Below are 118,063 nucleotides of genomic sequence, written 5' to 3'. Positions count from 1 at the left end.
ATTCCCTCTAATATAGGTACAATAACTAAAAGTTAATCTTCAGTTAGTTATACTTTCGAACCAATCTATATCAATGTAGACTTTAACTTGTAAATGTTCATGTTTTTTAAACAATAAATATCTTTCAGGAGTCCATTTCAAGTACCTTAAAACTCTATTAACAACATCAAAATATCTCGTGCCAGGTGAATACATTAATTGGTTGACCATATATCTGGGTGTATATGGGCCAGATAATTTAATTTGCCCATGAGTTATTTGGTATTACTTTTAATTCACCATTTCATTAGTTTTAGCGGGTTGGAGGTTTAAGTTGGCTTTAATTGGTGTTTCAATTGCTTTGCATCTCATCAACCCTGTTTCATCAAGTAAATCAAGTATATATTTTCATTGAGTGATAAATATATATTTTTAGACATGAAAAATTCCATTATAATAAAATATCTCGAAGCACTAAAATCCTTGATCTCAAAATCTTTAGCAAGTTTCATCTTAGGTCTTTCTATCTCAATATTATCATCACCTATTAGGATTATATCATCTATATAAACAATTAATATAACAATTTTACCTTCTCTTCAATGTTTATAATATACATTATGATCTTCTTGACTTTGACAATAATCATAACATCTTACAATATTTCTAAAATATTCAAACCATGCTTTAGAAATACTATTTGAGGTTATATAAAGAATTTTTTTAGTCTGCATGATTTATGTTTATCAATCCCTCTTCAAATCCAGGTGGTGTACTCATAAAGACTTTTTTTTTTTCCAAGTTTTTATTTAGAAAAAAATATTTTAATATCCGACTGATATAAATACTATTTGAAATTCACTGTTAAAGATAATAACACTTGAATTGAGTGTATTTTAGATATTTAAGAAATATATCTTAATAGTCAATACAATACATTTATGTGAAGCCTTTTGCCATAAGCCTTAACTTGTACTTTTTTATGTTTCCATCATCTTTCTATTTAATCATAAACACTCATTTGTACCCTATTTTCTTATTTTTTCGTGGCAAGTCAACTACTTTCCAAGTGCTATTTGTTTTCTAGAGTATTCATTTCTTCCATAACTGCTAACTTCTAATTCCTATAATTTAGAGCTTCATGAATATTTTTTATAATAAATAATTAAGATATCTTAGAGGTAAAAGCTCAATGATTATTAGAAGGTTTTTGATAAGATAATTTTTTAGCAATATAATGGTTGGTACAAGATCATATTACTCCTTTTCTAATAACTATAGGAATGTTAAGTTCTATAGGATCATTATGAGAAATAACAATAGAAGTCTTTACATTTTATATGAGTTCTTCTTCTGGTATATACCTGAAGCTCAATATTTAGATCAATTTGATCCTTTTGTAGTACTTCTCCCCTGTTTACAATACACATACACCTAACAATGATTGATTAATATTTTTATTTGTTTCAATATTATGAACATCTTTTTTCCTGAGATTTTGATGTTGAAAAAATAGTATTGAACATCTTTTATTTTGATTTTAAATATTAAAGTCGATGCAATAGCTTTTTAGGATTAAAGGGTTTTTGTGTTTTTGGTTTATTTTGATGATTTATGTCTTTGGTCAAGAACGATGTTTCTTTATTTCATGATTGTTGCTTTTTACATAATACCCGCATCAATATAGAGAGCAGAAGTAATGGAACTAGTGTAATGGATTGTGGGTTTATGGTTATGTTGTGCACTTTACTACTTAAAGAGCTTTGTCAACTTCATTCAACCAACTTAACTGCAATAGTTACATGAATATTGTTATCTCTTAGTCAATTCACCATTTATTCCCTTGTTAGGGTTATTGATTCTCCTTATCATGTCTATTTTTATACAGGGTATAATATATCCATTCACTTTTGCTTCCTTTAATTTTTTTAGTAGAAAATGTAGATAAATGCTGATATTTTATACATTGTGTTTGGAAGATAATTGGTTCTTTTCTAATGACATGACATCTTAATGTTATTTAGTAGTCCATCTATTCACTTTACCCTAAAACCATTTGTGTATGTGTTTGTATAATGGTTAAGGTAATAAAACATACATGTCCTAAAAATCATCATCTTTCCTTTTTTCCTCTATCTAAAAATGATTTTAAATAAAGTAAGGTTGATTACACACAAACACACTTACATGAATTTTCCTGGTTTGAGGATTGTAACATTTATATCCTCTTTTGTTTGGGACATATCTAATGAAAACACATTTTTTAAGCTATAGGATCAAGTTTAGATCATAATTTTCTTGGTAAGTGAACAAAGACTACGCAACTAAATTTTTTTATTGGTAAATCATATTGTATCTATGTATCATAAAAACATTTTTTTTTAGACAATCTAATGATGTAAGAAGTTTTAAAACTTGATTAAGCATCATGTTGATCAAACAAGATGTCGTTAAAACAACTTCAACCTATAAATATTCTGGAATATTCATATAAAACATTGGCATCACTTATATGCTAAACATCAGTTCAAACTTGTTGGCGTCACCTATATGAATCATTTTGCACCATTCAACTTGATAATATATTTTCTCATTATATTTCAGGTATTTTAATCCATAAAATAACTTTATTATATTTATGCTAAACATCAGTCCAAACTTGTTGGCATCAACTAAGTTATTGAATAATTGATTTGTGTTATAAATAAATAAAAAGATAAGATAAATCATTAAATTCTCTGTTATATATGATTTGGGGTAAGTTAAGAACCTTGCCTCTTATATTTTATTATGTAAAAAGTCCAAATCGTGTATTTTTGTAATATCCATAAAAATTTTAGCCCCACCCAATATATCTAACTTGCTAGGGTAAAAAAAAATTGAATGGTTGGGTTTAAAATCTAAAAAATATTAGAAGTTAATTTGTATACAATTATAGGCCTAAACTCGACCCAACTATATTTATGAACACCACTAGTAAACATTATTGTAGTTTTAAAGGCAACTAAGATTCTTTCATTATTTGATGTTGATGGTGATGTTTTTGGATGTATGTATAGTTTCTTTCCAAGTCTAGAGGCAAATCCTTGTGCAAAATTTGATTATGAATTTGATTAAACTTGGGATGCAGTCGACTAAGGAATATATGTATTTAAAGTCTTGCCATTATAGAGTGCAACTAAATGCCTCTAAATATCACTTTTTTTGACATCATTCTATAATCAATCTCCTAGAAAAAAAGCAATAGACTCATTGTAGTAGATGGGTAAAGGCCAACCATCTTGTTTAGTACAAAAAAATCATCAATTTAGTTTGAATAAGTTGGTTTCATTAAAGCCATCATAGAAGGTTTTCGACATTACCTTTCATATGAATTTGGCAGTGAGAAGACGTATGAAACATTGCATCTAAAAGAGATTAATGAAGTCCATACCAACTCTTGATTAACCTTATTACTCTCAACAATTAATGTGTCATTACTTACATATTTTTAGGTTGGTTTCATTGTGGTTTTGGTGAAATATCCAAGTTTGTTACAGGTGTCAATCCGCGTCTCCAAAGTTGAGACCATGAGGGATAATTAGTCTCGTCTATTGTTATTCTGATACGAAAATGAAGCATTGTCTTGTTAAACTTGTCGAGAAATCACCCGAGGTTATGATCTTGGAACAATGGATTCATTAATATCCCTCATTAGATCCTATAAAGATTTCAAGTTAGCAAATACATGTTTGAAAGGTACATGGATGATTCGTAAAGGAGGCTATCAAGTAAATGATCAGTAGAAGAGATTGTCAAGATCTTCTCTGGTAAGAAAGCTAAGGTTTCAAAAACTACCCGGATAACATATTGGGCTTTAACATATAAATAAATGATCGATAAAAGAGGTTAAGATCTTTTCTAGTAGTGATATATAGCCTAGAAAGCTAGGGTTTTAAAGACTACTATGATACCATATTAATCTTTAACATACAAATACTTTTCTTAATTATACATCGTCTATAGTAGATATATCATTTTACAATTCTAATAATTGAAAATTATATTATCCCTTTAATTTTAGATTTCTTTAAAATCATATTCCAAAACCTATAATGAAAACAAACCACTTCATGACAATTCTATAGTCATGTAATATAGCCCATGCCTATTGAATATATTAATCAAAGTGAATGGATGTTTTACACTGGTAAAAAAGTTTGGAAAACCCTTATTATGTTTATTCAACAAATTATCTCATGAAAAAATACTAAAAAATTTCTTAAATTTATTTTATTTAATGTAATGTCAATTCAATTCACATAAACAAAATTGTAAACAAATTGTGATAATTTATATTAATAAGGATAGATTATGCTGTTTCAATTCTTTCCAAGGGGGGGGGGGGGGGGGGGGGGGGGTTGAGATAGCTTTCAAACATGACTATTGCACAAAACAGAAGGACTGCTATCCTTACAACTGGAACCAGCTGGCACTGTCTTTTACTATAATTTGAAGTGTGATGATGTTAAGAGAATCCTATCCTATTTGTAATTAATAATTTGGATGCACGTGTAAGGCAGCATGGGACGGTGAGTCCTGAAGCTGGCTCTCTCTCTCTCTCTCTCTATATATATATATATATATATAAAGAGGAGCAGGAAGAAAGATTGCCAAGGTACTGCTGAACGTACGGTGCATGGCCTCTCTATAAGTACAATTACGATTACCTTTTTCTCTTGATTTGATTGATTGATTGTTTGAGGGGTATATGAACGGCCTTTCCTACCTCATCATTTTGCATGATCAGGAAGCGGGACGGACCCATAAATGTTGTTTCTTTAAATTTTGTTTGGGCATGGAATTCCAGTCCCCGTTCCATGCATCCCCGCTGTCGATGTTTGGACTCATTTACTTACATAATTCTAGCTTATATTAAAAATAAAAATAATATATTTTAAAACAAAAAAGACATACATTTCCGAACCAACACTTAATAAATTATATACCCAAAAAAGAGAAATGATATAGGCAACGGTTCGGTCTCAATTATTGGTACGTCCATGCCCAACAAATATGTGCAATTTTTTTAGCACGTACGTAGTATCGAAAGGTGTTAAAAGGATTGAGACTGAGTCATCAAGATAACTGCGACAAATGCTGGGAACTTTTCTTAGTAGCAGTTAAAATGAATGCGAATGCTTTGGTGATGTAGCGTAGAATAAATAAGAGAGGCTGATAGAAGAAATTATAAATACTTTTTAGCAGCCCAACTCGAACATCTATTCTATTTACATAATTATTAATTTTAAAATTTATAGAATTAATTAAAATATATATAAACTACCTGAGTATCTAAATTAATAATAATAAAAAAACATCGAATTAACTCTGGTTATAATTTTACTGTGATTGCAGCTAACTTTGAAGTGTTTTCGAGCTAAAACACAGTTCTCTCTGCTTCCCTTCCTACCAGAAGTGATGATACAGCAAAATTCTTGAAGTTTGTTCATGATGGATCATCGAGAAACAACAGTGACATACATCATTCTTCCAGATCTAATTTGAAACAAATAATACAACTGTAGTTATAATTCTGCTTTCTCTTTTCTTGGGCATAAAACCCTGGCATTGATATGGATTTGAGCTCTTGCAGGAAATTCTTAATTTATTATCCCTTACACAAATTAACTCCATTTTTCTTGACAATGAATTCCTGGCCGCCTCTTCACGGGGACAGATTTGAGGGTAATGGTAAGTTCTCCGCAAAGCAATTCCTTAAGATCTTGTTCTTGAGGAAAATGCAAGCCTGCCTTAATATAATCAAGGGACAATCTAGCCCAGAATCACAACTCTTCTCGCATAAATTGTCTTCTTGTCAATTAGCACTGCCATACTAGTTGGAGATTCATGTTTATAGTATAGAAAAAGTCAGAATAAGAAATATGGTTTTGGCACTGGTGGGAGATGAACTTGAATCACGTCACATGACAAGGTGTGGTGATCCCACAGCAAAGGCAAATGCACGTGGGTGATCATGTGCCCATGTTTATAGTATAAATTATCATGATTTATACAGCAATCCGTGACTTATCATCTGACAATGTCGAGTGTAATAATTAATCAGGACAAGTAAAATGAAAAATCACTTTTTTCCCCTTTAATTTAATCTGCACGCTATAAATATAGTTAGTTATTTGACCTGTGTTGTATATATATATATATATATATATATATATATTTTTTAAAAAAAATTAGATATAAAGTTATTTTTGATATATTTTTCTACATAAAAAATTTAAATATAAATCATAAAAAATATGCAATATCTAATTAAATAATTCAATAATTATTTGTGTAAATAAAAAAATCATTACCAATAACTAAAAGTGAAACTAAAAAATTAAATGATAATATAAATTAAGATATTTGATCTCGCAACATAAATTTTTTACTTGGTTGTGTTTATTGAATTTGTTTATTAAAATAAATTTTTTAGTGAATTAAACAATAATAGAAATAAACACACACATAAAACTGGTTAAATAAAATAAAAAAGAAACAAAATATTATGTAAGATTGAACATATTAAAAATATTAACTAAAAAAAAAGTTCATGTATATAAAACAAAAAAAAAATCATAGATAAATCAAAATAATATCTTCAAAAATTAAATACACACAAAATAATTTTTTTTTTTAAAAAAAACCTCACTTCAAAAAAAAAGCCAATAAAACCCTTAGCTTAGGTCATGAGACCAAGATAAATGATAGAAAAAATAATGAAGATAACAACAAAATCAATTTTTTTTTTAAATAACGTAGAACGATGAAATCAAAAAAGCAATGAGCAAAACAAAAAGAGGCTGACCCGCACTAATTTTTTCAAACTCGTGACCTGAGTTATTAGATCAAAAGTATAAAAAATAAAAAACTGCAAAAGCCAATCTCTAGCAAATAAAAAAATGAAGGACGAAACCGGAACAAATTCAATTACACAGAAGGATCTAAAACAAAGAAAATATATAATTAAAAAAATGATAGTGAAAATCAAAATAAAAAATAAATTAGAGGGCAACCAAAAATTTTCAATTGAAGAGTTAAATTGAAAAGAAAAATAACTTCAACAAAAGGAAAAACAAATCAAAAGAATTAAGGTCAAAATAGAAAAACAAATAAAACTTCAATAAAAAAAAGCTAAGAAAAAGAATTAGAAGTCAAAAGAATAAGGACCGAATTAGAAAAAAAATAATACATGATAAATTGTAATTGAATGACTAAATTGAAAATAAACAAACCTTTTATAAAACGTTAAAGAACAAAAATAATAATAAAAAAAAAATTGAAATTGAAATACGAAAAACAAAAAGGACAAATGTGTACTTTTTAGAGTAGGAGAGGGAAAATAAGGGGAAAAAAAGAAACGACCACCGATGACAATATGTCTATCATCCACATTTATACGTCCCATCAAGAGAAAAAAAATGCGATGTTGCTTTCAACAACACAACAAAATGATAGATTTGACCATCAGGAGGTGCTCCATACGTCGCTCAAAAAGCACGGACACCTCCATGTGCTGGCGCGTGTCATAACTGTTTTGAATAAAAAAATTAATTATTCAACATAAAAAGATCAAAATACCTTTAATGAACCTGAAATTTACAAAAAAAACAAAAACAAAACTTATAAGAAAGGACAAAAATGCCCCTAAACATGACTTATTTTTTATTTGTTTTTAAGGCCAAAAATACATTTTTACTGTATCCTAAGAAATGGAAAGACAGAAAATATCTTAGTGAACAATTTTATTTTGTTTAACTTTAAGGGTAATTAAATCATTTTATTTTAATAAAATTTGGATAAAATGCATATACCAGTGATCAATGGACAATTAAAAAAGATAAAATTACCCCAACATAAATATAATCATTTTTTCGACTGAAGAGCAAAATGATAACTGTAAGATGGTACAATGAATTTCGTTCTGTTAATGTGTGTTTTCTTTTTCCTTTTCCTTTTGTTGTACAGATTAGTGATTGGTTGTAGCAATTAAAACTTGAACTTGAAATACCACCCTTCTTGTGTTGTCAGAATACCGTTTGAGCTACAAACCCTTTAATGATGTGAGTGTACGTTCACTTCATAAACATATCTATTATTAAGTATTGGTAACAGTTGTCACCAAGTTACTTAATATCATGCTCTAACGAATTGTCTATACTTTTATGACGATGTCTCTTATGAGGAATCACTTGAATGTTTTTGTTGGTTTTTTGCAGTGTAAAAACAATGCAACTTAATTTTCACTTCATGATCTGATTGATTTTCCAATGTCGGTAGCAACCATTCCCAAATAAAAAGAAAAGAAACCGAATTGATTACACATCATCTATAAAATATAGTTACAGCAACAGAACGGATAAGTTTCAATAAATGTATGGATCACATTGCAATTTATAAGATGCCATCATTTTTTATGCTACAAAATTAGCGGTCAGATCCAAGAAGGAAATTGCTGCAAGATAGTGTGTGACTCCATATCTAACAATATTTGATTGTGTTTAATAATAAGGTTTAAGGTAATACGAAACGGTCTCAATATAATGGAATAGTGAACCAACTCACGTGAAACATATTTAATATGTTTTGTAAATATGGGTTGTGGGGCCAGAATGATTAGGGGAGGAGGGGGATAACTAGAGCACTCATCGTGGAGGAGGGAGACAGGTATCTCACAAGGAACACTCGCGCCTGCCGATGAACTTACATCCCCCTTTTCCGCCAGTTGCGATTGGCTAAAAAAAGCTCCTTCCTTCTACAAATAGTCAAGTCTCAGGTCATGACCATTTACACGGACGGTAGAGCATGTGGACTTGTTCAAGAGAAAAGGTATGCTGAACTAGATTTATCAAGGCAGTTCAAAACATTTGACTCAAAAGACTGACGAGAGAAATGAGACTAACCTGTGCTGGAGAAGAGGTAATGGCGATTGGTTGCCTTTGAAAAATACGTGCCAGTAGTGGAGAATACAAGGAGGCCCAGAAACGATTTCATAGAAATATAGACTCGTAAGATCCAATTCGAACATTCTAATTGATGTTGTAACACCTGTTCAAGGTCCTTTTTTCCACACAATGAATTACTAGCTAATGAACATCACGATGGTTGGGATTGACAGAGATGAAAGAGCTTTAGCTATCATAAGCCCCGATTATCAGTCAACATCCTTAAAATACTGACTCACTTCCAGCCTTGGCTCTATCTAAAACCTACACTACTACCCTCCTTCAGAGTAAAGACTACGTTGCCACAAAAACGGCACAATAAAAAGGCACCAAATGCCAACAGACCCCTTTCAATGCCAAGCCAATTATAAACAACAAAAAACTCATCCCCCAATCCCCTTCTCCTCTCCCCATAGACAGAGAAAACTAAAAAAGGAAACCAAGAAAGTTGATACGGGCATTTCCAACTAGACTGACCCTATTGCTCATCATTCTGACTCTCATCTTTGACAAGCTTGATCATGTCATCAATTCGAAGGATAGTTATGGCTGCTTCAGTGGCAAACTAGTATACAAAAGAAATTCATTTGAATTAGAGGCTGCTTAGTGGAGAACTTAACTATCAATTTATGACTGCATTTGCATATTCCACAGCTGTTACCTGAATTATCTTCACTTTGCTCATGGCTGGCTCGATGACTCCAGCTTCTAAGTTGTTGCGTACAGTCCCCTTTGAAAGATCTAGTCCCATACTGCAACAATACCATAAATATTCACCAAGAAAACACAGTAAAACTGGTTATTATTAAATTAAAAAAAGGGAAATAAAGGGGGAAAAACAACATTGGCTGCTTATCTATGTTTCTTTTCTCCATTAATGGAAGAGGACATCATACATGCAATTACTTATGCATGCGAATGGAAACCACAGCCCATGATATAGAAAGAATAATGGGAGTAGTGTGATTGGAGATCTTTATTGAAACCCACTACCCACCCCGCCCCATCTTTGTATATCAAGAGGAAGAAAGAAGCAGACCATGGATGATAGGAACAAATATGCCTAGTCAATCCACGAATGGTGCTCTCAACATTCTCACACTGGAACTTTGCCAGACTTTAGAAGATAGCAAACATCGGGTAGAATGTACTAAGGAAACAAATATACCTTGAAAACTGCTTCTTATTGGCCTTTGTCTGTGCCGTGTGGTGGTAAGCCCGTAGTTTTGCAACTAACTCAGTGGCGTCCTTGGCAGCATTGACAGCAAGCACCTGTACTACTACAAGTCAGCAATTACACATAAGAAGTTCCACACTGGAGGCATCAGAAAATTAATTTCACATAGTCAATAATCAATAACACACCTTTGGTATAATTAGTAAAGATTCAGCAAACTCTGCAATTGCCAACTGTTCCCGTGATCCCAGAGTTGTAGCAAGGCACTCCAAATACACAGATAGTGCAGACTCGACTGCCCCTCCTCCTGCTACTACCTGCAATGGCAATGTCAGGACATGGCTATCAATTTTCAAGTGCATACTGGGTTTTCGGACTCTAAGCACAATTCAAAGACGTAACTAGAAAGCATCCAAATTTACCATATTAGATTCAAGGGTCCTCTTAACAATAGATAAGGCATCATGCAACGCCCTCTCCATCTCATCAAGCATATAATCATTTGCACCCCGGAGAATCAAGGAGACCTAAGCAAACACAACAAACAAATTAATCAGCAGCTGTCAAGGAGAAAAATGTTTACCATTTGCAGCGCACAACCATTCTATGTTAATAGGAGCTCTAAGGATTTAGCACAGGCCAAGAAAAATTAACTGCTGAAGTTCAGGAGACCTAAATAAGTGGAATCACATACCGCGCTTGTAGTTTTTGTACCCTTAATCATAATTACATCATCATCAGCAATTCGCTCCTCTGCAACTTCATCAGCATACCCCAGAAGCGATGACTCAAATGTTTCCTCCCCTTCCATATCAGCAAATGTTGAAACCTATGAACCAACCAGTACGAGAACGGGGTCAAAAAGATATCATAGGTGCTAAAAACAAAAGGGAAGCACTGGACAACTACATAGAATGCATGGCAAAAATAAGAGGACACATTTGAATTGAAACACAAGGCAGAAATCAGAAATAAAAGATTCCCCTATGCCCTTTCAGGAAAAAATGGAAATACTAAATAAAGAACACTTGCAGAAAAGTTAAATGAACTGATAATATGCATCGTCTTTGTTTAGAAATTTCAGACTCAATTCTAAGTTGATCAATTGATGGGGAAAATGCACATTCTTATTGCTTGGATGGAATGCAATTACAGAAGATTCTCACGTCCAACTTTGTTTGACAACCCCAGAACTTAACAGGTGGCTGAGTGAACTTTCTTTGAACCAGGAACAGCAAAAATGATATATGTAAGGTATTGACAACTAGAATGATTGCTTAAAGGATAGGACATACCAAGGTTGCACCAGTCGCCTTGGCAACATGACGCATATCCTCCTTCCGAACACGTCTCACAGCAATAGCCCCAGCCTCGACAAAGTACTGAAACAAATAGTAGTGCAAATTACATTAACCAACAAAAAGGTTAAGGAGTTAAACAAATCACTATCTTATCAGATGGCCATAAAATATGACTACATATTAACACAGATTCACATGCACAAAAATCTTAGTCGTGAATGTTTGAGCCACTTATGGACAAATTAATTTATCAGACAACATGTAGCTACCAAAAACTTGTCAATACCAGGATAAAGTAATGCACAACACAGTGATTGGATAACAACTCCAGCAATGCTATCAGAATCTAGAAGCACAAGTCACAAACACTTACCTTAAGAGCCATGTCATCAATTCCTTTTGTTGTTAAAACAACATTGGCTCCAGCTTTCAAGAGTTTCCCAATGCGCTCCTTTGTCATATCAGCTTCTCTGTGATGGCACAAGGGCAACATCATGGCCATGTTAATAAGAAAATAAACAAATAAATACATCAGAAGATCATTATCATTTTGATTGCCATCAGCACATGGCTGGGTTGAAATAAAAATCAGTTACACAACTCCAAAGACCAATTACCAAAGCAAAATGGTTATTGCAGTACATTCTTGAACAACGCAGCCAAAGTATAATCTAATCACCTTTGACGAACTTTCTCAAGCTCCCTGGGATCAGTGACTAAGACTTGTACACCCAACTGCATCTTTGTCTTCTGAAGATTGAAGTCAAGGCATGCAATCCTTGCAGCTGCAACTTTCATAGGCATTCCTTGAGCAGCACGGCCAGTATTTAGTGCATAGCCATTCAAAAGGTAGCTATCTTTTGCGCTCTTTCCATGAGCTTTCAAAATATTGATCACCTGAAACTCAGACAAAGCAACAGGACATTACAACCATCACTGAGCAATGCAGATTGGCCTGTATCAAGAATACTTTATGAAGCAAGTTATTGCACAATAAGAACAACTGACCTTGATGGGGTATCTGACTTCCCCTCTTACATTGGTCATCTTCACTGCTTGTACAGCGTCGACAACCTAAAACAAAGTTGAATACAAATATATTAATGTAGAGAAATTAAAGTGCCAGGCCTTTCATCTTGTCTGAGCCAGCATAACATTGAAAACAAAAAGGTTCTCTCAGTTATTGTTTCCAGAAAGTACTGTACAAAGCAAAGCCAAAATTAAGACATCTATGAGCAGGCCTCTCAAAATCAATCGTGCACAGCTAGACAGACCAAGTTGCAAAGAAATTTAACATAATAACAACTTGGAGTCGTTTTCACATGCTTCATCCAAAAACAAGAGAAAAGGAAGAAAAAAATTGCTAAAGTAAGAACGAACCAGCAAACTGAAAAGACACTAGCTGCTGTAAAATCAACGTCTAATGGATCTATAAAATTCTGGAAGCTAGAGAAGCGTGTCTAACAAAGGGAATCAAAGTACTAAGGCCAAATTAGGTGTCAGCAAAAACACATTAGCTGAAAAAGAAGTTTCCTATTTAACTTTTAACCCAGAGGAATAATCCATGCTAGGGCTCAAATGATTTGCGACATACCAAAACCCAACGCATCCAACTGATTTTGGACAGATGAAAATATACAACTCTATAAAATAGAGCATAAACTCATTTAAATGTTTCATTTTTTACCAACATAATACACTCGAAAAAATAAGCATACCATATTTGCAAAAAAGTCACTGTCACTTCCTATCAACTTTGAAGACATACTTGTCTTGGCACAGTTTACTAGAGAGACTTTTCCGAGCTTTTCAACCTGATAAAATCACAAAAACACTGTAATTAAGAACATTACATAGTGGACAGAGTGCCCAGTGCATGCTGTACCAGTTGGATTAATTCTATCTAATTCTTGCATGTTAAGACTGAATAGTTTCCCATCCATCCCATACCGTGTGTAATTATTGATGCCTTTTCAAGAAAATAATAATGTTAAATGGAGAGGCTATTACCTTCACAGCCAATTTTTCTTCAACATATTTGCATGCTTCCCTCATAGCAAGCTGTTCAGGTAAGTACAAAATATGGGTGAATGTCAGTAATGGAAACATTCAGAGATATGATATCCAAGGTCTTGGTGTTGCACACAAATAAATCCAAATAAAGGGGGGTGCTATAAGCATGCTGGAAAACAAATTCTCACTCTATATCCACTGATTATTGAAGTTGGGTGAATCCCATTCCTCACTAGATCATTTGCTCTCTGCAAAACAATATCGTCCAGTTATATACTTCCACAGCATAATCTTTTAATATTATAACATTGAAAAATAACTTGATTGGGAAAGGGAAAAACAGAGTCCGCTAGCTGCAATTACCTTTAGCAACTCTGAAGCTACAATAACAACCGAAGTTGTCCCGTCTCCAACTTCTCGGTCTTGCAGCTCAGCCAACTCCACTAGAACCTGTAGACCTCAAAATAGAAAATATGAAACAAACGTAAGAAGAGTCGTTACACAGAGCAGCAACTTGAATAATTAATAAAAAAGGAGCAGAATGTGGACTGTATCCATCCACCTTAGCAGCAGGGTGCTCAACTTCTAACATCTTAAGAATAGTAGCACCATCATTAGTGATTGTTACGTCTCCGATATCATCTACAAGCATCTACAATAACCAAAAAAAAAAAAAAAATCTCGAATAAGCACCTCCTCTCCTAAAACTGTAAAAACAAAATCAACACATTTCACATATCGCTACCGAATTCAATTTCAATTAACAATACGAATCAAAGCCATAAGAGTTTCTTACAGAAATAGCAGTAGCAGCGACGACAATGCAAAATGAAAAGCGAGAAGAGAGAGTGGTAGAACTCTATTACTATACCTTGTCGAGACCAACAGGACCGAGTGAGGATTTAACGATATTGGCGACTGCTTGACAGGCCACCACTGTAAAGCACCAAAAATATCAAACATGATCATCATCATCATCATCATCATCATTAGTGAAGTTTCTAAACGCAATATGATCAGAGAGAAAGAGAGGTTACCATTTTGAGTGCGAACGTCCTGGCCGGACTGTCTGTCGCCGAGAATATCAGGTGTCTGTGCGGCGATTGCCATTTTTAGTGGAAGAAATGAAACCCTAGATCGGATCTGTTAGTGACTTGAGGGAAAAGGAGAGAGAGAGTGACGAGTGACTTCTAGCAAGTGAAGAACCACGAAGTTCTCCGTTCTGCCATTCTTCTATAAAACGGAAAGGCAAGGAAAGGAAATAAGGGCCCTCGAAGGATCTCTCGTTCATTCGAAGAAGGGGTGATGTTGTTTTTAGTTAAGAGTCTGCACGCTGTCGTTTTACGATGAGGTGTGGAGTTGTGTTCCCAGTTCCTTGTATCTTTTTTCGAAATTCATGGCCTCCCTCCAGGGCCCAAGCCCAATATAGTTGGGTTAATATATCCTCCTTAGTTCGTATATGGAGGTCAACATTCAATAAAATTATTGCATCAAGTCGGTGTGAAAAATGTGTTATTAACTAAAAATATTCATTGATGAGACTTGGGATCCATTTAATTTGTCCTTGATATATTTATAAATTAAGTAGTTTTTATCTTATTTTTGGATCTTATTTGTTTTTACGTTTTAAAAATATTTTTGAAAAAATTTGAAATTTTTTTATTTTTTTTTATTAAATTAATATTGTTTTGGTATTTTTAAATGATTTTGATATGTTGATGTCAAAAATAATTTTTAAAAAATATAAAATATATATTATTTTAATATATTTCAAAGTAAAAAATATTTTAAAAAACAACCATAACTATACTCGCAAACACACTATTAAATGAGTGATTTGCTCAAAAAAAATTAAAAAACAAGTCAAACCTGATTATGAGATAACCATGTCTTTCCTGATTTCTCCTGTAATTAATTAAGATGGTTGTGTATGGACAACATAATCAAATAGTTATCAGTATAGTATATATTGATATGCAAATAGGTTTGAAAATAAAAACCATCAAGAAAAATCGTTTAGACTTTCACTATTTTTTTCTAAATTTAATTCTTGAATTAATATCCTCTCTCTTATATTTTTTAGATTGTTTAGTATATTTTTAAATAGTAATTCATCTTTTAGATTATGTCTATAATTTCATAATACTTTGCAAAGATTATGTAATCTTTATTTTATTTTTATTAATTTTTAGATAAATAAATCTTACTCAAATCAACATATAAAATTAGAAGGACAAACATAATAAAATATTTGTATACATATCTAGTTTTTTTATATATAATGAATATCAACTTTCCATTTTAGTTTTTAATTAACATTAATAATTATTATTATGATTTATTCGTATATATTTTTTTAATTTATTCTTAATGTTCAGATATAATTCTTATATTTTTTAATTAAAAAATATCGAAAAACATATAGATGTATTTTCTTTTACATTAAAAATTAATTTAGAATACTAACAATTTAGCGTAAAAGCTATAAATATTTATATTACGATTAGGATATTTACGAGACTCTTATTTCACGAGATCTAAGCCTGATTATACTTTCTTGAATACGGAACTAATTTTCTAAGATTAGATCCACCCTACTGCATCCTGCGCGGCGAATCTGGACAGGACCCGCGCTCCCGCTTGCCCAAATCCAGCGAGTCCCACCGCCGATGTATGATTCTCACGGTGGCGGGCCCGGATTGCATGAAACACTGTCTAATTTCATTGGTCCCACAATGATGGTGCAGGGTATACTCAGGGGGGTGTTGGAGTACGGAATAAATCCCAGAAATGCATAAAACAAAAGCGTCTGGCTGTTGGGCTTGTGGGCACATCATGGTAAGTAGTGGCGAAGGAAAGAAAAGTTGTGAAAAGAATTTTTGGAGGGATGAGGCTAGCAGGGTGGTGGGTGGATGTGGACCTCAGAAAATGTGTGTTTTAGACTTCAGGGGATTTTGTCTGGGGCTGACTTGTCTCAATTCATTGGGCCCAAAAGACTTAATTGATGGTGGCATGTTGTGTTTTTTTGACAGTGATGTACATCTTCCTATAATAATTTAGTTTTTCCTGTGAAGCTACGTAGTGTCGCGAGGCTGGGATACACACAGGTTTTAAATTCAACAATTATGTATCCCTTAGCTTGTTATAGTTCAATAAGATTCAAAAGAATCTTGAAATAATGTTCAATATCAACTCATATTTTTCACGGGCATTTACATACATATCTTGAAATAATATTTAATTTTAATTTATATATTCCACACGCGTACGCATATACACACGTATTCAGATGTTATGGTCATACTTGAGGTTGAATAAAGATTGCTAAAAACCAATTATATCCCTCTTAATTTCCTGAAATAACAAACCATATATAAAGATGTCTTTCAAATAATTGATGCAAGACCACTGTATTCTCTTGAATGTTTTGATCTTCAAGAATTGTTGCTATCAAGCTATCGTCATGCAGCTGTAAAATCGCATTTTGGAATTCGGAACTTCCATTGATCTGTCCTTTTCGATGCGAACTTAAGGGATCTTCATGGAAGTCAATTGAGTCATGTCCGATCATGACAATTGTCTGGCCCATAAGTGTGATAACTTTCAATGAATAATTGAGATAATTTCCTTCCTTTCATTATCAATTTCAAAGACCACGATGGTCTTTTTAAAAGAATAAAAAAGAAAAATACTCTGCGATTTTTTTCTTCAAAAACTGGGATATGTGCACGACGGTACCGCAATGATCAAACTTTTATGTACAGATCAGAATCTGTGAAACCATGGTTCAATTTTTTTCAATATATTTAAGAATCAATCCTCTTCTTTTATCCTCATGTACTGTCGCCAATTGTATCTACAGATTTCACTTCAACTGATAATTTAACTGAGTTGGCTAAGTTTTGTCTGTTGGTTTAAGCTTATTTAATGTACTCTCAAAGGTTGCTCGTTAAACACTTTCGCCTACGTTCTTTTAAGCAAACCATCAGTGAGCTTTCCTTTTACACCTTCTGCCACGTTCTAAATGTTGGGTGCAGCAGGAATCACCACGTGAACGGTAGAGGTCTCTCTTATGATTCAGGTGTGATAAATATACGTAATCGGAGATAGGACAGCAGAGAGACCCCATTTATGGATTTCTGGCGCAGATCTTCGGTGGTCCCGGTGATCCATGGTTGTAGGGAGTGAGAGAGGAGAGAATTAAAGGAGCGGTGGGGTTTATGTTTTCCTTTACGGACACACTTGCGTGTGTTGACGTGCACAAAATTAAGACGCCCTGTCCTCTTGTTTAGTACGCATGGTGTCCTTCTTCCGACTGACTCATGATGCGCTTCCCTTCATGTTAATTGCCAGCAGTGCTTGTTTTGAAGAAGACATCTTGAATTGCATCTTTGCATAGAGACGCTACATACTATCCCATCGACAAGTGTAGTGGTGAGTTGGCTAGATGTTTCTGTCTTTACTTGTGAAACAAGAGAGCGAGCTTCTATTATCGTTCAATGAAAATATTTTTATTGAATTGTGTGCGTATTTTATAAAGATTATAGGATCGTGTGTAAAAACAATTGAGGAGAGGAAAAAAATCTCGGCTAGACTAAGCTTGGTTGACAGAGAGCCTGCTCGGTCTTGGCTGTGAAGCAGCACAAACCGATTTCTTTTTATGGACTTATGCACGATAAACTATAATTTAATTGGTTCAAATTTTAAATTTTTTTTTTAAAAAATTATTAATTCAAGTATTATAAATTTTAAAATTATTAAAAATTATATAGTTATTAACTTCAAGATATCAAAAGATTATTCAAATTATACGTGAGCTAGCCGAACACCTATAAGTTAAAGGTGCTAAGGTCTTGGCAATAAGGTTTAACAATGCGTCGTGCTCTGCCATTCATGTATATATTGTCCAACCATCTCGTGCAGCTGGTCAGACAAACAACAATGATTCAAATCTTTAATCCATATAATTTTTTACTTCTAATTCATCACTGTTTTTGTTTTGTTAACTCTATATATACCTTACTTTATTTATTTTATTGTTATTATTAATGTAAATATTTGAATTAGCTTTCCCATGCCTTAATTAATTTTACTTCTCTTATCATTTTTTCTTGCTTCATGTTTTAGTAGATGCTTTATCATAATTTTAATAGTTTTAACTAAGAAATTCGTTGTAAGAATATAGACTCGGTGAAATAGTTCCTTTACGTGTATCAAAACATAGGGACAAAATGTTAGTGACTCGGATCCTGCCTATTTATGATTTTTCATGGCGATTAGCACGCTGCTCTTTCTAGCCAATCGTTGTACAACCTTGATCTTCTGCTGTTTCAGGGCACACATTTTCTTGTCACATGTTGTTCCTTTTAAAAAAAAAAAAAAAAAATAAACACCAATTAATGCATATGACATTCTAAGTTCTTTTGCTAACGCGAGTCTTGTTTCATCAGCTTTTTGTTTGGACGACTCAGCTATGCAGAGACCATTATGGTCAAGGATATTAAATTTTGGCCTAGTTTTTTTTTTTTTTTCATTGAAAGGCGAAGAAAAAACCTTAGGTTATACAACGAGTATAATTCTTCCTTGTTGAATTATTATGATTGAGGACACTCCACTCGTTTAGATTTTAATTTTTTTTTTTTTAAAAAAAAAAAGGGGAAACACATGACCATTACATAGATGATTTGTTATTAATAACACGGTATTAAACATCATATTAAAAGATATGTGGTCGTGTCAAGGCGTATAATTTATTTGACCATTAAATTATACAGGATAATAATCTTTAAAGCATGAAAAATAGGGTAAAACAAGAAGCAAGCAGTTATATTTATGGGAGCTCATATATATATATATATATATATATATATATATATGCGCGTAATGCTTATGTCAAATTCATTTTATAATTAATCACGCCTGTGCAGTGGAATTTGATAATGTCTACTATGGAGCCCCATGCATGATGACGTCCTCATTATGTAGCATTGAAGGAACTAGGAAGTTGTAGGCTGTGCCCGGTTTCTCTTTCATAATTTCAACGACTGAAATGATCTCCATAACTCCATCATATCTCTTGAGATTACTATAATTACAAAAACTCATTTTGGCTAATAATCATTTTTCTCAAATTTCAGAATGCTCTTGGTAATCAAGTGTTGCACCTTGCAACAGCAAGGAATACGTATAGATTGGACCGTACTTCCATCTTTTTTACCCTCCAAAATGGACAATTTATTCTCCAGCTACTTGTTTAATTAATTTATATAGCAGAATATATATATATATATATATATATATATATATTCTGTGTTTTTTTTTAAATGGTTTAATTTGTAATATTGTAAACAAGAAAGTAGAGATCATGTAATACAATTTTATAATATTTCTTTGAAAAACAACCTTGTGTTTGCAAGAACTCCGAATTCAGTGAAGATAAAGTTTAATTGAGTGATTAACAGTAGATGAGTGTCTTATTAAATATTCTAAGAAAAAAACTATGATGGACCATCCAACCAATGGGAAGGCCTCCCGCTAGCTATGCATCGATAAATGTGATTGCCTAAATGATGGCAAAGTTACAAAATGTGAGGAAGGTCTTGTGGGGATGGAAATAATTATTGTTGTGTTAGTCAACATTGATAAACTTGTTAGCCTGGACTATAAATTAATATTAGCAATAATTTAAATTTTAGTCATCGATCAACAATACCCCGCCTAACCCCTCCAAAAAAGAAGATAGCCTCGCCAGATCCACATAGCGAGGCCTTTTTCTGCCTCCATCAATCGCCACCATCAACGTCGACTAGCCCCCCCTCGCATCCATCCATTTTCATGGACGTCGTCCTCACACCTACAGAGCTTGATGCGATGCCTTTCCTAGTCAACAAATAATCAAATGACAAATGTGATCCAAGTCGATTTGTCACTCTGATTTATTTATTTTCAACATCTTGGTAGATGTGTGATCTTATTTCTCCAGAGTCCAAGTTTCATGCACATGATTTTCTGACTGGTGGCTCAAAAGTATTTTATATATTACTTTGTATTTTTATAATTATTTTCATCTTTATTGAGTTTGGACCTCTTAAATAATGCTTGAATATCATGCATATTGAGTTTCATACAAAAAATCTGAATCTTATGATGGATTGAGGACTTCATACTCTAATAGTAATTAACTCGCAATGAAATGTTCAAATTAAGTGCTTGGGGAAGTTTTTCTTTCACATCCCTGGCCAATATTGCAGGTTTTTTTAAATTTCTGAGGCTTTTCTTTTCATTTTTCCTAGAAGAAAGATCATTGTGGGTTACCAAAGTAAAAATATAATTTTAAGACCCAAGACTAACTAAGCAGCGGCCTCGCCAGTATATTTTTTTTTCAACACGATCAATATAGGACCCCTTCCTTACAAAATAATTAATTAACCTAAAAAGTTTATTTAACCAATTCACAGTAATAACTTAATATGTATGTGTATAAAAAATCAATCTCATATAATTAGCACAAACATAATATAAAAAAAATAAAAAAAATTAAAGTTAAATTAATATATTGACTATCTAGAAATAGTAACACCAATAGATAACCCCTTACAATCAACTTTAATGTTGATGAACCGAATAATGACTCTTAAATAACTTTTTTGCATAGTTAGGATGAATGGAATGATAATTTTAGATTTTCAATGTTAAGATTTTAAATAATCTTGTGCTCATGGATATTTGGTCTCGTACCTTGTTAGATCCATAAATATTAGGTATGGACTCGTAACTAGACCCAAAAAAATTAAGTTTGATATTTTTTTAAACTCGTAAATGCTTTGGGTTTGTGGTGTGGCTGGGCTTTAAAGAGTTTGGTATGATATCTTGCTGAATTCAAATGTATTTTAAACTTGACATGTGGTTAGATCCAAAAAAATTAAATTTGATATCTTATAAGACTCATATATATCTGAATCTATTGCGTGTGAAGCCCAAAAAAATTAAGCCTCAATATTGCTAAACTTTTTTTCTATAGGTTTGGCTTTTGTTAAGCTCTTACGTTAGATTTTTTTTTCTCTCGGCCCTTATAGCCATAGACCTTAAGAAGAAAAGAATTATTTATATGAAATACACTACTCCATCAATTAGCAAAAGCATTTGATCAACGAGAACAGTCACTGATAAAGAGGAGCAAGCCGTTTCGATGAAGAAGACTGAAAAGCTACAATATTTGACGATTTCCTTGACAAGGACTGGCCCTAAAGAGAAATCAAGACAAACTATAATTTTTCAATAAAAGAGAGCAAGCACAGCTACAAAACAATCAAGCCTTCAAAAAAAAGCTTGCCTTGCCCATGAAGTTGGATATCTTTCAACTTCATCCTTCGTCAGCCGGTGGCCATATATAGTTTACTCCACAAGTTCACTTTCACAAAATAAAAAATCCAGATAAGGCGGCATATGCTGCATGTTTTTAAGTGGTGTCAAAAAGGAGGAAAAGGTGGTGTGGCATATGCTATAAGCTTTGGATCCCCCCCAAAAAAAAGAAAAAAAAAAAGCGTAACACAAGCACGTTAAACTAAAAAAAACTAAAATAATGTGATCATACAGCTACAATTTAATGAGAGTATTTTTGTCATTTAAGGTTCAATATGAGTATGTTTATTTTATATAGATAACAGTCTTCTTGAAAAATCCCATGCATGAACTAGAGGATCTTCTTGATATAATTTAAAAATTGTTCAAATTTTCTAGAAAGGAAACTCTATAAATAAATACATAAAGATACAATTAACTAACGTATAGAGTTGACTGCGTATCGTCTTTTCTCTAATTATCTACTAATTAAATCTCCCCACTTTGTACTAATTGAGCACAAACAATATAAATATGGACACAAAATCTTTTAATTCACGGCTACCACTAATGCTATAATTTATGATGGATTGATGGTGATTTTGAAATAGAAAACTCTAGAATTCAAGTCATGCCCACGATTCTTTATGAGACAGGAAATGACCAAACACCCTTAAACTTTTGATAAAATTTAACTTTTGATAAAATCAATTTTTTATTTGCTATTGAGTTACGGTTGTACACTGATATCCATGTATTTCGGCAAAAAGTTTCTTACCACTAATTTCTCAGCACAGTGGTTATGAAATCCAATTAATTAAGTTATAGTAACTTGAGAGTAACTGATTGTCTCTCTCTTTTGTGAATTTAAACGAAAAGCAGTTGGTAAGAGCCGTGGCCCCACGTACCTGATGCTTATCTCCTTTCGCTAACTACTGTGTACTCCATCATACGATAGTCATGTGTCCTAATTAATCCTGACCATATAATAAGTAGAACTCTCGTTGAGAGTTCGGAACCTTTTCTTGACTTCTATAGCGGTTGAGATCTCTCATCTCTAGCTTACATTTTTCACTTCATACTCGAGGAGATACTCTCTCCGCGATTCTCAACGTTCCAACTTCAGAACGAGTTTTGAAAACTAAAATCTTTTGCTTTTTTTTTTAATTAACTTGAATTCAATAAGATACGTTTCTTTCTTTGATTCATTGTTTTAAATTAAAATACATTTCATTATGAATTGCAATAATTAACCATAAATTTCTTCCTTTTTTTTTTGTCATTTGAATTTTTTATTCTCAATTGTCCTTTCATAGTAAGAATTTATTTTTTATTGGCTCCATTGCAAGGCTATCACAATATTAAAAATAAAATTTGTCATTAAATTAATATTTAATTTAACAAAATAAAATTTAATTCTATTGACTCAAATCAATTAAAGAACCAATTTCAATTTCAAAAAAAAAAATATTGAGCTTTTTTTTCTAAAAAAATAACATCTTTATTTTATCTTATTGTATATCAACAAGTTTATTATTATTTATTAATACATATAATTTTTAATTTATTTTATTAATGGCATCATATAAACTTAGAGCTCGAACCTGATTCACAGAAAAACCTCTTTGGTCAAAGCTCTTTGATGATGGTTAAAAAAAAAAACAATGCCTTATTTCTTTTTGCATTGGAAAAAAAAAAACCTTTATCCGGCAGCTTAGCATGGGAAATAAATCAGTTTGTATAAATAAAGTTTTAATCCCAACAAGGAAAAAGGGAAATTAAGACAAGATGCTGCCTCAGCATGAAAGAAGTTAAACAAATTTCAGCGTACACAATATAGTGCGAAGCATGGTAACAAACGTACTTGAGGCTGCTTTTTTATTATTATTTTTCCTATTATTTTACGATATAAGGTGTTACAGACATCTCATTTTAAGGGTATAATGACACCTTTATCCTATGCTCTGTTACAGGCAAGACCAGGAACGAAGTTGACCAATTACCTTTTTTATTTTTCAAAAAAAAAAAACTGTTCTTTCAGTTCCATTTTTCACCACGTACTGATTCCCGAGAAAAACAAATCCACTCTCCCAAAATGCACGTGTAATCACCCTTTCTTCTTTCTCATTACCCTCCTTCCCCCTCCCTTTCAACCTTGGTGTCATTATATTATTATTATTATTATTATTTTATTATTATAAAATAGCACTCCTACTCTCTCCCAATAAAGGTAACCAGCACAGATTTTCTTAAAATAAAAATAATAAATTAAATTATTTATACAAGTATCTAATCAGCATTAAAAATTACTAAAAAAATGGAAAAATTAAGTGATGGAGGTAAACATTTACTAGTTTATCTATACTAAATTTATTTATTAAAATCAATAAAAAATAATAAAAATAAAAACATATATGAAACTAATTGAATAAAATAAAAGGAAAAAAACAACATTATAAAATGATGAACATAATAAAAATATTATTTTAAAATAAATATTATTTATCAAATAAAGCTCATCTATATAAAATAAAAACATTCTTCAAAAATTATATAAAAACTAAACAATTGTTTTTTAAAAAATCTTTATTCAAAAGTGGCTTGCAAAATATGTGGCCTAAATCATGATACCTGAGATCAAATGATAGAAAAGAAATTGAAAATAATTATAAAACCAATCTTTTAAAAAAATAATAATATAGAATGATAAAATTATATATAAAAAATTAGACAAAAGGATGTTGAAGGGCATTAACTTTCCAAACTGGTTATTCATGTAATTAGATTGGAAGCACCATAAAAATTACGAAGCCCACTCTCCAACACATCAAACATCGAATGATGAAATCAGAAACAAAATCAAACAAAAAAAAAATTATAATTAAAAGAATGAGAGTGAAAATTGAAATAAAAAATAAATTAGAGGGCATCAAAAAATAATTGGGGAGATAAATTGAAAAGAACAAAACTTTAACAAAAGGAAAAATAAATAAAAAGAATGATGGTTAAATTATAAAAAAAAACAACTAAACTTTAATTTAATGATGAAATTGAAAACCAATAAAACTGTAACAAAAGAGCAAAATAAAAAAATTAGAAAAAAATGACCGGAAAATATATAAATATATATATATATATATATATATGACAAAATATAATTTAAAGACTAAATTGAAAACATAATAAACTTTTATAAAATGATCAATGATGAAATTAAGCAATAAAAAACATAAGGACTGAAATTAAAAAGTCAAAAGAAAAAGGACATGTACAGACTTTCTCTGGAAGAGAGAAAAAAACAAGGGAAAAAAAAAACCATCAATAACAAACCACTCATCATTTGCCACCACATGCCACATTATTAGAAAGAGGACATTCTGGTGCTTTTAAGAACATGGTGGAAGATCAGGTCTGGTCATTAGGTGGCGTTGCACGCACTGTCTAAATGAAATCGACGTCATCCATGCATTGACATATAATAAAAACGAACTAGTAGCTTTTTCAAATAAAAGTTATTTTATAAACTAAAAAACACCAAAATGCCCTCCATAGGTCCAAGAATTACAAATAATATATATATATATATATATATATATATATATATATATATATATATATATATATATATATATATATATATATATATATATATAACTAGCATGAAAGGAATGTCCCTCTATGCATGCCTTTTTTTTTTTTTTTTGTATTTTCTAAGGATAACAAAGTATTTTTACTACATTCTAAGAAGTGAAAAGGCAAAAAAAACCCTTTGGTCAAAAACTCTACTTTTTTTTTACCTTAGAGGTAACTAATTATTTATATTGCTTTAAAGTTTTTGAAAAGACCTAATAACTCTTGGTCAATGGTTTTAGATTTTATTGACTTTAGGGTAAATACTTTATTTCAACATGCAAAAGATTTGAAAAGGACTAACATGCATTGAAATAACCTTTAAATAATTAATGAACTTTTAAAAATATCAAACTACCCCTATCATTAAGGCTTTTATTTTTTTCCACGTAAAAACAAAATGGCAATTTCACTGTAGTAATCACTGATAAATTATGTATGATGCTACAGTAAAAAACTCACACACTATATATTTCATTAATAAGTTGTCTGGATCATTTTTTTTTACTTAGAGATTTAGTTAATAAACATTATTTCTAATAAACAAGCGCAAAACTTGAACTCAAGCTTTGCTATGCTAATATGAATCTTCTTTTGCTTTGTAGCTAGCATGAGTCTTCTTTAACATCCCAAAAGAAAGGGCAGCGACTAAAATAAAAATAAAAAGATAATTAATGCATATAGAGGCAATGGATGCTAACAAAAAAGTTTGTAGACCGCGATAAAAACCATGATGTGTATAGCCAAAAAACAAAGCAATAGGTGGCCTTCTAGAAGTGAGGGTGAATCCATTATAAGCTAGCTAGTTGCTCTATTTCATTTAATTTGTAATGAATCTCTATAATTTTAGTTTTTTTATTTGAGTTTATGTATTTTATTTATTTATATATATTTTTAATTTTAAAAACTATCATTTGAGTGTTTTTAACTTTAAAAGCTAATAAATATTTATTTCACATTCTTATGTAGGTCATATTTGACCAAGTTAAGTAAAATAAAAATTAAAAAACAAAATGGTTTTATCATTTATTCAATTTAAAAGAATATAATAATAAGAGGTGTCATAGAAATAAATTTATGTAGAACATAACTAACTATGAAAGAAATTAAAAAAAAAAAAAAAAAAATTAGGATTTAATGAAGCTTGGTATTGGTATGTATTTTGACAAAGATTTTAAAATTATTAATTTTTGTGCACATAAGAGATCATATATTTTATTAAAAAAAAATCAGAACATAAATTATACAAACAATTCAGCTTTATTGTATAATGAATTTGTATATAAAATTATTAATTTTTGTGAATATAAATATTTTTTATGTTTTAAAATTATATATGGAAATTTGTTTGGTTTGTGTAAAAATGGAGGAAATTATGACAATTAATTTAGACCAGTTGTCTTTATTCTTATAGGTTTTCTAAATAGAAAATTTTTGTCTCAAGGTGCTAACTAAACGGGAAATGTGACAATAGTGAGAAGTTAAAAAAAAGTTTTTTGGTTTTTTTTTTAAAAAAAAATTGAATGAAAATTTTGTATAATATGTTTTGGTAATTATTTTTATTTTGATAACATATCATATTACAAGCTTTCATTTAAGATATATATTGCATAATTTTTTAATGAACATAAAATAAATAAAAAAGTCTTTGATATCAGATAAATCTGTTTCAAAGTCCTATGAGTTGTTTAAAAGTTAATTTAATAGAGAGGTTATATTATATTTCACTTGCACTCTTAGTTTTTATCATTTGAGTTTTTCTTTTTTAAAAAATAAAAAGTCAAATTATTTAATAAATTTGTAACATTTTTTTAAAGTCAATTTATAAGTATATATATAGAGAGGTTATATTATATTTCACTTGCACTCTTAGTTTTTATCATTTGAGTTTTTCTTTTTTAAAAAATAAAAAGTCAAATTATTTAATAAATTTGTAACATTTTTTTAAAGTCAATTACCATTAAGAATTTCAAATACATACACTCCGTATATATATATATATATATATATATTATTTTAAGATGATTTTTTTTTATCATTTAAATTGAGTAGAAAAAAATGCAAATAGAATGGGTGTTTATTAGCTAAAACTAGGACAAGAAAAGATTCTACACTAGTTTGTTGGTTAATGGAACACCACGCGAGAAAGCGCGTGGTAGAAATTATAACCGGCAATTATCAAAAGGTGAAGCATAAACAGAAGAAGACAAAAGAAAGGGAAAGAAAAAAAGAATGGGTGAAATTAAAAGCTGGCAAACTCAGAGCGGGACACAATTGTCATTTTCTCATCTTAAATTTTAAGGTTCACTACTCTCTCTCTCTCTCTCCCCTCTCTCCCTCTCACTCCTAACTGAAAACGACTGCAAGCAACCTGTGGTCTACCTGTATAGATATTTCTTTTCTCGCCCTCTTCTTCTGTAATTTATCATTTGGTTTCTTTCTGTGGGATTCACACACCGACTCAAAAACTACAGCTCTCGCCTCTCTTTGTGTTTATTGTAGTTGTCTCTCTCTTTGTTTTCCTTTCTTGGGTTCTCTTTTCCAGTCATATCGAAGCTTGATCAATGGTGGATCTTCAAACTGTATGTTGCATGTGCGGCGATGTTGGTTTTCCTGACAAACTCTTCCGCTGCAACAAATGCCGCAACCGCTTTCAACACTCGTAATGCTTTCTTTCTTTTCTTGCCTTTTTAAGCTACGCCTCCTAATTCATCACCATCATGGCATCACACACACGATCATACATGTCCAAACATATCACATTCCTTGCATCATCAACTTGCACAGGTTCCCATAACTGATCCATCCATCTCTTTCTCATCCAAGGATTGATTTTCTCAGGCAAGTTGTGGTTTTATGACTGGGGTGGTATTCCTTTTTCTGTATACTGAGATTAAGGGCACCCTCTCAATCCTATATATTCGATTTGGGTTACAGTCTTCTCGTGTACTGGGCCGGAAAGGAAAAATGGATTTCCATGGCATGGCCATACCCACCAACCACCAATGCCACCTCATCATTATAATCATGTATATACCATATCCCGTCATGTTAGCATACGCTAAAATCTTGATTTTGAGTTTTTTTTGTTGCTTAAAATATAGGTATTGTAGCAACTACTACAGCGAATTTTCGGAGCCAATTGAACTGTGTGATTGGTGTCAAAGTGAAGAGAGAAATGCAAGACATGGAAACTCTTCAAAGAAATCAGGAGCTGGACATGATGGTGGAATAGTAGTCACAAAACGTTCAGAGTATACAGGTGATCACAAAATCAAACAACATGATCGCGAAGAGAATAGCACAACCAGTAGTGATCAAAAGGGAAAGAACCCAAGTGGGATTCCTTCTCCAAGGCCTTCTACACGCAGGTACAAGCTTCTCAAGGATGTCATGTGTTAGAAGAAAAGAGTGTCGAAAGTACAGTTCCACTTTAGTTTTGTGTTGATAGATTGGAAGAAAGCTAATCAATTGTAAGTTGGTTATCTTTTAAGTGTTCTTTCTAAATTTGTGCCATGTTTTCAGTAAGTTGTTAATAAAATAATGTAAAATTTTCTAGAATGATCGGTGGCACAAATTCTTAAGCTCTTCTTCTTCTTCTTCTTCTTCTTCTTTAATCTGTACAATTCCTTTGGTGCTCGTGATCTGTATCTGTTTAATTTGCGACACGGATCCTTGCCTAGAAAGAAATTGCTCCATGTAATCAACTAGGTTTCTTAATATATATATATTAAACACATAATTAAATAAGTAAGAAAAACTGTTGGATAAGGATGAAGGTACAATACATCAGTTGTGTGTGTCAAGTGAATATATATATATATATATATTTTTTTTTACACATGGGTGTGTTCTTTAAGTGACCTAGCTGGCTAGTTGGAAGGGTTTTGGCGATATTGAGAGTCTTTTTCGTGTGGAGTTTGTCTCTGTTATAGTAGCTGCAGTGTTCTTGGGAGGTGTTGCACCTTCTCATTTGCTTTGTCGAGTCTCTTAAGCAGGTATTGAATGCACTTGGATGTATTCCTTGAGGCCAAAGAATTCATAGTACCTAAACCCTGCAAGCTTTTACAGATTCATTGAAGGCCTTTAATAGCTAGGCCCTCTATTATTGTTGGCCGAAATAAACTTTAAGCCGAAAAAGAAACATAACTCTCTGAGTGGAAAAAAATTTACAGTGTATGGTTTTAGAAATAAATAAAAGTTTAATGCTTTCTGAGGAAAAAATGATTTATAATTAGAGCATCTCTAATAACAAAACTCATTCAAATTGTTGGTATAGTTTCTTGAACAGTTCATGGCACACTATAATTGAAAAAAATCATTTTAACGTATCTATTTGTATTTTAATATATTTAGCTTTTTAAAGAAAAACCATAAAACAAGAAATCTTTAAATAATTCATTTTATATTTTTATATTTTAATAATAAGCATATAAGAATGACTCAAATAATGTTTTTTAATATTTTGTTACACAAGGAGGAATGATTTTTGAAAAAACAATTTAACTTTTCATATAGCTATACTATTGACGCTGCAAAATAAATAAGTAAAAAGCTAAATTACTTGTTTTTTTTTTTTGGCTCTCCGCTGCCCTGAGCACAGGAGAAAGGGAAAGAAGAGCTCAAGTAGCTAGCTACTGGTTGTGGCCATATTTCTTTGCAAGACTGTACTGTGTTGACCCGTTGCTGTTTGATATCTCCAAAAAGTACACAAACTGATAGGTTTTCTCTACAGTATCTGTTTTGGCTATTTCTGACGAACCAAAAAAGCCCCCTTCTAACTGGGGATCCTGAATTGACAATGAATCGATGACCTTTATCTACCAAATCTCTTTCCCTTTCTCCCCCTCTTGCTATTATTTTCTTTTTTCTTTTTTTTAGACCTGATCCCTTTAGGTTGATTGTGCAAGGAAATTCATGCAAACTGTTATCTGCGTCAGCTACACTCACCTCTCAGCCCTCCTTCCCCCAATTCCTTCTTCTTTCATGATCTCCTCTTCTTTCTATTCCTCATGGCTTGTCTGATCTTCATGTGACCTCGTTTGAAGCTATAAATAACGCATGATGACGCAGTGTAGCTGTCCACACTTTTCTTCGACTCCAAACCATACATCAATATCAAGCTCACATGGTTGCTTGGTTTTGACTTCCATACCTTCATTGTTTTTGCTTTGACAAAACTAGCAACTGTTTAGACAAGAACATGAGATACATGTTCTCAAGCTAGCACAGATCTTATCAATGGGAACACGTACGTAGTTTTGTTTATTTTGTTACCTCAAGCATCCTAATTAATATCTTAGCTTATATATTTCCTATTCTCACTGTCCTAAATGTTTATCTATAGTAGATATATATACATAGTAAAACCCTTGTTCTTGGTATGGGGAAATGGATAATATTTCAAAGCAAGATTAATGCATTTTCCTAGGACAAGGTTGGTTGAGTTTTCCTTGAAACCTTGCTTTCATTATCTACACCTCCAAACTCCTAATAAAGTAATTAAGTGTGTGTGGCCTTAGGAAGTATAATCAAAATATAAAATATTGAAAGATCAATAATTTTAGGCCTAGCTAAGTGGTTTTCATTATTCATGCTTTAATTATTGATCTTTGAATAACCAGCTTAAAGTTTTCTTTTTTCGTTTTAGTCCTCCTTCGCCTATATTCCCGTTTTCAGAATTTTTAATCATCTCTAGAGCACTTTCTAAAATTAGAACAAATACTAAGCTATGACAACTTTTATAAGTAGAAGAATATTGAAGTTGTGCATTGCGTGCTAAACTTAGCCAAACTTTTATTATGATATGGTAGATATCAGATTTAAACGTGAAAATTGTGTTTTTAAATAGCTAGCAGATAAGAACTGGCTAACTACTGCATCTATTCTTTTCTTGTAATGGAAGTCTATAATTAATCGTCTACCCATGGCTAAGAAAAAAGTGAGTTAAATTCACCAATTTAAACTCCCGGTGTTTGGTATAATTAGGAATTTAATTTTAAATTGGCTATTTTCTTATTTTTTGAGAGAATTATATTAAAATTCCAATTTAATAAGATAAATTGGCTGTTCTCAGAATGTTGTTCCTTTTACTACATTCGAAAAAATCAGAAGAGTATCACGGGGACGACATGCACAAATCAAGTAATGGTAAAAATAAGATAAAATAAAAAAACACTATCAAATTTAATTTCAAGAATCCAATGTTCTCCAATACCACATAAAAGCTATTTATGAAGGAATATGATTCCTTTCTTAGAAATTTGAATATCTTAGGCATCACAGTTCGTAGTCTCTTATTCTTATATACACAGTGAGAATCTCTTTTGTTGCCAAATGCCATGACTTATTTTCAGCTACACGTCTCACTTGTAGTATGTTACAGTATATATATCACACACACATTGTGGGAGTTTTTAATATCGAAAATGAGCTTGGAAACCCAATAGAACACAAACGTAATTTGAGGTAGATTAACAAATCTCAACGCAGAGGAAATGGTTTTAATATAATAATGAAGATGCTAAAATACAAACACCTTTTTACTCAATCATATAATAAAAATGAGAAAATGACTAAAAACATTATGCGATTTAACAAAATGAGAATAGTTTACGCACTTACTTTTTTATGTATGAAACTTTATATTCCTAACAAACAAGGTTATGATGGAATATTGAAACACCAACATACCCCCTAGGGCAGCTCACATCTCCCAACCTGATCTAGTTAGCGCGCGGCCATGGTATGCTCCAGGCCAGAATTTTTTTTTATAGGTTAAAAAGAAGATGTTCCGGTGATGCAAGTTATTTTTTAAAAATAAAAAACACAACTTGAGATAGAGATCCGAGAAAAAAAACAGTTATAATCTAACCAAATAATAAAAGAACAAATAACAACAGTTAATGGATCAATTTAAACAAAAAAAAAAAAAGAAACATGAGAACCTGGGAAAAAAAAATAGTTATCGAAACAAAAAAAATAATGAAGTTAAGATTCTAGCCAGTCAAATTAAAAAAAAATAAAAAAAGATAAAAAAAACCAATATGAGCTAACATAACAAAGCATGTCAAATATATAAGCTAGATCATGAAATCAGGATAAGCTAATAAAAAAAAAATCAAAGTCCAATTATAAACAAATCAAACATATAGGGAAGAAATTAAGAAACAAAGTCAATTAAAAAAAAAAACAACTGGCAAATTGGGCAAGCTAACTAAACTCTACGACCCAGATCATGCAAATGAAATAATCTAATAGAAGGCAATTCATAAAAGATTACGAAGTTCAACTCCAAAACAACCCAATGTCGAAGGTCGAAATGCAACAAATATTATATTAAAAAAAAGGTTAACCGAGGCTAATACACCAAACTTGCGATATAAGTGATGAGATGAAAATAAACAAAAAAAAAATTGAAGAAAATCATGAAGCCTAATATATATATATAAAAAAAAACTCCAACTTGAAGAAAGGAATTGAAAAAAAAAATTAATTCTCAACCAATCTAATGTTGAAGTATGAAATTAAAAAAAATATTAATTTTAAAAAATTACCAAGGTAAATTCAATAAAGAACAATACTAAAAGAACCAAGATAATCCAAGTTATTTTTTAAATTAGTGAAAAAATAATATAGAAGAAAATAAATAAAAAACAAAGCCTAATATTAATTGAATAAATGTTGAAGTCTAAAACTGAAAGAAACATGAGCTTAAAAAAGGAAAAAAAAATTCAAGCAAACCCCGATGAACCTCCTAAACTTGGGTTAATCTCTAATATTCATAACTCATGAAATATTATACTCGAGCTAAATCAAAAAACTTAATTCCCAAATAATTTAATGTTGAATGATGAAATTAAAAAAAAAATCAGTTTTAAAAAATTCCCAAATTATAAGCAATCAAATAATATGAATCAAATTTGATATGAAAAAAAAACTTAAGGAGGATGAAATTGTAAAAAAATAAATTTAAAAAATTATCTCAAATAAAACAAATAGCATTCAAAAGCATAGGGACCAAATTTAAAAGATGAAAAAAATTAAACAGGAAAGGAAATTGAAAGGGAATTCTAAATTTACAAATTATTTAAAAAAAAAATAGTAATAAAAAAATATGGATCAAATTTGAAGGGTTGTTTTGAAATTTTAAAGGGACAAACATGAAAATTAAGGAGAAAAGAGAAAAAAAAAAACAAAAAAAAAAAAAGAGGTTGTTGATGCCAAACATGACAGAATTTGGCCATACACGTCATCTCATCATGGAGGGGATAATGAAATGATTAAAAAGTCACTACAAAAGGTAGTGTCTGGTCACCGAACAGCCTCGAATACGCCCTCTAAAAGGCTCGAGGCTGCCCACGTACTGACTAGGGTATTTACAACTTTTTTCCTTAATAATATTAATTTTTATTAAATTAAAAAATCACTCATAAACCAACATGATAACAACAAAAAAAACATGTGTGAAAATACAAAAATACCTCTTAATATAAGCCAAATAAAATTACTTTTTGAGGGCATTTAAGTCATTACATTATTCTTAAAAATATAAAAAAGATTCTCGACCCAAGATCAATAATATTTTTTTTTGCTTTTAAGAGTAAATAAGTAATTATATTGTGCAATTGTTTTTGAAAAGACCAATATGCTCCAAGCAAATCTAAAATGACCAATAAATCAAGTGAAAAGTCTCAATTACCCATAATAAATATATTAGTTTTTTTAAAAGAAAACAATAATAAATTTACTATTTCAATACATAATAAATCAAGGCATTTACCCTCTTTTTCTGCGGTGAATTCTCTTTTAATTGAAGAGAGAATTGCTATTTCTGTTTGGTTTTTAGGCATATTTGGTGGAGTGGGTCAAGGGTAATAGAAAAAACACATGTAAAACATGTAGAGAGTATGGGAATTTTCTTAATTTCCAGATTGAATGAACATGTAAAACAAAATAAATTTTCATAGGTGACATAAAAAGAGTTGAGCTCTTTTTCAAGTTGAAAACCAGTGGATGTTCCCTTTATTTTCACCGTCTTACCTGGTATTGGAGATTATAAAGAATTCAAGTCCTCTACGCAAGGAGTTTTTCATCATTAGTAGCTTCGTCCATGTGATTCACATGATGTAAGATAGGAGACCGTTTGCCAAAACAGAAAGTTTGAACCCACCAAGAAAGTTGTTTCATCAATATTATTTTTTAAATTTTTTGGTGTTTATTTATTATTTAAATAGTTGGTTAATAAAAAATATTTTACAGTTAAAAAAAATTTATTTAATTTCTAGAAAAATATTTTTTTCATTTTAAATAAAAAATATTTTTTAAAAATTGTGAAAAAATAAAAAAAAATTGATTTAAAATTTGGAGGGATTAAAAATATAGAAGATACGCATGCTAAAATCTAATTTGAAAATTTTTCTGAGATTTGATAGTTATGTTGCTTTTCCATATTTTAATATTAGAAGGTAAAAAAAAAAATTGTCGGATTTCAAAACTGAAAAATGAGGATTTTATTTCATGTTCTTTTTTTTCCTTCTTAAGAACGAACTAGCTAGTGATGTTCTACAAATTTACCCATTGTTTTTTTTTTTTTTTCTTTTAAGAGGATTCATAACCATTCACCTGAATGCATACAAAATAGAAAATAATCTTAAAAGATATAGTTTAACTGGTTAGATTTTAGGTTTTTTAAAAATCACTAATTTGAATCTCACAAACTTTAGAGCTACTGAAGATTTACATGGTCGTTAACTTCAAGACTCGTGGGATTAGTCGAAGTACGCAAGTTAGTCCGGACACCCATGTTAATGAAAAAATAAAATAAAAATCATTCATTAATTATATTGTGTAGACAAGATCATGGTCTTCAATTTAAAGCAAGCAACTTAATTGGATTTAATAACTTTATCAACCAACTGAATTTGCTAGCATCCATCCCTTTTGCAATTGATCAACCCAATTTTTGTAGTTTAAGAAATTGGCTAGGCATGCATATATGACATCTATATTCGATCATCCTAGTTACCTAGTCACCTTGGAGCTAGCATTTGGGATAGAAACAACAACTTTGTTAGGGGATCCCAAGACCAGAGACAAATATGATGTATAATCTGGCTGAGAATAAACCAACTGAAATCTTACAAGATAAGATGTTTTCTTTCTTCATAAACCAAAAGTGATGAGATTGATTGTATTTGAAAAAGGAAAATTGACCTCAAGTTGGTTTTTTAGGTGTTCAAGTGCCTTTTTTATGGGATCAATTCAAACAAATCCACCATATATATATTGTTGATGTGATCATCGGATAAAATTACAAATTGCAATTATCCATGGATGTGCATATGTCCCTCGTACAACAAGGTTAACACCAAATTTTTAAAAAAAAAAAAATATAGAAGAAGAAGAAGAAGACGAGGGGCGCTGTGGCAAGTTAGTTTAGTAGATAAAATCATGTGACATCATCTGACATGATATTGGATCAGATTTCTGTGGTGTAATCAAGGCCCCGTCTATGGTCCCTAAGAATATTGGAAAGCTAATTTAAGTGTGAATGGTCTATTTATAAGCTCCTGCCACTATAATATTGACCATTACAAAAAAATAAAATAAATAAAAATCGCCTAAACTCATCATCAATGCCATAATCACTGTGACCCACCACTTAGATAATTTGATTCTAATTAAATCAACAGCATGGTTGGTAGAAAAATCAGACTCTAATAAATACCCAAGTGTGAAATTAGGGTTTGATCCGTAAAGAGCTTGCACTCCTTGTATATCATCAATGGTCAAATGCAACTTCTTTTTTCCAGGTTCCAAACTAGGGTGCATGACAGCCTCTTCAACAGAAGCGTGGGCCAATCCTAACAAATGACCAATTTCATGGACAACCACTGATTCCAGATCTACAGCTACCTTTGACTTCTCCTAACCAAAATCAATGGCCCCTGTTTCGTCTACATCAAGATGAAATTTCCCACTTTCAGGTGAAAAGGAATGAGCCAAAACTCCTGAAACCCCATCAAATGGTTCTCCGTCACCATGATCTTCACTATAGAACCCTGTTTTAATATCAGCGAAAACATAATCATCTGTCTGCACAAAACTCACTGGTATCACCGATCCCCATTTTGCAAAAGCACTTTTAAACACTTCTTTGACATCCGAAAACGCAATGACTTGATCAAATTCACTTTAGAGAATGAGTATGTCAAAGCCATCGGTATATATGCTACGCGTCCACCGAGGTTTTCCAGGACAATACACCTAATGTCTAGATGCGTGAAATTTATGAAACATTATATTATCAGGCACGCCGCACGTTGGTGCGCCATTATTTGATTTAGGGTGTCAAAATCAAGCTTACCAGTGATTTGAAGGCCTAGTTTAGCCTGATATCGAACAATCGCTGCTTCAAACCGGGCATCGAATATATCTGTTATGTTCGAGAACTTGTGATGGGAGGTGGCCAAAATGATGGAAGTATCTTTTCAGCTCCGATATTCCATTGACATGGCTGTGTTTTTTTTTGCACCGAGGAAGCTCGCAAAGTTTTGCAAAGTATAGCTGACATCTTTGACAGTTACAGCTTCTTTTGCAGGCGTGGTGGTGAATGTAGACGTCGGTCGGGCGGCGGTGCATGGTGTCTAGTAGGGGGGAAGAAAGGTGGGGAAAATAAAATACAGAAGCTTGGTAAGGTAATCAGTTGATGTTGGGGACTTTGTACCCTCACTTGTGCGGCGTTGCACCGATTATGTTTTTGAATCATGTTAGTCGGGAATAATGCGAGTATAAAAGAAAATCAATTCTTGTTTTTTATCTATACATAGAAAAAACATACTTAATACACCTTATTTGAGATATGCTATATTTATTTGTTTGATATACACTAAGAAATGATTGTGTTTTTTAATTGTTAAAAATAGTTATTTTTAGTAAAAAAATCCTTATCTTACCATATTAAAAACCTAATTGTGCTAATGTCAAAAAAATAAATTATCTTTTTATTTAATATTAGTAATATGTCTTACGTATAAGTTTATAATCTCACATATTAAAATAAACAAAAATAATTTTTTTTTAATTTTTGAAAAGTAGACCAAAATCTTTTGAAAATTTACAAACTTGTTGTAAAATTTAGGCAATATTTAAAAAAAAAAACAAAACATGTCGAAGTATTTTAGATTTTTTAAAAGAAAAATGCTTAAATAACTTTAGGATTTTTAGCCATATGTGAGAAAAAAGAAACACACACCTAACTCGACCGGGTTGGCCTGAAAATTTTTTATTCGACCATAAACCAAACCAAAAATTTTGGTTTGACCCAAAAAACCACACAAAAATAAAACTAAAGAAAAAACCAAATAGATTAAACACCTAAAATAAATAAATACTCAAAAAATCTTGAACAAAATGGATCAAATACCTAAAAAATGAATAACACAAAGAACACCAAAAATGAACCCAAAAACATGAACTCAAATATAGACCAAATTTCATTAAATCAAAAGCACATAAAGGTTGTAAATCATTCTATGATCAAGAATTAAGGATTCATTCACTTTGATTATCATTAAATCATCACGATTTGGACAAAATAGATTTCGATTCAAAACTGAAACTTTAGAATTAAAAATCATTATAAACATGTTATTGATACAAATAAACACTAAAGTATTACTCAATCATGTATAAGGAAGGGTTCTGTGTAAAGAAATGGACTAACATTGATTCAAATCAAGTGTCTAAGGTAAAATGTTCTTCCTAAGAACATGAAGAACATTGTCCAAAACCCAATAAAAAAAACCTAGCCATGAGGCAACTATTACCAAGCTATAAAATAGGCATTTTTTGCTTCTAAAACATGCTTCTTTTTTTATTCAGCAAGTTAAAATATCCTTCACAAACATGTTTGAATCCAAAAAACTAACAAAAAAATATCAAAACACAAAAATCAAGCAAGAGGTGTCAAATCTTAAAAAAAAATATATAAATATAAAACAAACAATATGTTCATACAACATGGATTTAAATTTGGTTTTATGAACTTACTTTGTGCATGAACAGACCTAGCAAATGCAAGGTAAAACACTCTTGCTTTAACATGCATGGCTTAAGTTAAACCAAAGTTAAAACAATATATAAAAAAGAAACCTTAGACAACAACTATAATACATCATAAACATAAAAAAAAATTAAAATAACTTCATTAAAAAAAAAATCACATCAACAAAAAGGTGAATGCAACATCATTTGTTAATCATTTCAAACCTTTTTTTTATGCTTGTAACTACGAATGCAAGCCAAAACAAATAAAAAAATTTATTTACCTAAAACAACTATTCTCTATTGGCTTTCCTTTGAAAAATTTTGTCTCTCAGAAACTTACAAAACTTAAGAAAAATTTTGTTTACACTTTTGGACCCTTACCATTATATTTCTTATTGATATTTCTCTTTTATTTCTTATCTTTTTCTTCTTTTTTTTTCTAGCCCCTTTTCTCGATCTTAAAAGGGGCATTTATAGGGTTTTAGAATGTCTTGAATTCATTTTTCACCTCTTGATCTTGAAAGGAGTATTGTGAACCCTTGATAAGAACTCATTGAGGAGCCGTTATATGTGAACACACGAAAACCAAATCATTTTTGGCATGATAGTTGCATTGTCGAGGCTGACTGAGTTGCCCATATTTGAGGCCTCATCGAAGCAATTTTAATGTCATAATCGCCTGAAACCACCTAAAGTTTGTAAAAGTGGGTGCACACATTTCATTTGAATTTAGCATTGCTTAATTTGGAAATTTATATCTCCACATTAACACCTTTAAAGTTTCCAACTTGATTAATCAAAACTGTCTAAAATATAGATGTAAGCTAATGAATAATATGTCATTCACCCTCTCTTCATTAAATTTAGACATGCATATGAGGAGATTGATGTCTTATTTAGCATTTGTGGGTGGCATGGGTAAGAGAAACAAAAGTCAAAATGCCTCTTTAAGAAAATGAACAAAAAACTAGCATGCACAAATGACCAAGGAAGAAGAAGAGCTCTTTTTTAGTCATGCACCAAAACAACGTGATTTTGGTGCATTTGATTTGTTTTTTCAAAACTCACTCTCATTAAAGGGGAGTTTTATTTATTTTAAAAAGGTCCTTCCACTTTGCCACTTCTCCTATTTTAGCTATTGGTTTTTCAATTCTTTTATTTTCAATAAATTTCAACCTTTTTAAATTAATATAATTAAATTTTATTTTTTTCAAACCGAGGATAAACCAAGAGATAAAATTTCTTCTTGATATTGTGAGATCCTCGTACCAAGGCATGGTCAAAGCAAATCATCAAGTCCATTTCCCAATCAATAAAATATTAAAAGAGTAAATTGAAAAAAAAAGAAAAAAAAAGAAGAAGAAGGTTAAGTGATAAAAAAATAAATCAATAGAAAAAAAAGAGAGAGAGAAAATTATATGAAATACTATTACAATCTACCATGTTCTCTCTGGAATTACGGCAAATTCACTAGAAGATTGATTTTTTTTTAACTTAAATTTAATTTCATTGTATCTGTAATTTGATTGTTTAGTTTGTAAGGGGAAAGCACCATTAATTAACTGTGCAGCTACATCATTTAAGTTAAAATTGCCTGCGGGTTAAACAATGCTTTGCAACGTAAATTACGAATCATCATCATCATCAGCTCACCCTCCTTACTTCATTAATCCATACTAGCTCCATCAATTAAAGACGATTGTGCTTTGCTTGATATAAATTATGTGACTTGATTACGTCTCGTTTCACACGTAAGACGTTTCACACGTTACGTTTCCTCCGGCGTTTTATTGACCTCCACTCAAGGATTGAACTGAGTTCCTCGACGACGACGACGACGACAACAGCAGCAGCAGCAAGAAGAAGAGGAGGAGGAGGAGGAAGAGCCCAGATGAAGCGAACAAAGGAGCCACCAAATCCAACATGGTGAATTGAAACTGAAACCAATTTCATTTGAAGAATTGACGCATCTATGATCTATGTGCTGGATTTTGGTCTCAAAAGATAGGAAAGTAAGATTTTGGGCTAGGATGGGCCTCCAGAATCTTGCCTGGAATGGGCTGGTGGTTATTTCAAACCCAGAGAAAATATGGATCAGACTACGGACAGCTGTCTATACAAAACGGTCCGATTCTAAAATTCAAACAACAGTTTCGGATAAAACCCAAATCTCCTTTTTTTATTTCTAACGAACCCAATTTATTTTTCATGACCCGAGACTAAATCTCACCTTGCTTGGATTACAAACAATTTATTTCTAATGCTCTGTTTATTTACAGGAAAGTTGTTTTTTTTTTTTAAAGTGAATTCCGGGAAAGTTGTTTCCCTTTGGAAAGTGAATTCTGGAAAAGTATTTTCCGATGTTTGGCAGTATTATGGAAAATGAATTGAAAAACATTTTCCAGTATTTGTTTATGTTATGGAAAATTAACTGGAAAATAATTTATTAATGAATTAATATTTTTTTTAAAGTTTATCTAATATATATAAAATATTTAATCACTTACAATAAGTTATTTTTTTTAAGGCTTAAAATAATTTTTTTTTTTTTCATATGAAGAAAACCAAATTAGTTTATGGTAAGAGTTATATTTTTGGGTTTTTTTTTTGGTATGAAGAATAATTATATAATGAATTTTGTTTCCCATAACAAACAATACAATTATTTATTGATGAATTCTGTATAAAAATATTAAAGGACTCAAGTTTTCTACCAAAATCATTTCATTTTTTTAACTGTATATAATCATCATCATCAACGCACATAATATTTCATTGTCTAATATTTCTACCCATATCAATTCTTGAACAATTATTGTGCAACATCATCAGCCGTTCATTAATGCCTTCTAATTAATTAATACCCGGCTTAACCACTATCGGTTCTCAATTATTGTGCAGCATCATCAGCTATTCAATAATGCCTTCTAATTAATTAATACCCGACTTATAACCAAATAAGGAACCACTGATTCTACCCAAACCACTCTACTGTGCAACATCATCTACCATTCAGTAATGCCTTAATTAATTAATATCCGGCTTATAACTACTGATAAAACAATCTAATGTGCAGCAAAACAATTCTACCGAAATCAATTCCCCCCTGATGAACCACTGCCTATTTCTATTTTCTACCCAAAACAATCTATTGTGCAGCATCATCAACATCATTCAGCCTCTTCACAGTTAAGAATTCTACCGAAATCAATTTCCCCTTTCATCACCAACACAACATCATCAACGCACACACATCACGCCAACAAAGCACATGAAATGCACAAAACATAGGAAACACGTATCAGCAACAGAGAAGGAAAATCACATCGGGTGGGGAAACAGAGCATGGGTTTTCTATGTTTTTTTCACAGAAACCAAACAAAACATTCACAGAAACCAAACAAATTGTTTTGTTTGGTTTCTGTGAAAAAAACACAGAAAACCCGATTTCTGGGAAAAATGGGTACCGTTTTGCTGTGTATGGGTTGTTGTGTATGGGTTTGCAGTGTTTGGTTTATGGGAAAAATAAAGGGGTTGTGGTTTTCTATGGATGGGTTGCCTAGCGAAGAGATTGGGAAGGAAACGGACCCGAAGGGCGCCTTCGGCTTGAGAAAAAAATGATGATTCCTTGCTGTGATAGTGGTAATTCTTTCCTGTTATAGCAACAATGGCGAAAGGAAATAATTTTATCGTGTATGTGTATAGGTCTGTGTTTGGTTTCTAGGTTCAATTTTGGGTTTGTTGTGTTTGATTTTTCCAAGGGGTTCGGTTTGCTGTGGTTCCATGGGTTGCCTTCCCATGGGTTTCGGTTTATAGAGTATGGGAGCTTTTGGTTCAGTGAAATTAACAGAGAATGGGAACTTATGGTTGCAGTGAAATACCCGGCTTATAAGTGATAAATAAACAGAGAATGGGAGCATGGTTTTGTTGGGACAGGGAGACTTTTTGTTAATAAAAAAAAGGAAAGTGTTTTTCTTAGAATAAAGGAAGGAAAACACTTTCCTGCTCTCACGTTTTATTTTTCCTGTTGACTGGAATTGAGTTTCCTTTGACCTATTTTCCTTGTGCTTGCCAAACATGGGAAAGTGGAGAAAATGGTTTCTAGGAAAATAGATTCCTGGAAACAAACAAGGCATAACAGTAAATATATTTTCCATCTTTTTCATATTTTAAAGAAATTTATCTAAAAAATATCCATCACATCTTATCTTTTTATTATTATTATTATTATTATTGATGCGCGCTGCAAGAAAATACACAAGCAACGGCATGCATAAATAGAGTGCACACAGTGGCTGTAGTTTTTTTTTTTTTTTTCCTGAAAATCTGACCATACTTTTAATCAATCAATCATGACCGTACAACTCACTGGTTGACTTCAATAAAAACAGTCTGGCATCTCATCAACAGAATTCACGTGGTCTGGGCACCGATTTTCCTCTCGCCTCCATACAGGGGAAGAACCGGTAAGGGACCAGCCTGGAGAAAAATCATGGAGGCAGCCTTCCTTCATGGTGATCATATAATAGTGCTAGAAGAAGATGGGCCCATTATGATCGTCAGATCCATCTGGTACAGAAAAATCAACGCCCAGTTTGTTTTCTTTTATGAGTTCACTGATCGATGCAATAAAAAGAGGTAGGCCCCCCCATCTTGCCTCGGCTTTGATGGAGCTTCCTGGGCACTTCTCCTCTTTTCCAGCAAGCAATCCTTCTGATAAGAATACTCTCGTATTCTCTCTTCTTTACCTTTTATTTCATAATTCTTTTTCGTTGTTCAACTTTATACTATCAAGTTTAATATGATATCAGTGTTTTTTTATTTGAAAAATTAGTAAGCTCAAATTACACCACATCCCTCTGATTAAAATGAAAAGTGAATACTTTTTTTTTTTTTAATTATGGTTTGACATTAAAAATCGAGTGTGAAGTTCTGCAATAAAAAATGGTTGAAATCTTATTTTGTATAAATCTACCAGCTGAGTTTTCAATTCCTAAGCTTGCAGAAAAGGAAAGTCTTTTCGGAATGGTGATTAAAGTGATTAAGGGTGTCATTGGGATGGTAGGAGCAGTTATGTTTTAAAATATTTTTTATTTAAAAAATTAAAATTATATTTTTTATATTTTTTTAAAATCATTTTTTATACTAATATATTAAAATAATCTAAAAATAATAATTTAAAAAAAAATTAAATTTAAAGAAATAGAATTTATAATGTCGCATTCTCAAACATACTCTAAATTATATTTTGTATCTTTTATCGCATCAAGATAGAGAATATCCTTTATAGAAGCTCAATAGAGATCGAGACTCATTATAAGGAAGTCAGGTAAAATATCAGGTTATTAATTTAATCCCTTATAATACTAAAAAAAAAAAAAAAAAAATTTTAAAAATTTAATATTCATCTACTTACAATGTATTATTGAATGATCCAGTCACGATTACTAATGAATTTATGTGCTCAACAAATTCCTTCCGATCCTCATAATATTTGTTCTGATCACCATACATTAATAAAAGTGGAGTTCACCCGCAACCACACACATTGTGTTGTTTGAAAACAAAATTTTATCTAATTTTATTGCATGATTTTTGATCGAATGGTACATGATTAAAAAATTGTGTTTTACTTGAAAAAATAGATTAATATTAAATAACACTACATAAATTAGAAAGATATCGCATGATAACATAGCATTTGTGGAATTTGATCGCAATTCCAATTATGTTTTTGCCGGGTCCAGCCCAGTTAAAAAGAAATTCAGTTTTTATTTTTATTTTAATTGTGTTTTATTAAAAAATTAAAAAGAGATTGCTTGATGACGTAACAAAAAATCCAGTTTTTGTTGTTGCGCACTTAAGAAACCATGGAAAATATAGTCATTGTTGGATACATTTTGTATGTAATGACATTACACATAGTTTAATGGAATAATAAAAAATATTTGATATTAATATTATTTATTTCATGATATAATAACAGTGGTTAAATCTACAATATTTAAATTAAAAATCATTAATATTAATATATATATATATTTTTAATTATTTTATAACCTCAATTTGAAAAATATTTTTTAACCAAACCACATTAAACTACTTTTTGTTCAACCTCAATTTCAACCATAATTTTAACCAAACATATATTTTTTCAAACCAACCTCAACTAAAAGTACTTTTTATAAAACAATTTTTTTAAAACCACAACCACAATAGCAAATACAATATCAAACACACCCTAAAAGATCCCCTCTAACATGTAAGAGAGCTCTGAAGAGATTAAAGCTGGTCCCCTCTTATTATTTCCTTTCCTTCCTCTTGCAATCTTTTTTGTAGTTGGTTTATCTCAAAGCTGCTGTATTAAAGCTGAAGAGATTGAGCTTCTAGTTCGTACAGAGATAAAAGAATTTGGGAATCAAGTTTGCTGAGTTACATGTGTCCAACCCCCGTTTAGCCACGTACACAGCAACATTTATCTCCATTGTTTGAGGGATCTTGCTACCGTTTTATTTTTCTTTTTTCTTGTTATTTTTCTCTTGCACGGCACTGATCCCCCAGATGGACCCCACAAGATCGAATACCCAACGCCAGAAGATCCTCTCAATAATTTGTTGTGCTTGTAATTTAAATTTAAAACATCAAGTTCTACATACCTTATGCTTATATGTCAAAGATTGTGTTTGTTTTTTAGGTATTTTTTATGGTTATAATTTTAAAAAAATAAATTTTAAAAAAGTGTAATTATGTGTAATTGGTTGAATTTAAATACATGTTTGTTAAAAAATATGGTTGAGATTTATATACAATAAAAAACATATATAAAATGTTTGGTTGTGATTGCTTTTTAAAAGTGTTTTTTACTTGAAAATACATTAAAATAATTTTTTTTATTTTTTAAAAATTATTTTTGATATCAACACATCAAAATGATATGAAAAAATAAAAAAATATTAATTTAAAGTAAAAAAAATTTTAGTTTTGAATAAAATGTTTTTAAAACTAAAAAACAAACAAAATTTTACAAAACTCGGTTAAAACACATGTAAAAATTACTTCACGAAAATAACGTTTCAAATTCAATTTTTTAGTGGCTATCACAATATAAAATGCAATTTAATATATTAAATAACTTAATTATATTTTTTACACCACAAACACAAAAAGATATAACTAAACAAAAACACCATTAATTTCATTGTTTGGGTTTTTCTTAGAATTTATTTAGCACATGGAAGTCAAGTTTTTTTCATAAGTTCTTAGCATATCAAGACCAAATTATTTAGATGCGTGCGTTCCCAGAAATATTTTTCTGCATCATCTTCTACATGTTATCGATTGTTTCTTTCAGATCACTGGTAAACACGAAAAAGTTAGTTGGTGAATTATTAAAATGAAAGGGACTATTCACCCCACTGAAAAGTAGTGAATTTACTTTGAGTTACACGCCTGATATTGACTAGTGTCAATCAATGTCAGGTACTCTGTTTGCTTTTTTTATCCCATTGCTAGGAAACACTGCTGCCAAGTCCTTTATTTTCCATTCATGTTTACGCAAACAGCAGCAACGCGCAGCTTTATTTGGGTTTCACTTTTAATTTTTTTCAAAAATAATATTTTAAAAAATAATTACATCCAACATAAAACAGCCGACTGACATTAGTGTCCTGGTCAAGAAAATGTATTTAAAAATAGGATTGAAATCATATTTTTAAAAAATTTAAATTAGAATAGTAAAATAAAAATATTAATGAAATAGTATAATCTTAAAAAATAAAATAAAATAATAAGGTTTATTTAAAACACCATTAAAAACACTAATATTATAAGTTGTCTAGGAACAACTTATAATATTGCAGTTTTGAAATGGGATAACTTATGAAGAACCATATCTTTTTTAAATATTGTTATTGTCACAATAAATATGAAATTTAACACAAAATTAAAATAGAGATCAAAATAAAAATTATAAATAAAAAAAGAAGAAAAATAACAAAATCAACTTAAATAATAATTTTTTAACCTAGTTTAGATATAATAAACCAATAAATAACACAATGCTTCTCATGGGAAAACTTCATGTAGAATCATCTTAGAGAGTTTAACCTCTATCCAATAATCAAGTCTCCTATTATCTTCGTTTTAAGATGTTAATATAATTTAGCACAATCAGATTTTATTTTGTCTCGGAACATGTCTATTAAACCATCCACATAGTTTGCTCGAATCGTCCAGGTATTTTAAATCCTCACTCAAATGCTTAGAAAGTAGAAATTTAGTTCTTACAAGCTCAACTACATCAATTATTGAAAGTAAACCTAGATAAACATGTTAAAAAATTCCCTTCAATAAAACAATTAAATGCAGGGGTGTAAATGTTATCATGCGGTTTCAAAACATGTCATATAAAATAGTCATTTATTGTAAACACAATATTTGGATGCCGTGTTTTTTAATTATAGTATTTTTATATTACATTTTGAAAAAGCAATAAATACAAACTATAAAGTATTTAACTAATACTTTATATAATTATGTTATTTCACTAAAATTTAAAATTTTATGTGCAAATAACCCAAATTCCCCCCAGTTTGTAAGATTTTAAGCACGCAGTCAATATTCATGCTCACTATTGATCACATCATCATTTTGGTAATTGGTGTTCTTTCTTGTTTCGGAGCCACGAAGATAACGAGGATAAGTACATACAATTAGGAGAATGTAGCGTGACAACAAAAAATTGACTTGAAAAGTTCAATGTCCTTCTGGGACCATTCCTGCCAGAAAGGAATAATATCTATGAAAAACGTTATACTATTTAGAGGTGGTTTGTTTTTCCATTTTTTAAATATTTTTCTATAATTCTATGCGTTAATATTAAAAATAAAATATTTTTATTTTAATATACTTTTAAATAAAAAATATTTTAAAAATATCCAAACACAGTAATAAACTGAATCTTAATCCCAAGTCCCAACAATTCACTGTATACATAAACTAAAAATTGTCGTAATGAGATCGTCACAGTGTGAAACCTTTCTCGATTCTTCCATCCATGTCAATCAATAGCTTTTTTTTATATTAGTATTTTAACATATCATTTAAATATAATTACATGTTATCAAATACTCAATTATGGAGCACAATGAGTTTTCCCAAAAAACATATCTCTGGTTTTCTCTTGGCTGTAAAGAGTGTCTCCCCCTTTATTCTTTTTAAAAAATTTATGATATTTAAAAATAATTAATGATATCTTATAAGTTACCTTTGAACATTCAAGCCAGCAAATTTTTAAAATAAATCATGTTGAGAAATTAAATGGAAACAATCACTTTCCTAAATAATCAAAATTAATATAGTTATTATGAGTTGTTTTTTAAAATACTTCCTACTTTATTTGGACACGTTACAGAATGGTTAATACACTATTAATATGAGAAGATTAGAAGTAACATTTTGAGCTATGTGAATAATAGACTGAAAGGAGATATTGGGTTTGATTGTAAGATTTTTTTTTCCCATGACTTTAAAGTGATCAATCTTCATAACAAATTTATTTTATTTTATTTTATACTACTGAATTATATGAAAATAAATTAATCATAATGATCACCCAGTTATTACTATAAAAATAAAAAAATATTATTTTCTACTTAAATTGTTAATTGTTTTCTTTCTAAATGAATTAATTTTGAATTACCCTCTCACAGGGAGATAGTATTTCAATATGCAATTACGTTGGATTAATTATATTTTAGGTTGTTAATCCTTCTAAAAAAATAACCAAGTAATTGTTGCTATTTAATTTTTTATGTTAATACTAAAAAATAATAATTAAATTAATCTAGCTCAAGATCGTTTCCATTTAGCTTTCTATTTTATATGTTTTTAATTAATGTTGGTGGCCGAGTTAATTTATACATATTTTAATTAATCTTAAAAATTTTAAAATTAATAATTATATAAATTTTTAATAATCTTGAAATTTATAAGATATCAACTAATAATTTTTTAAAATTAAATTTATAATTTAACTAGATGAAATTTTTGGATTTTTAATAACACGAGATGATGATATTAACGACCTTGGAAGCATTGGGGAACGCGGTGCAAATCGTGTTCCTACCAAATTTGATTTTTTTTTTTACTAAAATTTAATATGGTTTATATTTTTTGGATTATTTTGATATGCTGATGTCAAAAATAACTTTTAAAAAATAAAAAAAATATCATTGACATATATTTTAATATAAAAAATTATTTAAAAATAAATTGCTACTCTATTACCAAGCTCTTAAAGTCTTAGACAGTAGCAGATCCCAATAATTGTCGTTTTATCTCAATAAAATATCCTATTCGTTTTGGAGATCAAAATGAACAAGAAAGTGTGGTCACCACTCACCATCAACCTATCTAGTCAATCTCTGCGATCTAGATCTATAGGTGGAACCCACTTTAGCAACACGTGCATGGCCTCCTCCAATCCAACATTGCACCGAAACTGATACTCTCACAGTGCTTTTCGATAAAAAAAGGTTTGTTACTCACAATGTCTAGTTTTTCTTTTTATGGCAAAGAACGTACCACAATTTGATAATTCATTATTGTGCGAACAATTTAACGTCAAATTCCAAAGTTTTACTAATTAATTTTTCATTCTCTTTAGTGAAGAATTACATTGCTAGCTCATGTGGTTGGCTATATTAATTGTTTTAAAAAATAAAAAAAAAACATGGATAGTAGTTGCTAGTGTTTTCTAGCATAAAAAAATTATATTAGAGTTAATTTAATGTAATTTGATCGATTTTGTGTCTAAAAATAATTTATTAAATAATAAAAATAATTTTATAAAATTAAGAACGAACAAAATAATAGGATTTTTATTTGAGATCGTGATAGTTTTATATATAAAAAACAAAATAAATCATAAAGACTAATTAAAAATAAATTAAATGTTGAATAATAAAATTTTAAAAAATTATTTTTTTAAAAAAAACCAAGTAAAAAATAATAAAAAAATAAATTATAATAAAAAAATCCAAAAATATTAGCTTTGACGACGCATCAAACATGTAGTTTTGTAAGGTTAGATGTCAAGATGATTTTTTTATTTTTAAGAAAAATAAATGCTGGGATGAAAAGGAAGTTTTTGAAAACTAAAGTTCAAAGTCAACTTTAAGAGTCAATTTTAAAATGAACAAATAGTTTCTCTATATTTTTTAATTTTGTGTCATGTCTTTTAATATTTTGATTGTTTAACAAATTAGAAGTAATCGACATAAAAAGTACCAATCAAGAAGAAATTTGATGGCAAAAATAAAATAAAAATAGCGGTGTGAATTATTATTGTGGAAAGTTTCCATAAGTTTTAGTTTATTTTATAATTTTCTTACAAGTAAATCGTTCTAGTTATTAGCAAAGCATACAAGAGTCTATTTTGGTTTTTTCAATACGGGTATTTTTTTTAAAGAATAAAAACTATTTAATCATGTTATGTTGAAAGCTAGAAACAGTTTGTTAGATGCTTGATAATTCAATTTAAACATGATGATGACGATGATGATTGATTGATTGATCTTCCCCGGTTTACAAAGCTCGATAAAAGATCACCTGGATCTTAAAGTAAAGCAACCGTGCTACAGCCCCTTTTTTAATTATTGTCAACAATAGCTCATTAGCTCCTATCCAGCATGATGATAAAATATAATTTAGTTTTTTTTTTCCTGATTTTTCAAATAAAAATTTTTTTTTAATATTATAACATGATCTTTTTGTGCAACCCTAAATAGTTTTTTTTCTTTAAATTTTATTTAATTATTTTTTATGATTATTTACTCAATTAAAATTAATAATTATTATTTTTTAAAAAATTATTTAACACAATCGAATTGATTCATGACAAAACATCAAATATTTTAATTTATATTTATATTTTTAAGTTTAGTTTTTAATTAATGCGCACAGGTTTTATTTATATATTATATATATATATATATATCAATTCATAATTATTTTTTATATGTATAAAATGTGTTAAAAATGATTGCACGTTCAAATTGAATTTTTTGTATTTAAAAAATTTGTTTGGATAGGAGTTAAAATATCTACTACTTGTATGGTACTATTTATTTCTGCAGTACAAAAATATTTTTTGAAAAGACTTAATATTTTTTTTAAAATATTTTAAAATTATTTAATATGTTGATATAAAAATAATTTTTATAAAATAAAAAAATAGTTTATTATATTTATAAATAAAAAACAATATCATAATTACAAACATGCTGTGTATACCGTAACAAGAACTGATTCTTTCTCCCTAACACTTGGGTAGTCTCCTCTTAAATCTTCCCACGTGTACCACTTCCTCCCTCACACATGCCATCTCTGTAGCTTTTACTTTCTTCTGTGATATCACAGCTTTTAAATTCGAAGCTGATGAGCTCTCTTTTCACTCGTTTGAGGCCGACACTCTTTCATTCATTCAATGCTCTGTCTCTCTCACTGCTTTCCTCTTTCATTAATAAACCCAACCACTTCTCTAACAATTGACATTCTTCCTTGCATCTTTCCTATACTCAAAAACAGCAAAATCCCATACAACTGTACTGTCCTGGAAAGGGATAGAAGGGACACTGGAAACAAGAAGCAGTACAAAATTTGTTATAGAAAGAAAGATGGAAAATGGCGGGAACAAAGGTCAAGAAAATGATCATGCAAATCTTTCTTGGGACATATGGGAGCTTCATACTTCCAGATTTGACTTGGTTGACAGTACTGCTGGAATTACTACTACCACCACCACCGCTAGTGTGGTGGAGAACGGCAACTCCACCCACCCAGAAGCCAATTCTGCACATGGATTCTTGCTTCCGTACCGAAACAGTTCGCTTTACCACCACAACAACAGTAACAGCTATCAGCAGCTCTCTCCCTATGCTGGAGACGGGTCCATCTTGCACCCGGACCCGCATCTAATGTGCTTAAAGCTAGGGAAGCGACACTACTTTGAAGACAGTACTAGTAATAACAATATCAACCCAACAAGTGATCGACACGTTGTTGGTGGGTTCTCTCTAGGCAAGAGAGGCAAACCCTACTACACCGTCGGTGGTGGTGCTAACGACGAACCCTCCTCTTCCTCGTCGGTGAATGTGCCGAGGTGTCAGGTGGAGGGGTGCCATGTGGCTTTGGTAAATGCTAAGGGTTATCACAGGAGGCACAAAGTATGTGAAATGCACTCAAAGGCTGCTAAAGTAATTGTTCTAGGTTTGGAGCAGCGTTTCTGTCAGCAGTGTAGCAGGTAGTACTGGCGCTTCTCACAGATTCTCAATTACAGTCAGCTGTCTTGTTTTAACCTATAGTAACTGTTCCTGGATTTTTGGGATTTTCTTCAGCTCTCTCATCTTTACAAAATTTGATGTAAAGCAACATTTTAGCCTGTAACGGTAATTGCGCGATGGGCTTGTGATGAGACTAAATTAAGTGGGTTTGGCTGGTTATTTTGTAGGTTTCATGTAGTTTCAGAATTTGATGAGGCAAAGAGGAGTTGCAGGAGGAGATTGGCAGGGCACAATGAAAGAAGAAGAAAGGGCTCTCTAGATTCTGTTTCAAGGAATTCTTCTCATGGTACGTATATGTGATCTCCTTTAAATTAACTTGTTTTTATGCAATTTTATTGACAGCTCTTTGAAGAAAAAATCAGTTTTGCCTTGTTTTACAATTCTTTCTAAGTAATTCAATTTCAGTTGTTAGATGATGATGACTAGCTTGCTTTTTAAAGATTCTCCAGGAATAAACCCTTTTGTTGTTCGATCAGGAAAATGAAAAAGGCCCCATTTTTCCCTTCCATTTCTCAAATCATGTTTTAGCTTTAGAGTCCAACATTTGTTTAGTTTAAAAATGATTCCAAACATGAAGCAGAAAGTATAAAAATGAAGTATCCATTAGGCGCCTCAGATTTCGAATCGAAGGGCTCCAGCACTGCTTTTGAGAGGGTCTCCTTGTAATAAAAAGATGATAACTGATAATGCAATATTTCCTTTCATGACATTTGTTGCTTGTGTACTTGAGACTGCTTGTATGGATGCCCATCACAAAAAGATGAGCCAGTAAAGTAGGAAACTTTATGTTTAATAATTAAATTATCAATGGAATACTCGCATTTAGTTATGGTTAGGCTGGTTGGATAGCCTCCCTGTATGGTATCAGTGCAATTATGACTACCTAGTTTTGAACTGGGATGATATCAATTGACCCGGGTTAAACTCTGTTCATAGTGCACACTAGGGAGGGAAGAGATTTAGAAGGGAAAAGAGGGTTGCTGCTTTCATGAGTTATGATCACTCAGTCTAGAGTTTAAATCCTAGAACTTTCATCTATGTCAATGTTGGATTATGAAGATTTACCTTTTCCCCTTGAGCATTCGAAGAGCAGAGGTTTAAATTTTCAACCTCCACTTATGAATTACTACTGGCTTTCGCCTAACCTAACGGGGAAGGTGAGGATGAAAACTAGGTTAAGTTTAAGGCTCAAGTTGCAGAGATTGCTCGGCAAACCTTATTATCCAGATGTGTTACATTAATCATCTAAAGTAGAAGTGTACTCCGAGGGGGAGCTGACAAGTGATTTTGGTGATTAACTGTATTAATAATCTTTATGCTTTATTTGCTTTCATTAATCATCAGTGGAATTGCATTGATATGGACATAATGCAGTTGAAAATCTATGAACATGAACCTATCTGAATATCCAATTTCCTCCTCATCAGACAAGTTGATAGCTGGGAGATTTCCATACATGGCGTCACCGACAGGATGTGCTCTCTCTCTTCTGTCATCCAAGGCTGATTCATGGGTTTCTCCATCTGATCTCTCCTCAAGATCAAGTGCCGCGCTACGCGAATTGATCGCAGAACACCGTGCAGCCATCCCAGCTAGGCAGCTTATCCTTGAAAAACATTCGCACAACCATGCAATCGAAGACCTCGGTGAGTCCCAACCGAGCTCCAATTTTTTCATAACCCATCAGCAACAAATGTTGTCCGAGCCGCACAATTGGGGCCGGTTCAACGGCACCACCACGCATGTGACTTTGGACCTCATGCAAGCTCCAAGCTCAGCATTCGGCTTCTTGTCTGCAAGAGGGAAGAATAAAGAAGAGGGAGGAGAGTGTTCCCAGTTATGGAGCACATTGGAAGGAGCCCATGCAGTTTAAGATCTGCAACACTAACATTCTCTTGCACTCTTAGGCGGGTGGATCATTTAGTTGATCTACTTGTATAATTCTTTGTACCGCAAGTTTCATACTTCAATTCAAATATCAGAGTGATTGTAATAATCAATTCAAATAACAGCTGAATCTCTGTATTTCTTTCTTGCCTGAGATTAAGTCTTGCACCCTCCCTCCCTCCCTCCCTCTTTGTAATTTTATTTTATTTTAATGAAAGGCCCAATGAGCTCCGAATTTCCTCATAAAGGATAATCTCTTGTCATTCAAACATCCTGTCAGTAATTCCAAGGTTTCGTTGAATCCAAGTCTCAATTGCTAGGTTTCTTGGCTCTGGGGCTCCAAGAAATTACACATGTAAGTCTCTTCTTGGAAAGGTAGAAAGAACTAGGCCGAGGCCCGGAGTCAAGCCCATTTAAGAAATCAGATCCTTCTCCTGCTCTCTCTCGGATCACCGTCATCTTTCCTTACCTTTTCTTCCTCGGCCATGTAAGATCAAATTAGCAATCAGCACTCTCAATCAGTAACCAGATGTTACTTAAGAATTTAAAAATAGGAACGTCACGTATCAAAAATTAATTAGAGGCAGCCAAGTTTCTTTCTCAGAGTCATGCCTACAGCTGCAGAGTTGGGGAAGTGTCCTTGCTAACCAGAAATAGTATGTTGATAGTTACAAGACTAGGTGGTTGGAAGTCGCTTGGTGCTTGCAAATTATCATCACATGTCTCCAAAAAAACAACTGTGGAGTGGCCACACACCACGCGTTGATGATCTTTGTCATGTCGCCAATGGTATATACTGCACTCATTTGATCAATATTATATGGACCACCGTGTTTCATTTTATGGTACGAGAGAGAGAGTGAGAGAGATTGCACACAGATGCTAGATACCAACCAAATGAATCACTGTACATGAATTTTGAAAGCAATAATTGCCTTTGCAGGGTTGCTTTCGTTGTTTTGGAGTGTAATAATAATTATTTTATAAAATATTTTGTGTTTGAAAATAAATTAGAATAATAAATAAATCTATTTCCCATGATATCATCTCAGAACTAAAAAGAAATATATCCTTTTCATCGTCCATAGGAATTCAGTATTAATGCTTGAAAACTAATTTGAAGATATCTTAACACCTGGAAAAAAAAAACAAAGAACACAGATAAGATGCCACTTACAGATAAAATTAAAATAGAAACAGACCCTGATCTCCTCCTAGGTTGTATCTAGATAACTAAGGTACAGAGACCTCTCACAAACTGCCACGTCTCTCTCCAGCTGTGGACCAAGTCCCGCCAACACGGAGGAGGCAGAGGACAATCACTAAGTTCTTGATCACGTGCAGTACACGTGAACTTTTAAAACAAGAAATCAGTTGCAACCCTGCAGAAGGCTCCACGTGCAAAGGCTTTGAAAAGTATTCTCCTTCTCCATGGACAGTAGCAACGGAGGTCGCTATCGCATTTATTAATGGGCTCCACGTTCTCCTCACAAAGTTTATGGTGATCAGAGTAAAGGCCCAGCCGCGTCGGTGAAAGAGGAAAAAATAATCAAGAATTCATTTTAAAAAGAATTTGAAGGTTTTTTTTTTAAATTAAATATTTTATATTATTTTAATGTACCATATTAAAAATAATTTTTTAAAATAAAAAATATTATTTTAATATAAAACAAAAATTTTTTTAAAAATCATTACAAGTTAGAAAATAGTGAAAAGCATAGCTATTTATTAGATTCTGAATTTAATTCTCAGAAATTACTAATTCAGGTACATAAATCTCAGTATTATTAAAAATTTATAAAATTATTAAATGTAAAATATATAAAATTAATTAAAACATATATAAAGTATCTGAACACCAATAATTGAACACTCATATTATTCTTAAAAAAAAGCATTAGAAGTCAGAAGTCGGGGATGAGGGAGCTAATGCAAGTGCTGCACTTGTTTGACGAGGCAGGGCAAGACAAGGCAAATGTACTTTTCACACCACTGTAAAACAAAGAGGTTAGGCAGAGGGCAAATGTAGCTTTCACACCGGAGGTTAGGCAGAGGGCAAATGTGTCTTTCATGCCTCTGTGAGACAAAGAGGTTTCGTGTAAAAAAGAGGCAACAAAATCGTGGCCACTTCTTCGACTGAAACTTGTCGTTCACTACTAGCCAATGATGGTTGAGAGAGGATCCGTGACTTGTTAAATTAATTTCACCTACTAGCTAGCTGTTTTCTCCATTGCAGAATGTGGACTCAGTTTCAGATCTTTTATTTCTTTATTCATTTTTATTTATTTGTATTGACCAATCGAAGGTATCTGTTTCCATTACTTCTCACTGAAGGCAAATTAACTGTAGCAATATACACGCTTGCTCTTCTTAAAAGAAAAATTCAAAGCCTTGGTTCTGGACATTTAAGAACTGTTTATTCTTTTTTTTTTTCATAATAGTATATTGAAACGATTTAAAATCATAAAATATTTAAAAAAAAATTAAATTTTTTGTAAAATTCTATTTGGGCAACCAAACGACACTTGAGAACTTTATCCTCTTAATTTTTTTTTTTAATAAAAGAAGCATAAGAGGAGAACTGTTTGAGTTGCAGTGAAGTGCTTTCCTTTTCAAACTTGATACTTGATTAGTCAAACAAACCACCTTAAGGAACAAGGACTTAACCCCTGTTAGATATTAGTCTAATAGGAATCTTTGTTAAAAAGTAGCTGTCTCGTCCAGTTAATTAGAATTCTTGTTTATATAATTAATTATAATATTTAAATATTGTAATTTCTCTATAAATATTTTAAAAGGACCTAATATCACGTGGGAGAAGAATTCATGCAGAAGTTTCTTACCAGTATCTAATGGAGGCCTATCCCATCAGTTATTTTCAGGTTATTTTATCATTCATGCAGAAGTTTCTTGTCTTCTCTTTTAGTACCAAGCTGGCCATCTTCACGTGCTATATGATGGAGGTTGGATAATTTTTTTTAGCCAAAAAAATGAAATCAAAGAAAAAAACAAGCTTAGATGACAAAAGAAAATAAAATGAAAGCAAGCATGTTCAAAGAAAACTTGAAAGTGCTAATAATGCATTTTGAATTTAAAACAATGATTCGAGATATCATAAAAACCAAATTCAAAATAAAAAACAAATACTTTTAAAAACATCAATATGATATATTCTTTATTTTAAAAAAAATAAAATCGGAACAACATCACATTTAAAAAAAATTGAAGGACTAATTAAAACAATCCATATATATATCTAAGAAAATAAAAACAAAATCCAATGATTAAGTTGGAAGAAAACAAAATTGAAGGACTTAAAAAAAAAACAAGGTCGGCATGCGAGCTTGGACCAAGTGGGCCAGCATGCTTGGGCCTCTAGAAAAAGAGCCAATATATATATATATATATATATTTTGTATGGCTTATATTTTTTTTGAAAAAAAAATAGATACAAATGACCTATTTATTGTCTGGAATCCAATCACAACAGAAGTGGCTAAACAATCAAAAGAGCTGTTTTGTTTTACTAAATATTTCACTTTCCAACCATTTTTTACCCAAAAACATCTCAAAACACCATAAAACCCTTTATAAACCTTCCAATAATCTTAAGAAATCAAAAGTCACTTGAAATAACAAAATTAACTAGAAAAAAATATAATCTGAACCCAATCTTCTTTTCTATGGATGTTTAGATACAAAAACAATCACCATCAAGCTCTCTTCATTGAATTTGTTGACACCATGATAGACTTTTTTTGTTGTTGAATTGGTGTCAACCAAGTTTTTTTCTCTTTTTTTAACTAAAATTTGACAACTTTCTCCCACCTCTTTAAAACCCATGGATTGACAAGGAAGACAAATAAATTTTTGAATTAAAATTGAATTTTAAAGAATTTGGTGGACTGTCAAGGTTAAAACATATAAGTAAAAGGAAGAAAATAATATTTACCCCAAAACATAAATAAGTTATGACTTTTCTCTTTGTTCTCCACTTTATCCTTATCATTGAATTTTTCCTTCATCAACAAAATTTTACAAATTGAGCATCCATAAGATGCAATTGAAAACACAAGAAACAAAAAGCTATAGTATCTACATTATTTAATCCCATTCTGTTTTAACTATTAAGGTAACTAGATATCTAATTGGTGTTCCACCATGAATGAGATAAATTCTTCTTGATTTTTTTTCAATACAAAAACATGAATATGTCACCATTTCCTACACATTTTGTGACTTAAGAAAAATCTTAATTGTAACGAAAAGTTTATGCATGGATTTAATTAAATAAATTAGGAATTCTTTGTGCAACCAAAACAAGTTATGAAATCCAATTCTTAACCAATTAAAGTTAACCAGTCAAACCCATGATTTAGGTCATGAACTCAAGCGGGTTTAACAATAGAAAAATAGACGCTTGTAAAATAGAGAACCAACTAAATATTAAGGCATTTGTTTGAGATTGCGATAAACTTAAAAATATCAAACTAAAACAAATTATGTTTTCTAATAAGAAATAATAAAATATCAAAGGATAAAATTAAAAAAAAAATGTAAACTAAAAAACCCCATTTTTGAATGATCAAACTGAAAGAAAGGGAAAAAGGCCAATTATAAAGGATCAAATTAGGGAAAAAAACCAATCCAAAAAATGAAAAAAAAGCCCAATTATGAATGATCAAATTAAAAAAAAATTTTTTTTCCAAAAAAAAAAAAAATAAAAACAAGGGGAAAAAGGCATGATCAATTGTAGGCTCAGTTGGCCCTGTGTGCTTGGGATCCCAAAAAAAGGCCAACGCGCAATGGTTGAGGTAACTCACATGCCTAGGCCTACTATTTTTTTTCTTAGTTGACTGCCCTTGTTTTTTTTTTTTGAAAAAAAGGGACGCTTCGCCTACTCTACTTAGATTCTAGCAAAAATATGTTACAAGAAAGTCCCAAAAAATCTATTTTAACCATTTTTTGACCCAAAAACATTATGGTGACCTAAATAAACCCATTTATGTTTCAAATAACCTAAATAAAAGGCCAATAACAAAAAAAGAAATCAATCTAAAACCCAAAAGATTTCAATTGTTAGATCTACGTTTTTTTTTCTAGACAATCTGAAGGTGGAAAAACACCCTAATATAACTCTTCTCATCAATATAACGTTTAGACATCAAGATCACCTATTTTGATGGTTAAAATATTTATCGAACGATATTTTCTTTCACAACAAACAGAATATATCTAGTGACTTTCTATCTTTTACCTCAAACTAGAAACTAAAAAAATAAAAAAAATGACGTTTTGTACTACACTTAAATTTTTAAAATTTTTAGGGATTGAAAAGTTATCATTTTTTTATGTAAGAGCACCAAAGTATACTTTTGGTTTCTTTTTTGAAACCGCCACCTTTTCCTCCTTGTTTTACACTTTTTCCCCTTTTGTTTAAATTTTATCACTCCTTAACAATTATTAATAAATTAGCCATGATTTTTAGGATAGAAGGACACAATTGAAGAAAAACAAAGATTATGGACCAAATTAAAAAAAAAACTAGAGACACATGGAATTGCTACAATGAAAAAACCTATGTCTTTTAGAGTTTCTTCTTATTATTATTATAATTATAATATAAATATAGTTATAATTACAATAATTTCTTAAAATACGGTGCCAAGAAATCATAATAAACAATACTAAAACAAGCACAAAAAGGAAGAGGTAAGGACTCACAATTATCATCCGACCTGGATTATGTGAACCAGAACACTTTGATGGGTGGATGCAATACAGAAACTGCGTTTTGTTTCAAATTTACCAGCTTCATGTAGTCATTGTTCATGGTTGTGTTTTATTTTTTATTTTTGTGTCTTTTTTTTTTTCTTGGAGTGGAAGCATAAAATACTTGTTGATAATGAATTATTTCTGAAATGAAATAATCTCTGCTAATTATATAATATACTGTGAATAAAACCTCGCATGATCAAATGTCACCTCCAAGGCAAGAAAATTGCAATAGAGGTAGGCAAAATCTCTTGTCCGATAATGCCACTGAATTTGGTGTCCAACATGTATAAGCCAATAGCCGAATGACTAAACACGATCTTGCAAGACTTGAGCCAAAAGCCGAAAGACTAAACCCAACCTTGCAAGACTTTCCTCTGGCCTGGTAGGTGCAGCTAGAGGTAACGTGGCTAGTAATAGGCTGTCTTTACATTTACATAACTTCAGCACTAAATTCCACACGGAGGAGAAAAAAACCACGTAGAGAGAGCGAAAAAGATAGCGAAAAGGGAGATGAGCTCATTTGTTCTAAGCTCTAATCATTGATTGGTATTAATTAATTAATCAATACACTTAAAACGAAAATTTATTTAATTTTTTAATATATTTTATATGATCATATCAAAACTATAAAAAACACTAAAAAAAACATTAATTTAATATTTTTTTCAAATCACAAATAATTTTAAAAATTACCTAAAAGCAAAAACAAAATTATTGTGCCCACACACCCTCAATATATGCTTTACTGCAGCACATCACAAATATGGATCATAAGGTTTTTTTATATATATTTATATCCTATTCATTATCCGTCATATAAGAAATTTAAATACTTATATCATATCAACTAAATTTTCATATATTCATGTATGTATATTTTAAATTATAAAATTATAAATATTAAATGTATTATATCAATATCCAATTAAAAAAAATATCAATGTTCTATATATATATATATATATGATTAAGTTTCGAATTGAATTTCACCATAGTTATACTTCATCACTACCAAAACAATATTTATACTTGTTCACTACTTTAATATAACAATCCAAAAAAACCACTCATTCATTCCTATAGGTGTAGATTAAATTTTTATCCCTACTCACAAGCTCACAGAGACGACTTGATCTTCTTTTTGTGATATTCTTTTAAATTTCTATTGCAACGCATCTTGTTTTGTGTTTACTTTTGCATGTTTAATTCCTGCCCTTTTCCAAGGTCAGGATCCGACAAATGGATAATAATGGAATGCCCAGAATGATACTAGCTAATCGTGCATCCCCGTGCCTACCTAACCATTTCTGAAAGAAAACAGATGCTTCTATGTGATAAGTCCTCCCGGCAATGAAAACCCTTTTCCTTTCTGGAGATTCCTTCTAGCTAGTAAATACAGAAAAGCATATGGAAGGTATTCTACATAAATAGTTGTTTTATCGTTTGAGGAGAGAAAAAACATTAGCAGAGACTGAGAGCAGATACTACATTTGATTTTACTAACGCAATCTAAGTTTGAGCATTAAATGAACAGTAATCAATAAAGAGAGGGTAAGTTAAGAAGGAAAAGTAAATATATAACACTTGAGAGTACGTAACACTATATATGTTACTGCTTAGTTAATCGACTAAATCCTTCTTCATTTCATTGACCCTTTTTACCCTCTCGAGATAAAAAGTGAGCTTGATGATGTAAAAGAGGGAGGCGTAGCTTGATATGCTCTTTGCCTGAAACAGTCCAAAGACATTCGAGGTGGCGATATCGCTACGGTAGTCGCCGATGAAGTGGAGTGAGCACCAGAGTCCGGTGGAGACCCTATAAGTACCCCCACCCCCAACAAAGTTAAAAAAAAGAATCACGAAGTTGATTATATGATTATGAGGCGATATATATATATTTATTGATCTTACAAAAACATAAACGAATCATAAAAATATCTAATAGATGATTCAATTTGACATTAGTTGCAAAGAAGAAATTGTTAGATATATATATCTCTGTGCGTGTGTGTGAACATTGCAAATGGAGCTTACTTGTGAGAATGTCAGATGAGGGCTTAGCAGCATTTTCTAGCTGTGATCTCTGATTTTCTTGATTAACTTGGTGTGATTTTCGCCTGCGACGATTGTGATCAGCCAATCTCTTTCTGCAACTACGCTTTCCATTATCAAATTCCGAGAGAATATGAAACCTGTACAAGATCTTAATGTAACTAATCACAATTAATTAATCAAAACCTTACTTAGTATTGTTAATTACTTAATATATAAAGAGAAAACGAACAGGAGTACGTAAGAGAAACTCATGTTGTCTCCGTAAGAACATACGGACACAAATGCCCTCGGGATCTCCACATGTACGGCACAAGCAATCATTGGCAGCAAAACATAAGTCCAGGGGTATTATCGTCAGGTGAGTATTTTTGTGACCATGTCGGGATGTCAAAGACAGAAAAGGACTCGCCGGGACAATTGAAAATACGAAAGTATATGGAGGTTGTCTTTGTAATTTCAATTTACTAAACTGCATTTTATTAATTAAATTAGACCAGTTCAAAATATGTAATGCTGCCATTATTATAACAAGGAAACAGGAAAAAAAAAAAAAAAAAAAAACAAAACAAAATGGTATGCAAAACGGACTCAAATGCCCTCGGGATTACCCCATGCATTGCCAACCAATCATCGGCCACATCATAAACACTTAAAATGAAATTAAAACAGGGGTATTCCCGTAATTTTCATCACAGGGCGTCATCTTCATCGTCAGTTCATTACTATCAGCATCTACAAACCGTGGTGTGAAATGGAGAAAAGTTAGTGGGGAGGGCAATAATGTAATTTCATAAGAACCTGCTACACTGCTGGCAGAATCGCTGGGTCAACCCGGCTGCGATGACAGTAGAAGCTTTAGAGTGAAACTCACAGACTTTATGGCGTCTATGATAGTGTTTAGCAAGGGTAAGATCAGCATTGCATCCTTCAGCTTGACATCTTAAGGCATTTGACGAAGAACCGGGATCAAGTGGTCTAGACCGGCGGTATAGCCGCTTCACAAAATCATCCTCAGCCGAAGAAAAATAAGTTCTTCCCCCTAAATTCAGTCCTATCCTTGAAGTGATCAAATCAGAAGGCCGAGAAATTTCCTCGCCTTTTGGTACAAGGAAATAAGGGGTTGCAGTTGCAACTGATGTGATTGTTGGGATTGAGTCAAGGGAAAGGAGGGAGGGATCGTTGGCGGAATAAGAGGAGGCACCGGAACCGGTGTAAGCCCGAGGGTCGAAAAGAGAGTTGAAACTATGATGTGCAGAGTTGGTGGCAGTGGGGTGGTTCTGAAACATTAAGGTCGAAGAGGTTTGTTGAGGGACGAGGTTGTTGTCGTTGAAAGAGTGCGTGGTGTAGTGATCGAAAATGTTGGCTTGACGATTTAGGTGCTGTACATCTTGGTTGCTCGCAGCTTGTTCATCGCCTCCTGATAGCATCATTGCTGATGAGTTTCCCCATTCGTACTCCAACATTTTTGTTTCAAGATAATATCGAAAGCTTAATCAATCTAGCTAACTCTACCTTACCTGTAAAAGACACAAAGAAAGAAAGAGGTTATAGATGATAAAGAGGAGGGGGGTTATAGATGATAAAGAAAAGAAACGAAAAGGAAAAAAAAGGAGATTGGAAAGATTTGATCTTTCTTGAATATTATTATTATTTTGCCTTGATTGGTTTTTGTTGATGTGGAGTTTCTGCTTTCTGAGAGGTAGGAGTGTCCTGAGACATATTGGAGTTAAGGTGGGCTTTTATGGCATATCGCAAACAGTTTGTAAGTTAAGAATAAATAAATAAAAAATGAAAAACTCAGTCAGTGAACTGAAAAAGAGAAGAAGAGGATGCAAATTTCTATTTAACTGGGGTTGGGGTGTGCTGTGTGCACATGAATTTAAACACTCGAAGTCTCAATCTTCTACCGTCCCCGCTGTTTTCTTCATTTAGCTCCCTGTCTATGACTTTCAAGACAAAAAAACCACTCTCTCTCTAGCTAGGTGAGAGCCTCCGAGGCTGAGAGAAACTGAGTTATGAGGCGGCTTGTGCAGAGGTAGGTAGGTGGGGTGCAAGTGAATATCAAAACTACCATTTTACCCATTTGATGGCAACATATTTTTTGTTAAAGCCACTGCAATCAAATTCTGTGCCGCAGTTCAAAAAAAATGGCTGGGGTCAGAAATTAGGGTGATTTTACAATGATTTCAAGTCATTCGGTGGCTTCACTCTTCTGTCATGGAAAAATAAACCTAGTGCCTGTAATTCAGTTAAATTTAATCGAGGTTATGATAACTTGGAAGTTATTGTAGCTAGCCAAGCCCCCAACCAGTAAGGATTTATAGAAAATCTGGATGTTTGCTACCTTGCAGTGAATTATGCTTAGCTAGCTACAATAACAACAGTACTTGTTATTGTTTCTGGTAAAAGGGTTAAAAAGCAACGCAGTTTCTTGCTGAAGAACTTGGGGGCCTACTTGCTGTTTTGCCCTTGCTGATCTTGATCAATTCGCACGGAAGGGTCGTCACTGTGACTGTCTGTGTTTAAGTTTCTGCTCCACATTCTCTACTGATCTCTATTATTTCTAATCCCTGCTTTCATTTTAGAAACTCTACGTACCTTGCGTGTTTCGAAAGGGACAAGCACAACACCATCAAACATATTCCATAATTGTAAGGAGTACTGGCCGGGCAAAAACACTTCATCATTGAAAAGAAAAAAAAAACAAAGCATTTGAGATAATTGCAAGATGGGATTGTCCCTTCTCGCAACTACATTTTCCCTTGTTTTAAATACCTTTTGTGCTGAGAACCAAACTGTTTGTGGATGATATGCCTGTAATTATAAATGGTCCTTCTGGTTTATTATGAATCAATGAGACGTATCATGCACCCAGTATAGAAACCGTGATTAGAATCAACTTTTTTAAAAATATTCTGTTAAATGATCTTTCTATTACCGACTTCAAATCCACAGGGCAGATTAACTAATTAAACTTCGACATGTTTAATTAAACCTAAATCAAGTTCGCTTCGTTGCAGGCTGAATAACAACGTTCAACAAATGAAATTAAGAGGTAAAGAAAGAAATCCAAGAGGATACGTGAAAACCATGTAAATATCTCGTTTGAAGGTTAATCAATTGATAGTTATTGTTTATTCTCTATTCTTGTAAAAATTTCTAAATAATAAAGTCTCAACTCCATATGCATATGCACTGGTTTCACACCAAAATATTAAGAAATGCACAAAGACCCGTCGAGAAAATATTGTTTAAAAGGAACAATTCAATGTAGATTGTCATAATGATTTGTTTTTTTAGTCCCTCTTCTTTTTTTATTACATAATTCTAGGACTAGTTAATCACTAATTAAAGCATATTTATTTAGGAACAACAAGATTTAAAGATAAAGTACAAAGATGAAAAAAGCTGAAAAAAGAGATTGTTTTTCTAAACTTGGGGCTAAACATACATTTTGGGGCTCTAATCTTTCTTATTTGTTAGTTCCTAGTTTGAGAGAGAAGAGAGAAAGTCACTGGATTCCAAAGGTAGAAAGAAAATGTCTCGGTTGAGACATATTTTAGTCACAAAAACATGTGGTTTTGGTGTTAATGAGTTTATTTTAACAGAGAAAGTTTATATGCGGTGTTTTCCCTCCTTAAACTTGCCTGAAATTGTAGATCCAAATCCGAAAATAATTTTTATTTCAAGTTGATTATGGGATTTCAAACTAATTATTAGGTTGCTAGAAGTTATGGATATGTTTTAGAAGGTGTTTAGGGTAATTTTTTGTTTTTGTTTTTAATTTTAGGTTGAAATATAGTTTAAAATGGGCCTCTTTTAATCTGAAACAGACTAGCCTAATTTTCCAGCGACTAGAGGCCATTAAAATCTAGACAATAAGATGACGCATTGCTTTAAGAAAATTATATATAAAAAATAAGGCTTGGAAAATCTGGGCATTCCTAGCCCGAGAGACGAGGTCTTTTTTGCTTCTTATTTTTTCATACATTACAATTGCATTTTTTTTCTTGTTTTTTTTTTTTCAATTTCATCACTTAATATTTGGTTGATTATTAATTAAACATTTGATTTTTTTCCAATCACTTTGATATTTTTCGGCTCTTTATTTAATAGTTCTTTATCTTATATATATAATTGTTGAACCCAATTGAGTCCCTGATACAGGTCACAGATTTGACTGATTAACTTCGGCTAGGTAGGGATCGGGCTTGATAATTTTTTTTATACATAAATAGTTCTTGATTTATTTAATGAGATGTATGCTTGAACTTTTTGAATTCCTCTTGAGATTTTTTTATATACAAAAACACGTTGTAAAAATGCACATATGCACCTTTATTTTTTAGATTGAAAAAAATACTCAACTCACAACAAAGCGTGAATCAAATAACTAGTTTCTGTCCAAATCTTCTCATTAACAACTGTGGCCACCAAATCAGCACCAGAACCATGATGGTGTCATTGCACTGTTAAAATAAAAGCAACAAATTGCGAGTGGCCACCAAAACAACATGAACTCGTTTGAGAGTGTGGTAGCTTCCATTTTTATATGCTTTTTGAAAGTGTATTTGTCTTGAAAAAAAAATCAAATTGATGTTTTCTTTTAGAATCTTTTAACTGATTTTGATATAATGATGTCAAAAATAAGAAAAAAAATCTGAAAAAATTATTTTAATATATTTTCAAGCAAATAACAATTTTGAAAAACATTTTGCACCACAATATCAAAGACACAAATAAAACCTGTAACATATTATACAAAGGATAAATGCTATTTTTTGTTGCAAAGATCAGGTCACACTACAACAATATATTGAATGGTCATAAATAAAAATGTAATATGAACGTAACATTAAAAAAACATATTGTCTAAAGCTTAAGCATATGGATAATATAATTAACATCATATTTCGTATCTATTTTTAGAATTATATCTCCCTCTTACCACCTTGTTTGTTTAGGGAGTCCACAAAAGAGTTGGCTTCCTAGATAGTGTGTTTGAAAACAATTTTATTTATTTATTTATTATTGCAAATGAATAGATTACCATATAAGGTTCTGTATCCAAACAGCACATCATTAATCAAATCAATATCAATTATAAGATGGTGAGAGAAAAAAAAAGTTGTGCCTGATCTTTTTGTTAGAAAGAACTTGAAGGAAGATGACAACCCCGTTTCTATTTTATTTATGTTAAGAAGCAATTTGTTAATACTTTGCAAGCGTTGATTAGTAACCAAATAAATATAAGTATGAAAAATAAAAAACAAGTTATTTCGTTACAACAAGAAAACCTTTTAAAGAACTTTTCAAAAGATAAAAAAAAAAACTATCTAAGGCAACCAAACCCAGGATAAACAACTTTCATTAGTTCAGAAGATTACAAAAGGAGTATTTCTTACTACAAATCCTTTGTAACTATATTACCTTACTTGTGAAGACAAATACTTTATTTTGTCTTCTACAGCAGCAACTTGCTAAAACACCTAATGATCAATAAATTGTTGTCATCCTAATTGGAACATCTAGTTGGTAACAATTAACACAAGAGCTCTTATTGGGAGTTTGCATGCTCTCTAACTCTTTTACAAACAATTCTCCTCGAGAATTTTCTTCACACTTCACTCGTTTGTTAAGAGTATATGTAATGAAACTCTGTTTAACTACTTAGCCTATAGGGTACTCTTGATTTGTTGCAAATGTTGCTCTACCCAATGTTGCTCTTGCTGCATTTAATGTTTTAGATTATCCTTGCGCGCGCGTGTGCGTGACATATATATTTTCATGTGATAAGGACAAAAACATTATCTTCAAGCTTCCTAACCCATTATGTTCTTAATAAACTGCTATTCATGTTTCACAAAAAATATTTTTATAATATTTATCTTCGGATAACTTGTATTTAACTATTTATCTTATATTATATATATATATATATATATATATAAATCTATATGAACTTCCAATTTATCCTATAAGATAAACCAGACTAATTCATTATCTAATTTGGATAAATTATCACTCTAAATAAATTTATCTTTTAACAAACAAATAATCCTTCATTAATCAATGCCAAGTATTTTTACATTTACAATCTCCTTATTTGGTTGATTTTTGAAAAAAAACATAATAAGTATGAATTAATATGCAAGTAGTTCAGATAGTTCAATCATAAATAGATACTTTATTAAAATATACTTGCAAGTACAATTAAAACAAGGTTATCTAGCATGAGAATAATTAACAATATTTATGCAACAACATCTTAACAGTTCCTAGCAAGTTTCATTCAAACAATTATAACATCCTAAAAGAATAATTTATGCAATATGTTGCATCCTAACAATTTATAATATGTTCAAAAACTATTATACATTAGATATTATTATGCAACTATATGCATCAAGTTCAAAGTATATAGACCAGAATATTAAATATGTGATATTCATTACTAATTAAAAATAAGTAAATTTCTAGAACAAAAAAAAAATTTCTTACAAGACGAGTTGCTGACTTGGTTGGTTGCCTAGCTTGCTTCATCTCCCTTGCATGTATCCTATATCCTTGTCTCCCATTTGTTTTCTCATCAATCTTATTCCTTACATTCACCAATAATAGATTGATGCACTTGTTTAACATATAAGTTGAGTTGAACAAATCTGCCATTAACTTATTGCATATATGTTAGCAACTTATCAACTATATCAATCATTTTTTTCTCATTAACCAGTAAAACTATCAAACTTGTTTGCTAGTACTAGTAATTATTATATTATAAGAGAGAGTAGAGGGTTGTTTGAGGAGTTTTGAACTGAAATGAAGTAGATTGTTGAAGATTTAACCTCTTTTTACGAACCACAGCTTCAAATTTGATAATAGTTACAACTAAGATCTTTCCTTACATCTTGATTGTTAGCTCACTATCATGTAAGGATATTTTCATCGTGATTCCTACCCTTGTTATCAACCCTCTTGTAGGTAGACTCATTTTCTTTTTAGTTGTAGATTTTTGTTTGACATCGATAATGTGAGTTGTTAGGCCGATAAGAACATCTGTAGCATAGCATACATGAATCAAGCTTTCTTAATTGTCAGCTCAATATGTCTTGTAATAGACCAGAGGTTTGTTAGCATATATTTTTTTAACAACTTGTAAAAAGGTAATGTAGTGTTCATAGGTAGTCTGTGTGCTTTGGTAGACCATTTTGGTCCTGTAGAGCCAAAAAAACAGATCACCCATCTAAGTCTTAAAAAGGGCTCTTATTCCTTTATAGGGAAAGCCAGGATCTATAATTTCAGGTAGCTCATATAGCTTTATAACGACAATAAGAAAGAACTCAAGAGTTTGACCTCTAACAATAAAAGTAATGGAGTGATCATCAAGATTGAAAGACTCACGATTGGTATAAAATTTCCTAACTAGTTCAACATGTGGAGTAGGAGCTTCTTTATTTAGTTTATCTCATTGTCTTTTCTTAAAGATGTCTTTTATAAACGCAAATATGAAGTCAGAAAGATCATTTACTAGAACTTCACTTTCAACCAGTACATTCTTCTTAGAGAAGTTGTTTCTGTAAGCCAACTCAACACCGAGAAAAGTGAAGCGGTTTGTTTTTCTAGAATGTGCTGCTAATTTAAATGAACCATCCACTTTGCCTTTTTCTTCTATCCTTTGAGTCCTAGAGGGTTGGACTTGTCTCTTTAAAATATGAGGTACCATGTTTCTTCTTATTAAAAGAACTTGAAATTAGGGTTCTAGGTTTCTTCTTAGCTTTTATTTTACAATGACTTGCAAATAAAAAAATGCATTAGTCAAGCAATAAACCAAAAGAAATGTGTGTTGCAAATGTTGTGTATAAAATATTGTAAACACATATTCTTTTCAATAATTTCCTGAATAAATTTCAAATCAAGATATAATATCCTTATCATATTCATAGAAAGGTTAAATACAATATGGATAGGATAAACTACATTTTCATAACTAATTTATTATTAATTAAGAAACTCTAAATTCAACCTGAAACGTAAACAATAATTTTATTTTAACTAAACCAAACACATATTAAATATAAAACCCATATATTTAATAGAAATCTAAGAATGTTTAACTTGTCTGTAGCACTTGTCTAATTGCTTCTCTCTTTTCTTTCTAATTTGGCAATTTGTTTTCTGTAATTTCAGGTTAATATCTCTGCAGAAAGCTATGGAGTCTAGTAGACTTGCTGGCCTGTTCAACAAAATGGACGTTATGTTGTCCAAGATCTACAATATATAACATGAAATGTCTTAAAACCCCTCAAACACCAAGAAATGAACGAACAATAATCTACAACATATAACATCCTTATATTTCTCACCCAGGTGATGAAAGGAGGATTACTCTCTATCATTTATTATTCAAATCCATGTGGAGACTGAGAAGTTTTTTTTTTTTTTTTTGTCGGTTTGGGCATGGATGATCTTTCTAAACTTAACCGAGGACAAATGATAGCAACGTGTGCTATCATTATCTAGAAAAAGACAATGAAGGCGTTTATGCTAACACAAATCACCACTTCTTTCAATCAAAAAAAGAGAAATTAGTTTCGTTCTGTCACTGTAACCAGCAACATCATATATGAGACAACTTCGTCTCAGCATGGGTAAGGGAAGCAATGGAGGCCTACCAGGAACCACAGTTGTATTCTTTAAAAGCTAGATGCAAGCACCATCCATGAGATTAACCAGCAATCATGTTTTACTTATGATATGGTAATTGTGCTTGCCTCTGCTATGTAATGAATCCAAATCTCCTGTTAAGGACAACAGAACCCGTTCCCTGCCAGTAAAAAACAAACAAACAGAAGAATATGTAACTCCCACGAATCTTCTAGGTACTTTTGCTGTCTCTGGGCATGAATTCACAGCTTGTACATGTAAAACGGTGTCACGGTAGAAAAGGTTGCTATATTCATAATTAGGTTGATGACTGGTAATTAGTTTATCAGACCATTTTTTTTTTTTTTTTTTTTTTTTTTTTTTTTTTTATGATAATCGATAGCAGACCAACTGTTTGACAAAGAATTTCATGCTTATCCCATTATCTACGAAATAAGAATGAGATCAATATAGTTATAAATTATGTTTACGTGAATACATGGACAATGAACATGAGATTTTAATAAGTGATAAAAAGTTCAGCTTTTTCAAAACATTTATATAAATGCAGGGAAAATAATAATTTTAAATTTTTAGAGGCCTAACGATATTATTAGACCATTTAAGATGTTTGAAGATCACATCTTTTTTTTTTTTTTTTTGAGATTTGATCAACTCTACAATGATATATTATTGCAAACCACAAGTTATTTAATTGTTTGGTCTCTAGTAATAATTCACATGAGCCACCAGATAAAAAATCTTTTAAAACCATATTAGAAGATAGTAATTGTTATGCCTTGAGTGCTATAATTCTTTCTTTTCTCTACTTTGCAGTAAAACATATGAGGCATAACATGTTATTTATATGAAAAATCTAGAACCTTATTAATAGCAAAATATTACTTTGCTCCTTGAAAAATATAACAATATTGTTTCATGATAGTTTTAGAAGTTTATACAATTAGGTTATGAATTGATTTTCAAGGTCTAAAATTGTAATCCTATTTTAATTATATTCTAGTATTTATTTTCATATAAATCTCACTTGATTAATCATCACAGTTTAATTTATTATCAATGATTCTTAATGTACATGACTCATTAAGTTTTTAATATATTGATTCAAATATAAATTACAATTCTAAATAAAACATAATTTAAATAAATTAAACAATGTAACTTATTATCAATTCAATAAATTGATTAATTTATATTTGAAGATCAAGTGTAACGTCCAGCAAAGTAGCATGATCTCTCAAATATTAGAAAAAAAATCATATATGATTTAATTTAACCTTTCAATAATAAGTTTTTTAGTGTAATTATTATATCTTCATCAATAATATTTTGATTTAGATATTTAAGTTTGAATTGTATATGTTATATTAAATTATATTTGTTCTCAATACTATAGTCATTGATTCTTTAAATAAAAATTTGAAATCCCTTTCAAATTTCATTACACCTTACACAATGATTTCTCAATCAATACCATTTGAGAAAAAAGTAAAATATTTTTTTTTAATTTATCTAGGATGATAAATATTCTTTTAATCACTTAAATACCTTTATATATTTTATGTTATATCCAATATTTGTTCATTTGTTACATTTGATTAAGATAACATGCATTTAAGATCAAAACATAGCATTTTCTATATAAAATAACTTAGTGATGTCAAGTTTAAAAACTACTTACACAACTATCACGTGAGTATTTACATAGACATGTATGATCTCTTTATAAAGAATCTTCATGCGGATTAATTTAGTATGCATGTCATTTGATAAACACCTACAAATTAATTCTAAACATCACTCATACTATCTTATAAAGAATACTTTTTTTCATTTTAAAAAAAGAATATAATATATATCAATTTCAATGACTTTAATTAATGTTCAATTTTAACAAAATATTGACCAAAAAACATTTACATAGCGTTTGATTACTATCATAGAATAAAAAAGACGAAGATAATAGAGACAAAAACTTGTTTAGTTGAAGAGATAAAGACATAAAATAAATATCTCCGAAACATTTTAAAATAAATTTTTATATTTTCAAAACATGAAAGACAAAAAAAACATGTCCTTTCTATCACTATTATCTTTATCTCTTCTTTTCCAAGATGGTAACCAAAGCATACGTTAGAAACAATGATTAGATCGTAATACAAATCTTTATAATAAGAATAACTTTATAATTTTATTTGCATCACATTTTTTTCTAATAAATTTATTTTTATTCTAAACTTATTAATCATACAAAAATAAATATTAAACAAAATATCTTTATTAATAATAAATTTATTTTTTACATAAATAAAATCGGTATGACATGTAATTAATCGAATATATACACTAACATATGATCCCACAAAAGCTCACAAATATCCAGTTAGGTTCCACCCTAAAATGGAGTCATGGGAGGAAAACTCGAAGATATCATTAAATCAGGCGGATGCCACACCTGCTCTCAAGACTGGAACTGCATCTCTGTCCTTGGAAGTTCAAGATTTCTATCCCGGAAGCCCTCGAGGCAACGCACAAAGGAAGAGATGGATGCTAACATTTATCCCCAAAACCAAACCGTCGTAGTCATTAAAAGCGTGTTGGGTAGTGTGGTAGCGGTTGCTTTTCAAATAGCTTTTCGTGCCGAAAAGCATGCCAATGATTTTTTTTATTTTTTAAAAATTATTTTTGACATTAGCACATCAAAACGATCCAAAAAGTACAAACCGAACTCAATTTTAGCAAAAAAAAAAAAAAAAATTCAAAATTTGACGAAACGCAGTTACAAACGCAATGCAAAACACTCTCTAAGTGTCAAACTAAAGCTGAATAATCAAGATTCAATTTCCAAATTCCAGAATTATCAAGACATAGAGCAATTAATCACAAATCCAGGACTTGAGCATCTGAAATGCCCTAGATATAGGCTCATCTTGCAGGGTACAGATAGAAAGAAGTTGGCACAGATTTGTACAGTACTTCGTTGTTGATAAGTCAGGGTCATGTCAGTGTACTCGATGAAGAGACAAAAAAAAAAAAAAAACTGAGAGAGAAAGAAAAGAAGGTAAACGAGGGGGTTACCAATTTTCGTACAGCTGCCATGTGATGTCTTAAAAGTCATATGGTCCCAAACCTGACACCTTTCTTTTCTGACATCCAATTCGTGCAGCAAGAATAGTTAGTTTTAAAATTGTTTTTTTTTTTTTTAATTTATTAAAATAATATTTTTTATTTTCTAAAATTTATTTTAAAAATTAACACAAAACATAAATATATATATATAATTTAACGTAAAAATAAATAAATTTTATCCCCAAACAGGGTGATAATAATAGGATGACAAGCAATTAACAAGATGTCCCTTCGGAGGGAGAAATAAGGGAGAGTTTTATCCTGCAATTGGCTGCTTTCAAGTTTTATTCTCACCAATCCTTTTGTCACTGAACCAGGCAATAACCCTATTGGATATACAAGCAACTCCAGAAAAATAAACACCATAGCTTGGTCCCGCTATCTATCTTATAGGAGGAACATTTATAGATTAACATAAGCTATATGGGGCATCATCACGGCCATTATAGATCAACAAAAATGTTATTACGTGTTCAATATCAGAACTATTAAGTATCGTCTTCAGTGACCAAACCAGAAAAAAATAGTTTTTTCCTAAACTATCATGATGCAATATCGGCACTTACGCGTGCAAAAAGGTATCGACAACAATACACCATGCATTTGTAATAGTCCATATGTTGAAGCATATAATATGTTCATAATTTACTTGATTACAAGAAATGAAGTAGAATGAAATTTGGATGAAATATACAACTGCATATTCCCAGCTGGACCATCAAGATCCAATCCAATATTAAGATGAATGCGGCAGTAGGTGGCCTCGCAAGATACAATACTCAGAAGAAAGCAATTCTGGAAGCCACCATACCATTTAACTGAAGCTAAATATGAACACTCCAAATAATGGCACATAATTTGAAATAAAGCTCAATCCTTGTCCGAGTTGAAACTGAACATGGAAAGATAAACGAGAGAGATAACACACAGCATTTGCAAAACCATTATTGAACAGACAAGGTTAGGTTTACAAGCCTAGTTTACTTTGGTTTGTCTGTTAAGGTTACTAAGGACCTAAGCACACCCGGGCTAATCATGTCAGCAAGCACACCTTTTTCTGAAATTAGAAGGGTCTTTTCCTTTACATAGCTTTGCAGTTTTTTTGCTTCATACTCAAGCCGTTCTTGATCTGCGTCACAGCAAACAGCAAACAAAAGATTAAGGAATTGTCATTGAAATTTGCTGAAAGAAAAGTACAGTAAGAGTCTATAACAATGATCAATCATGTTCCAGGAATCGTAGTTTCATAATCTTCATCAATCGAAGGTAGCTTTTAAATGTCATTTGAGATCTAACATGCAAAGTTTCAAGCATGAGGCTAACCATAACATGTTTTCAACAGAATTTCTCTATGAAGCACAAAAAACTGAAAATAATAGTTTGTTGAGACACCTTGCAACAATTTGCATATTCTCTCTCAAAATAGAAAAAAAACTCAGAATGAACACTTCACAAATCAAGTAGTTTAATCTAGTGAAGATAAGCCATCCACATTATGCAGAGCATCACATGATGAACACTTCACAAATCATACTTGTCCAAGTACAATATGCGTGTTTTTCAAGAACAAGGAAAATCATATAAACATCAGATCAAATGTCTACATATAAACCTTTTCTCATGAAGCAATAGTTCCTCCTTGAAATAGGGTTCAAAGTTCTAAAACAAGCTAGGAGCATTGGTGCAATGCATTAATTTACTCTCAATCTACTAACTCCAGAAACAGAAAAATGCCCTGTCTTTTGGTCCAATAGGACAAACCATATCAGTCCTCATTGAGAATAGGCAAGATAAGACCTTCAAATACGAGGTTCTCAGAAAAATAAGATCTCCCAGGTGTCTTCTACATCCAATTTAAATGCCAAGCAAACCATATGTTCCTAAAGTCCCTCGTGTTCTCGGCAGAGAAACAGAACCAGAAGACAAAGAAAACCCACTTAATTATTCGCACCTCTAATTTATCAGACAAGAGCACAAATAAAAAACACTAAACCAACGAAAAACTTGATAAAACAAGTTTTACTGGGGTACGTAATAACCTTAAACTTAACTCCCAAAACACATTGCACGCGTTAAACCAACACGATTAATAATTCCACTACATTGACAAATCATCAAATTAAAATCCATCATAAACATGTAATTCTCTTGCAATCAAAACCCAATATTTTCTAATTAAAAAAACTAAAAAAAAATACCTTTATCCAAGATAGTGTGAGCAGCATGAAATGGAATGCAAGCAAAAACATCACTTCCTGGAAACATCATCCAGGTTTTCTCTTTCTCGTCATGATTACCACAAGTCCCACAGATTTCTTTCACTAACGGAGCAGTCCTTGATCCCGACTTCCCAATATCCTTCATTATCGACTCAAAAGGAAACTTTATGCTCGTTTTTGTAGTCTTGGCTCTCTTCCTTAAAGCTGTCAATGCTTCTCTGTTTCCGTTCCTCTCTTTATCATTTTCAATCACCTAATAAAAATAAAACAAAGTGAATTCTTGGAAAGGATAATTTGCAAAGATATTTTTTTAAGGTTTTAAAGTGTACCTGATTTCGAGCTAATAGGAGATGCTCGGCTTCGTTTTCGAGCTCGATTAAGCTTTGTTGGAATTGCTGCATTCCTTCATCCATTTTTTTTTTTTTTTTTGGGGGGGGGGGTTGTAAGAGATTATGTAAAAGCCCTGGTTTAGGGTTTGAGAATTTACTCGGTGGAGGCTATGCAGTGTTTGCTCAAGCAGGTGGAGGACTAGTCATCCGTGTGGGAGGAATTAGCTTGGGGTTTTGGGATTTAGAGTGTTTTGAAGATTAATAACAAACAGATTGTGCTCGGGATAACTTTGTTTATGTTTTTGGATACTTTTTTAAAAGTATATTTGAAAAAATAATAAATGATTGTTTTTTTAGTATTTTTTTAATGTTTTGATATGTTTATATTAAACCTAAATAAAAATAAAAATAAAAATATATTTATTTTGATATAGCTTCAAGTAAAAATCTATTTTAAAAAAATACCCTACACTACAATCTCAAACACACATAAAAACTTGTTGTTGTTGTTATTATTAAATAATAATAAACATGTGGAAAAAATACAATATTTTTGGGTGCCAAAAGTATTTTAAAAAGATTTTTTGTTCAATTTGATTTTGGATTTATCCACTAATTTTTTAATTATTTGAGATTATATATAAGTTTACTAAGGTATATATAATGTTTTTGGTTAATTTCTGGGTTAAAAATAAGTTTTTAAGTAAATTACCTTCAATTTTTTTTAATCGCTATAATAGCTAAAATTTAAAGAGAAAAAAATAGGTAACAAATTACATGCTTATTCTTCTTTTTAAAAAACTTTTTGGATTGATGAAAGGTCATCACCCCTTACAATTTTTTTTTTAATAAAAAAAAAAAAAACAGTTTATACACCTTAGGCTGACAGTCCCACTCATTTAAGCTTTTTAAGTTTAGATTTGTTGGGCCATTTAGATTAGGCTCACGTGCTTGAGTTTTATTATTATTATTATTATTATTTATTTATTGATTTTTTATCTTTTTATTTTTCTATAAATTTTATTTTTTAATGGTGATTTTTTATTGACATTTTTTATTGGCTTTTTTTACACTTTTTAACAAATTTTTATGATGATTCCTTTTTAACTTTATACAATTTATTTTATATATAGTTTACAAATAAAATCTCAATTTTTATATGATATTAAGAGGTATTTTTTTTTTGTAGCATTACTTAAAAAAAAAATTTCTTGATTTTTATCAATTATTTTTAAGCATGTCTTTTTTTATTTTTTTTATTAAATTAAAAATTAGCTCCAAGGAAAAAAGTTATTACATTACTATTGGTTATATGATCCATATTATAAATCAAATTTCTTTATCTATATTTATTCCTTGATTTTTCTAGCTTAATCTTTATTTACTTAAATGAATTTATTTATTTATTAGCTTAAAGTATTCTTGTTTTATTTAATTTAATATATGCATCAACTTTTCAATTTAAAAATTAGATTTTTATGTAAAAAAATTTATTGAAAAAAATACATATTTCTTTTTTTTATATTAAAAATGAAACTTATTCTCCCATGACAAATCAAAGGTTCAATAGCTATTTTACTTACAGAACCTACAGATTAAGAATTTATTTGTTTTTATGTTTTAAAAAAAATTTAAAAAAATAATTTTATTTATTTATTTTAAATTAATTGTTTTTGGTTTTTTCATATTTTTTTATGCTGTTATTAAAAATAATTTTTAAAAATAATATATATATATATATATATGTGATAATGATTGTTTTTTAATTATTTTTTGTTAATAAAATAAATAAATATATATATATAATATATATATATATATATATATATATATATATATATATAAACACCCCCTTAAACCAAGAAGCTTCATGCTCAATTTTACATAAAATAAATATATTTGACGGGGAGTTTTAAACCATATAAATATTAATATAAATAAATCAATTATTAATATTTTTATATTTTTACTTCTATCTATTTTTTTTTTAGTATCTAATTTTTTAAAATATATTTTAAAAAATCTCTTTTATCTAAATTAAGATATAGCAGTTACATTTTTAAAAATACATATTGAAGAATTAAATAACATATATAAAAGAATAAAGACACAATTAAACATATAAATACATATTAAAAAACATATCCAATTATACAACGGTAAATTGAATCATCTACACTTATATAACTGAAGGAAGTGTTGAAATGAAAAACATAACTTCGTCAAATTAAATGGAAAAACTTGATGAAAAAAACATATTAAAATATAGATATTATACAAAAACATAATAAATATAATTAAAAATGTAAAGAGTGCATTTATGTTTGATTGAGACATGAATAAGCCAATGACCCTTCTCTAGTTAGTTCTTTCATACTTGTATCCATCTTCTCTCTTGAGAACTCATTAATCTTGAGACCTGCCATTAAAAGAATAAGGTTTCAACAATCAGTACAGAATGACTTGACATTCTTTTGAACGTCACTCATGCCTGAAATGACAAGGAGTTCTGTAGCCTGAGTTATGCAACCACATTACAGTGGTAAATGGTATTGTAAAACTCAGGAGATCCAAGCTAATTTGAGCTATTATTGCAAATATATATATATATATATATATATACAGGCTAAGATCTTCGTAGCGATCTGCCAATGTTGCCAAAATCTAGCCATTCTTGTGCCAATTGATTCATACAGAACTTACCCTGCACAATTGACCATTCTCCTTTTTGGCAAGTAACAGGAAATGAGTAGATGATGTCAGGTTGGATACCATAAGAACCATCAGAAGACACTCCCATGGAAACCCAAGTTCCCTGATTTAAAAATGCAAACAAAGGAAGAAAGGAAATTAATTTGATGGGCAGTAATGTAAAAAACAGGCCCCAACTTCACCATATACTAGTCCAAGGAATCTACCTTGGCAGTGCCAATAATCCAGTCATGTACATGGTCGCAAGCAGCACTTGCAGCAGACAAGGCGCTTGACAGTTTCCGGGCTTTGATGATTTCAGATCCACGTTCCCGCACTGAATTGATGTACTCAGAATCTATCCTGTAAAAACATCAGACCACATATCGCCGGTAGGTAATCGAGTAGAATGCGAATATAGGATGATTTCAAACATGTATTTCAACGAAGTTTATACATCCTCGACGAAACGAGAACAGGGCCGGCGAGGAACTTCGGCCTACCAATGATCATCAGCAACAAGTTCTCTGACAGACTTCTCTCCGCTGTCGGTGGCGGCAGTGGCATAATTGGCATCTGGATATTGGGTTGAAGAATGATTTCCCCATATGTTTACATTCTTTACATCTCTAACGTCAACATTTAGCCTCTCGGAGATGTGACTTAGGGCTCGATTATGGTCAAGTCTAGTAAGACATGTGATGTTCTTAACTGGGATTGAAGGGGCGAATTCTTTCAAAATGAGTGCATTAGTGTTTGCAGGATTGGCAACCACCAGGATCTGCTAAGAAAAACAGTAAAAAACATCACCTTTCGATTACAATGACAGCAAATTGACTGAAGTCAATTCCTTGCTTGTTTTAACCTTGCAATCAGGAGCAGCGTGTTGCTCTAAAGCTGAAGCTTGAGCCTTGAAGATTGGTACGTTTTTATGCATCACATCTCTCCTTTCCATTCCTTCCTTACAGGGAAAACCACCGATCATAACAGCAATGTTAACACCTTTACAAGCTTCGTTGACATCCGTTGTAGCGAGAATACCTATGGAACCACAAATGCAATACACTGAAGCCAAGCATTTGACGGCAGCAGCTGGTGAAATCCACATCAAACTAACCCTCAAAATGAAGAGCTATACCTTGGAGAAGAGGGAAGGCAGCATCTATTAGTTCCATTCTCACCCCTTTCAAGGACCCGGCAACAGGTTGAATGTCAAGTAAGTGCAGGATTACGGGCTGATCTGGCCCTAACATGATTCCTCTTGCAATCATTGGGGCAAGAGCATAGCCTATTTGCCCTGTCCAGGAAAATTGATAATTCGGAAGTTCAACTTTACGTTTCTTATTCCATCGATTTGGTTTTCATAACTAATTTTCAGATTAAAAAAAAGAAAAAAAAGAAAATTAAAAATTCTTTCATGATTGTTTTGGTAAGAATGGACAAGAATTAAGAAAATTATGAGAAAAACATTATGAAGAATGATTTTGATGTTGTTTTCTCCTCCCTAAATCTTTCTCGACAATAATAAAAAAGATTAATAAAATCGGAGATTACCTGCAGCCCCAGTAACCAAAATCCTGACTGCATCCTTTGGCATTGTTGCAGATCAAATGATAAAACACTCAAGCAAACAGAAAACAAAAGCTTGAGAGGGAAAAGTGGAGAAAACCGATATGGAAATGATCAAAGAATCTCTCGATGGTTAAGATTCAAAGCATTGCAAGAGTTCTTTTGCAGTAGTCTCTCTAACACCCTTGGTTTGACAAGTAAAATTCGTATATATTCCCTGGTCTTTCGTTGATAGTCTTACCTGGAAACATTTTTAAATACATTTAATGTGTTACGGTTTTGCATCCACCAATTTCAAGAAAGGAAACATTCATATAACAAATCAAATTACTATGGGATTTATTTGGAAAAACTTTATCCATATTAAGAAAAAATAATAATAGAGATCACACAATTTTGTGTGGACTACGAGAGATCAATGTGGATTCGGATTCGCATAATGATTTCTCTTCTTTTTCTCTTTATTTTTTTTTTTGTTTTGGTCCATTATTTGTGTTATTTTTTATCTGTTCTTTTAAATATTATGTTTATTTAGAATTGGTCTTAGTGATTTATATTTTACTCACGCATATAGGAATTTTGTGGTGTTAATAAAATATTCTGTTAATATTTAGTTTGACAAAATAAAATTTGATTTTTATTAATTTAAAAAAAATTAGAGTTTTGAGGACCAAATTTAAAGCTTAAACAAATATTTGTTCTTTTTTCCCTTAACATTATGGACTTATTTGAACAATCAGGGGATGAATTCATATTCTTTTTTTTTTCACTATCTTTTTTTTTTTAATTAGATCCTGTCATATTGGTTTTATTTGGGATTTGACTTAGTTGAAATTTTATGGTGCTCGGTCTTTGATTTAGTAGTTTGTTTTGGTTGCCTATATATAAAGATTTTACAATATCAAGGAAAAGTTTTGAAGCTTAGGATGCGTTTATTTTCTGGAAGGTGATTTCTAGTAAACTACTTTTCAAACTTTTATGTGTTTGTTTGCCATTAAAAAAGTTGGTCAACAAAAAACACTTTCTTGTTAAAGAAAAATTTAGCTTGATTTTCAGGAAAGTGTTTTCCTTTTATTTTGAGCGGAATTCACTTTTCAAGGAAACCACTTTTCAAAAAAAAACTATTTTCCTGCAAATAAACGGGGTCTTAGTTAATGCTTAATTTGAAAAGATAAAATAAAATTATATTGATGTAAAACAATAAGTTTTAAAATATCAAAATTAAGATTAAAACAAATACGGTGGGCTGAAGTCAATGGACAAGGACAACTTGGCTAGTAAATGCAATACACACATCAATGGGTGAAGGAACTTGCCATGTGTGGCTTTCGGACACTACCTTTCTTGGTAGCGTTGGAAGTGGCACAACCTTTCTAGTGAGGCAGCGCATGTCACTAGAAAAGTGACTGTGAGGCTTTAACAAAAAAAAATTTTCTTCTCCTCTCTTTTTCCTCGCTCCTCTCCTTAAGATTAGCATTGATTTGGAAAAAAAAATTAAAGATGTCCTGTCATTTTTTTATATCAAATATAGTCCTTATCTTTTTTGTTATTTTTGTTAAGGTCATTTTTTAAAATTTAATTTATTTTTTTAATTTTATCCTTCGATGTTGGGTTAGTTAAGAATTGTGCTTTGTGATTTTTTTTCTTATAGGGTGATCCTGGTCTTATGACTTGGGTCATGAGTGTGAAAGTTGAACTCGGTTGGCTTCGATCCTTTTTTTATATTTTTTTTTCAATTACATCTTTCAATATTGATTTTATTAGAAATTAGGTTTTGTGATTTTCTTTGCTTTCCTTTCTATTGGGATTACTTCAGTCTCATGACATAAATTGTCGGTTTTTGACGAGTTGGCCCGGATTGACTCGAGGCTTTTTTTTTTAGGTTGTTTTTCTTAAGATAGAGTATTGTTCAGTTTTTTTTCATCTCTCAACAGTGGGTTAGTTTAAGAATTGGATTTCATAGGTTGTGGTTTTGTTGGTGTTTTTTTTTTTTTTTGTTTTTTTTTTATTTCATCTTTCTAGTTTTGAATTATTGGGAAATAGACATTGTATTTTTTATATATATATAAAGTTATCCTAGTATTATGTTCAGGGTTGTGGGTTTAATATATTAACTCAGGTTGTTTTTTTTTTTCCTTTTTTATTTATATTTTTTTTACAATTTCATCTTTCATCATTATTTAGAAATTGAGCTTCAATTTTATTTTTTTGTGAGCATTTTTTTTTCTAAATTTGATTCATTAATTTATTAAACTTAATTGAATTTATGACATCAATAATAATTATTTTTTAAAACATGTAGCAATACTTAATATTTTCTCATATTGAAAAGAGATTTCAATTTTCTGCCGGCGTTGTAGTGTGGGGCATCTAAATTGTGTGTTTTAAGGATTCTCTAAACAAAAGCAAATCTAGCCAAGAATGAGTTTAGATGCTTTTTAAGAGGATATTTAACTTGGAAGTGTAATGGCTTTTTTTAAAAGGTACAATACATTTTAAGCACAAACCACACTTAACCACACCTTTAAAAGCTATAAAAATATGATTTTTACTCAAAAAAAAATACAAGTTATCTCACATCCAAACACTCTCTGAACCCAGCTTCCCATCATACAAGAGCATTTTAGTATCTTGTTAAGGGTGTTTACCACCAAAAGGGAAAGAATTTTGTTAAATCCGCACCACCAAGCAGAATTAGCTTGACTTGAAAATCTGATTAGAACACAATAGTCAAGGTGGCAAACATTTATTATTTCCACCCCTTTCGAGGACTCGGCAGATCGACCGAGCAAGTGCAGAATTACAGGCTGATCTGGGCCTAACGTGAGCCCTCTTGCAACCATTGGAACAGGAGCATAGCCCACTTGCCCTGTCCCGGAAAATTGATAGTTCTGAAGCTGAAAATTTTTCCTTCAATAATTACCGGAACAAATAGGTTTGAAAAGAAAAGGAATTTTAAGTTTCTTCAGGATCCCTTGGAGATTTCAATGATCATATCTAAATCTAGGTTAAGAATGGATTAAAATCACGAATAGAAAGATAAATTTATCATTCTTGCTCCCTACGTTTTTCTCAGCAATCAATCAGGCCATTGAAAAACTGCAATTCATAAACGAAGCAGAGATTTCCAGTAGCTCCAGTGAGCAGAATCCTGGCTGCATCCTTCGTCATCGTTGCAGATCAAATAATAAAACACTGAACCAAACAGAACGCAGAATAAAATGCTAGAGAGAGACCAGTAGAGAAAGCTTATGTCCTTGAATCACAGATCCCCTGATCTTGTACATGATTTTATTTTGGTCTTTGTAATGGATTATCGTGGCCTTCTTTCCACAATAGTATGTTAAGAGGATAAATTTAGACACTGAATCAAGTATATGAAAGAACAGAACACAACTAGTAGGATAAGAGGCACTAAAGTGTCTCATTCATCGTCTGAAATTACAACGCAAAAGGGCATTCTCTTTATTCTTCTTAGGTAATTTAAGAGTGATCTCCTTCATTATTCTCCTCATACAAATGATCAGTTGAGACATGAATAGGCCAACGATTTCTCCTCCACAAGCTCTTTTGCTGTTGCATCCATCTTCGCCCTCGAGAACTCGTCAATCTTGAGTCCTGACATTGTCATGACCAGAGGACTCAGTCTCTAATGAGATACGAATGGGATGATTTTAATTGTTCCTCTCTAAAAATTAAATTTACTATTTGTAACTTAGAGTTTAGATCATTTCACAGAAAATGTTGACAGAATAGATCCATACAAAGCGTGAAACAAATAGGAGAAAGTAAAAGGAAGTAGAGATTACCCTGCACAATGGACCATTTGCCCTTCTTGCAGGTAACCGGGAAAGAGTATACAAGGCCAGGTTGAATCCCATAAGATCCATCAGAATATACCCCCATGGAAACCCATGTTCCCTGAAAACAAGATACAAGGAGAAACAAGATAAATTAGCCAAAAGGGACCACTGGCCGATTATAATTTCCTGGAAAAACAAAACATCAATTTCCAGATGTGAATTCACTATAAATTTTCTAAGATCAAGAAATATCCGAGTAAGAGAATCAACCTCGGGTGTCCCAAGAACCCAATCGCGTATGTGATCACAAGCAGCGCTGGCAGCAGACAATGCACTCGATAGTTTTCTAGCTTTGATAATGGCTGCACCACGCTGCTGCACGGTGGTGATGAACTCAGCATTTAACCTAATACAAGGAAAACTTGTTGGTGAAGCATATATATCCAAAGAATACAATGATCTGACAATATTTGGAGCGTATGGAAATGATACAAGAATATTAATTAAAGAGGGTATAAACTTGGTATTTGATTACCATTTATCATCAGAGACAAGTTCTCTGACAGGCTTCTCCCCGCTGCTGGTCTGTACAGTCGCGTGGTTGACATCTGGATACTGAGTTGAAGAATGGTTTCCCCAGATGATGACATTCTTCACATCACTAACTTGTACATCTAGGCTCTCAGATATTTGGCCTAATGCTCTGTTATGATCAAGTCGCGTAAGACATGTGATGTTTTTCTCTGGGATTGAAGGAGCAAATTCTTTCAGGATGAGTGCATTGGTGTTAGCTGGGTTGGCGATCACTAGCACCTGCAAAACAAAAGCAACGAAATGTGTCAACGCAGGAGAGTCAGGCTTCACTGTCTAACACCTATTTCTTCCTAAGGTCAATGCCATCTCAAACTCCTTCAATATATAACACAGAATTGAAACCCCCTCCAAAAAAAAAAAAAAAAAAAAAAAAAAGAATCTACAGCCCACAGGGCTATTCAAAGGCTTTCCCACCTTGCAATCTTCAGCAGCATGCTTCTCCAAGGCTGAAGCCTGAGCCTTGTAGATTGACACGTTTTTAGACATCACATCCTTCCTCTCCATACCTTCCTTCCGAGGAAAGCCACCGACCATGACTGCAATGTTGACACCCATGCAAGCCTCAATTGGATCCGTAGTGGCTATAACTCCTGTTGAGCAAGATACGATACAAAATTTATGAAATCTCAGAGAGAATTGAAAAAACACACCTTAACTTGAACCAGAATTACAAGGTATGATACCCTTGAGCAGAGGAAAGGCAGCATCAATCAATTCCATTTTGACCCCATTCAAGGCCTCAGCTGCAGGTTCAATATCAAGCAGGTGAAGAATTACAGGCTGGTCAGGGCCTAGCATGACACCTCTGGCAATCATTGGAACTATAGCATAGCCTATTTGCCCTGTGAGAAGAAACTAGTGTGAGACTTCGAATGATTAGACTTGAAATTAATGGGGGGGGGGGGGGATAGCGATGGAGTTCTACCACAAAAAGATTCGCACAGGCAATTTAAACAAGAATTACTTGTATGATCTAACTATGCAGAAAAAGTAAGAATGTTCCAAAGATGATACCGTGGATTTTACAGCCATCTTGGCCTAAAAAAAGGATGAATGTCCAGAGAATCAATTGTAAAGTAAGATTGCTACAAAATTTTGACTAATGACAAAAGAAAGATAATAAATTGAAGAAAATAAAATGCAAATGAAATATTTAATATTCGAGCCTTGCCTGCAGCACCAGTTACAAGAACCCTCACAGGTTCTTTTTCTACATTAAGGAGGTTGCACATATATCTAATTATCTTCCAAAAAAGAGCAACAATAAATGAAACAACAAGAATTTTCTGAAGCAATACAGCATGATCCATCTCTCTAGAACAACAGGTTTCCTGTTGAAATGAAGATAGAGCAATCCTTCCTGGCAAGATATGCTTAAATATATAGTATGATGAATGAAAGAAAGAATCTACACAAACACCTCCATAACAAGGCAAAAAAGTACAAGACAAGGTCTATTAATTATTAAGAATGCAATACGTATAAAGATCTCCACAGTCTGAAGCAAACATCCACCAAGCAATCTTTCCAAGTGGTTTTGTGGGTTCCCTTTCTCCATTTGTTTTGGAATCGCATGTTAAAGAAACTCAAAACTTTGTCCACGTGTTCTTAGACGTAAAGGCTATCAGAAAGAAAATGCTATGACAAGAGTAATAAAAAATGTTACCAGCAGCACCAGTAACCAAAACCTTTAGTGAGCTTCTGGCCATTAATTCTGGTAAAAATAGAAAAGATACGAGGTATAAAATTTCAGGAAAAAAAAAATGGTGATGAAGAAAGGGAGATGGCTTGGTTATATGGAAAAAGAAGACGGAGATGAGAAAGATGGATCCATGGAGACGAAATAACCGTGATGATGATATGGCGCTACGTTTTAGAGATTTGCAGTTGAAAATAACATGTCACCATGAAACAAAGGTACTGACTAACTGGTTAATTGCTCCTTCGTTAATATGGTATCTCTTCTTGGTTGACATGACTTCATTTTTTCTTTATTTTGTTTTTGGAAAGTGTTCAAGAGTGGTGTGGTATGGTTAAAATTATATTCTGTTTTGATTATAATTTTAAAAATATTTAGATAATCAGTACTTGTTATAATTTAATTGGTATGATTTTTATTGAAAATTTCTTTTAAAATTTTGTTAAAAAAATTGTAATTTATAACTTTTTTATAAAATTTATTTCTTAAATTTTAACCTCAATAACTAATTACATAATAATAAATATATACTCGGTGTATACATGGAAGTGTACTATAGGTTATTTTTTAAAGTGTTTTTTATTAGAAAATAAATTAAAATAATTTTTTTATTTTTAATATCAATACATCAAAATAATTTAAAAATATATATAAAAAAAATTTAATATATAAAAAATAATTCAATACAAAAATAACTTAATTTTTTTAAAAATATAGATAAATTACAATGCCTAGCACCAACTTAATCGACCATAGGACAGGGTAGTTTTATCCCAAATCCTTAAAATCTCCGCCCTCGCCGTTTTGCCTGATAATGAAAATCTCAAACTGTAATTGCTGAGTTTTTATATCCGTTGGATTTCTTTATTCTTCTCATGTTACTGGATCTGATTACTAACCTAGCCATTGGATCTTCTTACTTCTTCTCTAGTCTTCTGATCCTTATAACTAATCTTATTGAAAATTGACTATGCAAAGACGTTCATTTTTAAAAAAATATGTGAACTTTTTTTTGCATTTCAATTTCGCAAAATTCCTAGCTGTTTGGACTAATTAAAATTCTTAGTCGAACGACTAGGAAATTATTATTATTATTTGAATTTTTATGTATAATTAATGTTCATAATTAATAAGGGATTATGTGTGTGTAAAAGGCATGTTTTATCTATGATTCTAAAATAATAAATTTGAGATTATATAATTATCATGTGAAAGATAAATATGATATAGCATGTTAATACTATTGGTTTAAATTATGTTAGAAAACTATTGTAAATTTTGTATGATAGGCTTAACAATTTATCTAATTGAGTAACTTTTAATCTAAAAATAAACAATTTATTTGTTTCAATTTAAAGACTTTGTAGTTTTTTTGATATAGGTTTGGGAATTTTGAAATCAAGACTATAAAACTATCTACAAAAATAAAAAAGGAAAATCACAACAAGAAAGAACATCCAAAATTAACTCTAATGAATTTGGAAAACAGACCTGTACCAATCCTTTTTGAAAAAGAGTTGCATGACTTATTACTCATTACTTGTTAAAGTATTAGAACATTCATTACTTTTTATGTATATGAAAATACCTTAGTCCATAGTCTCTCTTTATTTTCTGTTAAGATTTTGTTTCCCAGCAATTTAAGTATGAGAACATTCATATACTTGTCTTTTTTCAACTTCTCATATAAGTTAAATTAAAAGTTTCCTTTTCCCCATTAATTTCCCTTGATTCAGTTGGGCAGTGTCCTTTTAATGAGGGCCTGGTTACTTGACTCACATCAGTCAGCAAGTTGGACATTGTCCTTGGAGTTAGTTCAGAAGTGCAGTTCTTCAGTTTTCTCTAAATCATGGCTCCTGTTTCCCATAGACACACAGTATTTATATCTTTATGGTGTGGCTTTTGCCACAGTTATTTGGATTAAACTGTTCATTGGACAAATCTTCCACTCCAACATAGCATATCAGGCAGCTACCCAGAAGTTTTAAACTGTGTCAGAAGATGATGCTATTTGCACATCATACAGTGTCGACAAAGTAATCAAAGTGCAGTGCATCAGTGAATTATGTTGATGGGGTTGGTAATTGATAAGAGATTAAGTATACTTTAGCATGAGTATAATATTAGATGTATTCTTGTTTGCAGGAGAGTACTTGGCTTTAACCGGAGAAACACTCAATGGAGCAGAAATGTTTGCTTGTGGCCTGGCTACACACTACTTGCATAGTGAAGTTAATATAGGCGATCCCTAGCTTCGACTGTCCTGGTTGTATTCCATTATCCTATATTATTTCTTTTGATCCTGTAGAAACTTTGTTCAGTTGAACATCATGTTGGGGAACTGGTCACTGATGATCCTTCTGTCATCATCTATTGTCACAGATCTCTTGCATTCAAATTGAAGTTCCTTTCCAATCGAATCTGAGAGGAGATGGAGGGCACTAGTTTTAGGTTTGCACTACAAAGGAAGAGCTCAACAATACAATCGAAATTCACTGTAGAATTCTGATTAATCATCATCATCATCATCATCATATATATATATATTACAAAGCGTCAAATGAGTGAAGTCACGAAGATTAAATTAGCGAAGTAACCAAATGGCTTGAGCTATGAAGTGTAGTTCAATCATTCACATTCATAGCAAATTTTGCTGCTAGAGTAAGGGCCAAGTCCAATCACCATCATACAAATTTCCAGCTTTAATTGCTCTACTTGAAGACCCCGACAAAGGATTAATGTAAGATAACGTAATGATAACATTATAAAAAGAATTCAGCTCTTCGTCCAATCCGTGTATGATGTACCATAATCCTACACAGGCTGTATCTCTAAACCAGTATGTTCACCATTTCCAGAAGATTGTACAGACGGAGCATCAGGAGCAGATGAAGCAGAATCCTGGCTCTCGCCAGATTTCATCTCCTGAACGGGAGGAGGGTTAACAACAGTCATCTGCATATCAGTAGGGTCAGACAGATGGTTCCTCATCTCCCTGTGCTCCTGACACAAGGCACACCAATGCAGGCAACAGTGCACCATGCATGGGTCACACGGAGAATTCTGCAACAGTTTCACAGTTGAATCGGCTTTAGGGTGTTAATCAATCTTTCTAAGCAGAAAAACAGAAACTGCAAAACAATATGGCTAAATGAACAAAAATTGCCTTGAACTTTGGATCAGAAATAGTTTGAGGTGCTCAAATATAAAAATAAAATAAAGCTGAAGGGCTAAGTTCAATTTGAACCAAAATTCAGGATAATTTTTTATAATTTAGGCAAACAACGAAATATGCAGAGATGTTTGTGCAAGGCATGAATTATGAAACGGAAAATCATAGTTTACAATATATCAATCACCTTGAGATGATATTTCTTCTGCAGTGATTCTCGAAAGAGGCCAGTGTAAATGCCACAAACCCACCATGCAAATAAGAGGCCCTCACAAATGAGAACTGAAGTGTTAGGATCAATACCATTGCAGAAAGCAGTGGCTGCTGCAAGTGCAATTCCACCTTCTACACACACTGCATGACCAACACATGCACTGGGCCAAGGAATATCTTCTCTCAGTTCAACATTCCTTCCAAACAACACACATGGACAAAATAATCCTGTGAAACCTACAACACATAAAATGATTCCTTACTTCATAATATATTATGAGAAAAAACAAAAAAAATTATTACAATGGGAGCCAAAATGAAAGCATACTCACAACTATCAGTATCTTCGAGGCAGCCAAGAATCCCAGTCGTCCAGTCTTCGTCAGCAGGAGGTTCATACCTTTCTGGTAGATATTGTCCACATTCAATGCACTTCCTCTGTACACCAAAAAACCTGAAAAATAAATCAATAATAAAAGTACACACTCCAGCTTCTACATCCCAAAAATGCATGCAATCACTTCAAGTTTTGTTTTTCTTCCAAAAAACGTGCATTTAATTCTCAGAAAATTCTAATAATAAAATTAATTTCTTTGCAAATTATGTGACAGATGGGTCTTGCTAGGAATTTAGGGCAGCCTGCCTGCCTCCTCTTTCAATCACCAGGACATTATATGTAGAGTAATACTAGTCATTCCAAAACATCCATTCAAATTGAGCTATTCAAATATTATCAAGGATCCATTGTCACCAACCGTGAAGTTGTTGATACCATTCAAGAAAGATGAGAAATGATATTTCAGGATGAATCTAACGTTGTTATATATGGCAATGTGTACGAGAGAGAAAATGTACAGGACCTGAGAGACATTAATGGGCTGGTTGAGTTCTCCAGGTTCAATATCTTCCACGGGTGCTTCTTGCTCTCTTGTTAATGGCACGTACCGACGAGAACGTTTTGCATGATGATCATCTTGATCCATCTGATCATCCAATAAAATAACACCCACAGCATTTATATGAATAATATTCATACCATTATTTGTGTATATATAAAAGAGAGAGGGGGGGAAGAGATGGACCTTAAAAATGGAAGGATTTGGGGGTGATGAAATGAAGAAGGAAGCAGTATCTTCAATGGCTTTTCTCTGTGTTCTTGGAATGAAATCATGAAAGAGCAGAGAAGAAGGCTCAAACCTCCAATTGTTTTCGGATGGCAAGGATTGACACGGACCAAGTCCTGCTTTTCTTAGGCTTTAATAATGGTCATGGTTTTTTTTCCTCTTCCTTTTTCTTTTCATATTGCATGGCATAACTGCCCCCTTTTCTTTTTATAGGCTCACCAAAACCAAGTTTTTTTCCAATTCTCTCTCCTTTTTTTCCTCTCAAATACACGTATGTATTATCTTACAAAAAACAAGTAGAAAAAAAATTAAAATAAAAGTAAGGATTGAGAACACTCAATCCATGAAAAGAATTTTTTAAACACCAACAATCCTTGGTAAATTCTAGATACTAACTCCATGATTTAGCGAGACCACCTAATCAGTTTTAAGATGATCACACTCTTGGAGAGTTAGGATTGAGAGGGCGGGTAAGTCAATAATTGATTGTGGGTACAAAACATGTACAATTGTAGGATATAATTAAAGGTTTTCGGGTATCATGTAAATGTTGTTCTGCTCAGGTAGAGTGATGCTTTAAAAAGACTACACTTATATATATATCGCTATGGACTGTAAAGTGAGTAATTTATCTTCATATCTACTGTTTTAGACAAGGACTGTAGTCTCAGTTTTTAATTGATTGTTATGTAGTAACTAAATGAATTAGCCATTTAGTTACTAGTAAATTGATAAACAAATCAATCGAAAATTATTGTACGACTTTAAATTTAGCAAACTTCCCTAACACCTGACGATCAATTACTTGGTTGAGCATCGGTTAAGTAAAGTAAATTATTGTAATTTTGAGGAAAATAAACCCCTCACATCCCATTTCCCCACCAAAAAAAAAAACCCGTGATTGCTTTTCATCCTTATGCATAGTGTTTGATTCGAAATTTAAACCTAAACTCACACAAAAAAAAAGTAAGGAAAACCACGGAGAATTAGGTTGGCAATCTAACAAAATAAACAAGACAAGTCAAGGAGGTTGATCCAATCATCCAACAAAAAGCAACTGTAACAAAGTCAAAGATATCCAGTCTTGCAAGTGAATAAACTTGTGTACCAAAATAAGGCTCAGCAAATCCTTGCACTAAACAAACAGTAATAAACTATCATAATCTCTTAATCGCAAATTTTGGAAAAAAAGGACCAAGTCCGCGGATAAACAAAAGCCCCAAATACTGCAATCACCGATACCGACGGAGGGAAAGAGTTTGGTTCCTTTTCCATGTTGCCCTCCTGGAAGGCCGCGCCTTGTGATGCAAGTGTCCCCTTCCTCGGAGACCCCTGTACTTCTTTCCAGCAGATGTTAGGCCACGTAGCTCTCTGTGTTTATGGACAGGATTGCAGATCCAATTGATCCTTGGATCGTTGCGAATGGCATTGTGAGCAGCATCGACCAGGATAACCTCAAAATATTTGTACGTGGAATCCTGAAAATTGAAGATTATATCAGCTTAGTACTACGAGCAAACTTGTTTAGAGCCTGAGAAAGATGAAAGGGGAGCAAGTATTAGTGATAGACTACAAAAGTTAATCATGGCATGACCCTCTCTTACTTGCCAAGTGAAAGCTATTTCAAACACTGTCAGCTTCACGAGACAGTCATGTGCTTGCATCCAGATGGGGCCGACACAAGTTTCAAATTACAGCCATACATGCTTGCATAGAAATAGGGTCAACACCAGTTTCTAAATATCTATACGTGTAATCCAGTAGGTGATGGTTAAAATAGCTATAGCTATTAAAATGGTTACAATACATAGTCAACAGATTTATCGTGGTATGACCCTCTTATCTCACTTGCTAAGTAAATATCACTTGGAACATTCTTAGTTCAATTGACCATCAAACATGCTTACATAGAAATAGTATCCCCGTCAAACCATTACAAATCATATTGCAACACTATTTCCTCCAATTAACGATGGAAAGTTGAAAGAACGAGCAAAAACAAACTTATATTACGAACCTCGTTAATCCAGTATGAGTTGAGAACTTTGAGCCCACCTAATTTCCGCCCTGCACGCTCTTCAGCAACTGACCTCTTGCTACGCTGGAACTTGAGCTGGGTAACACCCTGGTTTGTTGGCTTGCCATAAACAATACCCTTCGGAACAGGCCTCTTCCTACCACCACGCCTCACACGGATACGATAGACAACATACCCCTGGAAATCAGAATCTATGTCATCATCAAATAGAAGTGAAAAAGATAATGCATTATTTAGTCCAGTGACAAGAAAGCCAACTACATAGATTAAAACAAGATTTTTACCTGTTTTGCCTTGTATCCCAAACGGCGAGCCTTGTCAGGACGTGTAGGATGAGTGACACGCACAATCGAAGGATGCTGACGGTATTCCCAGCACCTCACCCTCTGCAAGAACCTCATAACATCCGACTGCTTCTTCCTCCATAGCTCCGAAACATACTTGTAAGCCCCTACACATCACCAAACTCATCATTAAACCCCACGCCCTAGAATTCAAAAATCACAAATTATAACCAAAACCCGCGTTTCTATTCTCCATCTAGTAGTCTCCAAAAAAATGCCGACACGGAAAAAAAAAACGAAAGCAACGCCACTTAATGAGGCCATTCCATATATCAAGTGCTCGAAAATATCAGTGATTGAATCACAAACCCAGTCTAAAGCATTCTGTTTTCGACAAGGTTTAACAAGTTAACTAAACCCCATCAATCACGTAGTTCGATAATATCATCAAAAACATCAAGTTCATCAAATTGCATGCTAAAAAAATAAACAAATAAGATCATCACAGAAACAACACAGCATTAAAGACTGAAACATGAAAGGGGGTCGATACTAAGCAGAATCCAAGTGTGTTTTTGAAAGGAGATGAATGCTTGCTCACCCATTGTTGTGGCACAAGATGTCTGAAGACGGCTCCCTCTCTTCTCCTCGAAGGCTTATTGTTGTGAGGCGGCATGCCCTAGTTTTTATTTATGTATCGGAAAGCTAATCCTAGCCGTCAGATTTTAATTGATTTTGGGTCATGTTGGGCTGGTAATTTTTCTGGGTAGGGCCAGTGGCTCCAACTAGGCGTGGTTTAATCTGGCCCTATACCTCAGTTGTTGCTAGTCCATTGTAGGCTTTGATGTTTTTTAGCATTGATGTTGTATTAATAGTTATTTTTTTATTTAAAAATATATTAAAATAATTTTTAAAATTTATTATTGATATCATTGTATTAAATTATAATTTTTATAATGGATGAAAAAAATTTAAAATATTAAGATGATAATATATTAAATGATATTTTTTAAAATAAAAATATTAAAATACTAATGACTAAGACCAACCATGTTTAATCCATGAAACTCTTAATTTGAGGCATGAGCATGTGACAATACCATAAAATTTAAATCGAACCAAATTAAAAATCTCATTTCAAACTAATCGAATACATAAGATTTAAAATGAAAAAGAAAACATTCATTTAAAAAAAATTAAAAATTGCTTAAGTAAACCTAGATGATTCGTGTTATGACACGACTAAGACTAGTGTTTTTAAATAATAAAGAAAAATTTGAAATTATGATAATTGATCTGACTCAATTAATTAATTTTTAATTTAATAATATGATTAAAAATAATAATGAATCATAAATAAAAATAATTAAGATAACCCTTTTAGTTTTTAAAATTAATGAAAAATAATATAAAAAATATAAAAAAAAAATAAGTTTAATTTTTAAATAAATTAAATATTAAAGAATAAATGGTTTAGAAAACCAAGCTTCAAAAATAAATAAATAAAAGAGCTGGTTTTTCACCTCACGAAAACATTAAAAAGGCTGGTTCTTCACCTTCGTGAGCAACCACGCGTGCCTCCCGAATATGGTGGGGTGGCTCTCTTCGAATGTGATTGCAACTTTTTCCTTTTGTTGTTATTTCTTTATTAGTTAAATTATCAAATCACTCTATGACCGCATGAGCATTGGAGAGAGAGAGAAAAAAGTGAAATTCCAATAAAACCCTTAGATCAAAGGTTTTTTTCCTTTCAAGGGTAATCAGTAGTTACATTGTGCCAAAAATTATAAAAAGACTGAAATATCACTAAACAAATCTAAAATAACAAATGAACTTAATGGAAAGATCATTTTATCTTGTGATTTTTTTTCAATGAAAAAAACATCAATTAATTATTATAATGCTGCAACTCGCATCTTCACAAGGTTTTATCTAAGTTCAGATGCCTTAATCAGCTCAAGCACACATACATCTATCTAAGTTTAGGATCTAAAGATTTTATTTTTAACCAAAAAATACTTATGAAACATCTTAAAGATTTTGATAAATCTATTTCTAATCTTAAATTAGAATTGAATCGAAAAAAAATTTAAAAATCAACTCAAATTTTTTAAAAAAAAATCAAAACCCAATTTACCTTTTTCCAAGAAGATAAGGCTAAAAAACATCTCAAAACTCCTTTTATATAGAATAGAATTCATTAATTTCAATATTAACTTTTTGGTTGATAAAATATTGTTAATCGATCACTTTCTCTTTTTTTCATGGTTTTTTAACAATTCTCTCTCTGTTTTTAAATTAAATGCCAACAAAATAAAGTTTGAGATAAAAAATTAGAATTATCAAACTAAAGGGGTCAATTTTTTTTTAAATGGTGTTGAATGCACGTGTAAAAGAAATGCATGTATTTTCACCTCACTATAAATCTTGTTCCCTTTATTTTTAACTTTTCACAAATAATAAAATCGATTTTTTTTTTCAGAATGAATGAAACCCAAGCGAATAATTTCTAGAGAACTGAACTTTCGAAGGTGTTTCGTGGATGGACTTGAGAACTCTACCAGAATTTATGCTCTCTTATTTTCCATCTTCGTTCATGGAGATAAGCAGCTGGAAAATCGTTGGTCAGATGCAATTAGTTTCACAACGAGCAACCTGTGTGTTACCGTGAAAATAATTAGTTTCACACCAGTACTGGTAGAAGTGTCCATGCCATTCCTTCAAGGTACTTTAAAAATGCACATAAATGCTACTTGTTGCCTGGTGTGGTCCTGCGATTTTACAACTCCACGAGCTTTACTTACCTGTTTTTCTCAAATTTTATACTGAAAAGAAGGTAAGTTGGAGGTGGTTCAACGAGGAAACAATAGTCACCGCCTTGAAGCATTCATGCTTCCAATCACGAAAAGTAGAAAAATTACCAGCAGACATTTTTAATTTTTCATGCTTCTCGTCTTTCACACCAACCTTTCTCCAAGAACAGGTTTATCTCTCGTTTATAATCCCCCGCGTTGTGATATTTCCTCCATTAAATTCTCTTTGTACCGGACTATCTTCTTCCTAAAGCTATTGAAGATGCCTGAAACTGACAGTAACGGGGCTTCAAAGCACTGTACCACTCCCAGCCGGCGGGCACCCACTTTAGGCAAGGCAACATTACTGGCAATCGGCAAGGCCTTCCCCAGCCAGCTTATTCCTCAAGAATGCTTGGTGGAGGGCTATTTACGTGACACCAAGTGCGATGATGCTTCGATTAAGGAGAAACTGGAGAGACTTTGTAAGTGAAATGGCTAAACCCATTGATGGTAGAGGAGCAATTCTAGCAGGTTCCATTAAATGGCAGGTTTTTCAAGCTTCTAACTTTAATTTCTTTTGCTAGGTAAAACCACTACTGTGAAGACAAGATACACAGTCATGTCCAAGGAGATACTAGACAAATACCCTGAACTTGCAACAGAGGGCACTCCAACAATCAGGCAAAGGCTCGAGATAGCGAATCCAGCGGTCGTTGAGATGGCTCTGAAAGCAAGCATGGCTTGCATAGATGAATGGGGAGGGTCGGTAGAAGATATCACCCATCTTGTCTATGTTTCTTCTAGTGAGGTACGCTTGCCAGGTGGTGACCTCTACCTTGCCAGTCAGCTTGGACTAAGGAATGATGTTGGCCGTGTAATGCTTTACTTCCTAGGCTGTTATGGTGGTGTCACTGGTCTCAGAGTTGCCAAGGACATAGCTGAAAACAATCCAGGAAGCCGTGTTCTATTAACTACTTCTGAGACTACGATTCTTGGTTTTCGCCCTCCTAGCAAGGCACGCCCTTACGACCTTGTGGGGGCTGCGCTCTTTGGTGACGGAGCTGCCGCTGTGATTATCGGAGCCAACCCCGTAACAGGTAAAGAGTCTCCTTTCATGGAGCTGAACTATTCAGTTCAACAATTCTTGCCAGGTACCCAGAATGTGATCGATGGACGCCTTTCCGAAGAGGGCATAAATTTCAAGCTTGGGAGGGAGCTTCCTCAGAAGATTGAAGACAATATTGAAGAATTTTGCAATAAGCTCGTGGCAAAGGCTGGTCTGACTGACTTCAACGAGTTGTTCTGGGCTGTCCATCCCGGTGGACCAGCAATACTTAACCGGTTAGAGAGCAAGCTCAAATTAAACGAAGAGAAGCTAGAATGCAGCAGGAGGGCTCTGATGGACTATGGAAATGTCAGCAGCAATACTATAGTCTATGTTTTGGAATACATGAGAGATGAGTTGAAGAGAGGAGGGGGAGAGTGGGGACTTGCCTTGGCTTTTGGACCAGGCATTACTTTTGAAGGCATCCTGCTTCGTAGCTTATAATTAAATCCTGCAGCTACAATATGATATGCATTTGGTTTTTATTTTTCATTTTCACCATGCATGAAGCTAGACATGTATGCTGTTTCTGATGTAGTAATTCAAAGGAAATGAAATCTGGGAAATTTACAGAGGACTGAGCTTTTAACTTTCTTTCTATATGAAATTTTTCATAACAGCATGTCCGTGGAGATATTAACTTCCTTTTCTCAAGAGAAACATTGTTGGACTGATTTCTCAGTTATCATTTTACTCTGTTTTTTTCTGTAACCAACGATCCAGGGCTTGTCCTGAACGCAAGCCTCGAGGTGTATGTTACTAACATGCTTCGTTGACCAGGAAAACAAGCTTTCGGACTTGGTATTTCGGTTTTGTAAAAGGTCTATTCTTGCCTTTATTCCTTTTCCTCGTAGTATTAGGGGATCAATTTCGATTTAGTTGGATTTTTATATATATATAAAAAAAAGTAATTAAACTGAATTTTTTTTTTTTTAAAGTAACTCAAATGAGAGAAAGTTAGAGTTATTATAACAGCCCTAGCAAGTGAAAAACAAGGGCTATTACAATATTAAAAACATATTGACTATTATGATAGCCTAAAAGTGTATGAATGTAGGTTTCTAAGAAGGCCATAAATGAAAGTAATTATTGGCTGTTTTTGTGCATGGTAGAATGTATGAAATGGATTTGTTGAGTTGTCATGATTTTATATATCTCGGGTAATAGGTTAGTTAAATTAACAATAACTATTTTGTTGTTTTATTTATAAAATTAATTTTTTTAATAATTTCATACTTTGGCTCTAAATTATTAGCCCTTGAGCTACATGAATTTTCATATTTTTTTGGGTTATCCAGTGTGCGAGTTAATCAAGTTAACTCGAGTTAATTTGTATTTTTTTATTCAATGTTTTTTTATTTAACTTTGATTTTTTTTACTAGGTTCTTCTTTTGGAAGTCTATTTTTTTTATCTTAATCTTATGTCGCAATTGGTGGGTTATTCGAGTTAACTCGGGTTGAATCGGTTTTTTTCCCTCATTTTTTGATGACTTTAGTTTTTATATATGATTTTGTATTAAATTATTTTTCCTTGAGATTTATCATTTTTTTTGCCTATCTTTTTATTTCGTTATCTCGAGAGTGAGTTGGTCAAGCTAACCTAGGTAAACATGCACTCTCGTTCACAATTTTTTTTTATTTAACTTAGGCCTTTTTTGTTAGGCCATTCTTTTGGAGGTTTTTTATTTTTTTTTATCTCGATCGAATGTTGTGTGTGCCATATTAGCGAGTTAACCTAGGTTGGGTCAAATTTTTTTTCCCTTGATTTTTTATATATTTTTTTCAATCCTATAATTTTGCATTAAATTATTTGCCCATGAGCTTTGTTATTTTTTCACTTTTCTTACTATTTGCTTATTCCGAGAGTAAATTGGTAAAGTTAACCCATATTGACTCAAGATTTTTTTTTTGTTTTTTTTTAACCTTGGTTTTTTCACTAGATTATCCTTTTAAAATTCTTTTTTTTTTTTATCTTGATCTTATATTGCGAATTGTTGGCTCGTCAAGTTATCCCAACCTAACTCAAGTTTTTTTTTTTTGGTGTAGTATTTTTTTTTGTCCATCCTTGATATTAGGTTACGAAGCCTTAAACTTTACAATTTCTTTTCACTTTTCCTTTTAAGGGTTTTTTTAATTTTAATTTTAAATCATGTTTTTAGTTAATTTAATCTGGATTGTCTTATATTATCGATGCTTGAATATTATATTTTAATGTTAAAAGAATTTGATGAAACCTATAGTACAGTGCAAGTCGTCTATGTAGTCTATAGACGAGTATGGAAGGCGAGCCACCTATGTGGTCTATAGGTGTGCATAGAAGTTCAATCTTTTTTTAATATATGAACAATGAAGTACAATGTTAGAAGTCCAATCTTTTTAGTATGTTAGTTAAAATTAGTTAATAATAATTTGTAGTTGCCCGCTTACGGAGGAGGATTATTTACAAATAAACCTCGTATACGAACCTGCTCGCACATTCATCTAATATTTATCAAATCAATTTGGTTTGAAATTAACTTTGCACCATCAATTATTAAATAAGTTAAAGTTAAATAAAAAACTAAACCTAAAAGATCCCCAATGCAAAATACTATTTTAAAAAACTAAATTGATAAAATAATATTTTAAATAATATAAATATAACATTTTTTATAATATCTATTCCAATAAAAAAATCCATATAAAAAGCCAATTATATTATAGTAGAAGAAACTAATGTTTTATTATTTCTTAATAATAAATTTAATGCTATTTTTTTATATGGTTATATTTAATTGGTTTATTTTTTTAATGGTCTCATTTTATTGGTTTTGGTTTTTTAAAAGATATGTAGAAATAACATTTATGGAAGAGAAAAAATATTTTAACATTTTGTTTAATTTTTTTTTTAAAGGGTACAAAATAAACATAAGAGAATTAAAATAATATTTTTTAATATTTAGTTTTTAATTTGCCACACCATTGAAGATGCAATAAGAAAAACTATGAATACGAAAAAATAAACAGTTGAGCAGTGAAAGAAGGGCTGCAAATCCCAAAATCATGAAGCCCCAGAATTCTCTCCCATTTTTCACCAATCAAATTCCAGCATTCACTTGATTCCACTCAACTTCTGGTGACTCCATCAGAGCACAGATTCCTGCCGGTCGAGTTTAATTCCCAAAACTACCCTTCTAATATTCACGGAATTTCACGCTCTCTTTATGCTGCTTAAAAAAGTCACAGTTACAACATACAAGCAAATTCCTCTCCCTTTAGCACTCCAGCTGAGACCGAAGAGAGAAAGAAAAATCTCATATTTTTCCCCTTTTAATTTTTAATTATTAATAATAAAAGGAAATCAAAGAAATCCACAGTGAGTGTAGACTCTTTGGTTAGGGTTAGTTTTTTTTTTTTTTAGTGAAAAGAAAACCAAACAACTTGGTTGGTGGCTTGAGTTAGGGTTTCGGGAAATATAGGATGTCATCTGTTTTGAATCACGGTTTTTTGAAATTTATGCGACCTCCTGTCTGTTAATGTGAGTGAAGTTGCTGGGGGGCGGGGGCGGGGGCGGGGGCGGGGAGGGAGTTTCAGGTTTTGTTTTAATGGGGAGTACAGGGGAGCCAGACAGAAAACGGCGTCACTTTAGCTCTATATCATCTCCACCTGCTGCTATGGCTAAAAAGCAGCCGTTCTCGCATTTATCCGAGGACAAAAAGGTTGGGACTTTTCGGAATTTTTGTTGCTCTTGTTGTGGTTTAGAGGAATCTTATGTGGGTTCTGTTTTGTTTTGTGAATCTGATGGTTTTTGTGATCTTAGTTTATCCGATTACCTGTAAATTTGATGGACTTGTAGTTAATTATGGTTTTATTGCTACTCATGTAGCTTTTTAGTTAGGGTTATGGGCTACATCATTTGGAGAATTATGTGTTTTTGGTATGTTAAATTAGATTATGTGATTGAATCTGAGTTTTGCAGGGCTGTTTGTATTTGTTTTATCTGCATGGATGTTCTACTTTTATAACCTTTGACTCGTTAAGCTAACTATCTTAACATTTTCTAAGGTGTCACAGGTCGAATTTTGATTTTTTTGGTTTGTCTACAATTTGCTTCTTGCAATTTACTTGCATATCATGGTAACTGAATGAAAGGATATCTAAGTCCAATGAGCATGCAATTAATCTCTTTCTAAAATCTGTACATGGGATTAATGCTATGTGGTTGTCTGGAAATGCTGCAGAAACAGCTGAAGAACATGGTAAATAATTTCTAGATTTGGGAGCTAAGTATGAGAATTGGCTTATCTGTTAATTGTTTTTAGTTATTATCTAGAGCTTCATCAGAATATATGCACAATGTATAGTCCTTTCTTTTCTATCTGTGGTTGTTGAGAATTGAAGTCTGATGGTCTGTTAATATTGTACTTGTCTTTCCTCCTCTATTTATGGTCAACTACACTTTTCCAAGCAGCATGTTCTCTCTTTATTTCCTTGAATCATTTATCTGTGAAGTTATTTAGCTTTGGTGCTTGACGGCTGTAACTACTTAGCATCTATTTTTTAAGTTTTCTAGTGCTGGGTAATATGGCTTTTTAGAAGCCTGATATAGTACTGCACTTAGTAATTTCTATATCTATAACTTTGCCAAAATGTAATGTCACTAATGAGTAGCTTGTTTGTTGTGAGCTCACGTTTTCTTTTGATGATGTAGCTTGACACCACTGTTCTTCAATACCAAAATCAAAAGCTTCAACAGAAGCTAGAGGTTCAGAAGGTTGAGCATTCTGCACTAGGAAACAAGTTCTCTCAACTGAAGGAGAAACAGCAACCATACAATTCCACATTAAACGCTGTCAACAAGTCTTGGGAAGGGGTAATTTCTTACCTTTTTTTTCTTCTTATTAACTTTTCCTTTAATACTCTACTTTTGGGAATTCAAAATATAAGTTATCTCTCTGATTTGTCCATACAATACCTTTTAGTAATTGGGTAAACATTGACTATGTTGTTAACAATAGTTGGTTAGTGACTTGGAAACATGTTCCAACCGCACAAGAGAGTGGAGCAATGGGCAAGATGTCAAACATATACCAGTTACAAAAGGTGAGGAACCTGTAATCTATTACTTTTCTCTGGTTTTGTTTTTTTATCCCCAGTCTCACTAATATTTAGATAGCATGAATGCATAGCTATCCATTCCTAGCTTGTGCTTTCTTGTGATAGCAATTATGGCTAATATATATTCTTGAGAAAATTGTATGAGGTGAATAAGAATCCACCTATTGGCACACAACATAATATAGTTCTTGAAATTTTTATTTTGTACTGGCCATACTTGGCGATTCTTGGCTTTGTATGCATGCTTATTTTGCTCCCCTCCATTACTTGTTTGATTACAATAAAGAACCTTTCTTAAGTAGTCTGCCTCTTCTTTTCAAATTATTATCTTACAACTTTAATTGTATAAAATATCCAAGAGTTGCTAATGGTCTTGAAAGCTGGTTTGAGTTTGCAAAACAATTTTGGCCAATTTATATGCCATTGTCAGTAGATTGGGGTGTGTGGGTTTGGCACAAGTATTAGGTTTTGGCACTATGCATGTGTGTGTGGGCTTTCATGGCCGCTTGTGTGGGTTGGTTTCAGCAGTATATGCGTGTGTGATTTGGTTTGGAGGGGCTTCTTTTAGCAATGTATATGCTGTTTTATGCAGTTCAAAGTGAGCATGTAGGAAAAGTTGGCGCCCTTCTGGTTGGATTTGATACACGAGTTTTCTTTCACAGTGAACACAAAATTTAGTGAACTGGTGGTGTAATATTGACTGGGAATTATTGCTATTTTTTTGTTAAAGCAAGGGTGTCATATAATAGGGGGTTTCTAAATTTCCTTTCAGATGAGAGCTCATCTTTTCTCAAGGAGGCATTCCTTAGCCGACTTATGGAAACTGGTGCAACTGAAAGTTCCTCTTCAAATAATTGCCCTGATCAGATGGAAGTGGATATAGAAACTGCCTTTGAAAAGAATAAAAATGTTGTACATAATATAGTTGATACAATCAATGGCCTTTGGCATCTGAAGGATGGATTACATGCAGCAGTTTTGAAACAGCTTCCAGAAGATGGTAAGAGTATGTTGGCACTGGTCTGTGTGCTGTATTTTTCTTGGGCTATTTCCTTTAGAATTCTCTCAGTTCCTATGCATTTTTCTCCTTTGCTAGATGCATGTAGGCAAATGACATCTAATGAATTGGAGATGGAACTTAAGAATTTGAGGTCTGGGCTAAGTGACCTTCATTTGAAGCACAAGTCACTGGCAATGGAATTGCAGAACCATCGTGATGCTGATGCAAAAAATAAAGCAGGGCTCAAGCATCTAAAAGGTAAAATCATCTTAAGAGTTTGAATCCTTTAACAACCATCTGAGAGCTTCCTCTATTGAAACTAATGTAGCACATCCTTTTTAAGATATATGCATCGGTAAGTGTGCTTGCCATTTTTTAAGGGCCTGTCTATTTCTATATGTTCACCAGTACACCACAACACATTTAATTACATGTCATGTATATGTGGTCTTAAGGTTTGGCATATTGGGTGGCCGTTCTCGCTTTCTACAGTTATTGACTAATTCTGATGTGATTCAGCATTTGTTTGCTATTCATTCACTTGGCATGTCGAATCCTTATTATTGTTTGCAGCTAATGCTTTGACTGATATGCTTTATAAGTGTGAATGTTTTGCTTTTGCTTGTTTTCCATAGGTGAATTGGAGATTGCAGTTGCAGAACTGAAAGACAGCAACTGTAAATTGGCAACCCTTAAAGCAGAGAGAGATGCAACAAAAGGGGCATTCTTTCCAGTCTTAAACTTGGGAAGTAAGCACATTGGTGGTGATAAGGTTAGGGATAAACAAAAGGATCTGCAAGAAATGGAGTCTGCTGTCAAAGAGCTTTTAGTGAGTTTCTGACTCTTATTTTATTGGATTTGTTCTTGAGAATTTTTTGAATGGAAAGAGATAGGCATGTTAATCAATTTGAGTTCCACAGGACCAAGCTTCTTCTCGACTACAAGAACTAAAAGATCTTCACGAAGAAAGGTTAAAAATATTACAGAAGCTATCCAATTTGCAGGTCAGTGTTTTTTTTTGGGAGAGGGCGACGGGTCTTAATACCTTGTCATGGTGTCAATGGTGACCTAGTTCTCCTTCTAAATGATTATGCCTTAACTGCAGATTCACTTCTTCAGTAATGTAAATAGAATGAAATGCAGCTTTATTTATTAATAATAATAGAAGTGGAATGGGGATATTTTGGTTTACAGAACTTGTTGAAGAATGTGAAGAGTATATCTTCATCACAAGCCTACCTCTTGGTGAGAGATCAACTAGAGAAATCAAAATCAGAAGTTCTCCAATATCGGGCCTTAATTGAGAAACTTCAGGTTGTAACTGGTCGGTAGTTTCATTTATGCCTGAGTCTGCAATATTCCTTGCATGGATTAGTTGCTGATGCTGACAATATTTTCTTACCTGGAAATTACAGGTTGAGAAGGATAACCTTGTCTGGAAGGAAAGAGAATTAAATGTGAAAAATGACTTGGTTGATGTTTGTCGAAGATCTACTGCCGTTGTGGATTCTAGAATTGCTGTTTTAGGGAAAGAAATACAAAAACAGATTAATGAAAGAAACATGATTGAGACCAAGTTGGAAGAGGCATCTAGAGAGCCCGGTGTGTTTCTGCTGGATGCTTTTATGTGTGTTGTAATTCTCGCTGCTTCTTGGTCTGTGCTCAAAGCCTCATAAGTACTCTCTATTTCAGGAAGAAAAGAAATCATAGCTGACTTCAAAGCCTTGGTTTCCTCATTTCCTGAGGAAATGGGCTCTATGCAACGCCAATTAAGTAACTCCAAAGACGCCTCTTCTGATATTCATTCTTTGCGAGCTGATGGGCAGTCTCTTTCTACTGTTCTGGATAGGAAGGTGGGCACATTCTGGTGCATGCCTTTATATTCTTTTCCTTTAAATCAGTTAATGGACACTAAGATTTGTTTTTCTGAAACAGGTCAAAGAGTGTGAAAATTTGGCTGCCAGATCCACAAACCAAAACACCGAGATACATAAATTGCAGTCTGTGGTATGTTTCCATTCTACTTTGTTATTTTATTTCATTTTGTTAAAATTTTGGGGTCTTGTTCCAATGAATGCAAAGCCATCTTTTATTAAGCCTAAGGATTGTATGACCTTGGTCATCAGGGAAGTCAAATTTGAATGGAAATAAAGCTGTTTGTAATAGTTCTGCAGGCTGTGTACTCATTGGTCACTTTTAGGGCATTCTAGCATTTAAAACCTTATATCTGACATTATCTCGACGTGCTTATTATCCTATATTGTTATAATCTTCTGACAGTCAGTTTTTTTTAGTGTTAGCTTCTAATAGGATCTCTCAAATGCCAATTGCAAATTCTGATTTTTTTACCTTCTCTCTTTTTTTAATGGGTCATAGGTCCAAGTTTTCCCTTTGATATTTTTCAATAATTTATACTTCAAGACTTCCATGGACATGCCTTCCTTTTCCTTGGTGTTGAAGAATTCCTAAATTTCAATAAAAAAAAGAGTGAATTTTGATAACCAGATGAAAAACTTGTCCATTGTGTTCCTTTAGCTAGATGCATAAAATTTTTGCCACAAGAACTTAGGAGAGAATAGATCCATTTTAGTCCCATCTGACTTGTTTTTAGTTTGCTATTGCTTAGGGCCTGTTTTGCTTTTGAGGAAACAAATCTTTGTTCATGTGGGGTATATTATTGATGCATTTATAATTTGTATTTCTAATTGGAGCATCGTTTGAACACCCAACAAGTTTGCAATGACCAATTTTGGTGGTATTTTATTGGCCGTGTAGAAAATTCTCCACTGGATTTGACCTAAGTTGTCTGCATATCTCATTATGTTCTCTTCCTCAGCTATTTTCTTGATTTCTTGTAGCACCAGATGATTACAGCGAGGATTAGATATAAATTTCAGTTAGTAGCGTTTGAGTGTCTTTGCCACAGGAATAGATTTGTCATGAATTAAGCTTCTCTTCTTTATTTGCTTTGGAGGTTATTTTATTTAGGCAAAGTGAAGAAATTTTAAAATATATAGGCATTGTTTCTGTTTACTCTAGCTGAAGAAACTCAAACCAAATTTGTTGACTGTCTTAAGAACTGCATCCAAATGTAATTTATAATAATGCAAACCCAAAACACAAGAAATTCTTAAAAGAGTAAAGAGTAGATTATTTCCTCAATTATGTTTTCGCTTGTATAAAAATACTATGCCTCTCGGAGCATTCAACTCATCATCAACTTCAAACTTGTTCTACTGGATCAAGTATAGTTCTCTATTCCTTGTGAGCTTATCTTTTTTTTTTTAGGAATATTAAATTGCTAATAAATTTAAGCCTATTCTCTAAGAACTGCTCCGCTAAACATATTGCTGGGCTGCAAATGAGCCGAGTCAAGCTTTGATGTGCTCGAGCTCGGATTGTCTAATTTTAGCAAGGCTCAAGCTCAGTTCGTGTTCATGACAGGCCTAAATTATGAGGCTCAAGCTTGACTTGTTTAAAATTTGTTAGTCCCAGGCTTGACTTGGCGTGGGGGCTTGTCTCAATTATTTAATGAGCCTATAAATGAGCTAGGCTCAAACTTTGATATACATGTGACTCATGCGATTGCAATATCATAAAATTTTTATGAACTCCTTCATATAACAAATACAAATATAATTGCTAAATTTATTTCATACAAAGAATGCTTTTTATTACATACTAAATTGGTTTATTTTATAATATCTTATTAAGTTGTTTTTCCTTTCACAAGCTTATATGTAAGCTTTTAAACAAACTTGTTTGGAAGCCTAATTCACGAGTCTAACTGCCCCGGCTTATGAACGTTTATGAGCCAAGCTTAGCTAAGCTCAAGCGTGGCTTGTTTACATTTTGAGTGTAGAAGCTCGTTATGCCTTAACAAATGAGTTCGAACCGAGGCCTTAGTGAGCTGAGCTTTGAGCGTTTCACGAGTGGCTCAGCTCATTTACATCTCTATCATTTTGCCAAGATCTATTAGAAATTTCTCTATTAAGGGTTAGAAGAATTTATGATGGGCATTGGTTTCTAAATTTAAGGGTAGTAAATTGATATCATCTGATTTAGCAATCAAAACCCCTTCCCTTGGTTGCAGGTCCAAGATCTGAAGGAAAGTGAACTGGAGTTGAAACTGATTTTGGACATGTATCGGGGTGAATCCACTTGTTCAAGGTCAGGATCTTTCTATACATTCAGCTTTCCCCATACCAGCTATTAAACTTATAATGACTAGCTTGTTCAACTGAACTTTTAATTGATGTTCAACCAGCTACAGAGTTTAGTTTGTATTTTTAGTGTGTTTGAATGAATTTGTAGTCGCTTCGCGCTGGAAATTGAAGTAAATTGAATGACTGTGCTATGTTTAAATTTGGTACCTGACTCTCTGCAGCAGCGTATAATCATTATTTTTAAGATACAATGGCAGCTGTGGGTCTTGCTTATCATTATGGTGAAGCATTTGATTAAATTTAATTATTAGCATGTTCCAGTTTACTCCCTTTTCTTGTCATTGGTGTTTAGATTATGTGAAATTATATGGTGGTTTAGAAATTTATATTGTGCAAATGTAGGGATGTCTTAGAAGCTAGGGATCTCGAATACAAGGCAAGGGCTCAAGTTCAAAGTTTTAAATCCTCTCTTGATGAGCATAATTTGGAATCACGAGTGAAGACAGCAAACGAAGCTGAGGCCAGATCCCAGCAAAGGCTAGCTGCTGCAGAAGCTGAGATTGCTGATTTGAGACAGAAATTAGAAGCTTCTAAAAGGTAAATTCATGAAGTTTTGGAACCAATTTGATCCTATTGTAGAGTCGCTATTGAAGATGCTGAAATCATTCTTTTGTTAGGTGAACTCATTTATTTTTCTTGAATGTCCTTTTGTCAGTTCTATTTGGAGGGAAGTTCTTTATTGGCTTGAATACCACCAAGCCAAAGCTTCATTGCTTTTATTTTTATGTGTTCCTGAAGATGTGCGCTATTTTCTTGTGAAGTTCTGAAATTAATTCACATGCATGCATAAACAACACAGGAAAAAAGAACAAAAGAAACGTTCACTTTTTGTGCTATTGGATAAGCAGACATGTATTTACTAGATGATCGTAGTTTCATTTGTTCAACAATTTTTCTGAACTACATTTTGTAGTTGTATTATCAAATAAGCACCTTTCCTTTGAGCAATCGTTCTTTAATCTTAATTGTTTTCAGTTAGTTGGTGGGCCTAACATTTTTTTCTTACCTTGAATTCTAACATACTAATTATTGGAGACTACTGTTTGAAAATGTTGATTCTTTGCTATTCAGGGATATGTCTGGTCTTTCTGATGTCCTGAAATCAAAAAATGAAGGAAACGAGGCCTACTTATCTGAAATAGAGGTCAGTTAATTTAATTGCAGGCTTTCTTTTCAATGCAATAATGCATCTGTTTAAGATTGTTTATTTGGTTTTGCTTCAGACAATTGGTCAAGCATATGATGACATGCAAACTCAAAATCAACGTCTGTTGCAGCAAATCACAGAGAGAGATGACTATAACATTAAGGTGAGTGGCATATTCCATAACCAGTCTTCAGTAGATTGTTCAAGTTGCATGTGGTGTCTTTCTCCTGTTAGCGATTAAGACCCCAGTCTATCTTTTGTGTTCTGCTCTACTGTGGGACGTGATATTGGTATTTGCATTGCCAGTTTGTATTTTGAGATTTTCATATTCATATAAGCTTTCCAGCTTGCAAGACTTGGATTGTGAACTCTTTTTTCTAGATCTTGCTATATGAACTGGAAAATGTTTAATATCTGACCTTACATGTGGTTTGACAGTTCTAAATCTGAGCTGGATATTCTTGATTTCTGCTATAGTTGTACGGTTTTGACAAGTGTTGAACTTGTAAACTGAACATGGTTTTACCTTGCCTGTCATGATGCAACTCTTGTATTTATGTAAATGTATTTTTTCTTGCATTTTCTTCCTGATGTGAGAATGAATTAATCTTACAGTTCAAGTAAAGTCATTATGTTCTGTGTGACATATATGTGCGCGAGAGTATGATCTATTGGTTCATGCTATTCTTGTTTCAGCTTGTTTTAGAGGGTGTGAGAGCAAGACAAATGCATGGTTCTCTGCTCATGGACAAACAAATCATGGAAAAGGAGATTCAGCAAGCCAATATTTCCCTCAATTTATTTTATGTGAAAGCTGCAAGAATTGAAGATCAGGTATTTCTTAGAACTAGTTAGTTTGGCATATGCCTTGCATATAAGAGTATTCATGCATATAATATAGTAACCAAAGTATATATAACATAAATGAGAAGGAAATGCAACAATTCAGTTAATGCTATCAAACTAACTTTTACGAGACATTCTCAAATAAAGAAATAGTAAGAACTTTTATGAACAATACTAAATCCTTGTGTTCTTAGTATGTGATTTAGAAAAGAATTTTTAATTTGAAATCTTATTTTTTTCAATTGATAAATAACTAATAAATATTTAATTTTGTCTTTCTTTATTTTCTTTAGGTTTGTCTACTTTAGATGATGATTATTTTTTAATTTAAACAAACTTCTCTTTCAGGTATACCTTTCTTTTTTACTTTCTAAATAAAATGAACATAGATGAATATTTTCATAAAAGAATGGGATGGATATCTTGGCATCAGGTAGGCCATGCTCTATTATTCTATTCTCCATCCATATCTTTTTTTTTTCCCTAGATTAAGAATTGAGGAGTGTCTTGTAAATGTTTTCACTATGTACATGGTAACGTAGCCTTGGTACTTCACTACTTCTCTTAGTATTAGATAAGGATAGGCATGTCTCCTAGTTAATGAGCTAATATCAGGTCAATGATTTTTCAGTATAAACATTAGGTGATGTAGCATGGGAATAGAAATCAACTCAAAACAGAGAAGAATCGAAAATTGACGGATAAAACTAGAAGAAAATTGAAGTTACAACTAGAAAAATAGGCTTAGGATTTGTAGACAACCTCTTGGATGTATTCTGATTGATGATAATAACAAAAATTCCAATCCTGTAGGTCTAAATATTAAGCTAGGTAGCCTATTTATAATAGTTATAGGTCTAAATTCTAATCCTTAAAACGAAAAGGAATCCTTATTGAAAGATATATAACTATTATAAAATCCAACTAGCATCAGAATTCCTAAACCAAATAAGAAAAATAAAAGCACCAAGGAAAATTATGTATTCTTCCAAAAGCTCTCACTAGGTTAGGTTAATTAATTGATAATAAAGGTATTTAATCTTAAGCTTAAAGTACCAAGGACATGTGTATAATCAGTATTGTATGCATCTGCTTTGCAGTCAAAATTCTGCTCAGACCAGGTTCATAAACTTGTGGAAGATAAGATTCAAAGGTCAGTTCCTCTGGAAAATACACAAAAGAAATTGCTAGATATAGGAAGACCATCTAGTCAAGCAAGAGAGTCGTTGGAGGATTCACAATCTAGAGTTGAAAGAAGTCGATCTGCACTGTTGGAGCTGCGGATAGATCTGGAGAAAGAGAGGTAATGAAATAAATCCCATCCTGCTTCCTATTTGTACCAAGTGCTGACATTCACATCTTGTTTATCAGGTTTGACAAGAGGAGAATGGAAGAGGAGTTGGAAGTTGCAAGGAGAAAGGTTTCTCGTCTTCAAGCACAGACAGAGGGGTCTTCTATTGTAGAAAAACTTCAGCAGGAGCTTCAAGAATACAGGGAAATAGTTAAGTGCAGTATCTGTCTTGACAGACCTAAAGAGGTATCACGCAATCCCTTTTCTGTTATTTGTGGGATTTGGTGTCCTGTTTTCCTGTAGGAAGTTTTGATGAATGAAACTGGCCTTGCTAGTTGGATATCTGGATATTAGAAGAGGACTTGCAAAGCATTAACAAAACATTAGTTAAATATTCTTTCAACATGATGCAATGGAGAACATGCAACATGTGGTTCTCAAACATAATGGAACTTGCTAACGCAGCTATATCTCACTAAAATTCTCAATAAGTTTGACACACATCATCCATATAGTAAGTTTCCCATTAGGGGTGCTGAATTTTATGAAGTGATGATGTTGGATTATAAGTTTCAGGTCCTGGTTCACATTTACTAGCAAAATATTATTTTCAGCTTTTTTTGCTCTTACTAGAACTTAATTTCTGGGTGACAATAGCAGTAGTTTCAAGCAAGGAACATTTCAATGGAAAGGATTAGCAGTGCATTTCTACTCATTTGACATGTGTAGTGCCTTGAAAGGGAAATAACGGGCTTGAAAAAGAAATAACTGAATCTTTGAGGGAGGGCGGGGGGTGGGGGGGGGGTGGGGGTTGATGAGTTGACATAGGTGGACCTGTCAATGTATTATCTAGAAAGTGAAAGTAATTGGATTGGTGTATGACTAAAGGAATAGAAAATTGGGCAAAAAATCTAATGGAAGTGGTAAAAAAATTGTTGTCATAAAGTGGGCCCAAAACAGAAAAGAGTGGAGAAAAAGGTTCTTCGTAGCAACCCCAACAAGTTTAGGATTGAGGCTTAGAGCTCCATCGGGATTCAGGATGGTTAACTAATAGGGCAAAAATGGTTCCATGTTAGAATAGTTAAGATCCCTAAAGCCAGCTATATTATCTAGAAAGTGAAAGTAATTGGATTGGTGTATGACTAAAGGAATAGAAAATTGGGCAAAAAATCTAATGGAAGTGGTAAAAAAATTGTTGTCATAAAGTGGGCCCAAAACAGAAAAGAGTGGAGAAAAAGGTTCTTCGTAGCAACCCCAACAAGTTTAGGATTGAGGCTTAGAGCTCCATCGGGATTCAGGATGGTTAACTAATAGGGCAAAAATGGTTCCATGTTAGAATAGTTAAGATCCCTAAAGCCAGCTATTGAATTGTTCCTAACCAAAGAAAGGAGAGAGATAGATTATGTTCATCTCATAAAGATCTTTTTCACTGTTACTGTGTTTATTGAAATGGATTAATGATCCTCCAAAATCTTGTGATATGTATGTCAATCAATTATATGAATGGATCTTTCTTCAGTGTTCATCCTTTCTTATATATCACATAGCGATTCTAATTTTTTTATTTTCCCATCAGGTTGTCATAACAAAATGCTACCATTTGTTCTGCAACACTTGTGTACAGAGAATTCTGGAAAGCCGTCACCGCAGGTGTCCAGTATGTAGCATGAGTTTTGGGCATAATGACGTGAGGCTTGTTTATATCTGAGGGGGAAGGGAATGAGGTGTACCATGTGGTTTGATCATGACACTTGTCATCAAATTCAGGTTCCAATGAGGCTGTCTGTCATTATCAGAACCTTGACCTATGGATGCCCTGTGGTACATGCCTATTCTTATGTTAGAGAATTGTTGAGACAATCGAGATAGGAACCAGTGCAGTTCCTGTCCATATCGTCCCTGTGCAAATCATTGTAGATTTAATTCTAGGTTGATTTCATTTAGTTTCTTGACTTCGATGTATTTATGATGTTGGTTTCTTAATTAACTGTTTGGGGCCACTGGATTGTTTCGGTTTATTGTTGCAGATGATCAGAATTGAAGAAATACCATTGGTGGAAGGCCTTGGACGTTGTGCAAGCCATCGTGGCATAGCAACGAGAGTTGGTTCTTGCATTAGATGTCAGTTTTTCTTCATCCAGTGAAAATAGCTGTTATGGAATTGAATTTTTGACTGTACAGGTTTTAGAACATGCATTAGGTCGCAGAAATGTCAGTTTACATTTTTGTTTTATAAACTAATGACATTTATAATAAATAGTTGGTGCCTGATGCGTTCAGCATTGCCTCGTTTATGTACAAGCTGCTGAAAGGGAATGGGATAGGGTTTCATTTCAACGATTGTTATTTACTCAAGATGGCTTTCTTTCTGAAACTTTTTGAGCAATTGAGGGGTGTGTTCAGTGGTGGAGGCATACCCTTTTCATGGAAAAATGAGGAGGGAAATGGATAATGGAGTTTTTGCTCAAAAAGCCAGTGAACATACGGGGTTGTTGATGTGGGAAACCGCCGTGGCCCTTGTGATGGTAAAAAGCTAAAGAACTGCCTTTTCTTCAAGTCATGCTCTTGGTCTCAAATGGGTATGGTTTTTTAAGCTTACACGAGATGGTTCGCCATGGCTTCCGTTGGGTTTTAGTCTGGAGTAAACTGAGAACTATGATGTGTGGTCTCCAGGAACTGTTTGAATCTATATTTAATTATATAATAATAATAATAGATATTCACGGTCAAAGATAATAAATTAATTATAGAGGAAAAACATTTTTTATTTTGTCAAAATTGTCTCTTCTAATTTATATAATTCTTTTTTAAAAAAAAATTGATTCTTTTACAGCAACATAAATCATTAAATAAAAATTAAAGGTAATCATGAAAAGGTATTTGTAAAAACTTTAAACTAAAAATGAGAAATATATATTTTTAATTAAAAATTTAGTTTTTTATTCATATGTTTCCTTTTATTTTGACAAAAATATGCATATTTTATGTGAGATGGATTGTTTTTTAAGTAAAAAAATTTTATGATCATTAAAGCAAGTTTTAATTTAAAAAATTGAAAATAATATTTTGATATTTTATATGAAATTAAAGGAAAAATAAATTAATCTAAGAAAGTATAAAAATAATAAAAAAAAAAAAAAAAAAATTTCATCAAAAATTTATTATCACATTTTTTTTAAAAAAAATATTAGGTTTGTATATAAAAAAAACCAACAAAATGGTTGCTAATATTACTAGAAAAAAAAATATTTTTATTTGAAAACTATGGAAAAAAAATACATTTGATCAAATAGTATTTTAAATATAATTTTTATTATTTTATTTAAAATCTAAGGGGAAAAAATTACAAAAACTAAAGAGCAATACAAAGATCTAACTGGTTAAGATTTCAGTCATTAGAGCAATGATGAACCCTTGTTGGGTACATCGAAAGGGTCCCATTACCATGTACTATATTTTATCTTATCGATTACGACAACCCTATAATTAAAACTGTGAATTGATCACACGCGCACCCTGTTAAACAAGTCACCTGTCAATTTTCGGCTCGCTCGAGTAAACATTCACTTCTAGCGACATTGGATCCCCCAATTTCTTGTTTCTTTACTGACAGAACACTGTCTGTGTGTAGCTCCCTTGTGTGCTGAACATGCTGTCATGTCCAGGCATCTTTGAATGCGAGCAACACATACATGCAGATAGTTTTGGACAATTACAAGCATGTTTCCCCTCTTCCTCGTAAATTTCCCTTTCGAACTGCAAAGAAAATACAAACCGCTGCCTCTGTGTTCCAGTCTGTGCCCTCAGTCTAGGCACATGCTGTTATCAGCTGGTAGTTCTCTCAAATTACCTCACTTGACATGAAGTTAATTAGCTAACATAGTAAGCCTATTGAGTTTCCATTATCTCAATAATTAGTTCTTCGTTTAAAACTTTCTTCCCCAGGTTTGTGAAAAGAAGTATTTAGCTAGCACTGGGAATTCGTTCATAATAGCATATATAGTGGGTGCTATTGTTTGATATTAGCTGGCTGTTTCCTTTCCTAAGATGGAATCTACATTAGTTAATTTAGAGCAACATGGCCAATAAGATGTTGCAAGATCTTGAAATCGATCGATTGATTTTCAAATAATATATATCAGGAAAAACATTAGCACGAAGAGTTCATCGATCAGAGAGTACGGTGATCATAGAGTATTATTGTTTCAAGTTTTTCTTACTTAAGCTTGAAAACAAACAACACAAGAACAGCTCCAGTAACAGTTCCTTACTGTCCCTTGAGCTTAAATGCTGACACCAATCGTGTTGCATGCGCCTATGAAGTTAATTACAAAGAGAATATATGTACCCCGTTTAAATTTTCTTCATTTTTGTTTCAACTTAAGAGGAATATCAGGGCTACCATGTAGAGAGTTTGTTAAAAAAATATGTACAGATTTAATTTATCACAAATCCCTCTCAGATTTAAGTATCAGCTATTATTATTTGAAAATCTATCAATCGATTTTCTTGCAATGTATTTTATTATTCATATTTAATACAATTACATGGTATTTTAGGGCTACCATGCATGTAGAGAGTTTTTCTTATTATTATTTGAAAATCAATCGATCGATTTCAAGATCTTGCAAACATCTTATTGGCCATGTTGCTCTAAATTAATCTAAAATCTATCTTGGGAAAGGAAAAAACCTCCTGATATTTATCAAACAATAATATCACCCACTAATGGCTCAGGCTGCGAATGCATATATCAGACAGAATTCTGGCTTATATTATAACATAATTAAGTTTGCATGTGACTTGCTCCATAGATGTCACAGATTTTCATGTTAAGCAGCATAGTTTGTTCTTCAATGGCAATGATTTAAAGCTCGCCTCTCTCCCTTAAATAGGGGAAAAAAGAAGAGGAAAGATGTATCAAAAGCATACAAGTATCTTATGGTTTAGACCAAAGCATTTGACGCTGCTCTTTCCGACTTGAAAGAACAAACAAGGTTTGGATTCTTTTTCTCTTTTTCCTCTCACTAGTAACTCGGCCGTAGGTCCTATTCATGGGCTTTGCTACTACAATAATCATGACTCATGACCACCGTCTGCACTCCGTTAGATTCTTGCTAGTTTTTATAGCTATTAAAAAATTATTAAATATATACAAAAATATCGATGAAAATAATATGTTTGATAAATTACAATGATATTTATTGATGGAATATTACCTTGCTATTCCTCACAGTATATACCTGCTGAAAATTTTATCCGGTGACTACTGAGTGTATTACAGTTGAAAAATAAAAAAATAAAATAAAATAAAAAATGGCATGTCCTTATTACAAAGAGAAAATATATATGTTGCTAATAGAGGTATATTTACATGTTCTACTCATATGATGGTTCTGCATCGTCCCAAAGCAAACTTGTAAGATGTAAATATGTCCAAACTAATTGTCAATATTTCGAACAATAAAATATAATACAGTAAGAAATAACATTAACATAAAACAATAACAAATAACATTAATGTACTCCAATACTAATGTTCACATATGTTATCTAATTGGGCAAGTTTTTTATTTTTCCCTCTCTCACCGCATATGTTACATTTGTTTGAGGAATGCTCCTCTTTTGCATCCATCTTGTTATGCAACAAAGTGGATCTTTTTCGAACCCAACTAGTTCTTCATCTCAAGGCTTTTGGTTTTATCTGAAACCTAGTATATTCATTCCATAATGATTCGTCGAGTATGAGATGAAATGAAGAAGCATATGAGTTAAGTTTGGCACATGTCAACATTGTATAACAGGTCAAAAAATCGAGCATAGTTAGGTGGTTGAGGGAGAAAAGTGAAGCAGGGGGAATGAGGAAAAACACAGGGGACATTTTAAATAAAAATTTTATATTGTTCAAAACAGTGTAAACCATATAGATTGCATTGTTGAACAATACAATATATAGGTTGTGCTGTTTCAAACAAAGTAACCTTTATATTTAAAAAGAAAAAAAATTAGGCCATGTTGTTGAGAACAATATAACCTATAAATTGCGCTTTTAAGAACAATGCAACCTTTAGATTGTGCAATCTTAAGAATTGCATTGTTCTTAATAGTACAACTAAGAAGTTATGCTAAGGTTGTTAAAATCACAAGTTAATGTTTAAAATCATGTAAAAAATAAAATGATAAAATCAAACTGAAATCATGAAAAATCGATAAAATCATGATTTTACAATAATCTCAAATTCCAAGTTCTTATCTTCCTCATTGCACACCTTTGTGTTTACACACTAATGCATGAGCCCTACAAGCACTTATATATGTGGATTCTTTATTCAATCAATAGTGAAAGGAAGATGGAAACATGATCCTGCTTAAATCATTAATTTCTAGCAAATAAAAAAATTTCTATTATGGGATAAGACTTTGAAAAATCATATTCTATAGGGATATCTTTATAGCATTAGTTGTAGGCCATACTCTAAAGTTTGATACCCCATGTGTTTATACTTAAATACCATAGTCTTTTCAACAAATTTACAACATTATGATTTCTATATAGAAAATCCCATAACTTGTCAAAGTTATGATCTATCAAGGAACCAAACTTCAAGATTAAGAAAAAAAAATCCTAATTTGAATTGTTTGATTCATTTATTTTAATTCATACAGACCTACAATTCCTTATTGATCTAATTGTTGAAATCCATGGTGTGTAATAGAAAATATCTGAAACTTGTGAAAGAAAGTGATGTGTTTTCATCAAGGGAAAAGGCATAAAATAAGCTAAAACTATCACTATAAATTAATAGATGGTCATGTATTTAGAGAGAGCATTTGAACTAGTGTTAGCCAACAAGGAAGCATAGTTATAAAGACATGGTTATTTTTAATATTTTTTCTTGGATGCATAGTCTTACAGACCACTTTTAATTTTTTTTTCTTGGACCTTACATGGCAAGATGTTATCAAGCAAGAACAAGCACATCACATCTTTGTTGAAGGAATTGTTTATTGTTTGTATGAACTATGTATGAAAAAAATACTTATGATTTTATATTCTGAGTTTAGATTTTATTTTTTGATTTGTGTCAAAAAAATATTTTTAATAACCTTAAATTGTGCTATTTTTTAAAATATTTTTTAGACCATACTAGTCTTAAAAAGTACTAAAATCATCTGTACCATTTTTGGACTTGTTAGAAGAACTAAGGTTCAAGTGAACCAAAACTGCTCTTAGCTTTTATAATGTGGCTGGATTAGTCAATATATATATAGATCAGAAAAGGTCTCTAAATATAAAAATTTATCTAATTACGTACACTAGATTTCCACAAACATTTAACATATATAGCTTGTTTCCATTTTCAAACACCATAATTTATCAACCGAGCTGTTATCCATAACTAGTTTTCAAAATCAAAATAATTAGGCCAGTGATTAGGTACACACAGGATTAGTTGTATAATTATAAGTTGAAGATCTGTGAATGGA

The 118,063-nt window shown here is 32.1% G+C and overlaps 11 protein-coding genes and 1 pseudogene across 17 annotated transcripts; 4 read left to right on the top strand and 8 right to left on the bottom strand.

The window, feature by feature from the left end:
• Positions 1-9,009: 9,009 nt before the first annotated feature.
• LOC118042273 (T-complex protein 1 subunit alpha) lies at positions 9,010-14,762 on the bottom strand. 2 transcript variants are annotated; one of them, XM_035049897.2, is made up of 17 exons: positions 14,495-14,759; positions 14,329-14,393; positions 14,020-14,109; positions 13,821-13,907; positions 13,646-13,705; positions 13,455-13,505; positions 13,163-13,258; positions 12,453-12,518; positions 12,124-12,341; positions 11,818-11,914; positions 11,439-11,525; positions 10,838-10,972; positions 10,566-10,670; positions 10,332-10,460; positions 10,135-10,238; positions 9,628-9,718; positions 9,010-9,531 (listed from the first exon to the last, which is right to left on the bottom strand). In XM_035049897.2, the coding sequence occupies exons 1-17, from the start codon at positions 14,565-14,567 to the stop codon at positions 9,445-9,447; spliced, it is 1,641 nt and encodes a 546-aa protein (XP_034905788.1). In that variant the 5' UTR covers positions 14,568-14,759; the 3' UTR covers positions 9,010-9,444. The 2 variants fall into 2 exon arrangements, with proteins under 2 accessions (XP_034905788.1, XP_034905789.1); XM_035049898.2 differs by lacking the exons at positions 9,010-9,531; positions 9,628-9,718 and having other exon boundaries at positions 10,135-10,246; positions 14,495-14,762.
• A 13,009-nt stretch (positions 14,763-27,771) lies between these two features.
• Positions 27,772-29,031, top strand: LOC118042266 (uncharacterized). Its single transcript, XM_035049880.2, has 2 exons — positions 27,772-28,089; positions 28,532-29,031. The coding sequence occupies exons 1-2, from the start codon at positions 27,992-27,994 to the stop codon at positions 28,827-28,829; spliced, it is 396 nt and encodes a 131-aa protein (XP_034905771.1). The 5' UTR covers positions 27,772-27,991; the 3' UTR covers positions 28,830-29,031.
• A 6,411-nt stretch (positions 29,032-35,442) lies between these two features.
• LOC118042252 (metalloendoproteinase 4-MMP-like) lies at positions 35,443-37,197 on the bottom strand (annotated as a pseudogene).
• Positions 37,198-50,898: 13,701 nt separating this feature from the next.
• Positions 50,899-53,861, top strand: LOC118042324 (squamosa promoter-binding-like protein 7). Its single transcript, XM_035049975.2, has 3 exons — positions 50,899-51,780; positions 51,988-52,106; positions 53,248-53,861. The coding sequence occupies exons 1-3, from the start codon at positions 51,155-51,157 to the stop codon at positions 53,691-53,693; spliced, it is 1,191 nt and encodes a 396-aa protein (XP_034905866.1). The 5' UTR covers positions 50,899-51,154; the 3' UTR covers positions 53,694-53,861.
• A 7,180-nt stretch (positions 53,862-61,041) lies between these two features.
• Positions 61,042-63,558, bottom strand: LOC118042323 (squamosa promoter-binding-like protein 8). Of its 2 annotated transcripts, none has more exons than XM_035049974.2 (4): positions 63,389-63,558; positions 62,339-63,057; positions 61,520-61,677; positions 61,042-61,301 (listed from the first exon to the last, which is right to left on the bottom strand). In XM_035049974.2, exons 2-4 carry the CDS (start codon positions 63,001-63,003, stop codon positions 61,144-61,146), a joined length of 981 nt encoding a protein of 326 aa, XP_034905865.1. In that variant the 5' UTR covers positions 63,004-63,057; positions 63,389-63,558; the 3' UTR covers positions 61,042-61,143. The 2 variants fall into 2 exon arrangements, with proteins under 2 accessions (XP_034905865.1, XP_034905862.1); XM_035049971.2 differs by having other exon boundaries at positions 63,197-63,557.
• A 10,568-nt stretch (positions 63,559-74,126) lies between these two features.
• LOC118042195 (uncharacterized) lies at positions 74,127-76,153 on the bottom strand. Its single transcript, XM_035049801.2, has 3 exons — positions 75,882-76,153; positions 75,532-75,805; positions 74,127-74,462 (listed from the first exon to the last, which is right to left on the bottom strand). Exons 1-3 carry the CDS (start codon positions 75,963-75,965, stop codon positions 74,314-74,316), a joined length of 507 nt encoding a protein of 168 aa, XP_034905692.1. The 5' UTR covers positions 75,966-76,153; the 3' UTR covers positions 74,127-74,313.
• A 2,046-nt stretch (positions 76,154-78,199) lies between these two features.
• Positions 78,200-80,169, bottom strand: LOC118042251 (malate dehydrogenase). The gene is made up of 7 exons (XM_035049867.1): positions 80,127-80,169; positions 79,711-79,869; positions 79,438-79,613; positions 79,076-79,353; positions 78,800-78,935; positions 78,585-78,696; positions 78,200-78,300 (listed from the first exon to the last, which is right to left on the bottom strand). The coding sequence occupies exons 1-7, from the start codon at positions 80,167-80,169 to the stop codon at positions 78,200-78,202; spliced, it is 1,005 nt and encodes a 334-aa protein (XP_034905758.1).
• A 3,209-nt stretch (positions 80,170-83,378) lies between these two features.
• Positions 83,379-86,447, bottom strand: LOC118042194 (malate dehydrogenase, cytoplasmic). 2 transcript variants are annotated; one of them, XM_035049799.2, is made up of 7 exons: positions 85,710-85,884; positions 85,222-85,380; positions 84,953-85,128; positions 84,480-84,757; positions 84,215-84,350; positions 83,951-84,062; positions 83,379-83,759 (listed from the first exon to the last, which is right to left on the bottom strand). In XM_035049799.2, the coding sequence occupies exons 1-7, from the start codon at positions 85,846-85,848 to the stop codon at positions 83,665-83,667; spliced, it is 1,095 nt and encodes a 364-aa protein (XP_034905690.1). In that variant the 5' UTR covers positions 85,849-85,884; the 3' UTR covers positions 83,379-83,664. The 2 variants fall into 2 exon arrangements, with proteins under 2 accessions (XP_034905690.1, XP_034905691.1); XM_035049800.2 differs by lacking the exon at positions 85,710-85,884 and adding an exon at positions 86,205-86,447 and having other exon boundaries at positions 83,380-83,759.
• Positions 86,448-88,455: 2,008 nt separating this feature from the next.
• On the bottom strand, positions 88,456-91,616 carry LOC118042193 (cell number regulator 6). The gene is made up of 5 exons (XM_035049797.2): positions 90,705-91,616; positions 90,483-90,605; positions 89,955-90,060; positions 89,597-89,859; positions 88,456-89,300 (listed from the first exon to the last, which is right to left on the bottom strand). The coding sequence occupies exons 2-5, from the start codon at positions 90,603-90,605 to the stop codon at positions 89,052-89,054; spliced, it is 741 nt and encodes a 246-aa protein (XP_034905688.1). The 5' UTR covers positions 90,705-91,616; the 3' UTR covers positions 88,456-89,051.
• Positions 91,617-91,754: 138 nt separating this feature from the next.
• Positions 91,755-93,778, bottom strand: LOC118042192 (large ribosomal subunit protein eL15). Its single transcript, XM_035049796.2, has 4 exons — positions 93,670-93,778; positions 93,069-93,235; positions 92,764-92,961; positions 91,755-92,224 (listed from the first exon to the last, which is right to left on the bottom strand). Exons 1-4 carry the CDS (start codon positions 93,671-93,673, stop codon positions 91,979-91,981), a joined length of 615 nt encoding a protein of 204 aa, XP_034905687.1. The 5' UTR covers positions 93,674-93,778; the 3' UTR covers positions 91,755-91,978.
• A 2,115-nt stretch (positions 93,779-95,893) lies between these two features.
• On the top strand, positions 95,894-97,533 carry LOC118042191 (type III polyketide synthase A). Its single transcript, XM_035049795.2, has 2 exons — positions 95,894-96,345; positions 96,448-97,533. The coding sequence occupies exons 1-2, from the start codon at positions 96,012-96,014 to the stop codon at positions 97,410-97,412; spliced, it is 1,299 nt and encodes a 432-aa protein (XP_034905686.1). The 5' UTR covers positions 95,894-96,011; the 3' UTR covers positions 97,413-97,533.
• A 2,530-nt stretch (positions 97,534-100,063) lies between these two features.
• LOC118042190 (E3 ubiquitin-protein ligase BRE1-like 1) lies at positions 100,064-112,854 on the top strand. Of its 4 annotated transcripts, none has more exons than XR_004686422.2 (20): positions 100,184-100,666; positions 101,659-101,820; positions 101,966-102,050; positions 102,838-103,065; positions 103,162-103,323; positions 103,701-103,894; positions 103,986-104,069; positions 104,260-104,379; positions 104,481-104,667; positions 104,758-104,918; positions 105,001-105,072; positions 107,159-107,235; positions 107,634-107,828; positions 108,363-108,435; positions 108,515-108,601; positions 109,135-109,272; positions 110,385-110,587; positions 110,656-110,821; positions 112,152-112,396; positions 112,603-112,854. XR_004686422.2 is itself a non-coding variant. In XM_035049792.2 (19 exons), the coding sequence occupies exons 1-19, from the start codon at positions 100,553-100,555 to the stop codon at positions 112,281-112,283; spliced, it is 2,640 nt and encodes an 879-aa protein (XP_034905683.1). In that variant the 5' UTR covers positions 100,184-100,552; the 3' UTR covers positions 112,284-112,854. The 4 variants fall into 4 exon arrangements, 1 of the variants encoding a protein (XP_034905683.1); XR_004686421.2 differs by having other exon boundaries at positions 112,152-112,504; XM_035049792.2 differs by having other exon boundaries at positions 112,152-112,854.
• Positions 112,855-118,063: the final 5,209 nt, after the last annotated feature.

The sequence above is a fragment of the Populus alba genome, chromosome 2 (assembly GCF_005239225.2).
Source record: "Populus alba chromosome 2, ASM523922v2, whole genome shotgun sequence".
Taxonomy (NCBI): domain Eukaryota; kingdom Viridiplantae; phylum Streptophyta; class Magnoliopsida; order Malpighiales; family Salicaceae; genus Populus; species Populus alba.
This window is presented reverse-complemented; position numbering and strand designations above follow the sequence as displayed.

Excerpts from the sequence above, each read along its gene's own strand:
- LOC118042194 (XM_035049799.2), bottom strand. The coding sequence starts at position 85,848 with ATGGATCATGCTGTATTGCTTCAGAAAATTCTTGTTGTTTCATTTATT. Across the intron at positions 84,758-84,952 it reads ATGCTGCTGAAGATTGCAAG|GTGCTAGTGATCGCCAACCC; the intron begins GTGGGAAAGCCT and ends TTTGTTTTGCAG. Across the intron at positions 83,760-83,950 it reads CAAATGGTCCATTGTGCAGG|GACTCAAGATTGACGAGTTC; the intron begins GTAATCTCTACT and ends TGACAATGTCAG.
- LOC118042190 (XM_035049792.2), top strand. The coding sequence starts at position 100,553 with ATGGGGAGTACAGGGGAGCCAGACAGAAAACGGCGTCACTTTAGCTCT. Across the intron at positions 105,073-107,158 it reads TACATAAATTGCAGTCTGTG|GTCCAAGATCTGAAGGAAAG; the intron begins GTATGTTTCCAT and ends CCTTGGTTGCAG. Across the intron at positions 107,236-107,633 it reads GGTGAATCCACTTGTTCAAG|GGATGTCTTAGAAGCTAGGG; the intron begins GTCAGGATCTTT and ends GTGCAAATGTAG.
- LOC118042191 (XM_035049795.2), top strand. The coding sequence starts at position 96,012 with ATGCTTCTCGTCTTTCACACCAACCTTTCTCCAAGAACAGGTTTATCT. Across the intron at positions 96,346-96,447 it reads GGAGAAACTGGAGAGACTTT|GTAAAACCACTACTGTGAAG; the intron begins GTAAGTGAAATG and ends TTCTTTTGCTAG.
- LOC118042324 (XM_035049975.2), top strand. The coding sequence starts at position 51,155 with ATGGAAAATGGCGGGAACAAAGGTCAAGAAAATGATCATGCAAATCTT. Across the intron at positions 51,781-51,987 it reads TTCTGTCAGCAGTGTAGCAG|GTTTCATGTAGTTTCAGAAT; the intron begins GTAGTACTGGCG and ends GTTATTTTGTAG. Across the intron at positions 52,107-53,247 it reads TTCAAGGAATTCTTCTCATG|ACAAGTTGATAGCTGGGAGA; the intron begins GTACGTATATGT and ends CCTCCTCATCAG.
- LOC118042266 (XM_035049880.2), top strand. The coding sequence starts at position 27,992 with ATGGTGGATCTTCAAACTGTATGTTGCATGTGCGGCGATGTTGGTTTT. Across the intron at positions 28,090-28,531 it reads CGCAACCGCTTTCAACACTC|GTATTGTAGCAACTACTACA; the intron begins GTAATGCTTTCT and ends CTTAAAATATAG.
- LOC118042273 (XM_035049897.2), bottom strand. The coding sequence starts at position 14,567 with ATGGCAATCGCCGCACAGACACCTGATATTCTCGGCGACAGACAGTCC. Across the intron at positions 13,506-13,645 it reads CAATAATCAGTGGATATAGA|CTTGCTATGAGGGAAGCATG; the intron begins GTGAGAATTTGT and ends TTACCTGAACAG. Across the intron at positions 12,519-13,162 it reads GTGACTTTTTTGCAAATATG|GTTGTCGACGCTGTACAAGC; the intron begins GTATGCTTATTT and ends ACTTTGTTTTAG.
- LOC118042195 (XM_035049801.2), bottom strand. The coding sequence starts at position 75,965 with ATGGATGAAGGAATGCAGCAATTCCAACAAAGCTTAATCGAGCTCGAA. Across the intron at positions 75,806-75,881 it reads TCCTATTAGCTCGAAATCAG|GTGATTGAAAATGATAAAGA; the intron begins GTACACTTTAAA and ends TATTTTTATTAG. Across the intron at positions 74,463-75,531 it reads TCACACTATCTTGGATAAAG|ATCAAGAACGGCTTGAGTAT; the intron begins GTATTTTTTTTT and ends GCTGTGACGCAG.
- LOC118042323 (XM_035049974.2), bottom strand. The coding sequence starts at position 63,003 with ATGTTGGAGTACGAATGGGGAAACTCATCAGCAATGATGCTATCAGGA. Across the intron at positions 61,678-62,338 it reads TTCTGCCAGCAGTGTAGCAG|GTTTCATATTCTCTCGGAAT; the intron begins GTTCTTATGAAA and ends GATCTTGTACAG. Across the intron at positions 61,302-61,519 it reads CTCATCTGACATTCTCACAA|GGTCTCCACCGGACTCTGGT; the intron begins GTAAGCTCCATT and ends GGGTACTTATAG.
- LOC118042251 (XM_035049867.1), bottom strand. The coding sequence starts at position 80,169 with ATGCCAAAGGATGCAGTCAGGATTTTGGTTACTGGGGCTGCAG. Across the intron at positions 79,614-79,710 it reads TGCCTTCCCTCTTCTCCAAG|GTATTCTCGCTACAACGGAT; the intron begins GTATAGCTCTTC and ends GTGGTTCCATAG. Across the intron at positions 78,936-79,075 it reads CTTGTTGCTGATGATCATTG|GATAGATTCTGAGTACATCA; the intron begins GTAGGCCGAAGT and ends ATGTTTTTACAG.
- LOC118042193 (XM_035049797.2), bottom strand. The coding sequence starts at position 90,605 with ATGGATCAAGATGATCATCATGCAAAACGTTCTCGTCGGTACGTGCCA. Across the intron at positions 90,061-90,482 it reads AGCCCATTAATGTCTCTCAG|AGGAAGTGCATTGAATGTGG; the intron begins GTCCTGTACATT and ends TTTGGTGTACAG. Across the intron at positions 89,860-89,954 it reads CCTCGAAGATACTGATAGTT|GTTTCACAGGATTATTTTGT; the intron begins GTGAGTATGCTT and ends TATGTGTTGTAG.
- LOC118042192 (XM_035049796.2), bottom strand. Across the intron at positions 92,962-93,068 it reads TGGGATACAAGGCAAAACAG|GGGTATGTTGTCTATCGTAT; the intron begins GTAAAAATCTTG and ends TCTGATTTCCAG. Across the intron at positions 92,225-92,763 it reads ACTCATACTGGATTAACGAG|GATTCCACGTACAAATATTT; the intron begins GTTCGTAATATA and ends TTCAATTTTCAG.